The sequence below is a fragment of the Pelecanus crispus genome, chromosome 5, assembly GCF_030463565.1.
Source record: "Pelecanus crispus isolate bPelCri1 chromosome 5, bPelCri1.pri, whole genome shotgun sequence".
NCBI lineage: Eukaryota > Metazoa > Chordata > Aves > Pelecaniformes > Pelecanidae > Pelecanus > Pelecanus crispus.
In genome coordinates, this window is record NC_134647.1 from 42,016,377 (window position 1) to 42,160,555 (window position 144,179).

At 45.0% G+C, this 144,179-nt stretch overlaps 1 protein-coding gene across 1 annotated transcript; it reads left to right on the forward strand.

The window, feature by feature from the left end:
* The first annotated feature begins 12,026 nt into the window (after window positions 1–12,026).
* On the forward strand, window positions 12,027–67,009 carry COL6A3 (collagen type VI alpha 3 chain). Its single transcript, XM_075710744.1, has 43 exons — window positions 12,027–12,114; window positions 13,041–13,658; window positions 17,475–18,077; window positions 22,208–22,810; window positions 25,652–26,251; window positions 27,552–28,118; window positions 30,822–31,442; window positions 32,585–33,184; window positions 33,794–34,396; window positions 34,807–35,409; window positions 37,626–37,972; window positions 38,352–38,430; window positions 38,781–38,926; window positions 40,321–40,413; window positions 40,835–40,888; window positions 41,922–41,993; window positions 42,969–42,995; window positions 43,113–43,157; window positions 43,263–43,316; window positions 43,497–43,559; window positions 43,959–44,024; window positions 44,721–44,774; window positions 45,428–45,463; window positions 45,976–46,038; window positions 46,349–46,411; window positions 47,133–47,195; window positions 47,874–47,936; window positions 48,702–48,752; window positions 49,287–49,322; window positions 49,421–49,483; window positions 49,629–49,691; window positions 50,355–50,387; window positions 50,492–50,528; window positions 50,637–50,648; window positions 50,811–51,304; window positions 51,947–52,046; window positions 52,545–53,243; window positions 54,512–54,620; window positions 55,384–55,661; window positions 56,942–57,202; window positions 59,004–59,078; window positions 66,599–66,769; window positions 66,969–67,009. Exons 1-43 carry the CDS (start codon window positions 12,027–12,029, stop codon window positions 67,007–67,009), a joined length of 9,417 nt encoding a protein of 3,138 aa, XP_075566859.1.
* The last annotated feature ends 77,170 nt before the right edge of the window (window positions 67,010–144,179 follow it).

A 144,179-nucleotide genomic window follows, 5' to 3' on the forward strand; every position in this document is an offset into this window, starting at 1 on the left:
ACCATCTACTGCAAGCAAAATGAAAATGCAATCTGCAGCCCTGCCCTTGTAGCAGAGAAGCTCTCTGTCTTGCTTTGCAAGCAGGAGAAAGAGCTTGTTCTTTGAAATAGGGGTGTGAGGGCCACAGCCACACCCCATGCCTCCAGACTGCTGTGCAGGTGCTCAGGCTGGTGATGGAAAAATAACAGAACAACCCTTGGTTTTGGCAGTACCCGCTAATTTCAGAATAAACGGTGGCCCCGTCTTGCAGGAGCAAGTTTTATTTGAGGGAACGAAAGTGACCTTGGGTTTGGTGGATGCCCGAGGAGTCCCCAGAGGAAAAGCCAGCAGATGGTGCTCAAGGATGGAGCCAGGGCAGGATGCTCCTGGATGTCCCCATGCATATGTGGCCTGGGATGGGCCACCCTGTGTTTCTGTGAATCACATGGGGGAAATCCACACAGTGCTTCTTAAATTGAGTAGAAATGGCCCAGCTGAAGCACATCTGCATGCAGAAAAGAAGTGTAAAATTTCACCACTCTCTGCCTGTTTCACTGATTTATTTTTTTTTTTAAGGATCCCAAGCTGAGACCCTTATTCTGGGGATGGGAGGACATCAAGGTCCCCTTTGCATTCAGGCAAAGATGTAGCACAGAGGGCTTTTTTGTCATGGGTGGAAAGAGAATTCCTCAAAACCCTCTTCCTGACTCATAGCATTAATCACATCTAGCTATTAATACACCAGGGAGGAAATCTTGCTAAACAGTCCCAGCTGTCTCTAGAAATTACCAATCCGATGTGATTCAGTCGTTCACTAATTATCATGAGAGGGTTTGTTTGGTGTCTGGGGATGGAAAGAAGTCTGTCCCTGCAGATTCCCCAGGGGTTTCACTCACCCCCAGAACATTGCAGCAGCTGAGGTGGGGACCTGCCTGAGTTCCCAGTTGCTGCTGTGGCGGATGGGGACTGCTTTGCAGGGGGTCACCGACACAAACGTAGAGGGAACTGCTAAAGGAAGGATTGGAAAAGATAGTAAGTAGGAGGAAAAAAACCCCCAAAACTCCACCCTGAAACGCCCTCAGCATCCTGGCTGGCTGCTCTCCCCCTGGCCAGCTACAAAGCCCCTTTTTGGAAAGGAAAAGCTTTCAGCTTTGTTATTACAGTCATAAAGGCAATCAGATGGGAACTTAAGACCTCTCGTAGTCTCACTTAATTATTGGAGCACTTGGTAAAAGTCATTTCAATATTAAAAGCATATTAAGACAGATTCTGCATCACAAAAAGAATAAATTCTTACTCCCAAGTTAAATATGTTCTCAATCGAGCTGTGATAGACATACAATGCAGGTCATATGCATTTTGCCAATATTGTTGCATCATTTATCTATGATCCTCTATCTTGGCTGTTTTTCACTACTGTTCTGGGGTGGCTGGAGCTTTCCCATGTTTTATTATTTTGTTTTTGCTAGTCACTTAAAACTGTTTTCCTGCGTTCCTTCATTGCCACACAGAAAACTCTGTTTTTTGAAGGTTATATGAACAGATCCCAGTTGCCATTGAACTCATATCACTGAACCATACTGGTTTCCACTGGTGGTGGTAAACTGGAACCGCTGGACCCCACTCGGTGGATGTAATTCTTGCTGGGTGTGTCATACAGGTGACAGCAGGGCTGAGATGTGCAGGAGACACAATAGCCTGAAAGCCCAAAGGCAGGAGAAGATGCAGGGCAGCACATCACCTGTGCCTGCCTGTTCAGTAGGAGGCTGGCAATGGGTGAGAGTGCCCATGACCACGTGCTGCTGCTTTATGGAGTTGTCCTGGTGCCACCCCAGCATCCTCAGTCGGGCTCTCCCACCTGATAGCTGAATTAAGAAAGAAAATGATTTGGTTTGGACACTTCTGTGAGCAAAGTGCACCTCCATCATATGTATTTTATCCTTTAGCAGCTGTCCCTCACCCATCTTGGCCACTGTCATGTGTTTGTCATTGTTTTCCAGCAGACCCCATTTCCTCCATCCCCCGTTCAGCTGCCTGCTGACACCCAGAGAGGAGCTGCAGCTCCCTTATGCCAGGCATATTTATTATTTGGGAACACCCTGCCTTTGAGCTCCACCAGATCTGGGGAGGGGGACACGACTCCCTGCTTGCTTTCTGGCATGTGGCTGAGGATGTTTGTGCTGGATCCCTCTGCAAGGTCGGCGCTCAGTGTCTGCAAGCGCCAAGCCAAGCGCCATTTCTAAAACGAGCTATTGCATCAGTTCAAGGGCTCAGCACTTTCCTGAAGCATTCCAGCTATTTCTTTATGCGGCTAGTCTTTCAAACAGCACAAAACCTAGAGCAAACATAATAAATCCCCATTTGAAATGAAGAGAATTTGACTATTTGATTCCAGGGACGCCATCTCGGTTCCAGCCTTATATGGAACCAAACAAGGGCAAGAGATAAGAATTAATGTTTCCATACCACCATTTCTTGGAAAACACAACCCAGTCCAGACTGAAATGTTTAACTTTGGCCAGTGACAAACTGTCACTCAAGGCAGAGCAATAAAATTAGCCACCCAAATCTGCCTGACAGGCTCTGCCTAATAAAAGGTTAAATGTATTTTTTCACAGCACATAGGTTTTTTTTTTTTCAAAGAAAAAAAAAATCACCAGTCAGAAACTTTCAAACTTTTACTTGAGACTTTCTGCTAATATATATATACACTTTAAAATATTTATCCTTATGCTAGGTGGCTAACTTATAAATAAAAGTTATAGTATAACATAATCTCCCCACTTCTTCCTCCCCATCTGGGCAGGTAAAAACAACCCCTGTTACATGTAAATAGGAAACTGCATTAAGAAGATACTCTTTCTCCCCCTGCGCTGATGCTCATAACTGCGCAGGGGGAGAGGCTGAGCTTTCCACAGCCCATGTATCTCCAAATGGCACTTCGCCGGAGCCCTGCATAACTTGGTATGGTCCTTGGCACATCCTGGCTCCTGCAAACAACCCAGTCCAGCCCTTCCCGACTGAAAAGCATACTTAAATCAGCTCCTGCAACCCTGCAGGGCTTTATTGCCTTTTTTTTTTTTTTTTAAATATATTTCTTCTCACTGATAACAGGGAGAAGCATTTTGGAGACAGTGGGGCCAGCGTGGGAAGGGGAAGCCACACAGTGTGGAGGCATCCCCCAGGGTGGAGCGGGGGGGGGACAGGACCACGTGTGATGAGCAGTTCTGACCTCAGCCCCGGGAACGCCAGCACCAACCATCTGGATCCCATTTGCGACGCCAGATCGCCCGGCCCCCCAGCACTCCCGCGCCAGCCGCCGCCTCTGGCCTCGCTCAGACCCGCAGCGGCCGTCTCGCAGGGACCAGCGCATCCCCATTTCCCTTGCCCCGCCAGTGCTTGCACCCCACCGAGCAAGGCAAGCGGGGACCGGGAAGGCTGAGCAGCGCTGGCACACCATGAAGCAAGGGTGAGAGGCACTTCGGAGTGGAAAATCCTGGAATAAGCAACTTTTTTGGGGGTTCGCTCAGGGGTAAGTGTTGCTTTCCGTACGGGAGCCCTTAGCCTGGGCTCAGCAGCTTCTGTGCTGCATTTCCCCTCCTTGGTGGGGTGTTAGTCTTTGGGGAGTTTTCAAGGAATTTTGTACAAAACCCATCCCATGCACAGAGCTGCTTCCTCAGAGGAAAGCTACCCCCAGACTTGTGTTGTGCTTGGAAAAGCGGAGCGATGCAGCCAGCTTGCTCACACCAGAAGCCTTCTCCCCAAGCCGATGCACCGCAGGTGCATGGGGATGCTCCTGGCCCCACCAGTGCAGAGGAATTAAATTCATTCAAAAGCACCAAGTATTTCCCCTGCTGCTGCAAGACGGTGTTTGCCTTTGATGCCTTGCAATCACTACAGCAGCAGCTTGGTGGGATGGGACTGGGATGCCCCAGGAAGCAGTGGGGGTAGGCGCCCCAAGGAGGGCATGTAATGGTTTGAGGAGCTGCTTGGGCACAAGGAGGTGGGTGCATGAATGGGACCCTGCAAGGAGTCGAGCTGAGGGGGTGTCTCACCGCCCCTTTCCTGCTCCTGAGGCATACCCCCATGGCTGGGTGTTGTTTAATAGCAGCCCTCACCCCTCTTGCCTCAAGGCGAGGTAGGATTAACTGGCCAGAGATGTTTGTCAGCCTGCCTACCCCACACAGGTCTCCCTGCCAGGAACGTTCCTGCTGAACCATGGAGGGCCAGCACTGTTGTAGCTCCAGGGGCAATCCTCATCCTCTAGTGGTCATCCATGGAGAGGCAAATTGGCCAAATGTCAGATATTTTTCCCCAAGGGCTCTCCAGCCTTGCATAGAGCCACCTCCCCTCTTCACAGCCCCCATCTCTGTTCCCCCCTGCCTTTCCCCCCATAGCCCCAGCTGCCCTCGGCTCCTTGGAGCTTTGCACACAGTGGCTGAGGGGGCGGCTATGACTAATCGTGGAGACACCCCACCACTGTCCCTCTTGGCTCAGCAAAGACTTCCCTTCCCAACCGGGGCCTGGGGTGAGAAAGGGTTGCAGCCAAATGGGTTTCCTGACCAGGCACAGAGGCCAAAACTGTCTGGAGCCGAGGTGGCTAAAGTCACTCTGGTTCCAGCAGGTAGAATGGGAAAATCCCAGCTCATTTCTGGTTGCTGAAGACGGTTCATGTACACTCTCAGGGGAGGAATGCTGCATTTTTCAAACTTCTGGCTTTACCCCATTACTTACTAGTTTAGAAAAATAAAAAAAACCCCAAGCAACCAACAGTATTTATGGTTAGATAATTACTGTGCTTATATAGTGCTGTTTCTGGGGCACAACCACCCAGTTTGGGAGCTTTGCGGAAGCCAGAGAGATGTCTCCAGCTGGGGGCTTCTGCAGGATGCTGGGGGACTCCTCCAAGGTCATGTAGGAACACGGTGGCAGAGCAGAGACCCAACTCTGCATCTCCCCAGCACCGTCCCTTGGCTCACCAGTGCCAGAGCTCCGGGAAACAGGCTTTCCATCCCCAGCCTTATATCCTCATTCCACCCTGGTCTTTGCAGAGAGGTTGACCATGACCAGAGGTGCAATGGCATTTCTAAGACAGGAATGCAGGGCTGCACATTTGCTGCTGCCACATCATCATTCATTCAATCCCTTTTCATTTTTCAGCAGTCTCCCCAGTTCCCTTTCTGGTTTTTCAAACATCTTTACAATTTTCCATTCAAATGCATTAACTTCCCCCAATTTCAGGGTGATCTAAACCAGCCCCCGCTGTATTCCCAGATGTCAAGGAGAAAAAAAAATATTGTTCCTCTCCTAACTTGCTACGTGCCTGTCTGGGAACAGGAGGGAAGGGAACATCTTATTCCTTCCACCACTGCAAACTCGGGTAACTGCACAGTCTTGCCAGCCTTGGACTATGTTCTCCCAGCCTGGATGCATTTGATTTGCAGCAAAGGGATGAACCTGCCCCTGTGCTGGGCGTGCACGGCAGTGGGGCTGGCTGCGGGTGGCATTGCATGCCACTATGAATCACAGCCAGCCTTACTGCTCCACATGCCCATCACTTTTTCCACCTTTTTAAGTGATCTGTGTTCCACATTAAGGAGCCGATTTGTTCGGGTGGAGAAGCACTGGGAGGCTTAGGCTACTATACATAAAGAGTCATTGATCTTTGAGGGAGTTTCCTCTTTTTTTTTTTTTTAGCAAATACTCCCTTTCCTTTTATTAAATACTCTATTTTAGTCTCAGTCTTCAGATGAAGAAAACAACCAGATTTTAAGCCAACAGCATGCTTATAAGAACAGAAATGAATATGTGATTCATATTAAATACGAGCACCCAGAGAACTTGCTCGGGTAGGATATAAATGCAATATAAGTTCGTCGCTGTGCTGAATGCTGGTTTTCAAAATCAGAGCTCAAGTGGTTTGCAAAAGCAGGAAAATTTTCCACCTTTTTAGGCTTGTTTGCTCTTAATGCTCAGGTCTACCTTTGTAGGAAGAAATGTTTTCAATAGCAGCCCTCAACCCGACAACCCTTACCTTCCCAGTGCCATCAGTGCCAGAAGGCAGTAATGTTAATGGAAACCCTTCAAAAGAGCTGGTGCAAATAGAAATGGCTCTGCTCAACTCCTTGGAGCCATGAATAAATTCAGAGTCTGTCCCATGCAGTTAATCCCAAGTCTCTAGAAACAGCCTTACCTCTCTGGAGACAGTGTGGCCAGGTGATATTTGGTGCCATATGATGAAGAGGTAGCCAGGTGCCTAGGGGCTTAGGAGGTTTATATCCCTTTTCAAAGGTGACTGAGTTATTTCACAGGGAAAAATCATGTCATTTAGCCTCCTAGGTGTTCAAATCACTGCTAGGAATGGCTTTTGGCTAATTTTTTCCCCACTCAGAGCTCTTAAGAGTACAGAGAATTTTAGCCAAGAGAGGAGCATGCATCACCTCCAGAGGGCAATCTGTGCTATCATGGATCCACATCACCTCCAGAGGGCAATCTGTGCTATCATGGATCCACATCAGGATTTCAGGAGCTGTTTCTCCTCCCTGCTTGCTCCACAGCCACAATGGGATGTACATCCCACTATTGGGGCTGCAAATAGTTGTTCCAAGTGGCCGGTGTCCACTTTCAAGCCACTGCCAAGGCTTACAGCAGCCTCATGGCTTCACTGCTGCCTCCCAGGGACATGCATATAGCAGAGAACAGACAAGTCAAGCGGATTTCAGGCTGAGCAGTTTGGTCGGGAAACAGGATGATGACGAGGCATGGGGAGATCCCCACAAAGCAAACACAGATGAAGGGAGAGGCCCCCTGATTTTGACCCTGACATCCCCATGGAGCAGACTTTTAGAGGGCTCCAAGGATGCTCACAGCATCTCATCTCCCACACCATCTGGAGGATGATGTTTTGCCCTCCCTCTGGTCCTGCCTAATATCCTTGCAGAAAAGCTGTTGGGACCCAGGTGCAAATCCACATCTTTCTCCCAGTACAAGATGACCCACTGCACATACAAAGGGAATTTAGGGCCACAATTGCTTTTCAGGCTTCTATTCAAGCTATTTTTGGGGGATGCCCCAGGGGCTGGGCAGGAAAATTGGAACACATGTACTTTGTTTCAGGGCAATGAGGCATCCCAAAGGTCCCTGGCTGTGCCAGCTAGCAAAGCTGCACAGGCTGCCCAAGGCCAAGCCCAAACCCAGGCCATTTGTCCCCAGAAGAAGAGCATGCAAGTCATTGCTCTGCCTACTGTGGTTGTTTTGGGTCATCTTTTCTTTCTCAAAGGCTGCTCACCTCATCACAGGAACAACACTGTCACGGGGAGGGAGAGCTGATGGGACCAGATTTAACAAATAAATCACTAGTTTTGGCTTTCCTGGTTATCACACCCCAAGAGTCAGTTCTGTCTAGCTCTGTCCTTTAGCCTCGAAGAAAAGCATCAGGCGACTACAAAAGGCTAGTACAGAAACCCCCTCCAACAGCTCAAAATGTGCCATCCGATTACTTTCTCTTACATTCCAGTGAGATAGATAGCATCAGTGCCTAAAGCACTGCCCAGCTGGGAGTTCAGATTTGAGAGGTATTTTGCAACAACATTAATAATACCTCTACCTGCCATAGCACCCATCCATATCTATGCACGGCACACATCACGTTTCTATTTGCACCAAAGCCATAGATACCTTCCCCTCCCTCTCAAAGCCAGCCAGCCCAGCTGAGAGGCACATGTAATGAATCAAAGTGATATATAACAGCTGTAATAATTTTTCCTATCTTTTATGGTTTGCTTTTTTAAGTCTACTCATCTGCTTTGCACTTTTACAGATTTTAACTACACTCTAGTGAAAAAGCATATACAAATGGATGATTGCTTAGAAAGTGAATTTGAAACGTCCACTCAAATAAAAAAAAATATGTAAAATATCAGATTTTATGCACACAGGAATATGCAATAAGCAAAAAATAGCTGCTGGGAAAAATATTTAAGGAAATCACTTCATTGTGTTAGTGGCAGAAATGATTGCCTTTTGAAAGCATTATTAGTAACAGATGCATATCTTCTGATGAAATGGAGGACACACTGTAATATTTTAAAGAGGTCACCACACACTATATAAACTCTAGACAGACATAAAAACTTCAGATTACTGAAGACTACATGAGTTAATCTTTTAGCGCATGAATTATTAAGAGGACTGGCTCCCCAGGTTTTGGTGTTAATTCTTATGCTTTCCTGAACTCAGGCACTCAGTGGTCAGGCTTTTCAGCATTTTTTTCCAGCTTGCAGTGGTTATATCAAAAGCTCCACCAGAGCTTTTTCATCTCCCAGGACTGCAAGGGACTCTTCAATTAAAAAAAAAAAATCCAGGATGAAATTACCTTATTGAAAATACATTATTGAAAATAACAACAATCCAGAAGAATAAAGTTGCAAAACAGATGCTTACCAAAAATAAAAAATTAAAATTAATTAACATAAGTCCACATCCCTGGTTTTATCCTCCACCCCCTGCAAGCTGGTGCCACCTCCAGCTTCTGAGACCAGTGGTAAATTTGGGACACAAAGCAAGACCACATTGAGCAAAGCAAGCTACTTGCACCTCACCAAGGCAAGCCAAGTAAGACCTACCTCCTAGCAATAAAAGTCACATTATTTACTGTCTTAAACCCATTTTTCTCACTGAGCTAGAGACTTGCTGTTGGCTCAGTCAAACCAGATCTGAGCAGAGTTTTGGTTCAAATCCCCCCAAACCCTCACAAAAAGCACATTACCACTACAAAAAAGCTGATGTCTTTGCTGCTTCTTCACAAGGTCTATCCCCTACAGAAAGATCCCCACTTTGCTAACCTTTGCTAACCCACTCCTTTGCTAACAAAGGCATTGTGGAGGAGGGGATGCAAAGGAAAATCCTGATCAGGAACACCTGTGCTTAAATGTTTCTCTTTTCCTTAAGTTGTCAGTCAGTTTCTAAGAGACATCAATCATCTCTTCCTGCGAGACTTTGCTGCTTTTTTTTTTCTTCTAATAACTAATCTCAGCTCCTGTGATTTTAGGATGATTTTGGGGAAGCATGGTGCTAAAACTCATCTCTTGTTGATGAACAAGTCCCTCTGCTTTCATATAACTAAAAATACCATGATGGAGTTTATAGAGAAAGCTGGAAATAGATCTGAAGGCCTCCTAAAGGCTAAAACAGAAAAGAAGGTGACTAAGAACAACAACCAACTTATTATTGCTTGGAAAAGGCATTGTATTTCCCAGCTGGCCAGGGCAAATAAACCAAAGCTGAGACTGAGCTTTGTTTTAATGCCCTGTGATATCCAGGTTTATCTCATGGTGCCCCAAGGACTGACTCATGACTTTCAGCTGCTTGGGTTTGCCAGGATGGAGGTACAAAAAAATACAGCCAGTGGTTTCTCTGCTGCAAGGTTTGGGGGCAGAACCGTGACCCAAAGAGACATAACAGAGGTGGGCTCAGCCCTGGCTCTCCCCAGGCTCCTTGTTTGAACATGGGCAAGGCACTTCTTCAAGGGGTTTCAAGCCAAAGCAACCCTAAAGATGTAGGTGTAGATCTACCACTGAGTTTGGAAATCCCATTCAGTGTAAAGCCCAGTTGCCCACCACTGAGGGAGGGTCATGGGGGGTGCTGTGGGCAGGGGAGATTTGTTTTTCCCTTCTGCTGAATTTCATGGCTGTAAACAGCTCTGTAAGGCCCTCCACAGCTGCTCAAAGTTAAAACTAAAAAAACCCCAAATGCTTGCATCGGTCTTGTCATTTATTAGATGGCAAGATATTAATTTTCACTGGTTTATCTTGATGCTCTGTTCACCCCCAGCTGTTGTGACTGCAGAGGGATAAGATGCCAGAACCTAATAAACAGGATGATAACATAACTTCCTGAGTTTCGGAAAAGAAATACTAGCACTTTTATGGCGTACATTATTTTAATGGGCTGTCTTTCCGTAGCATGCATTTTATTTCACATTTTTCATTCATTGTTAGCAGCATTTTTACTCCCAATGGATGCTGCAAGGCAAGCCCATCTCAAAAACTTTGCAGCTCTTCCATAAACATCTGCCCAGAGGGGAGATGCTCCAGTGGAGTGGGATGGGTCCTTGTCACAAGCTCAGTGCTTTTTGCAAACCTCAGCTCTGGGACCTACAGACCTTTCTCTATTTGCTTACTCAGGGGACAAACCCCGCCGTGATGCCCATGGCTAATCCTGCATCCATGGGGAAGCAGAGCCCAGCTTTCCCCTCCCCCTGCATCCTTTGGGTGAAATGAGGTTTTCTGGGAGCAAGCTGTAAATCAGGGATATGGTCCAGCAGAGCAGGTTTGCTCCCGCTGGAGGCATTGGGAGGTTTGGCTTGGACTCCGATAGCCAGGAGGATGGATGGGTGCCAGCTAACAAGGGCGATTTTTTAGTCTTTTTATGAATGATAGTGATACCTCTGGGCTGCAGCAGCTGCGTCTATAAATTGAGGAGTTGCCAATAACAGGAAAGACTTGTCATGTCTTAATTAATGCTGTGTGCTAGCTGCTGGCTCTGGGTGCCTATTAAATGTCTCTCCACCTGGCATTTATTATTATTATACACAAATGTGAGGGGAAAGGTAGAGGCTAGCTTTTGCCTGACTCATGCTATATGGCATTCATAAATGCCATCTGGAGCACATGTAAGAGTGAATGCTGCAAACCCCTTCTCCCAGAAAGGACCAGACCCCAACCCAGCTTTGACATGCAGAAGGCCAGTGAATTGCTTCAGGTTTTGGTAAACAAGGTGGACGTTGTCCCCTCCTTTCCACTGAACCCCCCTCTGATAGCCCTAAGGACTGTCTCTTCAGTGGAAGAGGGATCAGCTGTTCAGATATTTATTTCTGAATTTTCCCTAATTCCCAGCACTTGGTTCTGTTTCCAGCTGTGCCAACAATGGCCATCTGTGTAACTACCACAGCTTTCCTTAAAGAGGTTAGCCTTCCCCTTAGGCTCTTGTGTTGGTCATAACTCTCTGGATTGATAGTTAGAAAGGATGGTAATAAGTTTTTTTTTTTTTTTTGGATGATCTGGTTAATAACTTGATATATTTGAATCACTTTTGGCTCATTTGAGTAATTGAGCCCCTTTTGGGGAATGAAAAGTATTAAATCACTGGATTCCCTTTTGGGAGGATATTTTCTCAGTTAAGCAATCCTTGCTGGTTTCTGCTCTGTAGGCTTGGAAATGAAGATTAAATAATAAATTGACTATCTCTATGACAACAGATATACAGCTTTCCTGAATGAGACATTGTTTCAGAAGGCTTGCCAGGTGGATCACAGATAAGAAACTTTCATAAATTATATTTTTGGCTCCAACACATAAAATATTATTCTTGATGCTTTTCCAAAATGTGATCAGCTGGTGCAGGCTGTTGAACTGCCAGGGCCTGGAGCTTGGAGGAGTCCAAGGGCTTCTTGCTGTACAGACAGATCATGTGGTTCAGCTGGGTCTGGAGTAATTAAATTTCCATTTGTATGCTTGGGACAGCTGAAAAGGTGAGCTGAGGCAAAGAGGAATGTTCAGGGCAATTATTATTATGGTGGTTGAAAAAAAAAAAAAAAAAAAAAGAACATGTTGGACAAGATGTTTCAGCTGGTCATCTGTGGGCAAGAAGGACAGGTGAAAGGCCATCATATATTTTGAGGGTTTGTGGTAGAAACTGAGGGTGACCATTTTCCAAAATATTAGGTATTACCTGGGACAGCATAGGCAAGAGGAAAGCCATCTAAGTCCACAGGGGTGATTAAATGCCAATTATGTGAGTGATGGTTCTTCTTCCAAAGAAATGCTTGCTACGAAGAAGACTCTGTCCAGCATTAAAATATTGTTTTCCTGCCAAAGTGCCACAAAAGCATTGCAAAATCACATGGTTTCGATTTTCTGTCTTGTGCCTCATCTGTGCCTGGCCAGCACTTCTGCTGTTTCTCACTCTCCCTGTTTTTCTCCCTTAGGTCTCACTTTCGGTGCTTTGAAACAAAGAGAATAAAAGGAAAACTGAGACAAAAGACCAAAATGAGGAAACACCGACATTTGCCTTTCACAGCAATGTTTTGCCTCCTACTCTCGGGCTTTTGCTCGGTTCATGCCCAGCAGCAAGCAGGTGAGACGAGACTGCTTTACCCGACTTCGCCCCTGTGCAAACATGCTACTAGTTTACACCATTTGGTTTTTAACATGCATGTCGATGGTACATTGTGGTTTACCTGCTGCTCCTCAGCTCCCACTCGGCTGAGGGTCCTTTTGGACCCAGACCTTAGCCAACGCGCGTGGTGCCTTCCCGAGCATGTCACTGGCTGGTGGCGCGCCTTTGAGGACGCTCTGCGGGGGACGGCGGTGTGGGATGTGCACCCAGGGTGGCCCTGAATGGGTTTTCTCCTGGGCAGAGCTGTTTTGCCCTCCTTGCATGTGTAGGAGGGCTTTTTGCAGAAGAACACTGCCACCAACCTGCAGAAAGGCTGTTAGGGGTTTTTTTAAGAGGAGGCGCTGGTGCCTTTGGGACCAGAGCTGGTGTTATGAGGGTGGGTGTTAGCAGCAGGAAAAATACGGAAAACTCATGCCAGCACCGAGGCTAGTTAAACCGAGCAGCCCTTCCTTCCTTGAGCACCTCCACGGAGCCAGCAAAGCCCTGAGTCGGCAAAAGATGTGTAGGAGACCATGGGCAGCTAGAAGCTGAGGAAGCCTAAATTCACATGTGAAGCTACAGGCATCTTTGTTTGGCTCAGGGCTGGTGTCCCAACCTATGCGGCGAAGGTCTGGGAGGGGAGAAGCATCTTGCCTCCTCCTCCCCGGGAAGGCTAGGTCGCATGCTGTCCCCTCCTGTCCCCCAACGCCTGCGGTGTCAGGGTGCTGATGGCTGCCTGTTTTTTTTGCCAGTGCTTCTTGTTTTGCTGCGGGTGATAAGGGGAAGCTAAGCTTCACTTTCACCATGTGAAAGAGGCTGTTGGTCATTTGGGCGAGGAGGAGGAGGAGGAGGCATGCTTGTGCTGACCGATAGAAAATCCTAAACCCCCATCTGTTTTTTTAAAGCTGTCAAAACCGTTGCCGTGGCTGATATAATATTTCTAGTGGATTCCTCTTGGAGCATTGGGAAGGAACATTTCCAACTTGTTCGAGAGTTTCTGTATGATGTTGTAAAAGCTTTAGATGTGGGAGAAAATGATTTTCGCTTTGCCCTGGTCCAGTTCAGCGGAAACCCCCACACAGAGTTCCAGTTAAATACCTACCCCAGTACCCGAGACGTCCTGTCCCATATTGCCAACATGCCTTACATGGGGGGAGGCACCAAGACTGGAAAAGGATTAGAGTACCTAATTGAGAACCATCTCACTAAAGCTGCTGGAAGCAGAGCCAGTGAAGGCGTCCCCCAGGTTATTATAGTGTTAACGGACGGACGATCCCAGGATGATGTGGCTCTGCCATCATCTGTCCTTAAATCAGCCCGTGTAAACATGTTTGCGGTCGGCGTGCAGGATGCAGTGGAAGGGGAGTTAAAGGAAATAGCGAGCGAACCCTTCGATATGCACCTTTTCAACCTAGAGAATTTTACTGCTCTCCACGGCATAGTTGGAGACTTAGTGGCGAGTGTCCATTCATCCATGACTCCAGAAAAGGCTGGGGCCAAAGGACTGGTTAAAGACATTACAGGTAATGGCTGACTGCTGATGGCTCCCATCAGCATGGTATCTGCTGGTGTTGCGCTGTTTAAAGCCTTTGTAGGAGCAAGACTGAGATGGACCTTCAGAGGTTTAAAAACAAAGGTTTGAAGTGTGTTTGTAGCTGTTGAGCATGCCGTTGTTTGCAGACTGAGCTGGCATCCCTGCCAGAGCTACCAGGAGGTAGTGCAGGAACCCTTGGATGGCCAGCAGCCCATTGTGGCCACCCTTTTGTGTCCATGGCATGGAAATGCAAATGTAAGGAGCTCTGCAGAGTTATTAAATTGCCCCATCCTACCCACTCCCAAGGCAGGGAAATAGGGGATGAACACACCAGCCGTGATGGTGACTCTTTGAGTTCCTGACCAAAATCCCTCTGGAGACTGAGAAGGTCGCCTCTGGCTGCGGGGACACCATGCAGGATGTCCCCTTGCAGCTAGCGGGGGAGATAGGCAATGTGCTACTCCAGAAAGTCATTCTTGGCTGAAGACAGCAAAAGCAGTTCGGTGGAGAACTACTCCACTGAAACCCCATCCCTGAGCTGGCCCTTAGCCTCTCTGCTCATCTGCTTGGAGTAGGTATGTGGTTGAAGAGTCCCTTTTGCTCTGTCACTCAAATGCCTGCTTTACAAGCTGATGGCTTCCACCTGCCAGAGTGCTGGACCCTTTCCATAGCCGAAACCTCTTTGCAAACCATGTTGGCTTTGATGGATCTGTGCTGATCTCAAGTCAGAGGCCCAGTTTGCCTGGAAAAATATGACAGTCTTCCTCCGTCCCTAGTGTGTTTATGAAATTTTAGCTTGGAAAGGGCCTTCTGAACGGCTTGTTGTGTTTCAAAACAGAAGTCCCAGAAATCAAACCTTTCTTTTTATTCCTGAGACTCCATCTGAAGGTCAATAGCTTGTGGGGTGATGTAAGGCAACAGCAGTGTGATGAGGCAGTGTAACATTAATCCCCCTGTGTTGTCTTGCCTGATTAACCCTCACGCCAGCCCCACTGGGTGCTCTCCATCACTGCATGACACCGAGCAACACCAAAAGGCTATGCTCACGTGTGTTTTTATTGTGCAAAGTGCTTGACAGGGCAATTATCTAGATCATGTGAAAGCCACAGGGAAGAAAACCAGCTGCCCCAGAAAGATGATGTAAGGTTTGCCAATTCTAAGAAAATCATGTCAATATATGTGGAAAATGAATGTTATACCCAACCTGCTGACAGCACTGCAGCGGCTGTTCAGCATCTTCGCCATGAAGGACTCCAGTGCTTCCCTGTTGAAATCAATAGGGGCATTGGTCTTTGCAGACTGGCTGTCCTCCTCTGGGGCATGCCAGCAGGTAACCCCAAAGTACATAAACATCTGGAGTCACAGACATTTTTTTAAAAGCTTTAAAGGTAAATTCCTACTTCATGTATATCATGCATTTCCAAGTTCATTTCTACTCAAAGGTATTTTTTGCAAGCATTTCCTTCCCTCCCGATAACACAAATTTAAGCTAATCCTACTACTGTAGTTTTGCCCCTGTATGACTTGCACGGGCGATATATGGGGTATCATTAAACATGGGAAAAGATGTTACAGGTCCTAAACATTGGATGACAGTAGTGTGCAAAACATGGTGCAAATAACTGTTTGCATAAGAGGTTAAGAAGTCATTTATTCAGCTGATATGCTACATGTAGCATTAAAATGTATAAAAATGCTGTTCATGTTATGCTAGAAATGAGCCCCAATATGAAGCAGAAATGTAAAAAAACCCCAGTCCCATAGTACTTGCAGTATAGAGTACCGAAGCTGTTGGTCTGTGGCAGTCCCCAGAGCTGACTAGCGTAAGTATGAAAGTCAGCCCCAAGTTTGCCCTGATGTATTTGTTAAATCTTAGCTGTCTGTCTCATCTGACCCTCCTTGCTTAGTTGTGTAACAAGCATGCTTTTATTTGTTCTCCAGCACTAGCTTGTTCCATAAATGTGCACTGAAGTATGAGGTTTTTTTACGGTGATGACAAATTATCCAACACATCTGTTTCATATCTATTTTCTCTCCTGTGGGAGTGACCCGTGATGACACCGTGTCTGAAATCTTGGTCCTCAGAAAGATGTCCACGGCGTCTAAAGCAGCGCTGAGTACAACTGCTTTGAGATTTCCCTTTCATTTATAGGATGAAGTGGAATGTGTACATCCCAACTGAAAATGGCACAGTAAAGACAACCCTAAGCACACCTAAATTTTGATTCAATAATGGAAAAATAAATCCTGGAGCCCTTTGCAATTCTGAACATCATTGATATTCTCCAAGCCAACACTGGCTATTGAGTTGGCCCAGGGAAGAGATGATGCCCTGGAGGCCTTCTCCTTTGTCACTGGAATTGCAGCATTATTTGAATCTCCTGGTGGCATTGAGATACATGAAAACATTTACTAGAAAAACACCTAAACTAATTGACACTGCTGGTTAATAGCAAAGACCACGGGTTTATTCCTGGCCTTGTTAAACTATATGCCAGTTTTGCTACTGGTTTCACCTTTGGCTTTCAAAAGTTGAGAGCTGGGTGGGATTTCCAAATGTTGCTTGTCATTCATTTGCAAATAGTCTGAAATTTAATTTCTTAATGAGATTGGAGAGTGATAGCTTGGAAACATCTGAGCATGCTTTGGGGTCTTCTTCCCCCCCTTTTTGCATGCATACAGCTCTTGATGACATTGATAGTAAAATTAGTTGAGCAAAAGGAGTAAGAGCAGACACCAGGGCATTTTGGGTCTGCTTCGGTAAGTGTCACAGCAAAAAATGCTTCCCCCTGAACAACCATGTTCATGCCATATAAAAGTTTTGCTTGGTGTGTGTATGTTCTCAGCGGATGCTTGCGATCATCTGGGTATAGTCACAACAAATAGAGTTGGATAATTGTGTCATGACTGATTTCATCACCCTGTTTTAACCTGATTCTGCATTCCTTGATTGAATATCCAGAGTCCATATAAAAAAACACAGACCAGACCCCTCTATCGATAATAATGCATCTTTGTGCAAAATAATTAAAGCAAGACAATTTTTGTGTGGTATGGGATGACAATTGTGCGGGTCAGCTTGCTGGACAATTACCATCATGTGTATGCTGGCAGCTGGTAAAAGAGTTACAGTGTAAGAATAATAACCAAACCTTCTCAATTGTTTCTAACAAATGCATTTCAAATAATAATCCTTCATGGTGGGAGAAGCCAATATATTCAGCCATTGTTTTTAATGAGCAAAAGAGCAGAATTGCAACAGAGATGCTGAAACTTTCCATGTATCCAGTAAACAGTGGCTTTTTTCTTATTAAAAAAAAAAAAAAAAAAAAAAAGAGAGACTGCAATGAGGAAAACCTCTTACAAATATTACTGTCCTCACCTGCTATCTTCAGGGTGAATTACCACCCAAATCCACCTTTTTCTTTTGGCTCTGTCCAGATTTTTGGATAGTACTGGCCACTGATGGAACAGATCTAGATTTCAAAAAATTATTTTTTGCCAAGTTTTCTCCTGGCATGCCAATAATGCTGACCCCCCCATGTAACTGCAGCCACTGGCTCAGGTTGTATCTGCTCGAACCATCTCTTGATGGATAGCGGATGCTACTGGGATGGGGCTGGGAGCTTGTATTCAATCAGAATGCAGAACTAAGAGGCAGACATCACCTCCTGAGCGAACATGTGTTTTGTTTTCTCATTTTCGTGTTTCTTACTGGTTTTCCAAGAAACATGTCAGAACACTGTACAACCGCATGTAATCACTCATTTTAATGCTTTCACATTTTGCATTTCTTTTTTTAAAGCTCAAGAGTCCGCTGACCTTATTTTCCTTATTGACGGATCAAACAACATCGGAAGTGTCAATTTTCAAGCCATACGTGATTTCCTTGTAAATTTGATTGAAAGCCTCAGAGTTGGAGCTCAGCAAATACACATTGGGGTGGTGCAGTATAGTGATCAACCCAGAACCGAGTTCGCTTTGAACAGCTACTCCACAAAAGCGGATGTTCTGGATGCCGTGAAGGCACTTAGTTTCCGCGGTGGCGAGGAAGCGAACACTGGTGCAGCACTGGAGTTTGTGGTGGAGAACCTCTTCACCCAGGCGGGAGGCAGCAGGATAGAGGAAGCAGTGCCTCAGATTTTAGTGCTGATAAGTGGTGGAGAGTCTAGTGATGATATCCGAGAGGGCTTGTTAGCGGTGAAGCAAGCTAGTATATTTTCATTTAGCATTGGGGTCCTGAATGCTGACAGTGCAGAGCTGCAGCAGATTGCTACTGATGGAAGCTTCGCATTTACTGCCCTGGATATCCATAACCTTGATGCTCTTCGAGAATTAATACTGCCCAACATTGTTGGAGTGGCCCAAAGACTCATTTTGTTAGAGGCCCCAACCATTGTGACTGAAGGTATGTATGCCTTTCTAGACTGTTGCATTTTGACAAATCGATGAATGAATGAGCTTTTGCACGCTTTAAAAACATATCTTTTTTTCTAATTTTTTTTTTTTATTTTTGCGATGCATCTCTCTGGTCTGGTTATAGAGAAACAATGGGAAAGATGAATAGTCCTGCAGCTAATGTGCAGAAACTCATTTGCCCAGTGGGTTATCTTTTGAAAACCGTGAGGTTTTGTGTCAAGAGCTGGCATGGTGTGGGGTTTTAAAGGACACGTGCAGAATATAAAAAAGCTCATATAAGCCTTATTGGGGTATCTAAGCACCCTGGGGTTAAATACTGCAGCACTGTCAGTTCTGAAAACATGTATGTGACGTAAGCTTACATTATATGTCAGTTGAAAGCTTCCTGAGATGAAATTTGACTGGGGAAGATAACAGGCATGTTAAATGGATCCTTATTTCACAGAGTTGAAGTTATCAGCTTGATAAAACAGTAAAATTCTGTACCTCATAGAAACTGTGCAGCATCCTTGGGAAAAGGGTGAAATTCCTGTGTTGTCGAACTTAAAACCAAAACAGCCTTTAGTTCTTCTGAAGTGAAATCCCTACCTTGCTAACATATATTTCCCTTCAATCCATAAGCTGAGAAAGTTTACAGCTTTCCATGAGGCCATGGGAAATGAAAATGTAGGTGTCAATATTCCACTTAGGTCACTTTGTTACTCGTAAGTCCCCATTGACACTATTTCTGGACTAGAATTAGCTTGGGGGCAGTAGAATAATGAACATCTGGATTTATGGAGCAAGTAGGTGATTAAGAGTTTCTCACCCTATGGTTTTATGACTAAGTTAAATTTACTGATAGAGAGGCTTTATGAAAGACATGTCGTATTTCAGAGGCCTCTGGAAAGGACCAGGCTGATGCTGCTGCACTTAATTACCAGGACGCTTAATGCAAACAACACTTTCAGGATCCAAGTGCCAGTGTGGAGTTCTGTACATACTGTTCAACTCATGATGTATGTTGACATTTAAAACTGCATTCCAGATGTCTTCGCTGATCTATGTCTAAACATGATTGCTATCCCGTGGCTCAAATCAAAGGGAGGAATTTGCCTAAAAGATCATTTTATGACCTTGCCTTGTTTATTCCAGGAAAGAACATAAAGAACTTTTGCTTGTAGCACCCCACAAGAACCATATTTAGCTAAATAAGCTGAAGTCTGCATGTCTAGCTAAAATGTGCATGCCAGGACCCATGCAAGTCAATGGAAAACCTCTCTTTCTGCTCCTCTGATTTTTTTAACAGCTTAAATGGCAAGGTTGAAAATGTTGGTACATTTGGTTTCATCTTTGCTTGCATGTTTTTCACTTAAAATGCCAGTTCATTTGTAGAAGGTACTACAGTAGCATCAGCCTGTGCAATTACATATAGCTGGCCATGCTAAATGGTGAAGTGGCTATTTTCAAAGGAGCTTTAGGGAATTTTCTTTCCCTAGCATCCATGGAAATTAATTTTGACTGGTTTGCTTGATTCACATCAGTGCCTCGGAAGTCTGCAGCGTAAAGCACTGGTTTGGGAGACACGCTGCAGCCCGAAAGGGATGCCAAACCCATTGAGGTGCCAAGTGTTCCTGTGAAATACTGAAGTCACCTTGTTTCACTTTAGTTCTCTGGCTGTACGCTAGTCCTCCTGGGATGAATGGATGTCTCAGAGTGCCTTTCTGCCTCTCTTCTCCTCTCTTCTTTAGCTACTGGGGGAGCCTGGATCATTAAATTAGATGAGGTGCTTCACCAAAGGTAGCTGAGATGGCAATGAGAAGGGACATATGCAGGGCTGGGTTCAATGCTGACACTCTCCAACGTTCCCAACTTTTAGAGTCAAAGATCCCAGATCCTTTGAAATTCCTGGGAAACTTGCCATCAGCTTTACTGGGCTCTGGATCAGACCCTATGAGATGTGTGCATCCTTGCTCAAATGCGTTCGCTTTAATTGTGTCCATTGAAAATAGCACCGTGGGGTGTTTCTTCCTGTGAGTTTTGGTTTTGGTTCTTGCATTCCTCTTCTCTAAGGAAACACACTGCAGGATTTGAGAGCTGCAAGAGGAATGAGTAATGGAGGGAGCTATTCCTTCCCAGCCTCCCTCATCTTTGCAAAGCCCCTTTGATGCTTCCCACAAAATTCTATATAAAGTCAAAATTTTCCAGGGTCTCCATTTTTGGGTATCTAGCTGCTGACAAGCTAAGGAAGCACTTTGGACATCTCTCCTGGGTGATACAAAGCAGAGATTTCAGCCCTTGTTACCCATTTGGAAAGTTTCCTGTTTTCAGCCCTCTCCTCCTCGGAGTAACTGATGAGGAAAAAAACCTGGCTGGAAGGATGAATGCTGGAAATCATGGCTCAGGGAAAGGGGTCATTTAAACAAATCCTTGTTGTTTTGTGAGTAGCTCTGTTTTGACAGCCTGGGCAGTCAACTGCAAGCCACTGGCAGCTCATGTTGGGCTGTGGCTCGGGGAGGGTACCACCACATTTGCTTTGTGCAGGTTCTCATCATTTTGTGTCCAACAGCAATATGGCGGGCTATTTTGAGCTTCAAATTTTGACAATCAGTCCTTAATAAAACAATTTCCAGCAAGAGTCTGTGAGAGGCTTTTGCAAAGGCTCACACTTGCTGGCGGATGCAGGTCTTCTGGGGTCCGGGGGCAGCCGAGTCGCAGATGTCATCTCCAGTTCTAAATCACTCCTTGGGGTAGCCCAATCTCATGGCACTCACCCATACTGAGAAACCTGACAGAGACCAGCTTTTGGGAGCACTGCTTTTCATGGCCAGCTGGTGTCTGGCCAAGGTGGACTGCAGCCAAAGCTTTGTTCTTTGTTCAAATCCAAAGTAAATAGCCTCCACACAGAGGAGCCCTGATGGGCTGAAGGGCTGCCCTTTTCCATCTAGGCAGGAGGAGAGTGTTTGCTACCACTTGCCCTGAGGGGTGTGAGAACCCGATGATGCTGGGTCTCCTCTTCCCCCACACTGTGCGCTGGGCGTAGCAGTGAGCCTGGGAGGTGATGGACCTGCCACCTTAAATATTGACCCCATCTCAGGAGCTCTTAGGTGGCTAGGCAATTTAAAGACACCCCAAGTTCAACTTAACACAATGAGCCATAATGCTCCAGCATAACCTGGAAGCAACACAAGGTTTCCTTTTTCACTTCAATGGCATGAAATCAGGGAGGGGATGATGTGAGTGGGGTTGTCTAAAAGATGGGATTAAGATTATCTCCCATGATGATCATGTATAATGCTTTTTTCATAATGGTATTTGTCTTTTTAATATTTACTGTTTTTTTGTGTTCATTTGCTGCATTAAATATGATTGTGCTTTGGTTCCAATGCCACACAGCAGGGTTTTTTTCCTCCCTAACTATCTTCCTTCAAACTTAGCCAGGGAACTGGAAAGCTAATTGTGCTCTTTCTGTGTCCTGTGCCATCAGCAATAATAAAGTTTCAGAGATTACAACCTAGGGGACCCGTTTTGTTAAAGACATGGCAACCAGAATGTAATTCAGCTCTTCCATGACTGGGCTAGCTGTGCCAAGAAAAATCATAACTTGTTTTTGTTAGATAAGGAATAAGATGTAGGATGTGAAGACGCAAAGTCCAGGTATGTTGAGTAAGTGAAGACTGTTATTTACTTGCATCATTGCTCTTGAGAACCTAATCCTTCTGAGACCAAACCATGCTCTGGCATGATTCAGATGGCTCCACTGCAGGTAGAGGGAGCATCGCCTGCTTATTTTATCTCATGTGCCAGCTGAGTGATAAGATTTCTCCTGACTGCCTTTCTTTCTTGTTTTGACATATTACGCATTTTAATATTAAGTTTTATAAAAAATCCAATTCTTGCAACTCTTCAACTCTTCTGTGTTTCAGAAAGGGGAAACATTCAATCAGATTTCTTATTAGCCCTCTGCTAGAGCCTAAATAATAATGCTGTTTTGAAAGCAAGACCCTTTTAAAAGTGTTGAGAGTAACAGTGCTTCAAGCAAACAAGAAGTCCTAAACATTGCTGAACTGTTGACATAGAATTGATGCACAGAGTGTGGTGAAGGCTTCCACTAACATTACGTTCATGTGTTACTTACAGTTATTGAAGTGAACAAGAAGGATATAGTCTTCCTGATAGATGGCTCAACTGCTTTGGGGACTGGCCCCTTTAACTCAATTCGTGATTTCGTTGCCAAAATTGTCCAAAGGCTGGAGATTGGACCTGACCTGATCCAAGTTGCAGTGGCGCAGTATGCAGACACTGTGAAGCCAGAGTTTCATTTTAACACCTACCAGAGCAGAAAGGATGTGATGGCTAACGTGAAGAAAATGAAGCTTATGGGTGGTACAGCACTCAACACTGGCTCAGCACTGGACTTTGTGAGGAACAACTTCTTCACCAGTGCTGTCGGGTGCAGGATGGAGGAAGGGGTGCTCCCCATGCTGGTGCTCATCACTGGTGGTAAGTCCAGGGATGCCGTTGACCAAGCCGCGGCAGAGATGAAAAGGAACCGGATAGTGATCCTTGCCATTGGGTCGAGAAATGCTGACCTGGCAGAACTTCAAGAAATTGCCCATGAGAGAGATTTTGTGTTCAACCCAAATGACTTCCGTGTTCAGTTCATGCAAGCCATTCTTCCTGAAGTGCTGTCGCCTATCCGGACACTCTCTGGAGGACTGATTGTCCAAGAACCACCATCAGGTAATTAATTACCTTTTTCTAATTAAGGAGATACAGTTTATATGTTTGTCAACTCTTATTCTCTGATGTGTAGAGATAAGGAGGAAAAAAGCATCAAGCACATGTTTCAGCATAGCTAAATGTTGTCTCTTTGATTTTCAAAATGTGCAGAACATACTGGTGAATTTGGTAGCGTGGTTGTTGTTACAGCTTTGCCATTCCTTCCTGGAGATTTTTGTCCCTTTCCATATTTGTTACCAAGATTTAAAGGCCTGGACGTGGAAGATGTGCTTTACTAGTTAGGTACTGGAATCATTCAGTGGAGGCTTTTTCTCTCACTTAGGGTTTGTGTAACCTAGGAACAGGACACACTGTGAATGTCATAATCTCTTCCCCAGTTTGAAAATCATTCATAGTGGGTATTTGCTCAAGAAAGCTTAAAAGTTTCTTCTGAGTGTAAAGAAAATAAGCAAGTTTGTTCATGGAGATTTTCAGAGAAAGCTAGCCTGACACTGTTGGACTGAAACTCACCCTTTAAGAACATATTTACAGTTTTCTTATCATTTACTCAGCTGAAGCCCTAAGAGGCATATGAGACTATTGCAGTGTTTATTTTAATTTAGTCTGTTTAGAAGATGATCCAAAGCCCTGTGAAGCCAGTGGAGTCTTTTTACTTGGTCTTGCCATTGACATCAGTAGACTTTGGAAGCAATCCAGTCGCTGGAGTCATGTCTTTGAGGCAGTTTCCCCTGCATTTCAAGAGGTGTTCTAGCTGCGTAGAGATATCATCACAAATTTCTCAGGATTTCTTCTGGATAGAGGTGCTCAAGGCTGAATTAATGTTGCGCTAGATCATATTTGAACCTTGCATTTCTGTCTCATGGCATATAGACATTAGAAAACCAGGACTTCTTCCATCTCCCATGTAGGTCGATAGTAAGGTTCCTGTTGGCTTAAGTGGGTGTCAAACCATGTCCATATTTTTTCTAGTTTCTCCAAGTAATTTAAAATTATAAACCACAGTGCAAAAGAAACAGTTTTTGGAAAGGGTCCTTAAAGAATTAAAGCCTATGACCGATTTACATGAAGAGCAGACATTTGAAAATCAGTTTGCCAATACTTGTCCTTAATTAAGATGAATATCACGGGACTTATCATTTAATAAGCATTTTTTTCAGAATGTGTTTCCTGCTAATACAGTTTTGCATGGCTATACACCAAACCTGACATTTTTATTTTTCAATGTAAATTAAAAATGTTCCTATACTTTCTTGTTCTTTAAAGCTCATTCATGCAGCTTCTCCTTTTTTCCAGTCCTTTTGCTCTACTGTACTCTCAGATACTCACATACACAATAAGCAAGTAATCATATCCTACTCCATAAAATGACTGTTGTTAGTAACGTAACTGATTTTGACACTGGGCAATCTGTTACATTTCAACTAGATATTATCTCACCCTGGGCCTTGAATGGCACTTTTCTGGGAAAAATTAAAAATACAGAAAACCAAGACAATCTGTAAAAACTGAAAGCAATGCCTGTACACCAAAGAGCCATTTTCTCCCTTTTGGTTTTAATATCTTAGTATTTACACATTTTATATATAGGACAGCAAGCTTACAGGGACAAGGCAAGCTAGAGAGATGGATGAATATAGCCATATACCCATAGGTAAATGTTTTAAACAGAAAGATAACGAACAGGATCAGCAATAGGCATAAATATATAACTTATCTGGAGGAAAGCATGCAGAGGGATGCATTGGATGAGCCTGCTCAGTATTCCTCTGAGATCTTATTTAATGTTTTGGCATTTTGATCTGTCATCTGGACATGACGTGTTTAGAGCAAAAAGCACAGGGGCATGGTCCTGTGGTGTCTTTGGGGTGACGTTGCAGATCTGTGTCTTGGGGCTCAGATGCTGGGAGACAGCCCGGGAAGGATTTAACCTTAAAAAAGGAGCTGAGAACTGGCTGGTTACTGCAAAAAGTGGGAAATTTCTCCCCCTTCAACAGCCCACAAAATGGATGCCAATAACTGCAGACATCAAAAATACAGTTTTCTGCATCAAATGCAGATGTCAAAAAGGCAGGTGTCTCAGACAGCCATTGCAGCCTCATCTGGACCAGCTTTTCTAAGCCTATCAGTAAAAGCTATTTTTAATACCCACTCAAAATACCAACCAAATTTGTTACTTGGCAGAAGTGTTTTCCCATGCAAGTGGAGCCTAACTCTGAGTTGTGAGCCAGCCACTGCTGGCTGCACAGCAAGACCATGGAAGTCACTGCAGGGCAGAACATGGTTGTCTACATCTAGGGATGCAAGGGAGCATCCCTGTGGAACAGGGGATTGCTTAATAAGGGAGTGATAGTGCTGGGTGTCAAAGCACACTTTAGGTGCAAGAAAGCAGAAACATTCCCTAAAGCTTTGTTGGAAAGCCCCAAGTAAATGCATGGTGACTTGTAGATAAGCAAGGTGTCTGTAGGCATAATTCAGTGTTGCTCCACTACAATCAGTGAAGCTGCCTTTTGCCAGCTAAGGATCTGGCCCAGAGCACGCAACTGTTGTATTAGCAGCCATTGAAAACATCTGCCATGGCAGAGGCTGAGCCCAATTGATAAACCTGACATTTAAAAGACTTTTCAATACAAGTCAGAAACCTCCCCTGCCCAATTTAGTCATTTCCAGCAAGGTCCTTGTTACTTCTGTGCTGATCATATTCTTTCTCTTGTCTTTTTCTCCTCCCTTCCTCCTAACAAGGTTTACATGTGTGTACAGTGTATGCTGTATGCACACATGAAAAAAAAATTTCTATTTTTGTTTTCTGTGATGTCTCATGTTATTTTCTGTGCTCTACTGCAGTTCAAGTAACCAAAAGGGATATCATCTTTCTTTTGGATGGATCACTCAACGTCGGAAATGCCAACTTCCCCTTTGTGCGTGACTTTGTTGCCACCCTAGTTAACTACCTTGATGTCGGCAGTGACAAAATTCGAGTTGGCTTAGTGCAATTTAGTGACACTCCTAATACCGAGTTCTTTCTATACTCGTACCAAACCAAATCAGACATAATTCAACATATGGGGCAGCTGAGGCCCAAGGGAGGGTCAGTGCTGAACACTGGCTCTGCACTGAACTTTGTGCTTTTGAATCACTTCACTGAAGCTGGTGGGAGCAGAATAAATGAACAAGTGCCTCAGGTCCTAGTCCTGGTGACAGCAGGGAGGTCTGCTGATCCCTTCTTGCAAGTTTCCAATGAATTAGCTCGGGCTGGAGTGCTGACTTTTGCCATTGGAGTTAGGAGTGCGGATAAGGCAGAACTCGAACAGATTGCCTTTAATCCAAGAATGGTATATTTTATGGATGATTTCAGTGCTCTGGCAGCTTTACCCCAGGAGTTAAATAAGCCTATAACAACATATGTTAGTGGAGGTGTGGAAGAGGTTCCACTCACCCCAACAGGTAATACCTACCTTCCTTCGTGTTGACTGCATTAAGTTATTCTTGTTTCTCTTGACTGTTTGTTCCCAATGTACACATTCACATCTGTCCTAGGCCCTGAGTTAGGGGAGCTAGGGCTGTGCTTAACCATCAATATGTGGCTTGACACTGGCAGCTTTTCATTTTGTTCAAGTCATTGCTAGCACACTTTAAAGACAGCACAATTTTAAGTCTTTTGGCAGGTCAAGACTGAAGGAGGATTCGAATGAGTCTATGCCTACCAGTCACTTACTCAGGTGTTCCCTTTCTGTTGCCATAATAATGTCACAACCTGTAAATGCATGATCTGCACTAGCTCAGACAATGAGAGCATGCACTTTCTGCCACAAGGAGTGGTGTGGAAAGGTTAAAGCTGTACAAAAGAACACAGAGGAGCAGAGGTCTAGCCAGGTACAGGTGGCTGAATCTTTCCCCAGAGCCACCTTGTCAAAGTGCTGTCATCAGGCTGTCACAGAGGCTGAATTTGACTGGCAATATTCAAAGTTATCCTCCAACATTAAACCCAAAAGCTGTTGGCAAGTTTAACCTTTTTTAAACAGGTATTTGCTCATTAATCCCCTTATTGTGGCTATGTGCATATGAAGACATAAGAACAACCAGGATTGTTTAGTATGGAAAGGAGACCATTAAGATTAATATGAAAGATGTTAAGACACACAGATATGAGATGCTTGGTTTTGCCTTGGATATTCAATGAAATTAAAAGGGCATCAAACAAAAACAGGTAAAAGGCTTTTTCTCCTCCCAAAATCATAACTCGCCTACGGATTAGATGTTCCTTGTGATGCAAATGGGAGAGGTACTTTAAGAGAACACAGAATATGCTTTGTGTGCATATGTGTGCATGAACTAATGCCTAATTGTTATCTACTGAACCTTTAAATAGAAAAAAACCTCAACCCTCCACTGCTGTTATATTTCATGCCTGTGTTGCTAGATCATAAACATCACTGGCCTAATATGAAAGAGCCAATTTATGATATGACTGACGTGATGTGATACAATATATGATATGACTATGTGGTGCCTGAATTTACTGAGTCTTAGGATAGAGGTGTCCTTGCTTCCCCTTCCTCCTCAGATAAATAAGTCAAAGGTACTGTTTAGTCCTGTAGCCTTTGAACACTTTGGTAAATGAAAATCACTTGCTTTGCATATTGAAACCCAGCTAATTTTCAGAGACATTTCTAGGATGACATTTAAGAAGAAAAATGCCTTCATATCTTTTTTTCCCCTCTTTTCATTTGTGAATTTATTCTAGAAAGCAAGAAAGATATTTTATTCCTGATTGATGGCTCAGCCAACCTCTTGGGTAGCTTTTCTGTCGTCCGGGACTTTGTACAAAAAGTCATTTCTGACCTGAATGTGGGTCCTGATGCCACACGAGTAGCTGTAGCTCAATTCAGTGACACCATCCAAGTTGAATTTGACTTTGCCGAACTCCCGTCTAAGCAAGACATGCTTCTCAAAGTGAGAAGGATGAAGATAAAAACTGGGAAGCAACTGAACATTGGAGCTGCACTAGATGAAGCTATAAGGAGGCTGTTTGTGAAGGAAGCTGGAAGCAGGATTGAAGAAGGGGTTCCTCAGTTTTTGGTCCTCCTTGCTGCTGGGAGATCAACTGATGATGTGGAGCAACCGTCAGATGCTCTGAAACAAGCTGGAGTTGTGACCTTTGCTATCAAAGCCAAAAATGCCGACCCTGTAGAGCTGGAAAGGATTGTTTACGCCCCACAATTCATTCTGAACATCGACTCCCTCTCTGAGATTTCAGAGATTCAGCCAAACATAGTCAACCTGTTGAAAACTATCCAGCTTCAGCCAACAGGTACAGGGACCCCTGGGGTTTCCAGGAGGCTGAAAGACACCACTTACATGCCACCCTTAATTTGGTAACTGGGGCAATTGGGTCTGGTGATGTTTAAAATGATTATGTAGAAACTGCTATTGTACTTGGATTTTCCTCTGGTCAGACCCTGATCCAGCAAAGCATTAAGATCCAAACTGAATTTTAAAGATGGGTGAGGAAAAAGCCTTTTGTTCATCTGCAAGAGCTGCAGTAGGTGCTGTTACCAGTGTGTAAAACATGGTACAAACCTGAAATAACAGAGTTGTTGCCCCAGAGTTCTTGCATAAATTGATATGCAACACTGGGCAAGGGCTAGAAGCAGCAAATAAAGGCTTGTCTTGATTTCTCTTTCCATCCACCCTTTTCTGGAGGAGTGGTAAGGAGTAAGAAGCATTGCAGTGTGCTGGATTCACTCTTGCTCCATTTATCTCCTACAGGATATGACAGCAGTTTCTACATTTTGTACCCATGCACCAATAAATTAGATGCTCTTGACTCAGTTACTGCTACAAGCTCAGTAGATGAGTATGGATTAATTGAAGAATAAAAAAAAATCATAAAAAGAAGCACATGACCACAATTCTAAATTCACGCTGTGGTACTGGAAATTATGCATGTCCAACTGTATTATTTCCTGATGCAGCCCTAATTTGAGAATTAACCTGTCTCCCAACAGCAGATGGGGACAAGGAAAAGTGTATTAACATCCACGTCATCTCTCCATAAAAGTCCTGGGCAGATGGACTTAGAATCATAGAAACATAAAAAAGAAATAGGGCTGGAAGGGATCTCAGGGTGCCATCTGCTACATACCCTTGTCCCCAACAGGATATTCTAGTCCAGAACCAGCTGACATTGTTCTAATCTGTTCTGAAAACCCTCCAGTGGAGGAGATTTCCCAGCCTCTGTAATCAGTCTGTTCAATTGCTTTTATCTGTATCAGCAGATACTTTTCCTTAATGTCAAACCTCTGTCTTCCTAGTCATAATTTAAGCCTTTTACATCTCCTTCTCAACTCAAGAAGGCTACAGATGTCAGCTCATTCCCATGTTTTGTGTGACAGGCTTTCATTTACTTTAAGCTTGCCACATATGTCTTGTTTCAGTCCTTGTGTCACCAGCTGTGTACCCAGCTCATTCAATTTTTCCTTGTAGGTCTTGTAGGTTTTCTACCTTTTCACCCTTGTCTCTCCAACATCAGCCTGCTCCAAATGACCAGAACGTAACAATGGTGTCCCCTGGTCATCTCTTACCCCATCATTTCCATGCGGAGTCATTGCCTTTCCCATATTTGTGCAGCTTCTGCCTCAACATAGACTAGTGCAACTAGTGCTCTTGAATTGCATCCTCCCTTTTCAAACCATTTCTGTCTTGTTAAGATCATTTTGAATACCTTGACCCCCAAGTACTGTGAATAATTGTGCTAATTACTCACAAATAGCTGCATCTACCTACTTTTCCTAGTATTCTGAGTAAAAGAGAACCACCTCGTAAGAGTAGCCATATTTTTTTCTTCTTTATCTGCTACCCAGAGACTTTTGATAGGACCCTCTTCCCCTGCTCCTGAACTGTAGAGGACCTGTATGAAACTGGGATACACCAGGCAATGTCTGCTCCCTCTTCCTGCCTATATTGCTCAACACAAGCTACATTAATATTCCAGTCCCATGCATTAACCCACGAAGTTTCCAACATTCCTCTTAAACTTGATCTGAAGTCTGCATTAAGACTTCAACTGTCCTTGTTAACTCTATATGTCTAGCCTTCATAAGCAGATATATAAGATTTTCTTCAGAGGGACAGATGCTCCTGCTTGACCCTGTTATAAACAAGCCAATTGCACTTTGGGGGATGCCATCCATCAGTTGCTGTGTTCAAGAGGCAGTGATGTTTTATGCTTGGCTGAGCCAAAGCTCTGCAACTCTCTTACTCAATAGCAGAACACATCAATAGTTCTCTGATCTTTGTAATTTCACAGTCTTGTTTTTTTTAAAAAAAAGAATGTTTGAAGAATGTTTGGTCACAATTAGCACTTTTTGGTGCTTGAAGTTAGTTTTAAAAAAAAAAAAACCCAACCAACAGTGTCTAGCATTTTAGAAAAGCATTTCAGCATTTTCAGTTGGATGTCCTTTCCAGCAAATTCTTATTTTATCTGAGCATGTGCAGGACTATTTATTTTGAAGTTTAGTTATGCCTCAGAAAAGCTTTTCTCTCCCTCTCTTCACCAGCTCCCTGTGAGCACCCTCTCTGCAGTATGCCATTTCGCTCAGAAACTCAATTTTCTCTGGGAGCAAAAGATCCCTGATGCCCCAGACTCCTGTTGCATATTGCAAAGCCATGTGCTAGCTTCCCAGCCCCCTTGGGAGCAGATGGCTTCTCCCAGCCTCAGGTAGGAGATGGCACCCGGAGTCGCTTGGCACCCTATTTCCTATGGGTCTATGATTCTATGACTTGGTGGGTAAGGCATGGCATGCATTGCACTGCGGTTTTCACCAACTTCCACCCATCTGCATCTTCACCAGGGATTGCATTCGATAGCAAAGGAACAAAACGACCCATCCTGACACCTCACTTTCCCCTCCCCGAGCTTTTGTACTCCTTCGGTTCAATGTATGCGGAGAATAATAATCACTGCAAAAGAGAATCTCACTTATTCCCCCCTTCCCTTACTTGTCTCAAACAGTAGTTGAGAGAAGTGACAAGAAGGACGTGGTGTTTCTAATTGATGGCTCGGATGGTGTCAGAAGAGGTTTCCCTTTACTGAAGACCTTTGTCCAAAGAGTTGTTGAAAGCCTGGATATCGGTCGTGACAAGGTCCGCGTTGCCGTTGCACAGTACAGCAATGTCATACAGCCAGAGTTCTTACTTGACACCCATGAAGACAAAGCAGATCTCATCAGTGCCATCCAGGAGCTGAAGGTTATGGGAGGATCTCCTCTGAACACTGGAGCAGCCCTCGACTATCTCATCAAGAATGTGTTCACGGTGTCAAGCGGCAGCAGGATAGCAGAGGGCGTCCCGCAGTTCCTGATTCTGTTGACTGCTGACCGGTCCCAGGATGATGTGAGGAGGCCCTCGGTGGTCCTGAAGATGAGTGGCACGGTGCCCTTTGGCATTGGGATTGGAAATGCTGACCTCACAGAGCTGCAGACTATTTCCTTTCTCCCAGATTTTGCTATCTCTGTGCCTGACTTCAGCCAGCTGGATACAGTGCAGCAGGTCATCTCGAACAGAGTCATCCGGCTGACCAAGAAAGAGATAGAGTCACTTGCCCCTGATCTGGTTTTTACATCACCCAGCCCAGGTGAGAGGTTTGTGTCTGCACCAAGAGCCAATGGCAAAATATGATGTTTAGTAACATCATGGTTGCAACACAAACTGAGAAAAACAAAGATGGTCACGGCTAAGACTCCAAGTCCATCTTGGTCTCACTGTTGATGTATTTAGGGTTGGTAGGAGCTGTGTAATTAAGCTGAGCCACCTTTAAGCCCAGTCCCTCAAGGTGGTCCATGTTGTATCCACATGGAAGACCCATAAAGTGAATGCTATGATCTTAATCTTATTTTAAGTTGATGGATTTTAAGTCCATGCTATTCCTCCTCGAGTGGAAATTGTGTCATTTAGATGCTACAGGGACACCTTCACAACACTATAAATCAAGGTCAGCTTTCTGCTAAATGTAAGACCTGCTGATGTGTCTTACATTTGCCATGTTTGTTCACTGGGGGAAGGGAAACTGGAAGCAGGCATCAGGAAAAGGATCAGATCTTCCATTTCTGGTCTCGCTTGGAATGAAATCCAACCAGCATATGCCTGGGATGAAGGGTAGCCACCCCAGATCAGTCCCTTTGAAGTCCACCATCCTATTCTATCTGTTCCTTCTCTTCAGAGCCAGACTGCTTTCCTCCATCCCCATTTATCAGTGTGATATTCAGAGATAATTCAGGCTCTGACCTGAATTACCACTGCAGAAAACATGGTATTAGGAAGCAAAAAGTCATCCTGGAAAGGCAGAAGCTGAGACAATAATAGGATAGAAGATTTCCTAGAGGACAAAGCCAAAGAAAGAGGGGTGGTACTGAGTATAAAACAATCTCAGGCTGCCTGGAAACCTGCCCTGAGTAAGGAACATCACCAGGCTACGTTTCCTTGGGTGGAGATCCCACAAGGAATTATTGTTGCAGGTTTCCCCTGCTCCCTCTTGCTTCCTTTGCTCTGGAAGTTGCTGTTCTTGTACTGCCTGGGGATGTGCCTAGCAGACTGGTCCTGTCTCTGTGTTGAACCCAGAGCTGTCTGCTGGGGCTCCCAGGAGATATCACAGGCGTCGAAACAATGAGCATCCTCCCCATGGCCAAAGGCATGGGCCAGTGATGTAGATGATGAGCTTAGCTGCTATCCATAAGCAATGCATGATGCATCTTCTGACCGCTGCCTTCTTTCCTGCAGCGGGTGTGAAGAGGGATGTTGTGTTCATGGTTGACGGCTCCCGCTATGCTGCCCAAGAGTTCTACCTTGTCCGTGATCTCATTGAGAGGATAGTGAACAACTTGGATGTGGGCTTTGACACCACCAGGATTTCAGTGGTCCAGTTCAGCGAGCATCCCCACGTTGAATTCCTGCTCAATGCCCACTCCACCAAGGATGAGGTGCAGAGTGCTGTGAGACGGCTGCGGCCACAGGGTGGCCAGCAGGTGAATGTGGGAGAGGCCCTTGAGTTTGTGGCAAAGACCATCTTCACCCGACCCTCTGGGAGCCGCATAGAGGAGGGCGTCCCTCAGTTTTTGATCATCCTCTCTTCCCGCAAGTCTGACGATGACTTAGAGTACCCATCACTCCAAGTCAAACAAGTGGGGGTGGCACCTATGGTGGTAGCGAAGAATGTGGAACCTGAGGAGATGGTACAGATTTCCCTTAGTCCTGATTATGTATTCCAAGTCTCCAGCTTCCAGGAACTGCCCAGCCTTGAGCAGAAGCTGCTGACTCCTATTGAAACCCTGACTGGGGACCAAATCAGACGGCTGCTGGGAGATGTGCAACCCCCCGTAGGTAAGGCTCTGTCAACACCAGCTGCCTCTGGGTTGCTATTCAAGGAAATGTTGCCCAAATATGTAAATAACTTTCCATTCTTTCTGTATAAACCAAGGTTTTCCTTAGTTAAAAGCAAAGGTGTAGCACATGTACAGTTTCAGAAGGAAACTTTAGATATGTGGACGTTCTACCCAAGTACCTAATTACATTATAGCTTACGATTTTCCAGTCAAGTACCTAAATACATTAACTACCTTGATTTTCAAGTCAAATACTGCAACATGTATAACTGCCTACTCCCATTTAGCAGCTCTCTAGGAAAGAGACATAAATCGGGGGCAAAATGAAGCTGGAAAAACTGACAAATTTGGAGGACAGTGTTAATGAATGAAACAGATAAGGCTCTGAGTAATGCATGCTTCAAATATTAGGCAGACTGTTGACGCACACATGCACACTTGCACACAAGCCCTTTTGTAGAGGCTCCCTGAAGCACCGTGCTTAGATTTGTCTAAAATATGCTGTGCAGTTTTACATCGCATGAGAGCAGATAGCACAGAAATCCTCCAGCAAAGCTTAAGCAGAGACTTGGCACAAATAATCTCCTCTCTTCTTGCTTGCCTGCAGATATTTCTGGTGATGAAAAGGACATAGTCTTCCTTATTGACAGCTCTGACAGTGTTAGGCCCGATGGGCTAGCTCACATTCGGGATTTCATCAGCAGAATTGTTCAGCAGCTGGAAGTTGGGCCAAACAAAGTGCGAATTGGCGTGGTGCAGTTCAGCAATAACGTCTTCCCCGAGTTCTACCTGAAGACCCACAAGTCCAAAAATGCCGTCCTGCAAGCCATCCGCCGCTTGAGGCTTAGAGGGGGGTCCCCCGTGAATGCTGGCAAAGCCCTAGATTACGTCGTGAAGAACTACTTCATCAAGTCTGCGGGGAGCAGGATAGAAGATGGAGTGCCCCAGCACCTAGTCATCATCCTCGGAGACCGATCCCAGGATGACGTGAACAGGCCTGCTAATGTGATCACTACAACCAGCATTAAACCTCTGGGTGTCGGAGCCAGGAACGTGGACAGGGACCAGCTGCAGGTCATTACCAACGATCCTGAGCGCGTGCTTGTGGTACAGGACTTCACAGGACTCCCAACTTTAGAAAAGAAGGTGCAGAGTATTCTTGAAGAGCTTCCAATACCTACAACAGAAACCCCTGGATTTTTAGGACCTGGTAAGACTGCTATTTACCCTGTAGAAAGCACAGATAGAATTTGTATAATGTGAAAACGATTCTTTCTTATGTTCAACTTAATAACACCTTTTGATTTCCAACATTTTAGTCACATTGCTTTAAAGAAGACTTTGAAGAAGATCTTGTTGAGCATAGGAAAGAATAGAATTAAATTTGAAATGAGATGAGGGCGTCTATCACAAAACCAAGTAATGTTGTATGAAGTATAATAAATGTGTTGTATAAAACCTTGCTTCTTGCATGGATGTAAAATCATGCCAAAGACCGATGAAACTAAAAAGGTAGAAAGAGAGAAACACAATGCTACTTCACAAAGCACTAAGTATCTTAAACGTTATAGATGACACAAACAAATATTAATAACTGTGTTTTCTTTGTAATCTTTTCAGGAGGTAAAAAACAGGCTGACATTGTGTTTTTGCTGGATGGTTCCATCAATCTGGGGAGGGATAACTTCCAAGAAGTTCTTCAGTTTGTCTACTCTGTGGTGGATGCCATTTATAGGGATGGTGATTCTATCCAGGTAGGACTGGCCCAGTACAACTCAGATGTCACTGATGAGTTTTTCCTTAAGGACTACTCCACCAAACCTCAGATTTTAGATGCCATCAACAAAGTCATCTACAAAGGTGGCCGAGTGGCGAACACTGGTGCAGCCATCAAGCACATCCAAGCAAAACACTTTGTGAAGGAGGCCGGCAGCCGAATTGACCAGAGGGTGCCCCAGATCGCCTTCATCGTCACGGGTGGGAAGTCTTCAGACGACGGGCCGAGTGCCTCCTTGGAAATCGCACAGAAAGGTGTCAAGGTATTTGCAGTTGGAGTGAGAAACATCGACCTGAAGGAAGTCAGCAGGCTGGCCAGCGAGAGTGCCACGAGTTTTAGAGCGTCCACAGTCCAGGAGCTATCTGAGCTGAATGAGCAGGTCCTGGTTACTCTGGAAGCTGCTATGGAGGAGAAATTGTGCCCAGGAACAACAGACGTTACAAGAGGTAAGCATGATCCTTTCATAATATGCTCAGGTCATTCCCGAGGGTGGCTTTTAATATCCAACGCGTTTTGATGGACTTGTGCAGCCTGCTCTTGTGCTCTGCCTATAGCCTGAGGTGCAGCATGGGCTCAGACCTTCTCCATGAGTGTGGTGGTAGGCTGCAAGCCTTTGGTACAAGAGCTGTCTGTTCATGTGCTTCAGCACATGAATGACTGGTGTCCCATCATCACAGAGGTGCAGTCATGGTGGAATAATTTCAGATGTGACAGGCAGGCACTAAATCACTGGCCTCCTACGACCGCATTGGAGGGGCTCCTTTATGTAGCTGCCTTTAGACTAAATCTGCCTTCCTCCCCACATATGTAGGCATATGATGCCAGTAGCATGTTGGCAGACCAACTTTCTTAGTGCCAAAATGAAAAGTGATGGTCCTTGTTTTGCCCACTGTATTTATAACAAACCAATTGGACTCCTTGGCCATTCAGTCCCTGGCATGCATGGTGTGCTGGAATTTCTCTTGCCAGATTGTCCAGGATGCCCACTTGATCTCATGACAGGTATATGAGAAAAAGCTAGGGCACGAGTGGTTGTAGTTTAAGGTTAAATTGTCTTAAAAAGGAATCCCATGATTTTGCTACTTGGAGTGAGTAAGCAAGCTGGTATTGCCATTGGACCAGACTCCCAGCAGCTGGTTGAACTTACTACAGTATGGCAAGTTCCAGTCCCAGCACAACTGACCACAGCTCATCCCTCTGGCTTTTAAGCAGAGGCATCTCCCAAACCTCTGGGGAAGCTGAAGGAGAGCCACAGCAGCCCTGAGCTGAGCAGCAGCTCCAACAGAGATGAAAAACTGAGCGCAGGGAAAAGCAAACCGCTGCTGGTGGTGACCGTGAGTGCTTCTCCAGTGCAGCACCAGTGTAATTAATATCACAGAAATTTCAAACACCTCCCTGCTTGAAAGCCCAGGTAGGCGCAGGAGACATTACATCCAGCAGCCTGATTTCCCTGTGCTCCAGACCACTGGGCAGCTCGGTGGCTGTAGGGTGGCTCCAAGCCCACACTAAATCTTCCTGCAGAAAGGCAGACTGTGCATCACCTCCTGAGCTTGAGCTGAGCAACTTCAATGCTTCTTTCTTCACTAATTCCCAGCTATCCCATATAAATCCTGGCTACACCTTTCAGGGACTTGAGATCAGTCATCTGGTTTTTGCCTTCCTATACATCCCCCTAACTGGAGGATGGTCGCTTCAAGCACAAGCAGAAGGTACATGTACACTGTGCAAGTACTGACAGGTTTTCATGCAGTGGAGAGAAAGCAGCAGTCTTGGCTGCCTGATGAAAATACAAAATTGTGTTAGACTTGGTTTAGTAGGCTCATCCCAATGCTAAGCAACTGTCGTGGTTTAGCCCCAGCCAGCAACTAAGCACCAGGCAGCCGCTCACTCACTCCCCCTACCCCGATGGGATGGGGGAGAGAATCGGAGGAGTAAGAGTGAGAAACACTCCTGGGTTGAGATAAGAACAGTTTAGTAACTGAAATAAGGTAAAATAGTAATGATAATAATAACAATATAATAATGATAATAATAATAATAATATACAAAGCAAGTGATGCACAATACAATTGCTCACCACTCGCCGACCGATACCCAGCCAGTCCCCAAGCAGCGATCGCTGCTCCCCAGCCAACCCCCCCCAGTTTCTATACTGAGCATGATGTCATATGGTATGGAATAGCCCTTTGGGCAGTTTGGATCAACTATTCTGGCTGTGCCCCCTTCCAGTTTCTTGTGTACCTGGCAGAGCATGGGAAGCTGAAAAGCCCTTGACTAGCATAAGCAGTACTTAGCAACAACTAAAAACATCAGTGTGTTATCAACATTCTTCTCCTACTAAATCCAAAACACAGCACTATGCCAGCTACTGGGAAGAAAATTAACTCTATCCCAGCCGAAACCAGGACAGCAACAATTGCACAGGAAAAATATTTTTAAATTAATAAAATGCAGGTTTTCCCAGGTTATCACTGCTATGTTGAAAGGAAACCTGAGGCACTTGTGTATCAAATGGTGGCAGTTGAACTCTGCACTCTCAGTGCAGAGAGTGTCTTCTCTAATGACTAATAGAATAACTAGGAAATTCATTACTTGAAAAGCAATGGTTGTATTCATCAATGGTGACGCTCTCCTCCCATCTCTTTCTGCATTTCCCTTTCAGACTGTGACTTAGATGTGATACTTGGCTTTGACGTCACAGATGTCGGGCCTGGACAAAATATATTTAGTTCCCAGAGAGGTCTGGAGTCCAGAGTCGAGTCTGTGCTGAACAGAATAACGCAGATGCAGAAGATAAGCTGCACTGGGAACCAGGCACCCAATGTCAGGGTAGCCATCATGGCCCAGTCTCAGAAGGGACCTGTGGAGGGACTGGACTTCTCTGAGTACCAGCCTGAGCTCTTCGAGAAGTTTCAAGCCATGCGCACCCTTGGGCCCTATTTTCTCACGGCAGATACACTGAGGTCCTACCTGAACAAATTCAGATCTGTGCCCTCTGGCAGCACCAAGGTAAGTCAAAACCAAGGACGCTGGGATGGTGTTGGCCAGAAAAGCTGACTTCTGATGTATTTTAGTTGGCAAAGCAACTGTAAATTCATAATTAAATAAATACATTTATTACAGCCAGTACCCATGAGCACTGTTTGGCTGCAAACTACTGCTTTCCAGATTTTCCCTGTTCATGCTTTAGGAACAAACACATGCATGGTACCATGTACTGAGATCTGGCACAGAAATGCAAAGCTTCCTGGCCTGGAAAGGGCGCAACAGTTCCCCCATCTCCTCTTAGATGAAACGCCCCTTGGAAGAAGGCCCTTCAAGTTGCACATTGATTGTGTTTCACACCTGAAATATTCTGGGTCCTGACATAAATTTATTTCTCTCCCAGATCATAATCCATTTTACTGATGGTGCAGATGACTCGATAGATCAGCTGGAGGCTGCTTCATCTGCTTTGCATACAGAAGGTAACTTTTTTACTCTCCAAGGCAGTGATTATAGTCTATGTTAACTTGTGGCCCATTTTACCACCATTTCTCATGAATCCACCAGCTTTTGATAGTAGTGAATAAGGATTTAATGATTTCTACATACACTTGCTGTTCTTCATTGCCTTCCTGTGATATTTAGCTACCTGCTGGCACCTAACTGTGGGTAACTTGCACTGAATGTGTTTGAAGATGTTTGTTCTCAATTGAATAAGCTCCGTTTGCAATTGAAGAGGCGGATAACAACCCATCCTTGCAGGGGAGGGTGTGCAGGCTCTGCAGAGCACCTCACTCCATCACACAGCCCCTTCTGCTTCCCCCCCTCTCAGGTGTCAACGCTCTCATCTTTGTTGGGCTGGACCGAGTGAGCAATTTTGACAAAGTGATGCAGCTGGAGTTTGGTCGTGGGTTCACCTACAACAGACCGCTCAGAGTTAATCTGCTGGACTTGGATTTCGAGTTGGCAGAGCAGCTCGTAAGTAACTTGGCACAGGCAGTGCTGCCTTGTAATGCTGGAAGAAAGCCAACGGCTGGATGTTCTGTGGGGCTGAACTGTGGCTGAATTACACCCTCTTGGCTCTGGTTCTCTCCCCTCCCTACCTCATGTCAGCTCTTTTTACAGATGCCACAGCAAATAAAGATAAGAGCAGATCACGGTGCTGCCCGGTCTCATGCTACTCCTGGAGAAGCTGTACTCTAGCCGAGGCTACAGCACATTAAGTGCGATGGGATTACGTCAAATGGAATTGGATAAAATGTCATCAAAAGCTGCCATGTCAAAAAGCCTGCCCTCCGCCTATATTTATACCGTTGGGTTTTTCTAACCTTGTGGGTAATTCACTGTTAATGCCTTGTCAGTGCTAAATCTCTTGCAGAAGCACTGCTTTCTAGGTTTCTTTCCCTGAGTTGATACACTGCGTGTATTTCAGACATGCTTTTAACAGATGAAGGAGTTATCCTTTCTTCTTCATAAATTTACTTCCCTCCCATGTGTGTAGTCCCACTTGAGTTCATTGAGTTAATTTGCTACCAACCTAGGTATGTCCAGTTCCTCCCAACTTCATATCTGCTACCAGCATTGTTAAGCTCCTTTTCCAGTAGATTTAATAAGACTGGGCTTAATAACTGATCCCTGTGGTAACCTTGCTGAGCCCTACTCTGCAAATCAAAGTGCAGCCACTTGGGAGTGAACCTTGGGTTTTGGGATAAGAGCTAGTCTTCAGCCCATCCCCAAGTAATTCAGTTGCCTAGAAAAGTCCTTTCAAAATGTAAATGTGCAAAGCTGGCAGGAAATGTTTGCAGCCAGCAATGCACTTGGCAAAGAAAGTGATTTTTTTTTTCTTTCTATTGGATGATGCAAAACCAAGCTGTGATTTCTCTGAATCCATATATTTTTTTTTCTTTTGCCTCTTTTGCTGTGTGCTTGCAAGTTGCTCTCAGCCTGCAGGTTGCTTGTGAGCTACTCACTGCAATGACTTTCTTATGGCCTATTCCACAGTCTGGATTTGTTTCTTTGGAAATGAGATTGCTCTCTTCAGTGACAGGCACCGCTCTGAGGACTGATCTCCTACTAAATGCTCTCTACAAATTCTGCCCCATGCAGTTCCCATTTAAACCCTTGTCTATGACATCCAAAACATAATGCAGACTGCTGCTTCCTAACCATGCAACCTAACCAGTCTGCCAACACAAACATCCTTCTCCTGCTCTTGTGGGTGTTTCAAGGCAGAGACACCCCAAAATACTGCCCCACTGACATGCTCAGCACAGGAGCGATTGCACAGACTTGAGGGCTTGCAGCAGTTATGGCGTTGGGGCCCTGCCATGTTTCTAACATCTTCCCGTTTTGATATGTACATTTTGCTGCAGGACAACATCGCAGAGAGGACGTGCTGCAAGGTCCCATGCAAGTGCTCGGGTCAGAGAGGGGACAAAGGTGTGCCGGGCCCCATAGGACCAAAGGTAGGTCACTTCATCTCAGGATAAAGGGTACCTGTGCAAGGTCACTGTCCCCCACAGTGGTGACAGGTGGGTGCCATGCAGGCTGTGTACGTTGTAATGGGTGATGCTAATGGGGTGGTCATCTCCACTTACCCCCCTTTTTAAAACTGGCCCTGGGCCATGCACAGTGGTTGAGCTGCTCTTCTTCCCTTTCCTCACAGCCTCTGTGTTGTAAAACAACCAAGAGGGCAGGGATGAGTGGCTGGAAGGAGGGGGTGAAAAAATTTAGGGATGTCAAAGGGAGACGGTTTCTCTCATTAACTTGTTTACATAGATGACCAAGCAGCTGCTTTGTACAAATCTAGGGAAATGTTGAATAACAATTTAGAGGGAGGTCACAGAACTATGAAAGAAATGCATAATCCTCTCTGTTGTCTTCTAGGGTGCCACGGGTGATCTTGGCTATGGAGGCTATCCTGGTGATGAAGGAGGACCGGTGAGTAATTGCCCCTGCACTGCACGGTACTGCTCAAATTGGGGACCTCACTATAGTGAAGTGTTTGGATGCTTTTTCACTAAATATTTTCTGCTGGGGATGTGGGCCTGGATTAGACAGCGATACCAAGCAGAACTTTGTGTTTCCCCCACCTGATGGCCTGAGTTGCTGGTCCCAGCTGCTCCTGGGAGAATGTCAGTAAGGAGCTTCTTGAGAACTGGAGGAGGCATGACATGAGGGAGTAACTCCTTTATTTGATGTCACCCAGCTCTGTGCTATTCCTCCAAGGCAGGTGGGAATGTTTTTGCAGCTGGTCCCAAACACCTGTGAGCAGGGCAGGGTGATTATGAACACAATAAAATCCCCAACTTCATTAAAGCTTCAGCCTATACCAAAGTTACCCATACCAAATGCAGCTGAAAGATTTGAGTTAGTCCAAGAATAGACTAAGAAGGGGTGTTTCTGTCCATCAGAGTGGCAGACAACATGAGTCCCATGACTTCTTACTAGCACTGTTTCATCCAAACTCTTAGTTCATGAATCCCATGTCACCCCTGGAATAAACAACTCCCCACACATCACACCCAGGAGGTGAAACAGAGGCCAAGGGGCTGGCAGTGCTCATCGCTTTTCCAATAGCACAGGCAGGAACCAAATGCTGCCATCAGATATCGTGTGTGATGCAATCTTTTCCTGGGGCTTTAAGGTCAGGACGGGATTTAGACATCTATGCAGAGCTCTGAGGGTTTTGTCTTGTCATTTTATTTTTGAAGAAGTTTTATAAAGCTCTTTCATAGCTGTGAGTTTGGGAAGGATGTTTCTCTCTCAGTAATGAAGACTTGCAGTTGGTCTCTCCATGAGGAAGGTTGTGGGCAGGAGATGGTGGGGTGGCCGTTGACCTTTCAAAACCTGATGCTCTGTTTGCTTCCGTGCTTCTAAGCCACCTCCTGTGCTGGCTGATGCATACAGTTAGCTGAAGAAACGCGCTTAGCAGGCAAATCCTGACCATTGCATTTTCCCCTCCATGCAACAGGGTGAGCGTGGACCACCGGGTGTGAACGGGACACAGGGTTTCCAGGGATGCCCCGGGCACAGAGGAACCAAGGTACGTGCAGAAGAAGCCTGCACGGAGCAGACCCAGAGTTCAGCTGGTGGGATTCTGCCAAGGACAACTCCTGCTGCTTTAGGATGTCACACAACAGTCATCAAGTCCACTCGAGTGGTGGTGTCCACCTGGCCAAGCACCAAGGCTTTCAGCAGGTGTCATGGCTTTAGCATTGCTATGAAGAGCAAAAGGGCAGCCCAGTGACCCAGGCTTAATCTGCAGACAAGGCTGATTTATTTTGTGCAGTCTTGCTCTAGAGGAAAGATGTGAGAAGAGATGGATTTGCTCTTAACACGAAGAAGTAGTGTGTGTGTGTCTTGGCCCAGGGCTGGGACAGCGTGTGGATGGAAATCTGCTGTTGGGGAGGAGGGAGGAAAGTGAGCCATGGCTGCTGCTTTAAAGAGGAACCTTGAGCAAATGGTTCAGGACAGAAGCCACACCACAAGCCAGAAGAGGTGGTGAAATACATATTATTTATGGGAAATATTCAGTGATATTAAGGGGATGTTTCGTACCATTTGCTCTGACCACAGGATCCTCTGGCAGGGAGCAGAGGTGTGCATGAACCAAGCCCATTAGTCGCAGCTGAGACACTGAGTCTCTTTAAAAAGCTGTCCAGCCTTGCACAAAGGCACCAGGACTGGATCTGGATTCATATAAAAATGGGTGCAGGGAGAAAAGAAAGTCAGTGGAGAAAGAGTTGTGGCTAAGGAGTAAGCTATGTTATTGGATCAGCTGGCTAAACCTCATGACCCACTTATTTTATCTTGGCACAAGTATTGAGGAGGCAGCTGAAGGAGATGATTGGCAGAAGAGAAACAAGGGCCAGTCAAACTCTGGTGCAGCAAGCCCTGGCTGTCCTGTCCCAGTCCTGGCTCTGGGTCTGCCACCAAGCACAGGCCGTGCTTCCCCCACTGCTTGCCACGGCAATGAACTGGGCAAAAGTGGAGTAACTCTCTTTTCTGATCTCTTTAGGGTTCTCGGGGATTCCCAGGAGAGAAGGTATGGAGTTATTTCCTTATGCCACAGCAGTGAGCGTGAGCATATGGACGCGTCAGTATCCCCCTCCCCGTTCCCCTTTCCCTTGGTAAGCATTTGCCCCTCACCTCTCTTCTGCAGGGTGAACTAGGAGAAATGGGTCTGGATGGCATTGATGGAGAAGAGGTCAGTCATTTTAACTGCTTTTCTCTTTATAATGAGATGCTTCAGTGAAGCATCTAAGCAGCTCCTTGAAAGCTGCGAATATTCTAAAATATTTTTCTTTTTTAGGGAGACAAGGGTTTGCCTGGCTCCTCTGGAGAGAAGGGATACTCTGGCAGGAGGGTAGGCTTTTATCACATTTATGATGGCTAAATGATGGTGAAAAGGTAGATTTGAGCCAGGGATGGGTGGAAAGCCATTACCCTCCCCTCGGGGCTGAGGACATGGGCAGAGATGTATGGCAGCAGAGATGCTTTTGGCAGGTAAGGGCTGCTCTCGCTAACTCTCTGTCTCTTCCCACAGGGTGATAAGGGAGTTAAAGGTGAACGGGGAGAACGAGGTGACCGTGGGCTCCGTGGAGACCCGGTAAATATTGCTAAGGCATCTTCTTGATTTTTCCACCCGCTTTCCACCAGTCCTGGGGGTCATTAGCAAGCATGCACTCAGGCTTATTAAATGCTGCTTGACAGTGGCAGGTCCAGCGACAGAGCAAGGACTCAGAGATGACATGTGGATAACACATGCCTCTTGATACCAACCTGTCAATCACTGTTGCCTTATTATTAAAATTCCCCTTCATCCTCTTCAATATTATTATTTCTCAGTTGCAAAGCTGTGTCTGTCTGAAAACACCAGTAATACTTCATCTAATTCAGTCAAAAAAGAAAAAAAGAAACGTTGGTTCTGAGCTATAGCAGAGCAGTTTGATGCCTGACTTTCATGTCCCACTTACACAGATGTTTCTCATTGTTTTGTTGCTTTCAGGGAGATTCAGGAGCTGATAATACTCAGCGGGGATCCAGAGGCCAAAAGGGTGAAATAGGACCAATGGTAAAGTTTCTTTGTTGTCTTTTGTTGTTTTTTGGTTTTTACAATAAGATGGGACAGAGAAAGTAAGAAAAAAGGATGCTGCCAAAAAGGTGCAAATTTCTTAAACTCACCATGCCTTTTCAGATGGAATATTTTTCCACTCAAAAATGTTAATGGTTTGCAACCAAACCTTTCTCTGTGAAGACCTCAGTTTAGATGTTTGGTATAAAAAGTGCTTTTTTAAAATTATTATTATTTCACAATGCCTTTTGGGATATTATCACTGAAAACAACTTTGTACTTAGAAATTAACTTCACATGTTCTTGTGGATCATATACAAAAGCAGAGAACTGTTTAGATGATACCAAACCTGAACATCCTGCACCACCTGAAGCCTTTGGGAAAAAAAAAAAAAATCCAAAATCCCACACACTCCTTGGAAAATTTCAAAACCCATTTGTTTTCATATCAGCTCAGAATAAAAATGCATCTTAAAATGTCAGAAGGCATATCGCAAAGAATGGGAATGTTGGCTTGTGCTAGCTCAGAAACTTGATGGAAAGTCTCCACGAGCTGTTAGAAGGATTTCCACCAATGTGGGAATATTGAGTAATTTGTGTGAGAGCACAAAATAACCCATTTTTTTAAGAATTGAACTTATTTTCCCAGTGTCTGCTCAACTTGGGGCTCTCACTTGAGTTTTGCTTTTCCCTTAGGGAGAGCCGGGACCAGCGGGGCTGGATGGCCAAGTCGGTGGAGTCGGGAGGAAGGTGAGCTGCCAGACCCGCAGTCAGCAGGGGCTGAGCTTAGATTAACAATAACTTTTTTCCTCCTGCCTGTCCATGTATTTTGTTTCACAAGCATCAGGAGTTCAACCTGAAAAAAAAAAAAAAAAGAAAAAAAAAAACTTGAAAGGAAAATGCCTCATGGTTTGCTGTCCTGTATAGGCTTTAAAGGTCTAATTCCAAATTTATTCCCATGCAAGTAACTCAGTGCTCAGATCAGTGGAGCTACACCTGATTTACTCTGGCATATGCATCTGCATTTGGCTGCTGGTTTTTAAAAGGCAAAAACTAAACTGGAGCTGGGGTAACTAGGATGTCTGGGGATGCATTCCCTGCTGCTCTGCTGCTGCCTGTCCCTTGAGGCATGTTGCCCAGCGACTGTGGCATGCTCCTGCACACATGAGGGAGAAACTCACCTATGTGGAGGAGGGTTAGGGGATGTGAGGAAGAAGAAATCATGCCAGTGTTTGATTTGAGAGAGCTGTCCGTGTGGATTTCTCTCTCCATCTCTCCCCAGTAGTTTAAACTATTCAAACGTAATTTTGGACTAAGAAAAGAGGATACATGGATCTAAAAACAATACAGAAACTTGTGCTTACATACTTGCATAACAAGTCTCATCATTTCTTTGTTTGCAGGGTATGACAGGAAGAAGGGGACCAATAGGAGTTAAGGTAAGTGGTGATGGGGACAACACCTGGAGCTCCTGCTACACCACTGGCCAGGCAGCCACAGTACCCAGAGAGATGTGCCAAGAGAAGAGACATGCAGGCTTTGCTTATTCCTCTCTGCCTCCTCTCTCCTCCAAATTTCCTTCCTCCTCCTCAGGCTCATCTCCCTGTATGCTCCTTGCTGGACTTGGTGCAAAACCAGCTCTCCACATGCCTGGGCCTGCCTGTTCTCTGCAGTGTTCCCTGGTCAGATGCTTTGTCTCCGCGTGCTGCCAGAGCAGCATAATGGGGCCAAAGCATAAAGGAGATTGGTGCCTGTTGATTGCAGGGGGCAAACTACCCCATCAGTTCTGTGCTCATTCTCTGCTATAACCATATACTGCAAAAAAACCCCAAACAACTGTTCTTCTCTGCTCTTTATGCAGCTGTAATTGCCCTGAGATCTCCTTTCCCTCCCCATAGTGTTGACCACATCTCCCCATGCTAACCTGCATTTTCCTATTTTGCACTTCAAGGGTACCAAGGGCTCACTTGGTCAAGCGGGGCCGGCTGGAGAACAAGGCATGAGAGGGCCACAGGTCAGTGAGCTTACAGCAAAGTAAATGTCTTACCTCATGATGCTGTTTCGTTATTTCATCACAGCCACTTCCTCAAAGAATCTCAGCAGCGAGGACTGTCGAGATTTGGGTAATTTTGGGGTGTGCTGTGGCCCGGATGTCCTGCCCCGGGACATCAAGCCTGCCACTGCATTCAAACCACCCAAGGTGTGACGTGTTTGAAAACCATCTCTCAGGCGCTGTAGTGTTTGCTTTCCCTTGCGATCTTGTGTAGCACTGGTGTGTTTCTGTCCATGTGTGTTGACACAGTCTCTCTTTTCTCCCTGCACAGGGTCCACCTGGCCAGCTTGGCACACCAGGCATAAGAGGAGAGCAGGGCATTCCTGGACCCAGGGTAAACCATTCTGCTGCTTCTCAGCCATTGACCCAACTATGCTTAGCAAGAACTTCTCACTGAGCTAGTAAGATGCAGCCGATGTGTCTTTCCATTCCCCCCCTCTAGGGCTCCAACTCTGTTTCACTCTCTTATAACACACTCTTCCAGTATGATTCTTCTCTCAACTTATGCTAAAGATTTCTTGAGCAAGAATTACAGAAGAGAAAGAGTTAAAAGCAACCACAAAGGGGTCAGGACTTCAGCGTTTGGCCTATTATGGTTTGCAATCTTAAGTAAAGAACATCCCTGAGTGACTGGCAGGGCATCCTCCATGATGTTTCAACCTCTGAAGCCAGAGCATGACCATCTCACATACTTGCTGGGGGCCCCCCATACATTTATTTCTCTCTCCTGCTGCATACCCCAGCAAGACGTGTGGCCATAAAGCCACACATCTTGCATTTCCCCATCCCAGGCAGGACTTTGCCCCTCCTGCATACACCTTTCCCAGGGGGGTTCTCTAGGGACAATATAAGTTGCTGCTGACATTTGCATTGAAATGACCTGGTCCTTCAGCTCTTCCTGACCATGAATTAGACTTCTGAATTTTCTGAGGTGCTTTGAGAGGCACCAGCCCTAGTAGTTAATACATGATTTCTATGGTCACCCAATCCCCTAGCTTCTGGCACCCAGTTTTCTTGATGCATTGCCAACAGGCCTCTCCCTGTTTCTGTTCCAGGCTGGTGGTGGACCACCAGGAACCCCAGGAGAGCGGGGCAGGATTGGTCCCCTGGGACAAAAGGTATGTCTTCACGAGCATTGGGCATCAGCAACTAAAACAGCAATGAAAAGCTTCTGGACAGGAGCGAGCTTAAAAAAATACTTGAGATGAACCTCTTGGAGTGAAATTAGCTCATTTTCTCTGGCTTGCATGATGTGGAGTAGAGCAAGGTCTGTGCTCTGTTTGTTTCGTTAGGCTCCCGTTTCATTGAACAGAAAGGCAAAAATAATAGAGTAACTGAGATTCCCAAGTAATTTTCCAGGGCAGATTCTCAGCCGATGCCTACATGGGAAGGTGGTTGTGCTGGAACTCTCCAGACCCTCTGTATGGTTTTATCTCTCCGCATTCACATACACTGGCTCATTTCCATGGCTGGTCCACTGTCCGTTTGCACTGGCAAAATCCACAGAGCTTGGGAGCTTTTATTTTTGCAGTGTTTCTAAAAAGCAAACACCATCCTGTGGTGGGAGCTGGCTGGTCTCCCATGTCCCATTGCTCAGCTTTCCTGAAATCACTAAAGGTCCCACTAAAGAGCAAGCATTTTGTAACATTGCTGGCCATGTAGGTCCAGTCATGACTTTCTGCTGCAAGGACCACTGCAGACTGGTCTATGTAAAGAAACCAGCATTGATGGGGTGGGAAAGACTCGGAGTTGCCTGGAGTTTCAGCACATGCTTTAACAGATGCTCCTGTTTTCAGGGTGAGCCTGGAAACCCTGGACCCAAAGGGCCAAATGGACAGCAGGGCCCACGAGGAGAGATGGTAAGTGTGGCCATGCACTCACACCTTTAAGGATGCTGGGCTGGACCCTCTCCTGTGGCAGCTGGGCCACAGCCCTTAGCAGCAGAGGGTTTAGCTCCCCTGTGGACTTTGCGTCCTCCATAGTACAATATGAGAGAGGGAAATCATCTTTATGTCTTCAGCTGGCATAAGCATAGCTGGTAACAGTAGTCCCTTCGAGGAGATGAAATATAATCACTTGAAAAGTGACTTTTAACACCTCAGAGATCAGTCCACAGGGCAGAGGCTGTCCAGACTTGCTTGTACTTGTCCTGGCTCATTGCATGAGGCATGGGTAGACACCCTGAGCTGACCCCATATACTAGTCCAATGTAACCTATAAAAAGTTCATATGGACTAAGTGAGCACTTTCATGGGGTCTGATTCCCATTACTTTGTATAATGAGGAGTCAGCTGAGGAAAAAATGGTTTGTGCAAAGCAAGGGAGGACAAGCTTGAGTCAGACAGAGCTATAAGTACACCCCTAGCATTGACTGACCCCCTAACCTGCTCCCCATTGCTGGCTTCCACCTGGGTTTTAGACATTATATGTGTATACTAAGCAGGTTTGAATTCAGATCTGTAGTTTTGGCATCACCTTTTCGTGCTTTTTTTTCTTGCAATAATTTCATCTATAGAAGGACTTCTCAAAAGCCTGTGACATCAGTGAATTCTTTCTATTGATGCTGCTGGATCTGTGAGGTTTAAGCTATTCACATATTAATGACTTCGGCTTTCCAATTTTAGGGTGATGATGGTCGAGATGGAATTGGTGGCCCAGGTCCTAAAGGCAGAAAGGTAGGTGTATGCTCAGCATGCCCATCTACCGACGTGGGTTACCAAGGACAAGGAAGTAGCCAAGGTCTCCAGTGCAGATGGGCAAGGGCAAAGCCTAGGTGAAGTCAGATACATACAGGGACAAAAATCAGTCCTATGTGTAACCTGGTGAGAAAATCAGTCAAGACTCTTCAAACCTTTCCCCTCTGCCTTCGTCTAGGTTTTGCCTACATAAACCAGCTTCTCCAAGGAGGAAGCATAATGTTTTTGAACCGTTTAGCCAGAGACCCATGAATGTCTTTAGGACTTTGAAAACAATGTGCCAGCATCTCTGACAGCTGCTCTACAGTTGAAATTAGCCTTAAAGGAGCAACCAGACCTTAAAAAAGAGTGGTTATTTGCTTTTTATTAATCATATGAGGAACAAAATTGCAAAATAAATTTGCAATCTCTCTTTTCCCTCCATCATTTAATTCCTTCAGTTGTTACAGATCTGCCTGCAGAATCAGGCCCATTTTCTAAAACATATTCAAGTAAACCTTTATGTTGTTTCAGGGAGAACGCGGCTTCATAGGCTACCCAGGGCCCAAGGTATGGTGTGAGCTATGCATTAATTTTCTGAGCAATGTAGCCATTACCTATGGTCCTGTGCAGATTTAGAGCTGCTGTTTGTGTTTTTCCCCAACCAGGGTGGACCTGGTGACCGGGGTGGTGCTGGAGGCCCTGGCCCTAAAGGAAACAGAGGCCGCAGAGTAAGTTGCACCATGACATAATTTTTCCTTTCTGCATGAACAGCCTGAAAGATGTACATGTCTTTTCACTCAAGTGTTGGCCCATGCTCCTGGGAGTCCTCTTGCAGATGTTCATGGAGAGAATGTCTCTGCTCTCTCTTTCTAGGGAAATGCAGGAGATCCTGGGACACCTGGTCAGAAAGGAGAGGTTGGATACCCCGGGCCATCTGTAAGTGTTCATTGCATTGCTGACAGAGCCTCAGGCTTCCAACCCCTGGAGAGACTCCTGATTGCTTCTCTGAGAAAAGTGGTGGTCCTTATCGGTGCCAGGGGTTGAAAAAATATGAAAAATATGAAAAAGATATATCTCCTGCTAATATCAACTTGGGCGAATTCCTGTTTGTTTTTCTCTATAAATTCCTAACTAGCTGTTTATCATTGGTATCATTCACCCATGCTCAAACTGCAATGCACAGCAGAAGGAAAAAGTCAGGAGACAGGCTCTTATCAGGCACTAGGATTTCCCCATGGCAATATGCCACTTAAAGTTTCTTCTAGGAAGTTCTCAGCTCTTTATAATTTATCATCCCACACAGGATATGGTCCATGACCAAATGTGACTGGCACAGAGCACCCCTGGAAGGCCAAGGTGACTTGGCTTGCTTGGCATGTGAACCTAGATCATCATCAATGTCACTTTTGGGTTTGGCCTTAGCTAGGTTTACTCCTCACACAGGAAAAGATTTCCTCCTGTTGCTGGAAACACAACTGAAAACAGGCAGGTTTCCCCTTAGCTTTTGCATGACCTGTGGTTAAACAATTATTCCAGCTGGGTTCATGGGGCACCCTGAAAATACACCTTGCACTCAATTTGACTTTATTTTTTAAACAGGGACTTAAAGGTGATAAAGGAGAATCCAGAGATGTAAGTGTGGCATCATTTATCTCTTGTTTTGAAATACTCTTTTGTTGGCAGTGTCACATATCTATTTTTTTTTTCCCTTTCTCCCTCTCTTTTATTTTCTAAAGCAATGTGCACTTGTGCGGAACATCAAAGACAAATGCCGTGAGTACATCAGTGCTTTGCTAGTTCCCTGTCTCTACCCTTGTATGCCCATCATGTTACATGAATGACACTGACAAAACTGTGTTTCTTCCCCCCTCTTTTCCACAGCTTGCTGCTATGGTAAGTCACCTTCAGTCCTTTAAACCCCAGTGTGACATTGTGCCAGAATTGTTTCTCTCCCCGTGTATGCAGTATGAATGATTTACCCCTGCCAAGGACATGGTCCTTGCACCCTGACAACTATTTTGGGCACTATTTCTTCCCAATGCATGTTTCTGGCAGGTCCCAAGGAGTGCCCTGTCTTCCCAACTGAGCTGGCATTTGCTATCGACACCTCCTCGGGTGTCGTGAGGGATGTTTTCAACAGGATGAAGCAAACTGTGCTCAGAGTGGTCAACAACTTAACCATCGCTGAGAGCAACTGTCCTCGGGGTGCCCGGGTGGCTCTGGTCACCTACAACAATGAGGTCACCACAGAGATCCGCTTTGCTGATGCCAGGAAGAAATCGAGCCTCCTCCAGCAGATCCAAAACTTCCAGGCGACTCTGACCACAAAGCCACGCAGCCTGGAGACCGCCATGTCCTTTGTGGCCAGGAATACCTTCAAGCGTGCCCGAAGTGGCTTCCTTATGAGGAAGGTGGCTGTCTTTTTCAGCAACGGGGACACAAGAGCCTCCCCAGAGCTCAATGACGCTGTGCTGAAACTCTACGATGCCGGGGTCATGCCCGTGTTTCTCACCAGCAGGCAGGACCCAGTTCTCACCAGAGCTCTGGAGGTTGGGGTCATTCACACTTTCTTTCATTTTCTGCTCATGACATCAGTCTGGTTTGCTGGGGATATTGATGGCGTTTGCTCCTACAGGCAGTGGTTGGCTTCCACAGGCCTTTCAAGTGCTTAGCACTGAGAAAGCATTGATGGCCAAACTCATCCAGCATGTCTATTAGGAGAGAAATCCAAAACACAGCACATGCTGTGAAACACTAGTGAGGTTATGATGAGTCATTTGTTTCCCAGACCATGGCTCCAGGGTGCCAGTTGTGGTATGAAACAGAAGAAAAGACAGTCCCCATAGTGAGAAAGGTCTGACAGAAAGGCAAAGGGTGGGAAGGTGGAAGTATGGTAGCTTTGCTGGCAGGGGGAGAGTGGATGTACAGGAATTTAAAGGAACAAAAAAACCCCAGAGGAGCACGCTGAGCACTGATTCAAGTGCTTGGCCCTTTTCTTGGAGTTTATGTTTCTAAACTAGTCCCACTAACTGACATTGGGAGCATTAGGCTCCTCCAAATGGGATCCACCAAAAGCAGCATGCTGAGTGGAGAATCTCTTCGAGTTGTGGATTGCACTCCCCTAACTTTGAGCTGCAAATGACAGAAGACAACATTACTAATGCCATGTTTTTCTGTTTGCATCTAACCAGATCAACAACACAGCAGTTGGACATGCAATTGTTCTTCCAACCAGCGGCAGTCAGCTGAATGAAACTATCCGGAGACTCTTGACTTGTCACATTTGTCTGGGTAAAGCATCCAATTTCTCCTCTAGACGGTGCCAAATCCTGGTCATGCAGCAGTCAGCTGTCAGTGGTGCAGAAGGAAAGCCCAGCTGGGAGTAAGCCCTTTTGCTGCTGAAAACAAGGGATTCATATTCTTAGGCTGAGCAGAAAACATTGGCGTTGTGAATGAGGCTCGCTGGGCGTTCTCCACTTTGTGAAGAGAAGCTCCTTTTTTGGCTAGTTCCCACTTTTACAGCCCAAATACCAATAGCTAAATGCTCTAAAATATGGCCTTCTGCCACTTATGACAGAGCACTTCAGGGATCCTTTTGGACAAAGGAGCTTGTAAAAATTCTAAATGGATAGCTAAATATGTTTTGGGATGAAGTGACTTTGGTATCAAGTAATGGACCAGTGAATGTCCATAGCTTGACAGTATTTCATATGACACAAAATTTTTACAATGATAAGGGAGGGTCATCTTCAGTTCTTCCAGGTGAAACCTACTGTATTTCTTCCCTAGATGTGTGTGACCCTGATCCTGTCTGTGGTTTTGGTAGTCAGAGACCTGTATTCAGAGACAGAAGGGCAGCCCCAACAGATGTAGACACTGACATAGCCTTCATCATGGATAGCTCAGAGTCCACCACCCCTCTGCAGTTCAACGAGATGAAGAAGTACATTTCCCACCTCGTAAGTAACCTGGAAATCAGCTCTGAGCCAAAAGTATCTCAGCACCATGCAAGAGTGGCAGTTCTCCAGCAAGCTCCTTATGAATATGAAACCAACTCAAGCTTCCCACCAGTAAAAACTGAGTTTTCACTAACTGATTATGGATCCAAAGAGAAGATCATTAATTACCTTCACAACCAAATGACCCAGCTCCATGGCACAAGGGCTATAGGAAGTGCAATTGAACACACAATGGCTCATATTTTTGAAAGTGCACCAAACCCTCGGGATCTAAAAGTCATAGTTCTGATGATGACTGGAAAAGTGAATAAACAAGAACTTGAGTACCTGCAGAAGGTTGTTATCAATGCAAAATGCAAAGGGTACTTCTTTGTCATCTTGGGCATTGGCAGGAAGGTGAATGCCAAGAATATCTATAGCCTAGCTAGTGAGCCAAATGATGTGTTCTTCAAATTGGTTGATAAACCAGGAGAGCTTCATGAAGAGCCCTTACTACGCTTTGGGAGACTGCTGCCGTCTTTTATCAGAAGTAAGTATAACATCCTGCAGCCAAAGTATTATGGAAGGGACAACATGTGACCTCGGAGGGGTTAATCTGCCAGGTTTGCTCTGCCTGCCCGTTGCTTGGGTGTGCTCTAGCCTGACCACCTCTTTGGGCAGTGGGGCCCACTGAAGTTAGTCTCTTTTTATATGTTCTGTACTGTTTGGTCTGTTTGTTGCTGCTCAACTACAAACCTAGTTTGGTCTACCTAGTTGAATATGTCTCAGTTTTGTTCACTTTGGCCTCCCCATCCCATTCCATGCAGTCTGTTGGTCCACCAAGTAGAGTTTGCACTTCTGTCTGGTTTGACTTGGTCTCCATGGGTTCACCTGTGGGATCTGACTTAATCCTGCCTGACTTGCCGGTCACATCTACGTCATCTCCCACAGGGTCTGGTCCTGCTGGGGCTCTTGGCCCTCTGCAGCCCAGCAGCCTGCTAGCACTCCCCCTGAGCTCCCTGAACAGCCAGAAAATCTTTCTTCTCAGCTTCAGTATAAATATTACATCTCGCAGGCATTTGGATGGCTTAGGCTGAGATCTGGAGTTGCTGTACGCGACTTAAGGACCAGATGAACAGGATTCTTTGCTCAGGGATAAATCATGCTGCTGTGTTTGGGATGTGCAGATTGTGCCTTGGAAATTTGTATCTCAGCTTAGCTAGAGACCCCAGGCTGGATGTCCAGCTAGAGCCAGCTGCCAGAGATCCTAAACAGACCTGGCCAGCAAAGACAAGAAATGGGGCTTTTCTAGGAAAGCTAGTTTTATAAAAAAAGTCCTGAAAAATCAGTCTACTGGGCTAATAAACCACTGATTCAGGAATGTATTGCCACTGAATAGGAAGCAAACATGAGCACATCCTTCTCTGGAAATAAATGTTTAGGTTTTCTCAGTTTGCTTTTTCCATTTACCACTTACAGGGGTCCTGGAAATATCTAACTCTTGAAAAAATATTAACTGTGTGGTCAGAGCTGCCTTGTTATAAGAAAGCTGTTTACATGTGACAGACTAAGACATACAGCCCTCTGGTATCTTATAGCTACTGCTCTCATGTTTGTAAATGGGCATAACAAATCTCCCAGCCCAGGATGCTGCAGTAACTGCACCAAATGTCAAGAGATATTCCATAGCTTTTATCAGAGCAAGCAAGAAGAGAAGAGGGTTTTTTTTAATCAAGAAGAAATATGTGTAATGTGTTTTTGGTAGGTAACCACCATCCTCAACACCAGTGTTTAATGCCAGGCTTTCTCTGTCTCTAGGTGACTTTGCGTTCTACCTGTCTCCAGAGATAAGGAAACAGTGTGAATCGTTCCAGAGTGATCAGCAATCCAAGAGCCAGAGCCCCAGGCATACCGGGCACAAAGAAGTGTAAGTAGTGTTTTGTCTGCAAGAGAATAAGCTTTGCTAACAGCCTGTCTTGGGGAGAAGCCTTCACTTCCCAGTCCCTGTTTGGAAAAAGAAAGAAAAAGCAACTTCAATGCTAACAGTCAGGATTATCAGCACTTTATTAGTTCCTTTAGCGCTGTGTCAAAAGAGCAACAGATATATCTACTACAGAAGGGTAGACAAATACACATATAATTCTAAATTTGGGTTAAATTTCATATTTATATATGTATAAAGGATATGAAAGGGGTATATGCTACTGTCATCATTCAGGTCAGGTATTCCAGAAATTACTATTAATTTGGGGTTTTCCACTCAATGAACTGTTTTCAGAGGCTGGGCTGCCCTGGACTACCTGATATTCAGGATCCATCATAGAATATATCCTAATATTTTCTGAACAGAAGTGAAAGCTTGTGTCACCAAGACTCACTCATCGCTGGCACAGAGCTGTCCTGCCTTTAGAAGGCTGAGCCCCTTGAAATCAGGCATGTTACAGATCTATCTACTGATTTCACTCTTATGTGTGTAAAGCTGGTGTATAGACAGACTTGTGCCCCAAGTGATAGGCAGTGCTCTGCAGCACTTTTCACTGCTTGCCTGTGGGCATATCTAAAGCTGACAAAGACTATTGACCTTGGGGGTGTTCTTGCCAATGGTTTCTATGTCAACTCCTCTCCATTTCAAAAATTCTGCTTATATAGGAGGTAAAAAAACCCCATACCAGCTGCTTTTGCTTTGACAGGTACTTGGCACCCAACGTGACCGTAAGCCGGACCCTCAGTACCAGCACCACGGTCAGTGCGAGCATCAAGCCTGTTGCAAGCACCAACACTCGTACCAGAACCACCACTGCCAGCACCACGGCCCAGACCAGAGCCATCAACCAGACCACAGCCAGCACCATGGTCCAGGTGAACACCACTGCACAGAGCACAGCAAGAACTGCTGCCCAAGCCAAAGCCACTGGCCGCACCACAAGCACTACAGCTGCTGCGGCAGGCGGCAGGAGAAGACAAGGCGGTATGTGAAAGGTTTTCCCCATGCAAGCAGTGCCTCTTGCTTGTCTGTACCACAGTGGGTAGTGGCTTTTTCCTCCCTGAGATGATTATTCCTATGGGAAATGTCACTAAGATGCCCAATTGCGTGCTTGCAGAAACAAGTTTTTAGGTGCAAAACTGGAAATCTGCACTGGGGGGGGGTTAAGGCTTTGTCAACTTGTGTTGAGAATTTTGTGGAAAAGCAGGTGGGGGGCAGACTGCCTCTAGGCAAAAGACAAGCAGGACTTCTAAACATGGGACAATCTGTCATCTGATGCCTATCTTAGTAGTACAGTGACAGAGCACTTCTCTTTCTAGTGTTGGCCATTTGCTTTCTATGTTTTCCTTGTAGCATTACCCCTTGGCTAAGTTTTGCTATTTATGGTGATTCATACAATGGCATTGTTTGAATTCTCTGTCAGCTAATATAATTAGTTCAGTTAGTTCATCACTGAATCAGTGTGGAGACCTATTTGGGAATGCTAAAGCTCTTTCATGTGAGTACAGTTCATGTAAAGGAGTTTTCCCATATGTTTTTGCCAGGGGGTGCAGGCAGCTCTGCACTAGCTGAACAAGTAGCAAAGAAAATGTGTTAAAGCATAGGGATGCTTAACCACTCAGTGAATGCATGTCCCCATGTAAATAATAAATAAAAAGCAATAAATAAAAGCAATTGGCTTTTGCAATGTTAATGCTTTTATTGGCTTCTGGGGAACAAACATTTCTGGGTGTTCCTTGCTCCACTGTTGCTTCCAAGCAGCATTTAGAAAGGTCTCATCCAATACCCTGCCATAGCAGGAAAACCATTTCCTAATAACTTCTTTGACCTGTCTAAGGTTATGTTTGATCTTAAGCAGGTTTTGCTTGAAGATCTTCAGCAGTTCGGTGAATCCATTGCACCTTAGAGAAGGATCTGACTGGACACGTTTACGGTTGTTGGGAAAGTTGTGCTGGGAATCACGTTTCAGTCTGTGTAAATCTCATTAAAAATTGCTTTGATTTGCTAGATTGCAGCAGATTATTAAAAAAACCCAAATAAACCACTTGGTAAATCATCTAGGCTATGAAAAAAAAGCCTCCCTGCAGTGTGCTGGGTTGGGCATCTGAGATAGCACAACATGGTTTGTACATGCCACAACTGGCTGCAGACAAATTTATTTGCTGTGGACTGGGAAGGAGATCCTGCAGCACTGAGACACTTCTTCCTTGAGACCTTTCCTCTTCAAGTCCTTGCTTAGTGTTTCTTCTGATTTTGCATTGCAGCAAAGACCCATGACATCCAGATCACAGATGTCACCGAGAACAGTGCCAGGCTGCGCTGGGCCAGCCCTGAGCCACACAACACCTACGCTTTTGATATCACCGTCACCTTAGCGCACGACCACTCTCTTGTGCAGAAGCAAAACCTGACCGGCACTGAGCACATCATCCGAGGACTCAGAAGTGGACAGAAATACCTTGTCGTTATTACCGGCTACCAGAAATCACAACCGAAAGTTACCTACACGGGGACATTCAGCACAAGTAAGTACCTCTTGAGGAAAATACACAAACATTTATTTTTCATAGAATGGAAACAAATAATGGAAAAAAACATGTAAGGGATGGGGAATCAGCTGGTACCAACGATCCTAGCCCTGGCAATGCTCAGTTGTGTCACTGCATGTCTGGCATCCTCTAGACCAGAAGCAGGACCTGGTTATGAAATGCTGCAAATGTGTTTCTTTGGCAAATGCAAGTTGACACTTCAGTGGTGTTAAATTGACACAGATTGTGGGAGAATTAAAGCTAGTCCCAGAGTGGTGTTTGCCTTATTATGCATGCAGGAGGCTTTGCACAATGGGTCTTAGTGGGGTCCAGCCAGCATTGCTGCAATTAATAACGAGTCAAACTGGGTTAACACAGAATAAATTCAGTCCAGCCTGACTGCAAAATAAGCAAGAAGAGCTTCTTCTCCATTCACCATTTCCATAGCCACCTATCTGCTTCACATACTATATTATCCAAAAAAACCCCACAACGAAGAACTTAAACAGAGGGTTTAGTCCTTTGGGGATCCAAGCTCCATATGTACAGATCACATGTAAACCTCACCAAACCCTTTGGCATGGCCAGAAGTTGCTATGTAAGACACAGCCAATTTTTTTTTATATAGTTTGGCGTAGAGGTGACTTGGCTTAGTGGTGTGGAGAAGTTTGCGCTGGTCCTGCCCGTGCTGCATCTGGCTTCTTCTGGCACTTCAGAGTCAATGTCAGTGCCCACAGAGAGCCTTTCCATTGGCTTCAGTGGCTTTGGATCAGGTCTGAAGTCTCTTGCCTTCGCAAGCAATAAATGTGCCCACAAAAATGTTGAGAAAAGACATCAATGTGTAGAAGTAACATTTGCATGTGCTAAGTTGGAGCTCTCAATGCCCAGGCAAGCTGCGTTTCCCATACGGTAAATCTCAAGCAGAAACAAACTGGGCAGGCAGCGGTGATGCCACCTATGCCCACAAGCTGTGACCTGTACACTGGGTAGCACTGTCCCCACACTCATACCCTCCACCAGAGAAAAGCAAATCCAACCCTTCCTGTAGCTCCAGCCTCCTCCTGCCCTCCAGCCCCATGGAAAATGAACCATGGGTTTCCCTGGAAAGGGGCATGATGCAATATAGTGCAGTCATACAGCGCATGATGCAATATGAACCATGATCTCCTTTCCATCACAAAGGGTTTCTTCTCCTGGTGACAGTCCTCAACAATGTAGTTTCTAGAAGGATATGAGGCCATGATGGGAGGAGTGTGGTCAAGGAGAGGCATGTAATGCATGGACAGTCCTTGACGGCTGCAGGGGAACAAGAGAAGATTCATCATAGACTATTTGCTCCTCTGGAGGATGCTTTTTTTCCCTGCCTTCTCTAAGGCCAGAAGAGTAAAGCTAAGCTGGCTATATAGAGGCCACATCTGCTCCTCCAGAGCCCTCCAGTTGTATGCTGTGGGGTGAGCAGGGGGCATCCAAAGCAGAGTCATGTAGGGTGCTGGGGATGCTCCTTCACAGTCACCCCCGAGGATGAGCCTGACTGCAGCAGAGCTGCCGGCTGGGGAGAGCAAGGTGAACGCATCCTGGTGTGGCTAGGCAGTTGTGGATTACTCATCCCATCAGCTGCCTCCAATAAACATTTCTGAAACGTATGTGCTAGGACAAACAGATCCAGACCCGACTCCTGTGACTTGTGTGAATCCTCCATGCCAGAGCTGGGGCCAGTGAGTTTGTTTATGGCTGCGCCGAGGGTGCTGCTGCAGGTTCTCTTCCCCTTGGCTGACCTCACTGCTTCTTCCCCCTCCAGAGACCCTGGCGCAGCCCAAGGTGTCCCTGGCCAACATGATGCTCAACACCGAGCCACTGGAAGGGCCTGAGAGTGGTGAGTACGGACGATGGTAGGAGTGCTGTGCTGGGGTCTCTGCCAGGACTCTCACAGAGAGCCTGGCCATTAGCACCGGTCTTCCCCTTGCCTGCTCCCTAACCCGGCCTTTCTCAGAGCTCTGCTAGGAGCAAAGGATCTGCGAGTCCTTTGCTTTGCAGAGCCAGCAGATTATGAGCCAGATGACCGCCTTGTCCATGCAGACCTGAGCCCTGTATTGGAGTCTCTGCCCCATGCTGGATCCAGAGTCCTCTGAAGGCACTGTTATCTTCATGGGGACTCAAACCAGGTCCTGCTTCCATCGCAAGGATGGGAGATGATCCAGGGCCCAAGCGCTGGCTGCTCTCCAGGGACAGGCTGTGCCCCATTGCTGTCTCACAAAGGGAGTTCGTTACCTGGTGTGCAGGTACACTCACACACTGAGTCAAGATATTGATTTTATTTCATTTCTGCACAGAGATGGGTGCTAGGTGGTAATTCCACGAAGCTAGCATACCAAATGAGACTTTCTGTGCCTTATTTATACACAAAACTTACGGAGTTAGTAATTATCCTTTTTAAGGTGATTGGTTAGTAATTACCATCCTATCTGTTATTGGTCAACTATATTCCAGTTAGCCTCATTTGCTATGTAAATTAGCACACATGCTCCTTATGGGTATGGGGTGGCAAATCCTTTTGGTCCTAAATTGAGTTGGTGGTCTTGATCTCCCCCTGCTGCTTTTACCTTTCCCCCAGTTACTGTTTTTCAGCAATTGTCCAGTTTTTCTGGTGCCTTCTGGGGTAGGATGTTCCCTTTTATCAGCTTTTCAGTTCTTCTTCAAGGTCTCGTTGCTCAGGGATGTCTTTGGTTAAAGGATACCAAATGTTTGTTCTTCTGATTAGGGATGATTAAGTGTCCTTTACTTGTCAGCTTATAAAAACACCTTGGCCTGATACGATGTTAGCTGAGTTTCAGAGTTAGCCTTCAACATCATGGCCTCACTAGCATGTGTAGATGCAGGTGTAGATGCAGAACATCACCTGATGCTCATTCGCACTCTTGCTCCCCATTTAGGGCAAAGAATAGGTCTTGTCTCCTTGGTTTAACACACAGCTCTTGGCAAGGACTTGACCAACAGTCAGGGATTGTAGGGGAGTTCATGTCAAACATTTGCATAAATTTGGCTAATTGGTAGCCTCCCTCCAGTTTCATCCACCTGCCCATCCCCTGTTTCTCTACCACCAGTGGTGTATGTAGTAAACTGCTAAATGAGCAAGCTGTCAGCTCCTACTCTGTTGTTAATCCTGTTAATCTGTGTTAATAACCCATAATCACTGTAGCTGTTAATACGTCGTCTCATTGCTTTTGTTGACATCAAGCTCATTACATCGGCACTATTACACTCAGTTGTACCATAAGTGCCAGGCTGCAACCCTTCCTCCAAGGGTCTGGAAGGGCTTTCAGCCTTCATAAAGCAGCACAGCCCTGTCACAGGCACCAACTACAGATCTGGCAACCAAAACTCATCCCTGAATCATCACTCTCGTGTTTTTCTCTAAATATTTTGCTTGCACTGTGGCTCATTTTCTTCCTGAGGTGATTTGAGAGCATGGGGAAATGCTGCTGCTCAGTGCGCTCAGCCAAGAGTTGCAAAGCTGCTGTTGCGTTCTGACTGCTCATGTTGAAAGGGATGAGCATGGACCTCATGCCTGGCTGGTGGTACCACCGGAGCTTGCTGCAGCAAAGAGGCCGAGAGCTTGTGCTGGGCAAGGACCATGTCATTTCTGCCTTGCTGCATGTCCTATCATCCCACCCTTCCCATGAGTTCCCACTCATTTGGTCCCTCCCCCAGCACTGACATCCCCTCTGAAGCCTTCATCTGCCTTGTCCCCACCAGGTGACACACACCCCATGGCTTTGTTTAACCCCTTGTGTGCCAGCCCTTTGGAAACAAGGTGTGTAGGCTTGTGTAGGTCTGCCTGAAGGAAAATGGATGTGCTGTGTCCTGACTTTGTGTTTAGATGCAGACCTCTCAATCTCCTCTTCTTGACCCACTTGCAGCAAACGTCTCTGCCCGAGGATTTATGGCAACCAGCAATCTGGGGGGAACATTCCCTTAGGAAGCTAATCTGAAGTTTTTCACCAGGCTAAAGACATTAAACAGTGCAGGGAATTTGGGGTGGGTTGTTTAGCTGAGTCTTCTGTAGTTCTCTGTGCAAAGGGAGAGACCCATGCGTAAATATTCCTTTGGACCTCAGAGGAATTCCCAGATTCTGCCCTCCTTACATAGGCAAAGCAGCTGCTAGCACGGATGGCCTATCTTTGCTAATGAAAACACTGGGATTTGGACCTAAATTATCATTTCTGGGCAGGAAAGGAACATATGTTTAAATCCTCATCGAGCCTTAAATTCTACCAGGTGCAGCTCACCTTTAGAGATAAAATAAACACACTTAAGGATTAAAAGTTACTGCCAAGACAAATAGCTTTGAAAATAGATGGGGGGGAGTTGTATGAGGGCCTGATCCTGCGTGCACCAGCAGGGAGTAAGGGGTTCTCACCACCTTGGTCCAGGGACTTGGGGCTTGGATGTGCAACAAAATTAAGAGCAGGGAGAGGCAAGCTGGAGGCTGGAGAAGGTTTGCATTCAGCAAGAAAAGTCACATGACAAGGAAATGCCACCAGTCCTGTACCGGGCTTTTTTTCTTTTTTTCTTTTCAATCTCTTTGCTTTTTCAGCTTTTAACCCTTTCAGAGTCACTTAACCTTTGCACCTTTTGACATGCAGATTGGCCAGACCCTTGCTTGCTGGACTTTGACATGGGCATGCAGTGCAAGGACTATCAGATTGTGTGGTTCTTTGACTACAAAAACAAGATCTGCAGCCAGGGTTGGTATGGTGGCTGCGGTGGTAATGCCAATAGATTTGAGGCTGAAGCTGAGTGCGTTAGGAAATGCTTAAAACCATGTAAGTACCATGCGGGGATTAATTCTTTTGTATTTTACCATATTGTCAAATAATGTTTGGATTGGAGAGAAAACATAATTTATAATCCAAACCCACGCACCTTTTCCTCCAGCAGCAGCTGAGAAAGCCATGCAGCAGCCACCCCTTGAGAAAAGATTATTGTCAGGTAACACCCTCAATATCCTAATCATCACAAACCAAAGCAAATCCATTATTTCACCTTGACCATTTCATAGCATGCATTGAAGCTTGTCCAATGCAAGATCACCAGTAGTATAGACTTGGTTTTCATTTGCTCCTTGACATGACGATGCCCTACCATCTGCTTTGCATGAGCAAGTCACCTTGCATGCATGTTGTCACACCAGGACACATTGTGTTTACACGACCTGAGTGCAAACTACAACTATATGGCAAAATCATGCACTGGATTTTGTAAGAAGCATGGGGTTGCTGAACTGGAGTGTAGCACAGTCCCCAAGCAGTTTCTATTATCACTGCATGACTAACCAATGCCACTACTCAGCAGTGTGCCTTTGCTGAGATGCAAAGAATTGCAAGTGTTTCACTGCCTGTAACCAAAACACTTGATGGAAAATTACTGCACGGGGCTTGGGTCTTGCGTGCAGATGTTTTTGTTTTGCACCAAAAGATAAAAATCAAAGTTGAGGGAGGAGCCCACAGGAAAATGGCAATGACCTCCTGTCCTTAAGGAGTTTCTGAGATCAAAGGGTTGTGTTTGCAAACCTCCTCAAGACCTGGGAAGGAAGTAAAGACTTGCAATCACCTGTGTAGGTTCAGCAAGGCATTGGGATGGGAACTTGACCCCAGCAAAGCCCTGCTATCATAGCAACCTTCCCCTTCTAATGGTGTTTCAGGGCCCTTTGCAGAGATTGGAGGGAAACCTAGGATTGAAGCAAGCTCTGGTACCTAATGGCAGGGCTTTAATCCTTGTAGGGGCATGACAGGGTTTGAAAAGGCAAATTAAGGACCCCTCTCACCCATTTGAATTTCTTAGGTGTATTTTAGGTTCCTTAAATCAAACTCAGGAATTTTTGTCACTGGCAGCAGAGCAGCTCGAGTCCAGCTGTGGGTGACCCTGCAGAAACATGCAGGCAAGGGAGGAGGAGGCCACCACCAGCCATGGAGTTGCCAGGGGTGGCAGCTGCTTGCAAAAGGAGGTTACAAGGTGCTTCTGGGCTGCAAATGGTCACCATAGACAAAGATGCATTGGCTGCAGTTTGAGGACTTTTCAGCCAGAGGAAACAGCGTATGGCTTGTGCAGAAACCTGTAGCTTCAATCTAGAGCAGGATTTCATCCTCACAGAGCAGGGAAGCCTCCTGATGTGTTTTTTTCTCCAGAGGGTGCATGTTTCTGCTAGCCCCATCCCACAGACCAGCCCCTTCTGATCATCGTCACATGCCTTGATGATGTTTCCAGCAACTGTTGTTCAGGCTAAAGCGATATTTCATGAACTTGGCGCCGTTCTGCCCTGGGCAGATAGTCAAGAAAAGCAACCGAGAGGCCCTGGAGGGATGCTCGTGTCTCTGCCCACCCCACCAGGGTCCCCCGCTCTATTCAGCACTTTATTCTCTTTTTGTTTTCTGCAAAACCAGAGCTTGAATCTGCCGTGGAAAAAGAGACAAGGGAGTCCACATGCAGCTCAGCTTTTAAAATGCTGGGCGTTGAGTTGGGCTCTCAGTTCAGCCCATACCAGGTACCATAGCCACATGCAACACTGAGAAATTAGTTGGTCTCCCAAACCTTAGGGCTCTTTGGGTGTAAAAACATGTAGCAGACCCACCTCCCATTTGAATTCTTTTAAATGCTGTGATAACCTTGAATTATTAATTTTTTATATATATACTTTTTTTTTTTTTTTTTACCATGACAAAATTAAATGTAAGTGCAACTGAGGAGTCCAGGCACATTTTCTCCATGGGATGAATTAAAATGCCAGCTTACGGTGGCTGTTCCCATCTTTTGAACCTGCCAGAGCCAGCCACAGCTTAAAACACATTTTAGCTCCCTAGTTCTTGTTCTCCATCAATTCTTTGAAATTTTTGGATGAGCTTTTGTTTAATTTATTATGTATTGAGATTGGGGGGTGGAGTGTGCCTATTAAAATGCCATCCAGTGGTTCAGCTACAGCCAGTGGTTCAGCTACAGCCGTTAGTAGATGGTGTTTAACGGTGCTCTGAAACTGGAGAGTGGCACAAGCCCCCATGGTATGAATATTAGGGCAGGCAAACTGAAGATTACAATTCAAGAGAATTTTCAGCAGCTTTTCAGAAGCCAGATCTGCCTCTAAAATGGTGGTTGAATTTCCCTCTGCATCTGCTGATTCTGAAGGCTGCTTTCACTCTCAAAGAGGATGAAGTGGGGGAAAGCTGGGCTGCCTGGACTCTGTGTCACAGAGAAAAATTGTATTATACCTCCCATCAGCTGAATGTTTTGATTAATGGTTGGATTCCCAAAAGGGTGCATAGGGTTTGGGGTAGAGTCATTCTTGTATTCAGATCTGCTGGCTTTCAGGGGTTTGGAAGGCAGGAAAAAAGGGAGATGGACTTTGAAAAAAAAGAAAATATCTGAATACTAAAAGGCAAAGAGGCTGCCAAAGGCATGGGGAAGCTTTTGGCTGTAGGAGCCTAAAAGCAAAGCTGAATTGGAAGGTCAATATTGATTTCAAATTCCACAGAAAAACTGAGATTAAAAAAGAAATCCTGCTTCAAAAAGCTGCATTTAGAATAGGATGATGGGTCTTCTTCAGACGTGTCTCCTGTCTCGGAAGGGACATATTCCCAGCTCCTCCTATCTCTGCAGCAAACCCACTGCTCAAACAAGCCACCCAATCTCCTTCATGACCGCAGCAGTGTGGGCCACTTGAGTCTGACCCCCTTGACCACAGCCTTGTTCTGGCAGCAATCTGTTCAGTCACTCACAGCATGGAGGGAAAAAAACGCAATTAAAATGAGCGGGCAGAAAGAGTTTAGATATTTGGCAAGGTCTGCCCAGAAGCATGCCTGACATTGGTCTGGGCATTTCTGCCTTCCCCTGGCAGCATTCCAGCCTCGCTGCAGTGCTCCTGGGCTCTGGGCAGCTGCCAACACTAGCCACAATTTCCTTTAAAGTAAACCCGTTGCCGGGGCTTTCTTATTGCCTTGGGGTTGTTGCCAGACCTACTTTCTAGTCAGGATTTCAGGGATAATCTTCTTCACCCTTCTTCCCGTGAAAACTTTAGAAGTGTTTAGCATGCCTTTGCTCTCATAAGACCCCAAAGAAGCTTGCTTGCAGATACACCTTTTTATATATTCACCCTGTATCTATATACTTTTTCCTATATTCACTATATATTCCCCTATATTTGGGACTATTAACCACAATTTAAGAGGCAAGTCCTTTAAGTAGCTTGATTTCTGACACCTGGTTCACAAAAGCCATGATTCTGAGACAAGATTATCAAAAGATAGCTTCAAGACCTGAATTTCCCTGGCAGTCATTGCTGGTGTACTCTGTATACATTGATTTATCTTTGCTTTTGGAAAAAAAAAGAAAGAAGGTGAAAGACTTTTTTTTCCCCTTAATTAAAAGAAGGGTACTGGTTGCAAATACCCCTCTAGTAAGAGGAACTCCACACTTCATCCGTCTGATTCCCCCTTGCCCCCATTCATTTTTCAGTGCTGGCTGTTTTACTGATACTTGTTTGACTGATGACTTAATGATTTTTACTCATACCCAAGGCTGGACACCAGCAGCTTGAAGCCGTACCACTGATAAGTGGCAGCAATGAGTGTGATACCAGAAATCTTTGGGATCTGCCTGACTGAGGGCTATGGTAAAAAGGGCTAACTATGATGGCTGATGGTTACGCAGTGCTGAGCAGAGGTGGCTCTTGCTGCTTTTGCATCCCTGTCTGCAGGGGATGCCTTGTTTGTGATGATGGTAAATTAGTGGCTAATATTGGATTTTAAAAATTTTTGAATTTGTTTATTTGGCAATTTCATTTTAACACATCCAGGTACTTTGTTATTCTGTTCCCTGCTCATCCAGGAAGGGATGCAGGATGCCACAGGGCAGTGTGTGGTAGGTCTGGGAGCATCTTCACGCAGAAGATTTCTCTTTTCAGGGGAAGGCATTATTTTTAATAGGAAAATGATGGTGCGGATACTTTTTCCCTTGCAGTCCAGCCAGTCCTCTCCCAGTTCTGAGACCTGCCAACTCATTTCCTGCAAACCCGCGGGCTTTGCAGACAAGCAGTGCTGTGCAGCACTCTTTCTTCATCTCAGCATCATTCCATGGCTGCATAACAGCAACACAGCTGAGGGCTTGTGGGTGAGGGCTGGTGTCCTCCTGGGCAAAGACATCCAAAGAAAGACTTTCTCTTTGCAAACTAAGAGATGGGATTTAGTCACAGGACATGTGCAAAGTCTATGCTGTGGTTGCCCTTTCTGAACTTGCATGCCAGCCCTGCTCACAGGCATTTCTCTACCGTGCACATATATTCAGAGAGACTGTGTTTCACGCAGGAGTGTTATTGCTGACTCTTCTTGCTCCTGCTTTTATCTGCAGTCATGGATATCTGTCGACTGCAAAAAGACGAGGGGACCTGCAGGAACTTTGTGCTGAAATGGTACTACGACCCTGAGACCAAGAGCTGTGCCCGGTTCTGGTACGGCGGTTGTGGAGGCAATGAGAACAGATTTAACACGCAGAAAGAATGTGAAAAAGTTTGCATCCCTGGTAAGCAGCTTACACATGGCTGGAGACGGGGCCAGCCAAGTCCCTGGCATTTCCAGTCTGGTGCATGGCTGTAGTGAGCTTGGTTGCGGTGCTCTGGATTCCATAGCAAGTCCTGGCAATTAACTCCTCAATATTCTGCACAGCTTACCATGCATGGAAAACCTCATTTATTTTCTTTTTCTCCATCAAACCTTTTCAGGTAATATCAACCCTGGCGTGGTGACAACGATAGGAACATAGAGACAGCGACCTGTCAACACATACCTCTGAGACAGCCAGGAGTATCAGCCGTTGCCAACTTACCCCTATAGAAGCTAAGGGTATAGACTACCTTGCACTGTACTATTTCATGCTTTTAACTTCCAAACAAACCTTTAAGAAAGTGTTTTGCTGCATGACCTATCAATATGGTGCTAAACTGTTCGTGGACTGAGTGCTACATGTGTCTGGGTTATATTGTATAGCTTCAACATTACCAAATATTTACCTAATTGCAGATTGTTATTGTGTCTGAACACATCTCTAAATTACCCTTTCTTTTTGATTCCGGCAGTCTGCCTGTCTAAGGCAACAAAAAAAATGAGACAGAAAAATCATAATAATTTCACTGCAACTGTTACATGCTTGCTTTTATTGTTTTCATAACTGAGCATAACTTTACAGGGGAAGCCTTTGTGTAAGAGAGTAGCTAATTCTGATAAATAAGCAGTTCAATTTTTCATTCTTCCTTTTTTATTTTTTTTTTCTCCTTTTGCTGGATTAGATTTCAAACTAGATCTCTTGTATGCATTTGTAACATACATGGCCAACTGAACTAGCAAGGAAAAGGAAGCAAGGTTTCCAAATGCAAATGCACTGCTGGGACCAAGGCCTCAGTTAACAAGTTTTCAAATTGTGGTGTAGGATGCCTCTGGCATTCTTCTGATGTTGTATGTTTTATAAAACACAAAGCAAAGCAATTTGGGGAGGGGGGGCGGTGGGTGGGTGATTTTATTTTTATTGTGGATTCTGTGTCAGGAAGTCTATACAAAGAACTTTTAAATAAAGTCTAATGGAGGTTTTGAGAAACTCATGCCTTTGTCTTTGTAAAAGCCATGGTGGGCATCAGTGGAGTGATTTTTCCAGGGTCTGGAAACCATTGCTTTGGAGGGAAATCCTAGTGGTCCTTATAGGGAGGATGGATGTAGTATGCATATTCAGGGGGACATCACTGAGGTGCTGCTGGTAACCTGGAATTTTCCAGCTTGGAAAAACGTGGAAACTGAGATGTCTTGGTTGTGAAATCTCCATCCTGGAGCAATTTAAACTCATCTGGACATGTCCCTGAGCAACCTGGCCTCAGCTGGTCCTGCTTTGAGCAGAGTGTTGGACCAGAGGCATCTGGAGGTCCCTTCTAACCCACATGGCTCAGTGACCCCATGGGCAGTTTTGAGTGTCTCCTTCGCTGTCTATAGCCATGACGATTTTTACCCCAGGGTATTCCTGTCATTATCTGAGCTCACCTAAGGAAGCTAAAATTCACAGAAAAAATGCATGTTTCCCTGCCCCTCCAAAAATTCCCCCTGAAAGCATGAAGCAGATGAACTTGGCCCCCCAAGGGCATGGGGCAGCTCTGGGCTGTGGGGCTGAGGTCCTAAATTTCAAAAGCCTCAGCTGTGGTCTGCAGGCAGAGGTTGATTAACACCTCCCACGGCCCGGTGCAGGTGCTGAGAAGGAAGACGTGAGCCTTGCAAGAACAGGCCATGGAAGGGGCAGCTGAATGCCAAAACCAGAGTGGTTTCACAGGGGAGAGAGCATTTACTCACTTCTGGAGAACAGGGTTCCATTGGTTAAATCTTGGAAAGGAGACCAAGCTTACAGTTTAGGGCTTATCCAGTGTTTTCCTCCATGGGTCAGGGTGGGACTATGACGAGGAGAAGGTGACCTGGTGCTCAGCTGCTCCGCACTTCGGTCTGCCACTTTCTGAGGCACTTCAGGTGTGTCTTCAAGGGCCATAACATGAGACTCTCCACCTGTGTTATACACAATGGCTTTGAAAGCAGCCCTCCCAACAGGGGTTGCCTTCCATAACACCATTTTCATGACTAAATTAAGCTGGCCAGACACCTCAGATTCCCCATTCAACACTTCACACAATCCACAGGGGTCCAAGAGGCTCACCTTGACTTGTCCAGGTGAGTGGGGCTGCAGATTCTTTGTGGCAAGGGGACCACATAGGGCTACTATGGGCTTTGTCCCCACAGAGATTTACATTTTCAGGTGTCTCAGCTTTTATACCATTCCTGGCACGTGGACCAGCCCAGCTCCTAAAATTCCCATCAGTACCAAGCCACTTGCACAGGGCTCAGGGATGGCAGGGACGCTGGTCGAGTGGGGACAAGCCCTGGCAAACACGCTTGGGAAGCTGTGCTGTTTATTTGGCACCCTCTCTGAGCACGTCACAAGGGCTTCATTAAAAAAGAGGGGCATGGTCAGCTTTTTTTTATTTATTATTATAATTGACTCTTGTGATGGCTGCACCCAGCTGTGGCGTCTCCAGAGGACAGAGCAGCCTGCCCTGTGTTTCACCAGGCACAGGAGCATGCCTAAGACTCCTTTTTTTTGCTCCCACAGAATATAGAAGTTGCAGGTAGGTTAAAGCGACACATGAATCATCCTTCTCTCTGGCCTCCCACCCCTCTGCAGCACAGGAGAGGTTTTCCCAATGCAGGTGCCACTTCTGTTTCCCAGGAAAGCTGCTTTCAATGGACTGTGCAGCACTCAGGGATGTGAAGGTGCAGCCCAGGCTTTCACAGCATGCCGTGCTGGGAGGGGTGGGTGGCCTGGGAAGGGCCCCCCCCCCCCCCCCCCCCCCTCCTATCCCTGGGGCCGTGGGGCATTGCAGTTGCCTCTGTTGAGCCTTTTAAGGAAGCACGTTACGCCCCGGGCCCCTGGCCAGCGGCCGCGCGGGGTTACACATGGAAGTCATCTGCAGCTGGGAGCACATCTGCCAGCGTGGCTGCAGGACCAGACCAGGAGTAAAAATAGCTCAGCCTGGCCCAGCAGAGCCCCAAGCAGCACGCTCCACTCCTGGCTGCTGATGGTTAGCCCTGACATCCCCATCCTGCTGCTTTTGGGGTGGCCTTCACCATTTGTTATGATGCCTGTGCTGTGGATCCAGCTGGCATCCCCCCCGTTGCCAAGCCCCCCATGTAAAGGGAGGGGGCTGTTCCTCTAATGTCTTTTTCTGCAGACAAATTAGCTCTGGCTAAACAGTTCCCACCCCTTTGTGAAACTATTTCTTTGCAGCATCCTAAAAGAAATATAAACGCTGTGTTGATGAACTCAAGACAGATGTGATGGATGTATGTGTTGTAATCCGGAGAACACAGTCCTTTAAGCAGGACTTCTTATGCAGGCATCCCATCTAAATATCCTGCATAAGAAGTGCCCACAATTTTGCTTTGAAAGGTACAGTGTCAGTCTTCCACCCCTGCCTGAGAGTGAGAAGGCAAAGAAATAAAAGCTGGACTCAAACCCAGCATTTCCCCATAAGCTGAGGGCATTGTGAAAAAAAAGAGCTTCACTGGAAGCAAAATCTCCTGGTGAAGATCTGTTCTGTAGTCTAATGCTGTTTAGAAAGTCTCTCCATCTTTTTGGCATGAGCCCTGAGCGAGGCCCTGGAGGATGTGTGCCATGTTTGGGCTGATGCTCTCAAACCTTTGGGCTGTGGCCTGAACAGGACTTGTATGCCTGAAAATCTGCTTTCTTGGGGCACATCAGCCTAATAAAAGATACAATCGCTCCCTATAAACTGCATCTCTCATTGCCAGACCACAACAGCTGCATCACTTCTGCTAACTGCCAAGACATCTTGTAAAAAAGTTCAGCATCAGTGGAGAGGGTAACCTGGCATCCTCCTCCTACTCTGACCCACTCACATCTTCTTTTGGATAGGCCTGGCCACATGTTTGAGCAGAACTTGCCTGTGGGACTCATGCCCTGAGGCACCCCAAAGCAACACTAGGAAGGGCCGATCATTGGTATAGACAATATGGGTGGGATACAGTTGCCTACATCTAGGCATACTGTGTCATTTCAGAAACCCTTTGGCACCAGTTGCACACTGCATGTGGTGGGTCTTCATAACCTTTACCAGGTCTTCCACCCCCAATGCAGGTATTGTCTACCAACACTGAAGATCTTTACTTGCAGCAGGTGCACACATTTAGACAATCAGGACTCACTCCTAAAAGGAGATGTGGATGCAGGAGAGGATATAGGACTTTGTGGCTTTCTCTGGGCAACCTTAGCATGAAACACTTTGTGAGGAGGGTCACTGGTAAAAATAAAGGCTGGTGGCTCTGCTGTCTGGGGCAGAATTAGCATTAAGACTTGAAGACAAAGCATTGAATCCAAGACTTGCTTCGACTGTATGCAGGTCTCTGAGGCAGGGTCAACCTGACCTGTGTCAGCCTTGTAAAGTTTTGTCTAACCTGGAGAAAACTCTAGAGATTTAGGGCAATCCTATAATTACCCTAAAGGGTGAAAGTGGACAGTCCCTGGGACAAACTATTACATGGCTTTTGCAATAGTCAGTCTCATATCTCACTTGCTGTAATTGAAACCTGGAGGGTTTTGGATGAAAAAGCTGCCCTTGGATGCAAGCGAACTGTGATTCTGCTAGTGAAAGCCACATGGTTCAACATCAGAGCACAGACATAACCTTTTATGATACTGACGGTATCATAAAAATGAAGAGTAGGACATGTAGCTGAGTTAAGCATTGCAGCCAGACACTTAAATTTAGGAAAGAACCAGCATTTGAGTGCTTGGTTAGGTTTTCTTAATGCTGTAGCTTTGCATTTGATCATAGCCTTCTTGAGAAACCTTTACAAGGAGAGGCAAAGTGGCTCTGACACATTTTATTAGCCAATATTAAGTTTATTACATCAGTAAAAGAAGCCAGTCTAAAAGTATATAGATTTACACATATAAACCCATGTACCCACTTAGCTCCTTTCAGTCAAAGTGGGTTTTCCAGCAGTGCCACGCCAAAGCTATGGCCAACACCGTGAGTGTTGACATTGCAAGGTCAAGGGTTTAAGGAGAAGGATGTCTTCCATGCCACGGCGTTCCTGGAAATTAGGACTGTATCCAAGTGCTTCAGCATAGATGCAGATAAACTTGAAGCAGCTGAGCCTGGAGAAAGGATGCTCAGATAATTAAGACATAAGCGTGGGCATTTTCTCAGCCACAGGTTTTCTGTGCGGCCATCAGCCTACACTTAGTCCCTCCTTGCTTCAGCTTCCTGCTTCTGAGATGGAAATAATACGTCTCCCAACCCTAAAATCATTAAACCTCTGAGTAACAAGGAGATGATAAGCTGAGATAAGGGGATTTGGAAGATGCCAGATTTTGTAGGTGATAATTTGCTTTCTGCCCATGTGTTACAGCCCCTGCACGCCCATAAGCATTTTGGGGCAGGGTGTTTGCTGCCAGGGAGCAACATCTCTGTTCCCACAAGCTGAGCTGACTGCTGCTAGTGTGCCTGCCACTGAGACTGGCATCCTGGATGGCTTTAAATACTGATACAATTTTAAATCCATGATAATTTTTCACCCCTTGCCACCCGCCCAGCCCAGCAGCTGGGCACTGCTCACAAAATGGCAGCAGGCAGCTTGCTGGAAGCGCAGCCTTTCAAAAAGCAAAACCCATGGCTAAATTGGACGTGGCGGGTAAACAGCCCCAGCAAATAGCTGGGGCTGCACTCCAGCTGCGGGATGATTTATGAGACGGCAGGAGCGGGTCTTTTCTTTGGTTAAACAGAGCAGATCCGAACCAGATGTCTAACCTTTATCTCGATTGCTGCGGAGACAGAGGAGCAGACAGGGGAGAGAGAAAGACGTTCGAGTTTCCATTAGCTGCCGCTTCGCTGTCTTCCAAAGTCAGCTCATAAAGAAAAATGAATACCATCAGCCAGGAAACTTTGCTTTGGTGAACTATATGTTTTGTTTCGACCTTCGCTGCTATAGTGATCGTCCTGAAATAAAAGTGCAGCCGGCTGTGATGACCTCACTGTATTACTCTATTAAAATCTGATATTATAAAGATATAACCTGGGCAGATGATTGAAAGTTTGCAGATGGGCACAGCTTTCGCTGTGGTCTCTGGGAAAGTGGACCTGGAGAAGGGCAAGTACAGGGGGAATGAGGGCAGGAGGTTGAGGCACCCATCTTTGGGGATTTTTTCCCACCCAGGGAGCAAGTGAGATGAGTGGGAGAGAGATGTGGGAGAGAGACAGGCTCTGCCTTGTGTTCTCAGGAAAGGGGCAACTTTTGACCACCCATGATGAAAAAGCTTTTGGGAAGGCTGTGCCGAGGGGGGACCACACCACATGGTTTCACAGCCCGGTACAAGCAATGGGGATTTCCAAACCAAGAGCCTGAAGCATGCACTCTCCTAGCTCTGTGCCTAGACAGGCAGGGAAATAGCCTGGGAATAACATCCAGCTCTCGAACCCATCAAAAACCAGCTTCCCAACTTGGGGTGAAAGCGTCCCAGTGTGATGCTGGGAATCTCATCTGAGATGTGAGTGTCTCAATTTTAGATATTGCAGTGGGCAAAGGCCAGTTAAGCTGTCACTCTTGAAAAAAGGTAGAAATTATTTAAGCATGTATGCATTTAATATATATAGCTTATAAATGCGATCTGCAAGATTGTGAGCATGGTCAATGAACTGAAGTGGAACTGACAGGCCTGAAAAAAGCTGCTAGTGACAAAAGCAGTAGTTTGCTATTTCTAAAATACTTGTCTAGTTTTCCAGCAGTGATTAATTCTGCAGATGGAGAGGTTGCGTTGGAGGTTAATGAAAAAAAATGAGCATTGCATTAGATTGACTGGAATATTGCAGAGGGCACGACACAGCCTGCTTTGGAAATAACCAGACTGCTGCAGCCACTCTTCTACAGTGTACGTGTTTCAGGCTCCCCTGCCCGTCTCTCTGCTGCTTCCCCACTCCAGCCCTTAGAGCATCCTTATATTTACTGATGGTTTAACTGCAGCACATGTAAATCTCAGATGACAGCATTACCGCTTACTGTCTAGCAACTAAAAATTTATACAAGTGCCATTTGGAAAGAAAAGTTAATATGCTCACTCACTGCTCACACTTTTTTCCCCGGAAATCTGGCAATTTTTGTGGCAAGAACGGTTTTCTGTGTAAAAGATGATGGTTTAAAAGAGGCATTTTGCAGCAGGAGGATTAAATACAGTGAGCCTCACACTTCCCATTAGCTAACAGCTCTGCTGCTTTCATGGCATTACATTTTGCCCCAGTTCATTTCTTTAAGGCTGCCGGGAAGGAGAAATGATTTTGGAAAAGCCAATGATCTCGACCCCTTGCTCCTGCCCTGGGTGCTGGGGGTCCCTGCAGAGCTCGCTGGGTGAAACATCCAGCTCCCTGGGCTCCAGGGCTGGCGGCACTCGGAGTTATGCATGGGTGGATTTTGGACGGACGGGCTGACAGTTTGACACACAGCAAAAAGTTGCCAGATCCTGAAGCCATTTCCAAAATAATTACTCAAAATCCCCACCAACCCCAGTTGTGTTGTAAGACTCCTTCATTTTCTCCGTGCTTTCTCATCCTCCATCCCTCTTCCTTGGGATGCAGACCATCGGCAAAAGTACCACAGCTCTGCATCGCCCTCGGTGCAACCACAGTGACGGATGCAGGTGGTCCCAGACTGGCTCCTGACTAGGCTTAGATATTTCATTTAATGCTATGTCTCCCGCAGGGTGGAAGCAGCCATGGGAGAAAGGCAGAGGAGCACCTCCAAGAGCAGCCTGGAAGCTGCACTCCTTCACACCTAAAAGCCTGCCGATGTAAAGCAGGTTTTAGGTGTCAATCTGGGACTAAAAGCAGCAACCTGTCCAATGGGAAACCTAAAAATGCAAATGTTACCCTGAAAAACTTCAGTGGACAAGCCCACAAGGAGAGCTACAGCTCATTACACACTGGTATAATGCAAAGTGCAGTGTGGGAACCTCAGAGCTTGTAGTAACTGCTTTAGGTGATATCTGCATATTGCCCATAATCTTAGGAAACATGTGCTAATCCTCCTAGCAAAGAAAATTATAATTCTCCTCCCAAGGGAGGCTATTTCTTGAAATAGGTCAAGTCAGAGCATCCTCACAACACAGCCCAAAGAGACCCTCGTTGCCCACCTCCCAGCAGGACAGGAAATATTCACTGGGTTTAGCAGACAAGTGCAAAAGCCTTGTTAGTGCTAGAAGAATATCTGCTGTTTGGAAGAGCTTAACGAACTCTGAAGTGTTTGGTATCATAGCCAGCTTAATCCTGAAAGTGGGAGGTGAGTGAGGAAGCCAGGCATCGTGCCTGCACAGACTGGAGGATGGAGTAAACCCTGGATTAAACAGCCTGATTTCAGGGTTACTTCCCATTTTTAGTACTTTTTCCCCAATGTGGCCAAAGCTGTATCTGCCCCATTTTTCTGCCTCCAACATGGGCCAGCCCCAGCTGCCTTGGGAAGGGGTGTGAGAATAGGGAGACGGATGGGGACCCTTTCCACATTGGGCTTGTAGTACCCCACAGCTTTGGGAACTAGCAACCATCACCTGCACATAACCATTTAACACCCCAGAGGGTGTTTTTCCCCTAGTCATGTGCCATTCAACAGCTTTTTTAAGCCCTCTAAGGTGTCCCTGGTCCATTTAACCCCACCTCCACCCAAAGCCCCCAATTTGAGACCCCAGTTTTGGCTGCAGGCATTTGAGCATTGCTTGATTAGGAAGTGGAGCACTGAAAACAGCACCTTGTTTCCACCCCTCTTCTTCTGCCACTACAACAGGCAGCTACTGGAATGCTGCTGCCTTTCTTTTCCTTCTTTTTTTAATTTTATTTTTGGAATAAAAAAGCATTTTTGTTTGTAGTCTGGAGCCAAACTCATTGTAAAAGAGCAGGCTGTACTCTGGTCAGCCCTGTGCGTTGTCCCTACAGCTGTGTTCCATTGTGGGGCTGTCTAATGCTGGTGGTCACGTAAAGACAGGGAAGAGAACATCCCCCTTGCAAATCTTCTTTGACAGCCTGTGCCTGTAAGTGGTAAGCTCACCCCTTTTCCAAGGGGACTCGAGGATTTACTGAACTAGTGCCGTGCTGATCCCCAGGTGCCCATGTTCCTGGCTCCCCTCCTTGCAGGCATGGGCTCAAACCTTTTCCCAGATGGGTTTCCCTATGCAGGGGCAGCTCCTGAGTCAGGGCCTCATCCTGACTCGGTTTGCAAAGCCTCCCTCACCCTCACTACCCTGGGGTGCTGCATGCCTCACAGCTGTCCATCCCACCGTGCTCCTCTAGGCATGCAAGGGGCTGCTTGTGATGAGTTTGCCAGCCTCAGCAGCAGCATGGGAAGAGCTGGCACAAGGGGTGGCCACCACGCACTGCCAAAATCCACTGCCTCCAATAAGCTTTCATCATGCCTTTGCTCCCTTGGCATTTTTCAGCCACACATGGAAATCACCTGGATGTTTGGAAGCTCGGGACAGCATCTCCTGCACAGCAGGGAGCAGTGTGCATGGCCCGGGCTGGTTCGAGCTGACCGCACCGTGCGTGGCCAGGAGAGGTGCAAGCCCCATTTGCAAGCCCCCAGCCTGCCAGAGGCACAAGAGTAGTTAGGAAAACTCGGTACAGCAGCAAGTGCTTGAGTCTACCCGCAGTTCTGGTTTAACATGGGTTGACCAACCTGTTTGCAGGTGCAGAGCAGAGAGGATGAGTAGAAAAGCTTTATTTCTGTAGAAAAGCCATCTCCTAAACTGCTGCCTCCTCCTCCCCAGCCCCAGCTCCATACGTGTCGGCACCAGAAATCTCAGGAATTTCCACTGCATTGCTCTCAGGAAATCTCTGCATTTTTCACAGACATGACTACAAAGGGACACCGATTGCACAAGATGATCTGAGTGTTGGGAAAGGGAGAGTCCAGAATGAGAAAAAAAGACAAAAATCCTGAGCAAAAACTCTGCTCGGAAAAAGCAGTTAGAGTTTGAAGCACATCCAGACCACTGCTCTGGAAATCAAGCTGAAAAATCTTGTGACATCAGGCTTTCTCAGGAGGTCGCTGCTATTTCCCAGCTGTAAAGCCCTGGGAACATTGCTAGCGGCCTGTGGTGGACTTTGGAAGAGCTGGAAAGATGATGCTGCGGTGCCCAAGCAGCATCTTGCAGCAAGCTTCCCATTGAACACCACTGTAAGACTCTTGCAGAGCAGTATTGGAGAGCATGAAACACAAATAATTCTCCATCATTCATTAATTTGCTCTGAAGGTCCGTAACCTGGAAGTTGAACATGCACAGGGCTGGACAGAAAAAGAGATGACATCTTCCAGGCCTCCTTCTGGTAATTTCTTTGCTTCAAAGAGCTCCCAACATTTAGGGACAACAGGGGATTACATTTCTTAGAGTATTTTTAAATAAAACCAGACCAGGTTTGTACTGCACAGAGATGAGGCAGCATCATGCAGATGTGGAGCAAGAAATGCAGGAGAGAGCTGGTCAAGTGGAAAGGGGGCTGAGAAGGTGTTTTCTTTGCCTTTTTTCGTGTTTCTGTGAGTCACTACATCTGTGCCTGAGGCAATCTCCCTCTCGCTCAAAGGAGTGCAATTTGCATTTTTTTTTAAAACAAGCACACACTTATTCCAAGTAGTATTGCTGAAAGTTTATGGATATGTTGTAAAGTCACTTGAAATTGATTGAGATGGTTATCCCAAGGGAGACAGTGCAATTCCAAATTTGTCACTGATTGCATCCCCTAGGAATAACACCCAATTGCCTTATTTTGGGGGTTGGCAACAGGAAAAAATAAATTTAACATTAAAATATACTTGAGGTTTGTCCAGCCTGCTGAGCAGCTGGAGGATGACGCATACGCCAAGGACATGAGTGATAGGATGGAAATGGAGGAGAACACAATCAGCCAAGAAAGCAATAAGCCTGGGCCTCAAAGGGCGTCCAGCTTTTATGGTGTTCATCATATCCCCCCACAAGCCATTACACTGCTGCCTGATCCCCCTGCTCCTGTGAGATGTTCTGCACCTCCTACAAACTGCTGGGACCCCTCATTGCCTACTGCTGTCCCCGGGAGTCATGGTGGCTTGGCCACCTCAGACCTTAGTGGCCAGGAGGTCCTCCTTAAACATAAGGAACTGCCCAACTCCTCCCTGGTTTGTTTTTTTTTTTGTTTGTTTGTTTTTTCTTTTGGTGAGGAGAGAGTCTTTGCAAAGAGATGCTTTTTTTTAAAGTTAAAAGGCAGCTTACAGAGGAGAGAGCACATTTGCGAACAGCCAGGGCATTGCTGGCACACCAGAGCCGTTCCCTTCCCTGGGGTGTCCCCTGCTCACCCTGCTGTCAGCCCACCCTTCCTTCTCTCTGGCAGCTACCATCACTTCCCCATGCTGGTGATTTCATGCCATCCTGTTGCCGTAAGCCTGGCAGGAATTGGGGGGGGTTACATCTTGTTCAACACCCTCCCACAGGCTTTACCTCCTCGCAATGGGGTGGGCTTGAGCCAGACCCCAGGGCCCACCACCCCAGCCTCAAGGCAGCCAGCCCTGCTCCCCTCTGCGGAGCACACAGAGATGCTTTTCCCTTGTGCTCCTGCATCCAGCAGCCAGGACCGACCCCAAGTTCAGACCCCGTCTGACTTCTGCAATCCCTTCCCAGTCCCACCAGCAAAACGAGTGCTTGGCTGTCTGGATCTGCCCCTTGCCTGCCCCGGCTCTGATGGCATACGGTAGCCCTGTGCTCACCGGGCTGGGGCTGGACCCCAACCGTGGCCGGCACCAGGCTGAGCCGTGACCGAGCATCATCTTGCTGCCTCCCACGCAGATCCGGGATCCAGCGGCGAGCCGCATTAGCTCATTGCTGGGGTGCTGCCAGCCTGACTGAGGAGGGAAGGGAAAGAGAGAAAAGGCAGCACAAAAAAAGAGAAGGGCTAAAAAGAAAAAAAGGAAGGAAAAAAAAGAGAAAAGGAAAAAGGAAAATAAAAATATGTATGTATATAAAAAGGAAAAAAGAAAAAAGAAAAAGAAGAAAAAAAGAGAAAAAAGAAAAAAAAGAAAAAAGAAAAAAAAAGGAAAAAAGAAAAAAGAAAAAAGGGAAAAAGAAAAAAGAAAAAAGAAAAGAAAAAGAAAAAACTTAAGGCCAAGTCCACATGGGTCTACAGCAACTCATGGAGGTCACAAGGGGTGGGACAGGGACTGGGGCAGGCCACCAAGCCAAGGGAGTCCCTGCTCTGCTGAAAACAGCCTCCCTGTCAAACCCAGAAACGGGGGAAAAATTTATATTAGCTTCAATGCCTTTTGATCCCGTATGTAGTGCTTTGAGCCCTGTGTGTATTTAATACATGCATGAGCAGAAAACTCTGCCTCTCTGCCCAGAGAGGGGCAAAGGGGCTGACCATGAGGCTCGTGGTGGGGACACAACAGCAGCACGCACTCAGCCAATGAGGGAAGCAAGTAAAAACCCGCTGTTTGGAAAAGCAAGTGTTTGTAAAGACCCTGCTTAGCGGTCTCCCCTCTGAGCTGGTTAAGACAGGAGAATGATTTGTGGCCATGAATCCCTGTGTGAGATTTGGAAGAGGTCCCTTGTTGACGTTACGGCTGCTGTCTCTTGCTCTAAGGGCCAGGCTGGTGGAAAAAAAGGAGAATTTGGTCAACAACAGCAACAGCTTTAATATTTGTGCGATTGCCATCATCTCCTCTGGCTCCTGCATGACTGGGACCACTACATGAAGAGATGGTCCCGTGGGAAAGCCTATGGGACGTCTTGTCCCCTACCTCTCTACATCATAGCTAGTCCATCCAGTGAAAAATACCACTACATTTTTCCAGAAAAACTGCACAAATTCTGCAGAAATGTGCTTCAGCCACAGATGAACTCTATTACCAAAACCCCACGTACTCCTCATTACTCTGTTTGTGTACAACAGCTATTCCTCTCATCGTCTTGTATGATGGCCATGTTTTGTGCCCCCATTCATGACCTGCTTCCTCAGGTCAGCTATGACAAGGCCTGATGGAAGAAGCATCATTTATTTTGGTATGTTGCCCTTCACCTGTACCTTGGGTGCTCCAGTACTCCTCATTGTGTAATAAACCACTGACAAAACCTCTTAATCATCCTCCGGGAACTGTAAAAGCATCTATAAGGCAAGATTTTATTTGTAGGGTCCCTGTGGGAACCAGTTCAGAAGACACCTATGGGCTGGTTTGTCCTCAGCGCCAGGCAGAGCATGGCGGTGGAGGTGGGTTGTACGCCAAGACCCAGCAAACCATGCAAACAAAATTGATGATGCCAACATGGGGTGAGTGGATTTTCTTAATCCAGCCTGTGCATAGCTATGGCTGTCCCATCTGATTTTCTGGAAGTGATTGTATTAGCGAGGCAAGGCGGATAAGGAGCCTACGGCAAACCCAGCCCTGCTAATCTCTTGAAAAATGTGCAAAAAGCAAGCAAGGTTCAAGCATGTTTTAAGCTGTTTCTCATTAGCGTGGGAACCAGAGGCATGCCGCGGGGAGCTCAGGGGCAGGGGGGGCTGCTTCACCGTGCATCACCCATGGGGATGCTACACTGCCCCAAAACGGGGTGACCGGTGCACCCAGCCCCACCGGAAACGGGGCTTTCCCTCCTTCTGCTGTAGCGACCTTTCTCATTGCAGCTTTCTCCCCATGCCTGGGGGTCCAGTAGGGACACCCCGACCTCACAGCTCATGACCCAGGGCTGGAGGTGAAAAATCGGATTCACGGGCAGCTTGTCATCACTGCCTGAATCCCCTCTGATGTGCCAGCGCCGGGGCCAGGAGGAGCCAAACCCTGTGTGCGGCAAAGGGTCAGGGCAGGACACCCACGAGAAGAGATGGGAGGGTGGGGACACGGAGAAGGGAGTGGAGTGGAGATATTTTGGAAGAGCAAAAAGGAGGAATGAGAAGCATGATGTGAGAGCATCGGCCAGCTACCGAGGAAGGGAGATGAACGACTGAGTGCATCAGCCTGTTCGCTATCAGCCCAGAGGTGGTAGCAGCCCGGCCGACAGACATGCACAGCGAGTTGGAAATCTGCTGGAAAACGGCTGCAAGGGAATTCTTGCGCTGACGCAGAAAAAGATGTGATGACCTCACAAATGTCTTCCAGCCCTAGGTTTTAGGGCACCAGCACACATTTCCTATTAAAAACATGAATCTAATCCTCCTAATGATGAGTACCAGGTATCGCAACTACAGGAAACATCATGTTCATTCCTGCACTCACCCCATGTTTGCGGGAGTTTAAAAAAAACACTTCTCTTGCCTCAAAATCAAGGACAAACCCCAACAAAGAGCAGGGAAATGCCTTTCCTCCTGTGTATTCCCAGTTCATGTGTAAAACCAGTGAAATATTCTCTACACAGGGGCAGAGATTAATTTGATTGCAATTCAATTGCAGCGGGGGAGTTTTAGGGTAGGTATGAACAGAGGCAGCAGCTTTGCTGCTGTGCACATGGTCCCACATTACACTGTTGGGCTCCACGGATGCAGTGCTTCCTCCCTCGGGAGCACATGTGGCACGTACAGACAAATGAGACACCCAGGACTCATCTGTCTGCTGAGCCGTGTTCATAGACCAGGACCAGCCCATTTACTAGCTTGCTGGAAATAAGGAGGGAGCCAAACCACACGTTCGGGAGATGCTGAGGGCTGCACCAGCATCTCCTAAACCTTTCATAGCCTAGAGCGGGATGAAGCCTGAGCCTGAGCACATCCCTCAGGCTCCAGCTGCAGTGAAGGTTGTGTGAGCTGGTCGCGGTTTTACGCATCAAGCTTCAAGGTCCACCAGAATGAAATCAGCCTGTGAGCCTAAAATAATTTGTTTCCCTATTCGACAGTGAGCAGTGGGAGAAGAGCAACCTCTTGCACAGCCCACAGGGCTGCAGTGGACGGGGAATCCCCTTTCCTTAGTGAAGAGCCCTTTCCCTGATGAACCAGCTGCTGTGCAATGCAATTAGCAGGAATTAGCAAGCTACAGGCCAGTGTCAGATGTTTGTACTGCAAATCACCATGCCAGCTGTGCCGCTTCGCCAATGGGGCCGCCTGCCCTGTCTCAGCTCCCCTCTGCTGCTGTTTTACTTTTGTGCTCACATGTCCTGGAGTTGGGAGAGTTTTGAAAAATAATTATTTTACTGTTTAGGATTATAAATTGCTGTTGAACAGTTGGAGAGCAGAACTCATTCAACTCTTACTGACACTATCCTAGACCCAGGGTAAATTGTAGTGTAGGTTAATGGTTGGACTGGATGATCTTAAAGGTCTTTTCCAACCTAAACGATTCTATGATTCTATGATTCTGTATCTTTTTTTTTGTCTAATTTTAACAACTTTGCTATGAATCAGAAGGCAGAAAGAGTTCAACGTCAAGTTCCAGTGAGTGCAGCAGCTTTGGGGACCAAGATCTTCCCATCCTCAGACACCTGCCCTGCTCTGGGGCCAGAAATCCTGCAGGTTTCAGCTCCCATGCAGCCCTATACGTGCAGAGCGTGAGTAGTAGGAGTGCCACCTGCTGACAGTAGAGATAATATAGCATCGTCTATACATTAATCCCTCCTCTGCTGAGGTCACCTCGCCTGTCTTCAAGGCAGAGCCATCCACCGTGTCCAGCCAGCACTTGCCTTAGGGAAACACTGCTCGTGATAGTGATGGTGGTCCTCACCCTTTTGGCAGGAGCGGACATCGCTGGCTGCTCTGATTTCAGACCCATCCGCAAGGCAAGGGGAGGAAAAGCTGTAAAATGGCGGGGTGCGGGGGCATTTTCCAGAAACTCAGGGGTTGCTACCAGCTGATCCAAGGCAGAATTTCTAGTAATTTCCTCCAACTAGTATCTTTTTCCTTTACTTGATTTACACTATTTTCTGTAGAAAGCTTTACCACAGTGTGTGGTTTCTCATGTTTTACAGGGACAGCCAAACACCTTCTTGCAACAGGGACCAACTGCCCAAGCTGGGTTTAAAGAAACTCAGCACTTTCTAGTAATACCCTAATCTAGTAATTCCTGAATATGGGAAAAACTTCAAGCTTTACTTTTACTTTGCCTCCTCTGTTTTCCTGGGGACTTTGCCATGTGGAAAGACATGGCAGATCCCTTTGCTCATCCAAAATCCCTCTTCCACCTCCCAGTGGTGCGGAGTTGACTGCTGGGCTGAACACGTGTCCTCAAAAGCTTCATTATTTGGCTGTTTTCCCTGTCATTTTTCAGAAGAAACATCCAGGCGATATTTCGCAGCAAATAAAAGCCAGGCGTGAGAGCCTGACTTTCCTGGCAGCCACTTGGGGTATGAAGCTGGCAGGTAACTGCGTGCTGCTGGGCTGCACTGGAAAAAACGTCCTTGTCCCACTTCTGAACTGATTCAAAGCTGAAAACCTTAATCTTCCCTCCTTAACCCTCTGGACAGGCAAAACCAAGTTTTTCTACAAAACAGCTTAAAAAAAAAAAAATTAGTGAAAGCCTAAACACCCCACTTACTTCTCACAGGGGCAGGAAAAAGCCCAGACCCTGATGAGAGGGGTGCAATGCCAAGCTGGCTGGCAGCTGGAGCTCCTTCCCCATCACACACACAGATAAGAAGCAGGTAAACCCCAGCATCCAGCATGCAGGGATGTATTACCAAGGCCAGGCTGATGGGTGAAGGAACCAAAGACATTCCTGCTTGCTTTCTTAAATTTTAAAAAAGTTCAGGCTTGCACAAAACTACCCTTTTTGGAGAATTCATCCCCTTGGTGGGGTTGGCAAATGCAACCAGCCACCCCACTGAGAGCCTTTTTGCACGGGCACACAGGAAGAGATGGGTTTATTCAGCCCTACAATGTGAAAACCCGACCACAGGCTGATATCTCCCAAGGAGGGAGAAAAAGCAGAGAGCTGGCACATGGGTGAAAGGCAATAAAATGAATGTAGTCGGGAAGTGGAGAGGTCTGTGCCCCTGGGAGCAGCTGGGTTTCCTACAGCTTGCACTGGTGGCGGGGAGACGTGGCTTCTTTGGGAAAAAGCGCCTGCAATAACGTGCTGTGCTGGGGGACCGTGGCGGGACTTCAGAAGGCATGGCTTGGAAACCATCACAGTAGGTCTAAATATCACCCTAAATACACACCTCCCTTCCCACTGATACAAAAGAGCCTGTTTCATACCAGTGAAAAACTGGGTTTGCATTCTCTGGTTTTTGGGATAGACCTAAGCTTGCTGACCCCAGCTTTAACGTTATCAGGTGTGTAACAGAGCACAACAGTCCTGCAAGGTTCTTTAAAATTCATTAAAATCCTCAGAGGAGGAGCCATGTGCGTGCTGCTCAGTTCCACGTTCACCGGGAGCCTACTAAGCCAGGGCTGACAAGCGTCACTGAAACACATCAGGCTTTGACCCAAAATCCCACGTGACAGCCAAAGTCTCTCTCCTGACTCCTCTTTTTATCATCCCACTTTCGTATACATTCAGCAGCTGCCCCTTCATCTTCACTTACACTATCATCAAACAGCAGCAACAATAAAAAGACATTTATTTCTGTGGGCAAGAGCCTGACGTTATTTTGGCAAGGGGAAAATCACTAGGATAAAAAATACAGATCCCAGAGAGGTGGTATGGGTTGCCAAGGGGGTCGGCTGGAGCAGACTGTGTGTGCTGCCAGAGCAGGGGGTGAGCACGGGCGTGACGCAGGGGATCCCCATGTCACCAGAGGGGATGGCAACGTGGCATGGAGCACCCACCTGCTGTTACAGAGAAGCCCTTGAACAAAGCACAAAGGAATCTCCTTTGTGCTCAGGAACAGCTCCGTTATGGGATGGAAATACTACAGGGGATAAGTGGTCCATTAAAAAAAAAACCCTAAAATTAAATAAAAGTCAGCTTGCTAGGTGCTTTGGAGAGTTCACTCCTTGTACGTGCACTCTGCACCCGGCCCACGCACACTGCTCTGGCAATGCTGGAGCTTGCTCGGTGGTCCGCATCCCTCTGCCGGGATTTGGAACCCCCAGCCCTGGGGTACATTCCCCTTGGGCACACGAACAATGAGGAAATGTGTGCTGGTTGGCCAGGTAGATCACTGAGAAGTCAGCCTGCTGTTTGCTGTGTATTTTTGTTGCTGAAAGAAGTAGCTGGTCCCCATCCCGGTACAAACCTGGTGGTGAGCCAGGGAAAGAAGTTTGCAAAGTAAAAGATTCAATTATTTAATTCAGTTCTTTAATATTCTGAAAATGAACATGGGCTGCCAAATCAAACAGAATTAAAACACTGGCACAAATGGGAGGGAAAAAGTTAGGTGAACTTTTTGATTTATATGCTGGCTGAAAGCCTCTCCCTAGAGATACCTTTCATTTAAAGCTTTTAACAGTTTGTCTCACCAAGTGAGAACAATAACGATAGTGCTCATGTGCTGGGATTTTTATGTTTCCCTTTGCCTGTTTGCTGGCACAGGATGCCACAACCCTTGCTCACACTGGTGGTGGAAGATCAGCCTCTTGTGCTCAGAGAAGAAGGAAAAAAGCAAGATTTTCAAGTCCAGATTGATCTAAGCACACGGCATGTCCTCCATGTGGCTCTGTACCTCCGTGTAGACCCACACAGGTGGCCTCTGCGCTCTCAGCAGAAGAGGATGCTCTTCTCTCCTTGTCCATCATGAGGCTTTTGGAGAGGTGTAAAAATGCATGCCTCGTGCTTTGCCACCCTCTGCCATCCCGGTGCAGTGCAGCGATGTCAAGTCCTTGTTTTAAAGCATTAGTACTTTTGTACTAACTGCTTTTATAGCACCTTATGGTTCAATTGCATTTCTTCACTTCTTTTTCTTTTGAGATTAATGATTTTATTAAGTGGTTTATTTGCCTGGTACAAAATATTCACACACACCCCCCCCCCAAAAAAAAAAACCAACCAAACAAAAGAAAAACAATATATTTACTTTTTGGCCAGATACTTCTAGTCTTGCAAAATAACAGTTTCAGACAACTGGGGTGGGGACGATTTGCTGTTCCAGCTTCGTGCAGCCCCAAGTGTGCACAGGGACATCCTGCCCTGTGGCTGGCAGGGCCACAGGACCAACACAAATCCTGCCCGCTGCCAACGAGGTGGATGAGGCGACACAGCTTGATCATGGTGAGGACCGGGCAGTATCAGACAGCTACATTAAGTCCTTCAAATGAATGATAGACAGGTAGATACCAAAAAGGAAAACCAAAGTGTAGGAGGTGGATGGTGAGAGGCACAATTTGCCTGTGTCCAGAGCAGGAGCATGGTGCTGCTGATGGTGCGATGACCACCTAAGCAAGGCAAGAAACATTCCCCCAGTTCAGCCTCCACAGTCTAAGGGATTAGTAGCAGACAGTAAGCTGTCCAATGAGGCAGGACATGAGCTAGGAGTGGGGTGACAGATTTTCTGGGTCCCTATTTGGGACCAGCTTGCTGTACTAAGACGTGAGGAGGTGACGCATGGTCCCTCAGCAGCCCGTTTTGCTTTTTCTTTCAGCAAAGCTGGGAAGCCTTCTGCAGCATTTGCTGTGGCCTGCGCTGAGCTGAGCTGGAGCCAAGCCACTGGAAGAAGCAGAGGTGTGACCTGGTTTAACATGAAAGTCCTGGGACAGTGTTTTCACAAGCCTTCCATCAGTTTGCAGGAAAACATGAAAAAAAAGGCAGACAGGAGTGACAGCAGGTCCTGGGTGGGTGCCAAGGACTGCTAGCATGCATGACACGTTCCTCCAGCCATCTCCAAAAGGACTCTGAAGGAGCTCAGGGGAACTCAGTCCTAGGAAGGCCATTGGGGTGGTATGTGCAAATGAGGACACGCTTGTCTTAATGCCTTGGCATTCCCCAGCATCCCTCTCAGGGCACAGAAAGGACGATGGCTCTGCTTATCTCGGGCTAACCTAACCTGCATGCATGCGTCACCAGGGAGAAAAGACAGCAGGGCATTTTTAATTTTTTTTATTTTGCAGCTGGGCTAAGTCCATCACAAGGGTGCAAACACCAACTCAAACTGCAGGTTTTTGGAGCAGGACTGTCTTTTTGTCCTGCAGGTGGGCTTCTGCACTGGCTTTGGGGTGCTCCAGTACTGCCCACTAAACAGCAACTCCCCCTTTCCCTCCTGGGACAGAAAAGGAAACCACATACAGTGAATGAAATTATACCCAAGGCCAAAACCAGGCTCATTAAAAGAAGCACAAAGAAGAAACCAGCTTCACTGACAGCTTTGAGATATGCCTTTGCTAACTACTGTAAGGGAGAGGGACTACAACCAGTGCCTCCAGCAGGCGCCGTGGTTTCTGAAAAGAGTGTGTGTAAGTGCTGTAATTTTTAAATATATATAGATAGGTAGTGCCTTGGTCAGCTATCTCTGGAGTCACTAAGTAATGCAGAAGTGAGGTATCTACTGTGTTATCTCTGTGATTTTGCTATCAATATCAGCCTTTTCTTAATTTTCAGCTTGCTGCTGAAGTCTCCCAAGTCTGCACTGCGCTAGACACCAGCTGGGAGTTCCTGGACTAGCCCAGCTCACAGAGTTTGTTGACCAAGCAGCTCTGAGATAACACCCAGCTGACCAGGGCAGCTTAAGAATAACAGACACTTCCCTGAGCCCCTGTGGCCTCACTGCACCAGTCCTTAAACAAATGCCCATCTGCATCTCTCAGGGCTCCCACCCTCCAGGGGTGGTGGATCGGGGCAGAGGTTTCTAGGCCAGCCCAGGAGAAAGGCTGCAAATGCCCTTTGCTCTTGCTGCTACTTCTGAACAGCACTGGAAAGTGCTGGATGGTTTTTGGCCTGCCAAAGAGGAACAGCTTTCGCCTGAATTTTGCCCGAGGTTGCTCATTTTCATCTGCAGCCTGACGTGCAAAAAGTTCTCCTATTTCAGATGTGATTCTTCAGCATTTTCTTCAGCCCCTAAACCTCTCAGATGATTGCACTAGCACTGAAGCCAGAAAAGTTTAGTCATGGCCTATGTCCCTCCCGTGCCAAAGAGGACAGAAATGAAAACAACATTATTCAAAGCCAGTCGATGGACTGAATCCCAACCCAGAGCTAACAAGCTAGAGAGACATTTACCCTAGGAATTTACCCTAGGCAAGAGAGCATTAGCCACACGGCCACCTTCTCAGTTAAATAAAAGGAATCTCTGACTCCAAAAAACTTAACCTTTCAGGCCAAGGAGTGAATAGGAAAAACCCACAAGGTGAGGACTTTGAAAAGAAGTTTGTGTTTTCAAATATTTCCCTTGCAGCTGAGCTCTACCACAAGGAAACAGAAACGATCCTCCCTCCCCACAGCAGCCAATGCTGCAGACCTCGTCTCTCCCTGCTCTCCTGTCCCAGCCTTGCCACCGCCCCTCAGGAAGCTGAGGTTCCATCTCTGGCTGCAGCCCTTCCAAAACAAGATGAATCAAACCTCAGGAAAACCCTGATGTTACCTTAAAAGTTGGAATTTCTAAAGAAAAATTTGTGTCATCTTTATTTCACTTATTCCCATGGATTTTAGGGGTTTTATACTGAAGCTTATGTGTGAAATTTTCCCCAGGAGGACTGGAGACTGGGATTTCAGGGCAGACCCCAAACCTGTGAGTTGTGTATTAAAACTGGGCAGTTCCACAATCCTAGTGACTATTTTTTTCTGTTTCTGAAAGAAAAGAAAGAAAAAAACAAACAAAGAAAAACCCATTAAATGCTTCCCTTGTTTTTAAAGCAGAAATTCTAGTTTGTCTGCTGATACCATCTGAATGATCTCTGCTGCAGTTAGTGCTCAAGAGGGTGCTGGGATGGTCTGCCATGGAGCAAGGGCAGCTAAAATTCAGGCCTCCCTACACTATACCTCACTCTTCCACCCTCCGGCTCCATGTGCAGCTTGGCCAGGTCATTGTATTGGAAGACACAGCTGCAAATGTCCATTGCATGAATCAGGGCAAGACTTTGCCCCTTTTTTCTGCTGAAGAGCCACACTGACTTTATATAATGTGTGTGTATGTACCTACACCTAGAGACACATAATATGTTAATCCATAGACTAACTTCAGCAATCAGGGTTGGATGTGCATGAACAACTCCACTGGTTTTTTTTGAGAACAAATATCCCTGTTCCTGATCCCTGATCTTAAAATAAGTGGAACAGTAATGTGAAAGCAGCCATGTGCTCCTTATTGATCCTGACATCCCTGCTGCTGCTGGGGCTGCTTGCCTGCACCCTGCTAGCAGCAGCCTGTCCTGGATTAGATCTGCATCTCTTCTGATTTTCTTGTATTTTGCTCACACATTCAGGACAGAAGTAAATGAGGACCATGCACGAGAACAATGAAGCTCGGTGACTTGGTAACTTGCTCTGGTTTAGTTGCACAGCCATGCCTGACACCCCAGTGGGAACACCTACATGGAAGCATGGCGCGTAGCTTTGGCTGTGCTGGTGCCAGATTTGGCTCTGAAATTAAGCTATGGAAGGAAGCTGTGGACTGGATGCAATTTCCATCGATTCTGTAGAAAAACTGATTTTTGCAGACCTTCTTTTAAGGTCTCAAAGATCTCCACTGAGCCATGTGGAGGTCCAACTCTAGGACATGTAAGAGGTAGGTGATACAAAGCAGGCCACAGCAGGGCTGAGAGATGGGGTGACAAACATATACGAAATGCCAAGCTGAGCTACACTGCAGGGGCAACCAGTGAAACTCCACAAGATGCATCACAAAAGGGATGAGTTTTGCCAAAGGGCTCCAGAAAGCTGAGACAACAGGTCTGCAGATACCATCAAGGAGCTTTTGGGAAGAAAATGAGTGGGGGAGAGAAAATTCTGGAGAGATGAGGGGCTGGGCAAAGTCGTAGTGGGGGATGTGGAGAGAAGTTAACTACAAAATAAGAGCTTGCACTAGTCAAATGGCTAAATTATGGGGAACTTCATATGGAAAGATAAGCAATTCAAGTCCCTAGTCCTTAAATGGATAAAAATGCTCAGATACATTGGAAACAACATCAAGACAAACGCCGTCCACAAGCTCTGGCAAGGCAGAGACTGCACGATTGATAGATAGCTGTGGGCAAGACACTCTGCCAGCTTCAAGGACATCTGGAAGGAACTAGTGTCCAGAGCTACCGCTAAACAAATACGCTATCTGGCTAAGTATCTTATCTGTAAATACCTTCATGATACAATCCTACTGCAGCCGTCTAAGGAAAAAACAAGAGGTAAAAACTGTGATAGCAGAACACGACCAGCACATCAGGCTTTGGGTAGGTCAGTTTGCCCAAAGCCTCGGGGCAGGGCTAAAAATGGTGAGAGTAGTTAAAACTAAAATCAAAAAAGACCTGCAGCCTTGGGATCCCAAGCAGAGAGAGAGGCTAGCTGCTCCTCTGGCCTTGATGGATCATTCCCAGGGTGAGGAGTCCCATGGTATATTTGAGTTTCCTCCATTGTCACCTACCAGTCATTTTCCCCACATTGCACGGATGGACCCTTGACTGCTCTCAGCCGTTAAAAAACAGGTTTTTCCTGCCAAATTGTGCAGATAAACTCCCAGTATAGGATTTTACAAGTTTGTATTTTAATTTGTTGTGCTAACAACGAGCCCAAAACATTTAAGCCCTAGGGAATATCAGAACGACATGAGCAGTAACAGACTAACTGGGAGAGGTTGGATCCCAGAGAACAGTAGCCTCTTCTCAAGAAAAGATACACTATTTAGGTTACAGTCAATTCATTGGCAGTTACAGTTAAATTAAGGGGATTTTATAGGGTGCAAAGTGCCCGGCTGCTTGTCAGATCTATGGCAAATAGTGCTGTTCTCCTCCCCTCGAGTACCATGGGGGCCAGCGGCGAGGGGCATGCTGTAGTCACTACCAACCGCTTGCTGATCTTGCCCCTGAGAGTAGTCCTCAGCCAGGAACAACATATGGGGATATTTCCATTTTAGGAAGTGCCTGTTATTTCACTTCGTCTGGCCAATATTGGTTTACGCAATTTGACACTGATGAAGGACAGAGCCCTTGCACAACACACTCTACTGTCTACAATACTTTCAATTTTCAGCAGATCTCCCTGCCTCCTTTGCACTGACGGTTGCTTAGAGTAGTTACAAACAGAAAGGCAGATGCAAGGACTGATTTCAGAACAATCTTCTTCGTGGTTAGAGTGAACAATTATTGTGAAGATGTGAAATACCGTTTTGAATCATTTACTAGCTGGTAAGTGACAAGGCTTTGATCTGAGCTGCCTAACATATCATCTAAACAAGCAATCACAAGACAGTGTAGAGAAACGGTCCTTCCACAAGGACACAAAAACCCCACCCATTCCACTGAAGGCTGAGGGACAGTAAATAACACAATGGCAGGGGTAGTTTGAATGACAGCCGCAGCAGCTCTGAACTGAAAGATAGATGAACCAGGTAAACCATGTGCTTGACCAGTCCAGGTCAGCCCAGGCCCCTGCATCTTCATTTCATCCAGGAGGCAACCAGATAATTTTTGCCAGATACTCAGTTTATTGCACTTCTGCTTTGCTTTGCAATGCTTCTGCAGTGATGCTACCACGGGGCTGGACAGAACTTGCCACCTTGCAGAGGCCCCAGCCAGCTTTCCCGACCAAGGGCGCTGTGGCACACAGCCCCGCTCTGCTCTGCTGCACGGTCACAACCCCACACAAAGTTTCATCAGGGGTGTGAGGAAAGAAGGACTGTGACAAGGGTTTCTACTTGCAGATATGACTCACCAAAACCTGGTTTCATGCTAACGGCTGGGCCCAGCTAACATTAGACCAATGAACCAAGCCCATAGGGCCACGCATCTGGCAGAGTGTCCTACCACGTTGGATTAATTGCTGTCCAGAGCTGCCCCAACACCATTGGTGCTTGGCCACCCACCAGCACGTGTGTCCAAAGGAGACACCTCTGTGAAGAGTGGTAGGTAGCAACAGGACATCTGATGCAATGAGACCATCGGAGAAATACTGCTGCTCTTCCTCTCAAAAGGGAAGGAAAGATTGCTGCATCACCAGAAATGGTCCAGCAGAGGATGTGGCTTCCAGGCCACTGGGACCATGAAGCATCTGAAGACTTGTCTGTCACTTTACACACTGACAGGCAGGTAGCCATAATGAGCTCCAGAGAGCTCGTGTTCAGCCCCAGGCCTATAAGGAAGGAAAAATAAAGGGCTGTAACCTTAGAGATCAGAGTTGTTTTGAGGTAGGACATACACATTTGGCCCAAAGCACACTCAGGACAGCCACTTTGATTTCTCCTTGAATGCATTAATGTGCAGAGCGGAAATATCTGGCGTTCAGCTGGGACAACTACAGCACAGCTGGGGACCCCAGAGGAATCTGAGGCTTTCTGAACTTCTTCAAACACTTCCTTGGTTTTTTTTTTTCCTCCCTTTTCTTTCTTTCCTAAAAAGTGTTTCTTTTCCCAGGGAGAGATATTAACTTCATGATGTAATAACTGTGGTGAGGGCTGTACTTTAAGTAAATAGGGATGTACAGTCACAGAAATATGAGAAATTATGGGAAAAGTAACTTTGTTAAAATTAGACTCCTCTCACTCAGCACTGTAGAGAATTGATCTTTAAATCCAAACTCTGCCTTCAGATATACAACATTAACCAAAATTTGCAAGCATCATTCATATGTGCCCAAATAATTGTGCCTGCCTGGCTTAAACCAGTAAGTTTTACATGTTTTACTCTATTCTTGTACTGCATTAAAGCACGAGCCAGCTGCTCAGCAGCTGGGCTGGCTACTACCAACCCACAGAGGTACCAGGGAAGTAAGGTCACTTTATCCTGCCTTGACAGTGAAGAGACCCATAAGAGGCAAATATATTCGCACTTCTGGGACTTCTCACAGATATAACAGTTTTTGCAGTGTGACTGAAGACTTCTATATCTGGAATTTCACAAACCAAGGGAGCCTCTACCTGTGCTTCCCCTCCCCAGAGCAGGACTAGGGATGTCCAGTGTCCCTGGGTGCTCATTTTCCATGCATCCACCCCAACAGTGGCTGTTTTCTTTGCATCCTCACCCACTAAGATCAGGAGCCTAAAAAGAGCCTGGGCAAGCTCCTACTACTCTTTAATTCTCTGTGCATTGTGCTAGACTGAGCTGAGGCTATGGTTCAGTATTTCTGAGCAGTATTTTTGACATGCTACGTAGTGACTTGCTAAGAAAGTGTGCCAAACTCCTTTGAAAAGAGAAATTAAGATAATATAGCACCCTCCAAAGATCCTAGAAGTTAAACACTCAACTAAACTAGGCATGCAGGACTCTCTAGCTGATGGAAAGAGGAAGAAGCAACCACATAGGGTGAGTCAATCTGTCCAAAGATAGGTGGGAGGGATGTGTATTTGAGCCAGCATTCCTTTCCCTTGGGAAGGCAAACCCCACTTTGCAATTTTTTACATTTTATCCCAACAATACAGTAATTTCCAAATGACTTTTGCCCTTTTTTGCAAAATGTCCAATGTCTTTGGGAGCTTTCTGGAAGAAAGGGCCTCTATCCACGTAGGCTATGAGTCATTTGGAGGAAAGGGAAGCCCCTTGGACCTGGAGATGTAACCGGTTCACAGGGCTGATTGTAAGTCTGAAAGAGCTGTAGGCGTCCGTGGGCACAGAAATCCATCCAGGGGATGGGGGAGGGCTGGGAACAGTAACCAGTTAGGTCCAAAGCCAAACCAGGGCAGGATTTCTGCTCAGTGACTCTGATGACCATGTCAGTTAGCCGAGGGAGGAATTTGACAAGAATATCACCAGGATGACAGCCATGGAAATTGCTAGAAAAAGGCATAGAGCCAAAGGAGTGGAAAGAAGGGAGAGAGTCCCCACAGAGTACATCCCACATACTATCTTCCCATCAATGAGTATTCATTGGACATTCACCAGGCTGGGGCCAGCTCAGGTTTTCCCGATATGCTCCTTTTCATCCCTAAAGAATACCGCAGGCTTCTCTTAATGCAATCTCCCTTGGCAGAAATTATAAGTTCAGGTTACATGGAAATAGTGGGACTGAGGTTTCAGGGCAGACATGAGCTTGCACACAACATGTATTTTGCCAGGCTGACAGCCCACATGGTTGACGCAGTGCCTTTGCTGAGGTATTTCAATTAGATGCAAGACTTTGAAAGCTAAGTTTGATGAGGCATGCTTTTTTTGCTAAATTTCTCCCATTTCTGCATAGCCTTACTAGAGGCCTGAAAAACCTGCAAGGGGCCTCTGCAAGGTCACTTCTGGACATTGGGAGCAGGCAGGAAATGGCAGGGAGCAGCGAGCATTACAGGGTTTGTGGCTGCATGAAAAATATCTTTGCCAAGAGATGAGCACATCTCTCCATCACTGCTGGCGGTCCCCACACGGACAAGCAACTCAAGGCTATCGAATGACAAGAGGTGGAGAGACAAACCACAGGGCTGGGTGGGCCATGTGAAATGAAATTTTCAGCCACAGTCATCTTCTGTACCTCTGGTTTTCCATGCTGGTGGAAACAATGGTGTAACAGCATCAGTAAATGGCTTCCCACAACGTGTTGCATTAAGATGGAGTGGGCCAGGGCATTGCTGCTGGGTACAGACAGGTTCCTTTGTGTGCAGCTCTCCTCATCAGCTAAGGCAGATGTACATCTTGGTGGCACCAATCTAAAACTAGGACAGAAATACAGCTGGTGAAAACCTCAAAGAGGGGAAGCCAGCCCAGTAGTTCAAGTCCTACCAGCTACCAAATATACAGGGCAGACATCCCAAAGACAGGCAGCAGCTCCTCCAGATAACAACCTCACATGTGTAACTCCCATGTAAAATGTCTGGGGCATAAGTTTTCTGCAAGACGTGAGGCATTTTGTATGCTAGCATTATCTCAGTTACGTGAAGGGGAGGGTGCAAAGTCAGCTAAAAGCACTGGGCCATGTGCGAAAGAAAGTGATGTCACGGATTTCTCTCTGGGGAAGAACAAAAAACCAGCAGATTTTAGAAATAGAGGTTCCTTAGGTAAACATAGCCCTGGCCATCTGCCATCCCATGTAAACCCTTGCATATTACCAGTGCCACTTCCTCAGATTAAATACCTCAGACTCCTTTCAGAAGTGATGTAAGAAAAAACAAAAAAGGTCTAGGACTTGTGTATTGACTGACATTCACCTCTGTATGAAGCCACAGGTGCCACATAAGATATCTGCATACTCTTTCAAAAGGCTGCCAGGTGAAACTGGACAGAATTCAGGAAGAATCAATTTTTACCAGCTGAAGTTCTTTTAAATTCACTGAATTTTCCTACTGCCCAAATGAGAGAGCTTGTATTACTGCAAGAACTGTCCAATGTAAGTTTTTTATTATGTGATAAATATAAACAATGACAATTCATCTCATGTTATTAATGATTCTGCTACTGAAATGCTAAAATGTTGCCACAAGTCTAGAGGACACCAAAGGTTTAAATATACTGGCTTGGGGTTTATTTCTTTTGATGGAAAAGTACATTAAAAAAAAAAAAAAAAAAAAAAAGAGTTGTCCCTGGATACATTTGGGAGCACTGGAAAGATGTGGATAAGTGTCTTTAGGCAATCCACTAGCATGAGTAGTTCTTTCCAGTTCAAAGAGCGGTCTCTAAAGTTAAAACTAGCATTCTTGTCAGGATAAATTTCTCTTGGCTTTGAATAGGAGCTCCAAAGAGACTGAAAGGTCTATTTACTCATGTCACTTGACCTCTTGTTTCTCCCGAGTTTTATTAACAGTATCCTGCTTCGATGGATTTGCTTTGAACAGCACATCAAAAGTGTTGTTAGTGTAGGAGTCAGAACTATATTTGGTTGCAGGACCTTGCAACAGGAAACTTTTTTTCCTAGAAAGCTCACAGAATGCTAAAAAAAAAAAAGAACATAAAGAATGGAGCTGGCCTGGTCCAAACATTTGGTAGGTGAGACTTGAATGAAGCAGAGCCCTGGCAAGCTGTATGCTATCATGCTGTCTTAGCAGACTGTTTATTCTAAGCCTGGGTAACTGCAACATGATGAAAGGCTGGAGGCTGGACTATATTTCTCATCTTGTAAACAAAATGAAAGGTGAACCCTTTCCTAAGATCTTTTACTTTAGCATTTGCTTTACATGTAGCATCTAATACTTCTGAACAAAGACAAGACCATCACAAAGCATAAATGTCAGCCTGAAATGTCCCCAGACTCTTGGACTTCCATGGGAATCTGGAATTTAAACTGGGAAAGCCTGAGGCAGGTTTCCTTGAATAAATGAATAGCTGTTCAAAAGGTGACTAAAGCACTTTGAAATCTGTAAACCCAAACAATTCATGCTGCCGGGTAGTCTGTCTCCAATCACCCTATGCGTAAAACTGTCCTAAAGGACTAGCAGCGTTGTGCATGTACTGAGTAACACGTCATCTAATTCCTTACATGGGACTGTAGGCATGTCTTCAGAGCAGGCAGGAGTTGCAGTCTCCGCTTCAAGCCAGACTCCACTGCACTGGATTTCTACTTCAGCATACCACAAATATTGCAACCCCCACCCTTGTGTTGCAATCTGACTGGCCAGTCCTTGCCATTTCATCCAGTTTCACCCAGATGAAGTAAAAAAGTTTGCTGGCAGTGAAATCAGGCTATTATTTGGATGAACTGGAGTAGAGGCCATACATATGGTGCAAAGATGCACTTACCTACCTGAGTAGGACCATCAAACTGCAATAATCTGTTTAAGTACTTTGTTACTCCCAAATTTGGCTTTTAGGTTTGGAATAATCCTGGTAAGCCACTAACTCTGAGCAAATTCAAAAAGATGCATGTATTAGCCATCACTCTTGGGACAACCTTCAGAAAATAAGGAATTCTGGATGGGATTAAGCTGTTGAGGAAACAATTTTTGCAGGATCATGTTGATTGATTTCCTGTGATGCTACAGCTGAAGATACCACACATTTCAAGAGGAGAAAAACTTCTGTTTCCTCAAGGACACGGCAAAATTTTAAACAGGACAGAGTGGTTGCTCCTGAAAGATCTTTACAAGGTCTCTCATTACAAGAGGCTGGGATCTGGAGAAACCATCAGCAAGACAGAATGGGAAACACAGGTAGCACCTGCTGGACGTCCTGCTGCTACAGCGTGGGAGTCCGGGGACCAACATTCATGGTTTCATGTCTCTGATTCTCTGCACAGCCCTTTGGAAAATAATTCCTCTCTCCATTCCCAAATTCCCCAGATGTGAAACAGGAGGATTAACAATATCTCTCGGCTATTTTATGCCATTACACTAGGCGGGGGCTCTTTTTGACTCTGTGTGTGTAGTGTCCAACCTCAGGGTCAGTTATAGCCCCTGGGTGCTGTTTAATTCAAGTACATGTAATAGCTGATACAAAAGTGGCAATGTTAAATTACTGCAGGTTCTTATTGCCAGATCACAATGGGTCATGAAATAGGTTTATAAAAGGACTCTCGCACTAGTGAAATGAATACATACTTATCTCTGCAAAAAGAATCACCGTCAGGTGGGCTGGCAAGTATAATTCTTATTCTCTGCAAAACCCCAATATTTTTGTACAAGCTCCTAGACGGAATAAGGCAAATTAAATAAAAATTGCACATTGGAAATTTATCAGTGAACTGCTTTAAAAAAAAAATCAGAAATATCAGTATAGTTTGCTTTAGTAATGCTGATTTTTTTTCTGATAACATAAACAGTCTCCTTTTCAATGAGGTAGAAATAGCTTGTTGCAATAACTGTAAAAAAACAGAACAGACTATTAATATAGTATAAAAATAACATGGTATATAGCATACTGAAGTCATATTCTAATACAAGAATCTCCATCAAAAAGGCAAAGAAGCACATAAAAGTTAAATGTTTTGATAGTGTCAAAACAAAAGCTGTACTATCAAAGCACAGGAAACCTATGCCAGCCTAGGAAAACTAAGCTCTTTCTTGGCTGCAAATGAAACATCCAGACATTTTTATCACAAGTCTTTTGCCTCCCACTTGAGTCAGACTCCTGACAACCGATTCAGGAGTACAGCCTGATCCTGCCTGTCTCAGAGAAGTCAACAGCTTCCTTGAGACAGATGTTGATGGCCAGCTGCAAAGCCGCACGAGCAGAGCACATCACAGCCCGCCTCCGAGCACACACAGCTGCCTTGAGGGCAGCAGACGATTTGTACGTGAGCATGTATGGCCTTGCCCTATACGAGTGCTTCGTAAAGGCTTCAGGGATGATTAGGTCCATGGGACCCCACGTGCTCCATGGTGTACCAGGGCCCTGCTTCATGTCTGGAGGCAAACGCTTCCTAACCTCTGAAACACTCCTCAAAGGGACAGTGTGAGTATCCCAAAACAGAGTCATTTCACTGGCTTTGGGTCAGATTTGCAGAAAGCAAATGAAATCCAAGGCAAACCCTTGAGCATTTCATGGAAAGACTCCCACTGGCTTCAGCAGGCTTTCATTTGACTTTTTGGGCTACAGCCCAAAACACCACCTTCTCCAGATAAGAGTTGGGTTTGAGCGCAAAATAACATCTCTGAGGTCCGTGGCTGCAGGCGGAGGCAGTCCTATCCCCTATCTGAGCAAGAAGCTGGAAGGCACCCCTGCATGGCACATAAAGAAAGAGGTAATATAGACAACTATGTTGTTTTTGCCTTTGTCATGCAAATACAGATCATCTCCCCAAGTGCTCAACAGCTTGGAACAGCTGCGCAGCTTCCTAAGGCAAAACCGCTGGAAGCCACTCCACTGTAATATTTCATAAAATACTACACCCTGCTCTGTTTTCTTGCATATGTATGTATATTATTTGTTTGCCCTACACACTGTACACTGCAGAAGTATTTTCTATTTCCTGGCAATCCTGGAAATCATTAATGACCTCAGAGCATAACAGATGGTCTTGCCCTGCTTGTAAAAGAAAAAAAAGGAGCAAAATTTGCAACACCTGTTCAGAGTGCTATAGCCAGCTCTGCTAGCAAGAGCCCAGCGGTCCAGAGGGTCCCAGCTGCTCAGTGTATGCACAGCCTATCCCAAGGCATGCCGTGGGCTGAGACACAGCCTTCAGGGACCTCCCCCTCTGAGCAGAGACTGCCCCATATTTTTTTGCAAAAGTGCCTGGCTTATTTGTGATGTGCAGCAACGCTGTTCAGACATATGTTGGACAAGCTGCTGTGTTCCTCTTCGGCTCAGGCAACAGGCTTGTGTGCAAGTTCAGGGTTACTTCACGTTTTGACTGGTACAACACATGCTGCGCTTTCACACTTGGACAATCCTGTCTTCTTGACCCTGGTGCAACTGCCATGATAGGAAACCTAAAGGGGAAGAACTGGCTGGTCCTGAGCAGAGAGGAGAACGTGTGCTCGTTCTCTCTCATTAAAAGGGATGTTACAGGAGCAGCTACAGCTAGGACCAGGCATGCTAGGAGACATACACAAGCATAAGAAGGTACAATCCAAACAGCTAAGGAGGAAAGTACTACCCATTTAATTGCTGGAGAATTGAGGTAGAGAAGGGATTAAAAGGCAGACTTAAGGTCATGTGGAAAAACCTCTGGCAGAGCAATGATCTGAACTCACTGTCCTGAAAGAAACCCAGCATCTCATCCCAGCCTTTCATACTATCTCTCCGCCTGACCCCCAGCACAACTCCCGCACCGGATCTGTCCTGCTAAGGGTGCCAGCAATGCTGGGGAAACATTTTCCTGCTGGAGAAGAAAATAAAGGGTGGGGTGAGATGAGACTGACTACAAGGGAATTGGGGATTATTATTATTGTGGGGTTTCAGACTTTTTTTTGGTCTCTCTTCACTTTCAGCTTTGCAGATGGAGGAGAAACTGCAGTTATCACCACTGAAAGTTTTCCCTTGCACTTTGATGGTTGCCCTCACTCTGACCCCTCTTAGAAGCAGATTTGGGAAGAGAGAGGAGCCAGCAGCTGTGAGCAGCACGGCCATGCGGCTTTCTTAGCTGCAGCCTGACAGCAGTCAGAGGCTAAATGCCTCTCTTTCTCTGTACAACTGGTAGGGGACCTGGCTGACAAGGATGCAGTCATCCTCAGTCCTAACTTCCAGAGCACATGAGCTCCTTTACACCTCATTAAAACCCTTCTTAGAGAGCCAGGTCCATTTGAGAAGGCACCTAAAAGCAGCTGGAGGAGCCTGGCCTTCAGCACCCACATTTGACCAATCCTCCTGTTTCTTTTAGGATTTCAAATTTGCAACAGCCCCTTTGTTTCTATTTCTCATTTCTTTTGTAAGCAGTAAGTTTCTTGGGGGCAACAGACCATCCCTTTGACCTTGCTCACGTAACACTGGGGGCGGTAGGTGCTATCACTGTGCAAATAACTCAAGGAATTTCACAACAGAGCCAATGCCTGCTCCCCCAGATACAGTCCTGCAAGACAGCAGTGCCTGTCAGAATTGCTGGTTGTTAGGATTGCCGTAACATTTTAAGGCCTCACCACAGAGCTCTCTTACCTCAGGGGTGTCACATGTATTCAATCATCTCCCAGTAGCCACCCCCAGTTCTCCCAACAGCTGCACAGAGAGGAAAATACCCACAGCCATGAGTCAAACAGCAATAAGAGTTCAAAGATCACAAAGTCTAATTTTCTCTGTCATTTGGGGCTTTTTCGCAAGCCTGCTGACTGCCTGGGACTCTTCCCACTGACCTAAAAGGTCAGGGATTGGGCAAATGCAACTAGGCAGGATGCAACTGCATCCCCACTAACTGCTGAAAAGCATGTCGGCAAGGTGAACATCTTGGGGCAGAGTGTGCTGGACTAGCTCCTCTGAAAATGTTCCCTTTTAAATTAGTTCCCCTCACTCTGCTCCTCCTGCCTCTTGCACTTGCCAATCAGTCTGTGAATGCAGTCTGTTACCAACATACTAAAACCTGCTTGCTTGTACAGGGTGCAGACCTGCACCTGTTTCACTGCCAGGGGCCTAAGCCCACCCCTCCTATTGAACACAGCTGAGCTGGCAGGAAGGGAGCTTCCTCAGCCATGGCCACCCCATCTGCCACTGACATGCTCCCCACCACCATCAAATACAGCAACGTTGACTCAACCTGCTCACTCACCTCCTTTACTCCAGGGAGCAGCCTCTGCCTCTGGTGCAGCAGGCAGGCAGGCAGGCATGCAGGCAGTCTGTCCCAGCAACCCCTCGAACTCCTAGGGTCACCTGTTCCTGTAAAAACAGTTCCTTTCTTCAAGACCAAGCATTTCCTAAAAGGGAAGAGCAGAAAAGCAGAGAGAGGTGAAATTCTGGTTTTGGTTAACTCCATCCCTCCTGCCTGCAGTCAGGGCTGAGCTTTTATCTGCTTTCCCCAGGCCTTGCAGAGCAGATCCTGGCAGTCCCTGCTCTCCAGCGGGGTCTTTGATCACCACATGCCACAGGGTTAATTCCTCCTCTCCCTCTCCTCCCCACCTTTTGGGACACACTGCACAACCTAGTCTTCCACCATGGCATTAAACTTCTCCAGGAGTTTGGGTTAAAAAGAACTTCAGAGAAGGTTTTTGGTAGCAGTTTGGGGTTTTTGTTTGCTTTGTTTATTTTTTCCAACAGGAGAAGCCATCTCACAGCCTTTCACTGGTGATGCTTATTCTTGCATGGTCCACTTGGAAAGCTGACAGAGGGCAGACTAACAAAAAAAGGTAGAAGTAAGAAGCTGAATCCAAGTGGCGTGTTCTGTGGAGCATGGGGATCTCGCACAAGGAGCTGCAGGGAAGTCAGCTCTTGATTAGAGAGGAGCCTGCCTTTGGCAATGACATTAAAGACCATCCTCGGGAGAGGTGATTTCAGCTCCTGGCTCTGACACGGGCCTCCTGCCTGACTTGGCCAACTCACTTAATCTTTCCCCCTTTCTCCAATGGCAGCAATATTTCTTTTGCTCTGTCTTGTCTATATATATCACAAGTTTTTGGAAGAAGGGTAGGGTTAGGCATGTGCTTTCTGGGCTTTGCTGAACCATGGATGTGATTTCCCAGATCTGCTGGGTACAATCCTAATGTCTGCCTTGCTGACAAACTGTAAATGCCCCTTCAGCCCAAAGAGGATCCTGGCTTTGCTTAGGTTTTTTTAAAACCAATTAGTTATTACAGACATGTCTCAGCTATTAGCACATGGTTAATCAACGTATCACAAATACAGCAGCTTTTTTGCTGTTACAGGCTCCTCTCCAAAAGGCTATTCTAATTGTTAATGACTACTTTGCCTATATTCTTGTGATGTACTTTCTTGTTGTATGCTTTTGAATGCAGTTTTCTCCCACTCACCTCATGAAAAAAATCAGAAAAAGAAAATGCATTTTTATTAGAAAGGAATTTAACGGTATCGGGGAAGGGTTTTTTTCAGGTCCAGGGTAAGTTTCCTAGTTAGATAGAAAGAGCACAGCCCAGCACGTGTAGCATTAACCTGAGGAGCAGCAGACTAAATTTTGATTAATACATCTGATGAGACAGAGCAGCACTTTAAAGAAGTCTTTCCCGATGCCACAAAAGGTTGGGATCAACTAGGGTATTGACTCTTATGAGTGCCATTCTCTCTCCCCTGATCCTCATTTGGGAGAAAAACAAACCCTTCCCAGAGTATTTCCGAGATGGCTATTATCATGATATATAAAAACTTTGCTAGAGGCAAAACACCATTTGGTGTTCATCAGCCTTGATTATAACAGGGCAATCAAGGTACTGTTGCCACTACTCTGAGCCAAAGGGTGCACCCTCTCTGCAGAGCAGCTGTTAGCATCCCTTCAATGGGAGATGATGGCCATCATGCTCGGACTTGGGCAGCAAAGGGAATTAAAGCAGCTGTGAGGAGTTCAGCTCTGTCGTCTTATTCTCTCATCTATGGCTGCTGCTCTGGTTTCACAGAGCCAACCTGGCCGAGAGCAGCCACAGTGTAAGGTGTATATGGGAGGCCTGTTTCACAGCTGGTTTTCCCCACCTGCCTGTTGCATCTCCCCTTTACATTACATTTCAAGCAGGATGCCTGGAGCCTTGGCCCCAGTTTCTTTATCACAGCTGTGAGAAGGAAAGATGACGATATTGTTAATAAGTGTGACCTTACACCAAGCAAATCCTGCATCTTCCTCTTTGGAAAGAGACATTGGCTCACCAGTTTTCAAGCAGTTGGTCTCCTAGTTTTTCATCTTTCTCCTCCATTTCAGTGTTAAATATCTCATGCTTAATTTCAGCTGTGACCTGAAAAAGAAAAGGAACTACATTCATTCTTTTTGTATTTCTTTCCCTGCTCCTGAGCCAGCAGGCAAAGCTTTATGAGCTGATATTTTTCCCTCCCAACTGCCTCATGCCCTGAAGTTTGCAATAAGCATTTGCCTCAGGATTTCATGCACTCAGCCCACGAGAGGTGCTTGGTCTCTTATGCTATGTGCATGATGCTGTCCAGGTCTGCACACTGTGATTCCCAAGAAGAGTGAAGCCAAGAATTGCATCTCAGCTGCTGATAGGCAATCAGTTCCCATCAGCTTTCCAGCACGCATCCCCAGAGAGTGATTCAGGGCTTGAAAACCGATGCCAAAAGCCAATGGCTTAAGACAGACAGGAAACAGAACAGTTTCTATTTAACAAAGAGAACACTCCTGAGACAGGCTGGGATGAGGAGGAGGAGGGAAGTGCCTTTCCAAGACTCTACCGTGGAAAAGGAGGAACTCTCTGTTAACAGGGCTGCCTTTTGTCTCCTTCCCCCTTGAATTGTGCAGGTCCTTTTAATAGAGATGAATGTAAGCGACAAACAGAGCTGAAGGCTTCTCTGCCAGTTTTGCTGCCCTCATATTTCTGTTCCCATCACCGTAATCCCAAGGAAATCCAGATTAGCACCTTTCAGCAACGTATATATTTATAACAGGACCCTTGAGACACAATGCTGCTTCTGCCGTAAAAGCAAATGTCAGCTTAAGAACAGTTAATTCTATTGACTAGAAGGGAGTAACAGCACTTATATTTGTTCGCTGGCAATATCTAATGTTTTAAATGATATCAGATGGGCATGAGTCAACAACCTAGCCTTGAATACTGTGCTGTTCAGACTGCCTATAAATAGATTTTACTCTCCCTCTTTCATATAAAGCTAGCTCCTACAACAGCCACACACAGCCAAGGGGTCTGCTGGGGACAGACACACACACGCCTGGAACAAGGGGGTATTGAAGTAGCTGCATTCCCTCTAATCTCTTCCTGCCAGAGGGACCACTAAAAATACAGTAGCCACCGAGTTGCTTTAGCTCTCATTATGGCTGGGTGGTGCAGGAGCAGAGAACAGCAGCCAAATTCTTCATATCTCCTTAGCCTCAGCTGAAAAAAGCTCCAAAGCAGATGATAATTAAGCCCTTAATATTTCCAATAGATTTAAAATACAACTATTTTTACCACACAGATATGCAGAGCCAGGAACACACACTGCACACAGACAGGGAGCAGCAGCTCTATTCTGCCTTAGACAGCTGGAGTCTTTACAGTGGTACATCTGGGAGATGGAGGACTTAAATAACAGTTGGCTTTAATGGAGTTTTCACTCAAACTTCAGCATTTTGCCAAGCCAGGTGACATTGAGGATACTGAATTATTTTAATCAGCTACAGGAAAAAACTGTATTACCTCTTTTTGAGGGGACACAACATTTTCTAGTTGGGACTCAAGAAACAGGCCCCAGGAGCAGTGGAATTGAAGTTCAGTCTTTCTCCAAAACTGGGCCCAGTCAAACATGCCTAATGGCCCTCTGGGCTAGCTAGCAGCAAGGAAGTGATATAGCATCATACCCTGCTGGCTGTCATTCCTCAAGCCAATGGAAAAGACAATCACAGGCAGCTGAGTCAGCTTGGGGTGAATTCTGGTCAGAGTCTAGACCACAGGTTGTAGATACTACACCCACTGAACTGGTGAATAATCTGCTGAATACTATACTCACTAGTGACCCCAGTTCTATATCTAACTCTACAGCCTAATGACAGAGATTTCAGGGCCAGGGTTGCTACTGGTGATAATTTTAGCAGAAACCTGTTTACCCCAAGACTAATGTCAGTATTTCTACTTTAGAGAAGAGGCCATTCACAAAAAGTCCTCATACTTCAATACCAAGTTTCATTTAACACATTCACATGCCTGAAAAGTTCATCAACTTTTGTTCAGATTATTTCTTTTATATCCGTTTTACAGGATAAACAGAGGCAGGAACACTCAGGCAAGTTCACAAGAGCTCTGTGCTCCCACATTGTGTGTTGAAATGAATGGGGAAAACTTCATGTTCATTTAGGGTCTTTTGTTGCGTTTTTCTTTCTTGTCTCTGAAGAGAATTCAGGATGGTGAATGCCAAAATCCTGGCTGCATCTGTGGGATTTTACAAAATTCCTATTGTTGCTCTAACCCTGACCCATGGAAACAGAGATCATTCACCACTAATTTAAGAGAAGTGGAGTTCATAGGGTAAGTGCTTTGGAAAAATCGCATCTTACATCTACAGCTGCTAAGCATTTATGAAAATCTTGTCCCCCATTGCAGGCCCTACATAAGGGATGAGATGTTTGGAAGTGTCCCACGGAACCTGGGAATGATAAGGAGGCTGAGATCATGAAATTAGGTTAGAAACTGCCCATGCCTTATCACACATTAGAAAGTAATGAAGGTCTAGCTTGCACCATGGTGCACAGCAGAGAATAGAAGCTGTCAGGGGATTAACAGGACATGATTTTGCAACATGCAACAAAAAAATCCCCAGTAAGTGAGCCAGCAGAAATCAATCTTTGTGTCAAATACTGTAGGTACTGGGGCAGGGTGACCAACTCAGCTGGGACTCTACTTTTGGTGACTGAGTCATCTCTCTCAACCTTTTAAATGGGACCCAATGTTTTTCCTACTTGGTTTGACAGAAATAGATACACATAATAACAACTCTGCAAGGCAAATTTCCTTCTATTGCAGCTCAGGCAGGGCCAGGTGGCACCACAGAATATTAATCAGTCGCAATTTATAGCCTGTGGGATTTAAAGAGGTATGGTCATATTTCTTTACGTGCCTTTTTCCTGCCCACAGACTGAGTCTGAAAGGCATTTAAGATTTTCTCCGTTAGTCAAAGATTTCAGCAAGTATCTGACAGACCTGCACAATGGTGAATGGCAGCTCAGTGAAATCCAGCTCTTGGAGGGCTCTGCATATGCCATACAATCAATTTGTGCATCCACAGTAGATCTGAGCCTTCCACGCAAGAAGTAGACTCATTACTGCCTGAATATGCTGGGAAATCCCAGAGCAAACAGCAACTGCCCTAGGAAGGGGAGGCCCCACATTGTTGTGGATCACCTGGTCCAGCAAATAAGGGATTACGCAGACAACCAAGAAATCCCCAGGGAGGTGTGGTTGGCATAAAATTTCTCACTATTGGCAGCCCTAAGAACAGAACTGAAATGAATGAGCATAGCCCACTAATGCAAATAATGTAATGTAACATTGTTCATGCAATTACAGTCTCTGACAGTGTGGATAGCACATGTGCTACCACCTGGACTAGATTATCCCACCTTGCTATAGCTTAGTCTCTCCTGCAATTCAGTGCTACATTCTTCTTGTCCTTCACACTTAGCTACTCTCCACTACAGCCTTGACATTAGGCACTGCATGTCCTTCAGTTATAAATTCAGAGACTCAGGCCAGAATGAAGCATCACATTACCTCAGCCAAACACTGGTTTTAATCCAGTTATTCTTCATCATGCCCATCTTTCGATCTTATTCTAAAGTCCACAAGGGGCAAAAAATCTACCATTTGGTAAAAAGTAAAAAAGCTATACACAGTCCAAAGAGTCAGACGCAAAAGAAAAGTCAGTATAAACATCTTCTTGTTTTACTCCAGAGCTAAATCTCCATCATTCCAGAATATTATAAACACACAATTACTTTGGAAGCTGGTAATGACTGACTCTGAAGATCCACATAAAATCCACATAAAAAAGACCTAAATAAAGGCAAGGCAACATGTCTTTCAAGTACCTAAGCAAAGGAGAAAGCCTAAAGGAAGTGGGAGGCACTCCTGTATAAGGAGGAGGACAGACAGAGCTTTTGGAGCACAGAGCCTGCTGAAGAGAGTTGGAGATTTCTGACAATGAAACTTTCTTTTGAGATCACAATGACAGGACATCACATACATGGTGTGTAAGTAAATCAGGAGTTTTCCATGGAATACCTCTCTCCAAATATAATCAATTTCTCCTAATGGAAAAAAGCCCCTGAACAAACCTGCCAGGCCAGAGGGGACAACACTATCCTCATCCAGGACATCTTCTGTTTTTCCAAAAGCATTTCCCAGCTTTAATTCCAAGGCGGTGAGTCCTCTCATCCAGATAGTTGAGCAGCCTATTCATGAGATACATAAATCACAGATAAGGAGGTGACCTAGCCAGTTCTCAGAAACAATACAAAACCCATGTTTGTTTGCTTCCAGCTGCTTCCTCCAGGCCATGTGCATGGCTGCTCCTGGGCACTTATCTGCCAGTTTCTGACCTGTTTTCAGCTCAGATACCAGCCGTTCTCCCACAGCAGCTTTGCAGGTAGCAGTGACCTTTGCTCTGGTCTCTTTTACATGTTAGAGTCCAGCAACCCCCCAAGCCTAGATTAAGATGGGGGATTTCAAGAGACTGGGAACTCTCCTCCAGTCATTGGCTGGCTTCAGTTTCCACCACAGATTGTTGGAAAGCATCCCAGGTTACTTCCCATCTTGTAGTAAGGAATGCATTTCTACTCTTTGACCATCTCTTTTCCCTGCAGAGCACAACTGAAGATCGTTACACCATTGTACATCTGGATTGCAAGAAACTGAAACACTTCAAACCTGTGTGCTACTTGTATAACACACAGAAAACATGGCCTTCTTCAACATTATCAACAGTGTTGGGAAGTGGGGAAATAATTGATCCATGAAAGTGTTTTGTCCTACTAAATAGCTCCTTCACTGATTGGCAGTTTCAGCACTGGCTCAAAAGAAACAAAAGCATGGAATAGCCATAGAACAAAAGATGAGTTGGTGTAAAATGGCACCATTTCATTGCTATCAGTCTTTCTCTACTGATCACTGAGGGTCTCGCTCATTGTACTGAATCCAGTGAATAGCTTGCATATGCAGGGAACACGAGGTGTCACCAGCTATCCTGCAGTGGGCTGACAGCAGAAAACTTCCCAACATGAAGAACAAAGCCACTATCATGTATATTTCTGTTTGCATTCCTCCTTTCTTTTCCAGCTTCTTTTGGCCTTGCAAACAGGCAGAAATAAACATTACAGCTATCACATTCTTTTTTCATTATATCATTTCAAGTAGTTTACTTCAAGGGCTTCTTTGGAAATACTTAGCGAGGAGTAATTCCCATTACAGACCAAGCTGCTGTGGCCCTGCTATGTGGGAAAACTGAATGAAAGTCACACTAATCAGAAACTTAATTGAACTCTTCTGCTCAGCCTGGAAATATACATGCTCCTAGGCGTATCTGTGATATCTGAAAAATTTTAAGGCAGAGTGTCCTGGTTTCAGCTGGGATAGAGTTCATTTTCTTCCCAGTAGCAGGCATAGTGCTGTGTTTTGGATTTAGGATGAGAAGAATGTTGAGAACACACTGATGTTTTAGTTGTTGCTAAGTACTGCTTATGCTAGTCAAGGACTTTTCAGCTTCCCATGCTCTGGCAGGTACACAAGAAACTGGGAGGGGGCACAGCCAGAATAGTTGATCCAAACTGGCCAAAGGGCTATTCCATACCATATGACATCATGCTCAGTATATAAACTGGGCGGGTGGGGGATGGGGTTGGCCAGGGGGCAGCGATTGCTGCTCAGGAACTGTCTGGGTATGGGTCGGCAGGTGGTGAGCAATTGCATTGTGCATCACTTATCACTTGCTTTGTATATTATTATTACTGTTGTTATTACATTGTTGTTATTATTACTACTACTATTTTACTTTATTTCAATTATTAAACTGTTCTTATGTCAACCCAGGAATTTTTCTCACTCTTACTCTTCCGATTCTCTCCCCCATCCCACCGGGGCAGGGGGAGTGAGTGAGCGGCTGTGCGGTGCTTAGTTGCCGGCTGGGGTTAAACCACAACACAGATACATAGTAGTAAAAAAGCATGTAAGAACCTGGAGATAAATAGACTCAAGTAGCTCCTGGGCTGAAAAACTGCTGAAGGGCAGGAGAGCATAAGGGGGAATATCACATACGCCAACCTTGAACGTCATCTTTCCCAGGCATCGACTCATGGCTACAGCTGTAGACACGATACTGTACAAGACAGACCCTTGGGCCCATCTGATACAGCTACTCTTATCAGAGTGGGTATCATCACATCTGCAAGTAACAGTATTGTAACATATCAGACTTTAAGAAGAACAGTTAAAAACATTATCAATAATTTTATGGAAGACAAAGACTGGGGAGAGGTAAATGATAATAAGGACAGGTCACTGATACACCACATGTTGAATTATTCCATACACAGGTGTTTAGCAGCAATAGAGCTGTAACACAGTAACAGAGCCAGGGTGAAGCTCTTCATCTTGGGACAATGCATACTAAGTGGCGCCTCAGGTTTTATTACTATTATTTGACTTTTCCTTTTGATATTTAGAAGTGATTTAAAACACTGAAAAGTTAGTGGCGAATGAATCAGGCCTGTACAGATGTGCTATCCAGTGTCTTTCCAAAGATTCCGATGTCTGTGAAAGCAGAGGGGGAGTTTTTCTTTAAATTAACTCTCAAGGGGCTATATTTTTTCCAAAGTTGAAGACTATAATGAAACAAAGGAGCTTGTTAAAAAGATGAGGGTATTTGAGAGCACTAGAAAATTTTTTAAAGTTTCTGAAAAAAAATCAATAGAAACAAAAACTTTGTATTTCATTTTACAAACATATTCCCATTTGGTAATTAAGGAACTGATGCCAATGAAGTCAAGCATGAGTGATGCATTGCAAACTCAGGGACACGCACAGAGTTTACTCTGTTTCTTTACTCCCTGATACTTAAGAAAGGAAAAGGGCATGCCACAATATTATTTTATGTGCACATTGAACATTGCTCTCTAGTGGATTTGTTTGATACGTATGATGGTTGTGAATCAACTGTAGAAGTAGCAATTATGTAGTGAAAAGTGCATACAATTAACATTCACAATTTAACATCCCTAAAGCAATGCAATCTTAACAACACACTTAAATTCAACAATATCAGTTTGATTCTTACCATCATCTTCCATCCAAATCCAATAAATACATAGCTGAGTGGAGTAAGCCTGTATTAAAGTATTAAAGAGAGACTTCAAAAAGTTTCTGGTTGAACGTTTCCATACTGTATCCAGATGCTTTCATGACTTCATAAATATGACAGCTATGCATCCAGCCTCATCTCTGAATGCCCTGTTCTTAACAAAATAAAAGCTTTGAGGAAAGCATCATCTTAAAGAAAACCTTGCTTTTCTTGGAATATAAATGGATGGGGTTTTGTTTCAAGTTTCAAAACTTCAGGTTCTGAGAAAACAGAATAGACATTTCTCAGTAGATAAAAAAAGGATTTTTCTAACTAACCATACTGATAAGAATGTGTTCAGAAAAGATAGAAAGATTTAGAAGGACTTTTTAGTGGCTGCAGTTGCTTTCAGAAGCTAATTCCTTTGAGCCCATTTGTTCATAAACACAGCAACTTGCCATAAACTCTCCATCCTCATTCTTGTATTCAAGTGATTTTTGAAAAAACCCGTATGCTATCCATTTCAATATGCCCTTTACTATTTAGGTACAATCAGAGAAAAAAATGACACTTTTGAGTGTACAAAAATAATTGCGGCAAGAACAAACATTACAGGAACAGGCTGAAATGATCGACTCCATTGTTATTCAAGATAGATTATTTTAAAAGGGGAAGGCAAGGTTCAGTTGTAAAGAACTTAAGAAGTCTAAGATGAAAACTGTATCTCTGGGTGGGAAAGAGCTTGATCAGGAGCTCATCCTTTAACTCTCATCCAAAGCATTACTGCAGTAGGATGCTCAAACTTATGCCTAACCTTAAACACAGTGTCACTGGGCCCAAGACCTGCTCTCTGCCCTGAGATATGTGCTTAAATGTCTTGTTAAACTGAAAGGAAAGCTTCCCGATGGGAACTGCTCCTATCACCCTGCCAGCCAGCTGACTCTGCCCTAGACCTTTACAGCATCCATGTTCAGCCCCTTCACCATGCTTCAGCTGTGGCCATGTGAAATCTCAGCATTTACACTGGAAAATACCTAGTGACTGCAGGCGCCTTTTTTTTTTTTCTTTCCCCTCCCCCTCAGGAACCAGCCTTGGTATTTGGTCTGCTCTTATTCAGCATTCCCAATGCCTGTGCAAGGCCAGCAGAGAAGCATGTTAGCTCTTCCTGCGGTGTTACTCAGAGGGTTGTTGGTGTCTGAGTCATGGCTGGTTTGGGACTATGGTCTGTGTGTGATTAGTCACTGGAATTTGGTGGGAGGCTATATTTAATAGCACCCTTCACTCCAGAGAAACAGGGAGCCAGAGGATCTTTAAGGACCACAGATGCATTATAAACTCTTTCCACAACCACAGAAACGTAGCCAGCAAGACGAAAGCCAAATTAGCAACAAAGCATACATGTAGGCAGGAGGGCCATACTGCTGTACCCCTGTTCTGTAACGTGAGCAGAGCTTTAGTCAAGCATCACATCTCCCGGCCGGCATCCACAGTAGCACTGCTGCCCTCTCCCTGTGGGACCACTTACAAGAGACCCTGCAAGCACTGGACATCCTCACTGCCTTTGGTGCCAGACATACCAATATGAGTTATCATATCAGCACCTGAATGGATGTAGAACATGTGCTGTTCAGCTGAAGCTCTCGCTGCTCACTGCTCTGTCTCCAAAACACAGTATAAACATAGAGAGTCCTACCTCAGTGCTTTGGAGAATTAAATAAAAAGGCAAAGAAAGCGAGAAGTGAAGAGCATGCTGTCAGGATAACGTCAGGACTAAACATCAAAACAGAAAAAAGCCTAACCATGAAACTATATCAGTAGGAAGGGATAGAAGTCACACACGTATATGGGCTCCACTTGCTCTCCCAGCACAGCTGAGATCTGAAGCATCTTTGCTGCCCACCACCAGCAAACACTTTTGCTAAAAAAGTAAGGGTCTTGTAGTGAACTCAGCTAATGCCAAATCTCTGCTTTCTTCTAGCACTGTCACCAGCTTCCCCCAAGTCATTCCAAGCTAAACAGATGAGGACTATTGTCTGTTCATGATCCAGTTTTCCCATCTGAAAGAAGATAACTGTTACAACTTTTTGCTCCACAGGGGCCACTGAAGACATAAGGATTAATACTTAGGGATGCTCAGACATAAGACAGCGACTGGCCCTCAGCCAAGAGTTACTGCAGTTAAAGCAAGATTTCAGTGGAGTTCAGTGCTTTTAGACTTAAACATGAGAAAAAGAGATTGGTATCAGCAGTGACACATCAATGTAGCTTGATGTCACGGAAGAGACATCTCCCAGTGATGAAGCTTGTTCAATACTTTAAACAAATTTGAAATGTGTTTAGTCTGGAAGTGATTACTTTGCTTATTCGGGTGCATTTGATGTTTGGCCATACACTGCAAATATGGTCAGCTGGCCCAGTTCCAACCAAGGAAAAGAGAACACAGCACTATAACCAAAAGTGCATTACATAGTACTGAATAATACATCCACACCATAATTAAAATCCCACAATTTAAACTGTGGAGCCGATGTTTTATGGTGGCTAGGACAAGCATGATACATGTTCTCCATCTTCAAATACTGCAATGTTTCAGGATACATGGGAAAGCAGATGTTTTTAATAGTCTGAACCGTTAAATAAGCTTATTCTTCCAAACTAACTACATGCAGTCAGGAGTGAGACATTACTGCAGGAATGGGTCAAAATGTTCCATCTGCCTTTACTCCAGTGGAAAATGTTTATTCTGACCAAAATAGATATTTTCACATTCAGACTTACTTTTCTCCAAAGCAGCCAGATTATCAATTGGATACAAGTTTTCAAATAACAGTTCTTAAGAAACCATATCTGGGGAAAAAAAGTTACCTAAATCCTACATTCTCCATTAGTACTTTTCCCTCTTCACACATCTGACTACAATATGAAGCTGCATATCCCTATGGATATATTTATCACTCAACCTTTAATGGCACAATTACTGCCTACTATGCCTCCATCCTTCTGCCATCCTTACACTTACACAGAGTAAGTCCATGGATACCGCTTAGCTATGCACCCATGGCGGTGTCACCTGAGGTAGCAGAACCAGGCCCAGACATAATGGGAACCAATGGACCTCCCGTGTACTAACTTAAATATGTTTGAGAGTCACTGTATGCACCCACTGACACAGAGGGCTTTTCTTTGCATGCAGACTGGAAGAAATAGTGGACAAGATGAACCTGGGGGAGGAGGGGGGCCAGAATATCTGAGTGCAATGTTTTCTCTACAGCCTTACATTAAGGCTTGCCTTCTTTTCCAGCTGGCTATGGAGGACTGAACAATGGACTTACAAAGAGCCTCAATCACACAGTGCTGCAGGCATATGGCCCTCAGTTGACTGTGTGCCAAAGTCACACATGAAACTGCATGCTGCTCAGACAATCAGTCATACTAAGAGCTGGGAGAGGTTCAAGCAAATGTAAGGCTACCAATGAGGGTATGCAGAAAGCAGGGGGAGAGAAAGAAAGCAAACCTAGAAGCAAAACTGGATAATATCAGCTACCAAGGAAAGAAAGTGCAGAGGACTATTAAGAGCAAGGATCTCAGGAAGCACAGTTTTACAGGCGGGCCCACAAGCATTCGATACAGGAAAGCTTTCAAAATAAATGTGGCATGGGTTTAGACTAGAAACTATAAAGCACAGCTGCCCTGATCATCCTACACTATTAAGAGAGAAGGGAAGGATGTCTGCTGAAGTATTGCTCCTTGTCACCCAGAGGATGCAGGCTGCACTGATGATCTTCCCCTCCTGCTCAGAAGGCAGTGACTCCTCTAGTTAAGTCAACAGTCATCTCAAGAGCAAACAACCAGGAAACCATTTCCAATCAAGTTAGCTACTCACAGATCTCTCTGTCCACATCTGCCACTGTGTCAGACCACCGAGACACCTACCCCCTGCTCCCTGTGCCAGTCAAAAGCCCTACCAGGTGAAGATGCTTACATACTGCTTGCTCCAATATCTTCCTTGAGATCTTCTTGTTCACTGGAGGGGGTTTAAACACACATGGTAGGAGCACTCAGTAAGTACAAGGCAACAGGAAGGCTGCTCTTGGTACTTCTCATTCAAATGTATAGACTTAGTATGGAGTCTCTTTGCTGGACCAGGAGCTGGGACTGAGCCCTCCCTTCAGACCAGGCAGGCGTTCAAGGTGCAGGGCTGAGCTCTCCCTGCCTCTCGCATGGCGCAAATGTTGGACTGGAAGAGCTAGAGCTGCTCTGCAGTCTGTCTGGGCACACTCCCAGCAAGGGAAGGGTTTGAGCAGCAAAGGCAAAAGGCCTGTCTCCATCTCCAAATAAGCTAACCACCTAGTAACGGGAGGATGCTGCCTTCTCTTATGTGGATTTGGTGGCAGACCTCAGCCATAAGATAAATCCTGTGCTCTGGGCTTGCCTTATTGGGTACAGTGAGGGATGGAGCCAGACTGTGGAGGTTTGGGACCTCTTCTGCCACAGCTACATCCAAAGCCTTAAACACTGGCCTCCTTCTCTAGCAGCAGCCATGCTGGGCACGTGCCACATCAGATGGAAAAGTTATAATGGTACAACATGGAAAGTACTGTAATCAGCCCATGCTTCTGACATGAGGCAGGTCCTGAACAGAAGGACTTGACAAGGATCTCAATTTTGTATTCAGTCACCAAAGACTGTGGTCTAAATATGGCAAGCTGCTTGCTGGTGAACACAGTGCTCCTATGAAGGCCAGCTCAGCCACACTCAGGAGGTGTGTTTTCCAGGCATTTGTAGGAGCTACACAGCTTAGGGGACACAGGACATCCATACTCAGAAGTGCTGAGAGGACTATGCATTGAATTAGGCCTCATGGTGACACTACGAGGATATAAAGATGGCAGGAAGAGAGCAGTGAGCACTAACAGAGAGTAAATCCCACTTATTCCCTTTCACAGGTTCTCACTAAGCTGTCCAGTGCCACACATGAGATAGGTACTTCATTCATCAGAGCAGCAGCTCACCTCCTTGGCTTCCTTAGACCAGAGGTTTTTATCTGGAGCAAACTGCAGCTGGATTGCACAGGCAGAGAGCAAGCAGCATAAGGCCCTCGGGGCAATCTGCATTGGATGCAAGCAAGACAGACATCAGCAAGGCCTCTGCCTCCCAAAGCTCAGGAAAGATGCAATTGCATCATGTGAAATCCCTTTCAATGCATTCCCTTGCTTTCCTTTGCAATGACAGTAAGGAGGGAGGAACTGAGGTCCCTGATCCCAGCTGCACACTCCTAATCCAGCTATATTTTTTTCCATCCTCATTCCCGGAAACATTTGCTGTGGAAGAAGCCAAGCCTTTTTTATCGCTTCCAACTCCAAAGATGCTTCTTCTGCATCATCCATTTTCTACCAGCTGTTTGAGCTCATGACCAGAGTTAGACAAGAAGCAATACCAGCGAGCTGCAGGACCCTGACTCCCTTTGCTGCACAAGCAAACTAGGTCCCTTGGTGGAGTACCTGCCTCCTCCATCCCAGGCACTTTGGCCTTGCCCTCCCTCTTCTCCACACTGATCAGCTCCCGCCTTTCTCCTTTGGGTACCTCTTCCAGCCACCAACCATCTGCTAGACTGCTCTGAGTTTCCCAGCAAAGCCCTGGCTTCCCTGGAAAGCCCTGGCTAGTCTCCAGTTTGGAGATATGCTTCCCTTGCCCCACCTACAGGACAACATCATGGGTGAGAGCATCACCTCACCCTTGGACAGTCAGAATTGCAGAGCAAGACCTGTCCTTTTCCTCAGCAAAAACATACGCTATTGTAGGTAAACTGAACGCTACTTGTAGACAAAAGTGTCTTTGAACTTGGTCCATCAGCCCTGCTTGGTTTCAAAATAGATGATATACACCAGGAACTGAGTACTGCAACAAGAACAAGGGGGCAGAGTCACCTTGTAACTCAGGCTATGAGCAACTGGCCAAGCAAATGTAAAGGTAGGTAGACCCTCAGGAGATGTGGGATCTCTTCTCCACATTGCCACTTGCCCAATGAAAGGGCTTATGGAGAAATCAGCTCCTTTCTCAGGGCTTCTCTTTCCTCCTCTCTCTTGTTGGCATTTCTCATCTGTTTAGCCATCTCTGAGCCAGGACCTGGTTCTCGCAGGAAGCAAGATCTTCAGTGATTTAAGAGAGCTGTCCTCCCAGGTCTTTCCATAGCAAGGATGACACAAAAGAGAGAACATATGTTCCTCAGGCACTGATATATCCAGCCTAGTGTATGAAGAGCTCTCTTGGGCACACAGACCAGGTGTTGCTGACCTGCTGATGTTACATTCACTAGGATATAGCACCAATTACTTCGGATAAGGAACTGTAGTTGCTGGGGAAGGACACACACTGCTGCTGCTCTGCCAGGAAGTAGTGACCTCCCAACAGCAAAACAAGGCAAGCAACCACTGTTCTCACCTTGTCAGCTTGGTGCTCAGTACAGCAAGGCCTTAATATGCAGCAAGGCAAGCAAAGACAACATGACAGGCAAACTCTTGCCTATATGATCCAAAAACTAGGAAAACAGACCAGTTCCCATCTTGCAGCTACTCACCCCTAGTTGCTAAATGAAACCCTAAGTGCCAGGTCATATTTTCCAGACCTGCAAACATTTTCCCTACCTAACTGAAACCAAATAATAACAGCATGAATTATTTTTTTCTGTCCCTCTATTCCTGAATTCCCACTCCACAGCTCCTCATCAAGCCTGTTGCTAATTAGAGCAGACTGTGAAGTTCACTGCATCTGTGCAAAATGGCATGGGTGGACAGACACATGACGTGAGCTATTGTGAAACCTCCAGCTCCCAAAGAACTGACCTGTATGATGCTGACTGCTTCTTCAGTCAGTTCTTTTGGAGGAACTGCACGGTATTTGCCTTCCCATGAAGCTTACTTAAAAAAAAAAAAAAAAAGAAAAAAAAAAGAGGATCTTAGAAAAAATAACCTCAAATGTTTTGAGGGGGAGGGGGTTATTTTGTTCAAAGACCTTTCATTAATAAACACCTTAATAACTGGTTTTATTTGTTTTTAAATGTTCCCTTTCACCCAATCATTTGATAGCATCCTTGGCAGTGACAGCCCATAATAGCATGTATGTATATGTCTGCTGTTTGAAGCAGACCTAATTAAAGCAAGGCTTGTGGTTGAGGCCCTAGCATTTAGTTCGGTGCGCAAAAAGGAAAGGAGGGCATCAATCTTTAAAGTAACAGTATTCCTATTAGCATGGTAGCTCATCAAGACACAGAAAAATCCCAAAAGATTAAGTCACCTATTTTGCAAAGCACTTACTCTAGTCTTCCTAGAACCACACTGGAAAATGTATGTCACCCTCTTTAGGACTAGATTCAAACTCTGACCCTAAGACCTTTCCATCCATTCAGATCTGCATCCTTATCCTCTCATCCTAAGTAATAAACCAACTGTAAATTCATATTGGGAAGTAAATATTACAGTACCTTTTTTAGAGGCATATAATAAATAGAGCTGATTTCACAGTGATTACACTGGAAAAAGGTGGTACACAGTGCTTCTGGGAATCATACCTGAAGCTCCTTGCATCATATCACAGTTTGGATAGAGAGGAAAAGTGTGCCTGGATCCCACTGACCTCAGTGCGATGCACTGAAACTAGTGAACTGCATCTTATACACTAGTCAGTTTGGTGTTTGAACTCTCTCTCTCTGGTCTTGCAAAGCCACAGTGGAAACTTCATGGTGCAAACAAGGTTGGAAGCTGTAGGACTTTGGACCAGCTCCTGAAGTCCCTCCTATTCTCTTGGCTTGGCTACCTAGGAGGCTTCTGGAGAACAGCGTCAGGATCCTAGATTAATATTCTCAGGAAAAAATTGAGTAGGAGGCCTGGCAAGTAAGTTTTCATTCTCCCTGTGATTCATGAGGAAGCCAGACAAGGAATGTCTCCATCAGCAGACAAATGGGCTAGGCTTAGTGGCATCTTTAATGGTGACATATGTCTTCACTAACTGCCAGTCACTTACTGGAAGAGCCTCAGTACAGAACAAGAGTGACTTCTAGTGCAGTCCAGGGATATGGCAAGGGTTATTGCTTGGCATTATCCCTACATGTGTTTGACTTCAGCCTGTGAGACTTCATGTAAATTACACTTGGTCTGAACTGCAAAGTGCCTGTAAAAGTGTTGGGGATGACATTGCCCTGGTGAAAGCCAAAGCCTGGTCATATTCCATCTTATTGACATGGAAAGCCAGGGCATCCAAGGTAACTTCATGAAGCGACAGCACACACATGGCTGCTTGTGGCAGCAGTACATTGATTTCCTAACTCAAGAGCTAAGTCAGCTTCTGCAGAGAACAGTCTTTTCAATTATAGTGATAGATAAACCACAGCCTGGGTTTCCTTACTTACCAGTTGAAGAGCTGAGAGTGCTGCCCTCTCCCTGCCTGATATTCCTGAATGAGGCTGAAGCATCTCCTCTCCACCCCTCGCACTGACCCTTCAGAGCTGCACTGGCACCACAGGCAGGAACAGACAGCCTGGCACTTCCTGCACCCCACAATCACAAGCTATCCTCACAGTCAGGCTGCCAGGCAAACAACAGCCTCACAGGGAGGAAGAGCGGCTGGACCAAACTGACCTGCACACAGCACAACTGCTTAGCAGCCCTGCCCCTGGCTGCATGGAGCACTGCTCCCTCTCTGGCAGCTAGAACATGCACAGGACCTTTTTGCAGCAAAGGATGCAATTCATCAGGGATTTTTAGTCACCTCCTTAACTGTGTGACCAGATTGGTCTCATAGCATATGTCAAGTGTCACACAGGGTCCTGCTTCTACCTCTTGCCCGATGGTGACCTGGGGGAAGTTAGGCAGATGATGGCAGCATAGTTGGTCTAAAAACCTTAAGAACTGTAGTCTTATCATCTCCAGCACCACCTTTCAGAGTCCTGCTCTCTCTGCCTGGATGCTTACAGTCTTCCAGTGTCTTCAACTAATGGCAAGTAAAAATAAACCCCCAGTATGCTTCCACTCAAAGTGTTTTCTATAAAACAGTAGACAGAGAGGAACAGAAAAGGATAACATTGGTAGATCAGAGAAAAAAAAAAAAAACATAAAGGAACTGGTTAATGAAGTTCCTACTTGGTATTGCCTTCATGTGACTGATGTCAGCTGAAAACTGCTGGCAAGTGAAACCAAGAGGGATGCATCTCAGCTGAAGAGTATATATTCACTGGGAAACAGAACACAAGTTGACAATAATTGCGTGTGGCTGTCCTGTTTGTACCAGATCAAATTCTTTCCTGTGCACGTAGCAGCCTTTTAAGAATCACAGTCCATGATGTCACCCAGGAGGCACAGTGCCAGATGTCTTCCTTGCGGCTGTGCTTTTAACAAACAGAGCCCCCAAAAGAATTGGATGGAATAAAAGTGTCACACTCAGTCACTGTAGGTGAAACCCTGGGTGCATGGATGTCAACAGGGACGTTCTCATCACTTCAGCAAGCCAGGATTTCACAGGGAGATTATCACATTATGCTCACCTAGGGATCTAATGCAGCCATCCAGAATCTCTCTCCAATCACTTAACAGAGAAAGGGAACCCCTCCAGAGGGCAAGGCATAGCAGAAACCTACTCTATCTAGATGCTCCAAATTGCCCTAGCCAGGAATGTTTCCCCACACTGGCCTGAAGTACCTTGGGTACCTGAGGATAACTGATGGGAAAGTTTGATCAGGTTCTGATACCCGAGAGTATTCAAAGCATGGCAGCAATTTCTGTGATGTTTATAGCCAGAAAACAGAAGGAAAAACACAAAGCACTGAGCCTTGAGCAGGCTGGTTTCTGCAGTCTTGACTATAGTATCACCTAGCTGATTAGAATGACTGAATGGGGCTTTGAACTTTACGTGCTCCTTAATGCAAACATACCTTGACATACCTTCTGCCTTCATAGAAAGCCTTATTTGAACAACAGTGGGTTTCAATGCATAGAAAATACTATTTTTAGGGGCTTAAGCTATTTAGGAATATTTCACTAAAATACTGGAGCAAATAGAGACCTCATTAAAAATGAAAATATTCATAGGAAAGAGTTATTCCAGATGAGTCTTAAGTTTCAAATTTCTCAAGATGTTTTGCTGTAACATTTTTCAGGGGAAAGGTTCCAAGTTTAGAGCCTGAAATGGCTTCATTTAAAACAATGTTTCTTTCTTCTACAGATTTTTTTTTCCAAGCTCAGCTGTTGAAGCTGAACTGAAATGTAAGAATTTCTTCATGTCCTCAGCAGGTCCAATAACATATTTTTCTCCTTTTTTGAGGTGTGATTTCTACCCCTTCTGATTCCAAATGGAAAAAGAATTATACCTCATCTTTCTTCATTCCTATTAAAAAAACCCTCTTCCCCACCCAGAAACACTGAAGATGAAAAAAAACCCAGTTTGTACTAGGTGTGTTTGTACCTCTGCCTCCTGGATAAAAAAACAGAGTGCCTCCTGCTTTCTAATTCAAGTGCCTAAGCTGCATGATTCGCCTGGAGCAGCAGAGCATGTTCAGCTTGGGGAGCAGAGCAGGTTCAGAGATTTAAGGTAATGGCTAAGGTGTGGCTGGTTTGGTTTAGAGAAATCCCACAGTATTCCCTCATGGCCTTGTTGAGTTCTCTGCTCCCAGGAAGCCTCCAGCAATGGCTGCAAGACAGACTCGAAGCCTTTACTGCAATGGTAGTAAGTAATGGCATTACATCCCACACCCAACATAAGTACTTGCTGTATGTTCCAGGCTGCTGCCAAAGCCACAACTCTGTCCTGCATCTTTAGTTCGTGGGCAGAGTTACATTTCTAATCTGTACATAACATTCAGCTTAATCTCTTGCAGTTTATGGACTTTAACACAGAGGCAATTCTCATTGCCACTGGAAGAAGTGAAGCTCTCCTTGTTCCTTGCAAAAGGAAAAAACTCTGTCAAAGCAGACACTCTAGCCTTCTTTTCATACAACACAAAGAAAACAAAGCACCTTGAGAACTGCCTTACAGCGATGACAACCAAATCTCTGGAGACATGGGTTTTATTTCTAGCTCTGCCACAGATACCCAGTGTGAACTTCTGCAGATTCTTGAAGACTTGACTCTGGCTGAACCAACTCTTTAAAGCCTGAGTAGCCCATCACATTAAATAAAGATGTGAGTAAAATAAAATGCTGCTCTGTGGTTGAGAAGTCAGAACCACATCCTGAAATTCTCTGTATCTCAGTTCTGAACAAAATAAGCATCTTGACTCTTTCTGTTTTCTAATGCCAAATTTCTACTCAAAACAAAGGTTCCTAATCCTTAGTGTCAGCCAAACTTGTCAGTAGTTTATTGAGTTAGGGAGAAGAAGCTGCCTCTCATCATGGTCAAGATTCAACCCAGCTAACTGCAGGCATTGAGCTGCACTCCCAGTTTGCTCAAGCTCTTTACATGGTTAATGAAGAGACAGACAACGTTGTAAGGCAATTCAGATGTTGATACAGCTGAGTCACCCCCTTTCTGTAACCTGAACACCCTGGAGACTGCTAGGCATGACCATAAAGAAAATAACCACCATCTTGGGGGCCAAGGCCAACTTTTTATCCATCAATCACTGGAAGGCCATGCTAACCAGACTGTAAGCTCACAGGGGCTGGCTCTCTACTGTGTTTTATTAAAGACCTGAATGTGAGCAGAAGTGCAAGGATGTTTCCAAGCCTGAAGTCTCAGCCAGAGCCAACACAGCTAAAATTTCCATGGAAAGCTTTAGCTTGAGGGAGGGGAGCAGGGTGGAGGGAATAGTATCAGTCACTTATTTAGTGACAAACTTCTACCTGGCATTGCTTTCTCAAAGCACGAACAAGCTGCAGTCACTTCTACCAGCCTTTAACATCATCAACCCAACTGAAGTGGTTCTATTCATATCTGAGCAATACTTATTTTAGATAACAGATTCAGCCCTCTGAGGACAAGATACACCTAGTGGGATTTGGCCAGTTAATACCCATCCATTTTACTGGGTATCCAAATACCAATTCAAAGTATACAGCAAATATCCTTCCATTACATCTAGGAGGATTAGCAAGTAACCAGACCATCCTTGTTTCACAGATATGGGAAAAGAAAGAAGAAAAGGACTGTGGCAAGGAACAACTCTTACCACCTCAACATACGGTGGAAAGGGCTATCAAAAAATATGCCTTCATGATTAATGTTGCAACACTAGTTTTCACACCAGCAAGAAAACACAATCTTTTCTTTCCAGGCTCTGCTAATGTCATAAGATCACAAGAGCTTCAGGTGTTGCCTGACACTCACACCTCGGTCCTTCAAATGCTCTGTATCAGTAACACCACCAGCACCTGACTTTTCTCTACACAGTGAGCTCATAAATAATTATGAAGGGAAGAGAATATCCAAATATTTTCTGAGGCTGAGCTTCCAGCCGATGAAATGTCATGGATTCAGACTGGTGCTGTATTCTGACATTGACCCTGTGCCAGAACATGCTTTATGTCTGGCCCAGCAGAATGGTTCAGATCCTCCTTTGTAGCTTCAGGCTTGGTGTTTCCAGATTGTGGGTCTCCACACGTGTTGCCTCCACTCTGGATCTTGTACTGCTGCCTCAAATCTCAGTGGTAAAACCAGCGCCCACCTCATCCCCTTCACTTCCAAGTAGCCACAGAAGAAGCTGACTTGCTTACTGCATGCTATACAGTCTCACTTCTTATAGTCAGTTCTGTGCAGACCAAGGGAGCACTTCTCTCAGACCTGTCCTATCTTTAAGAAACGCGGATTTTAACCATTCACCAGTAGTACAAACACAACACAATGTTTCACTGAGTATGAATTTTCTATAGGGTCTAAGAGTTCAGACAAATGATGGAATGGGTCCAGCCTGGCATCCACACACACGAATCTTAAAAACAAAGCCATTTTAGAGTGTCTTGTACCAGTCAGCACGCACTTTAAGGTACTTAAAATAGGCCATACTGAAACAAATCCCTGCCACTAGCTAAATATCCTTTCTGGCTTACTATCAAATATACATCGAATGAAGGATTAGCACAGTCCCACTGAAAGCTAGCAGAGCTGAGAAATCTTCTCAAAGCACCCACTTAAAAAAATTGATACTGCTTCTTGTCAAGCTGCAAGATATTCTTACAGCCAAATTGATGGGTAACTCAGTCCTCTTTCTGCTGTCACCCCTGTGTTGGTGATAGCAGCTGACAGCAGGAACAGAAGAGAACAGAAGTCACTAAGGTAACTCAAATGTCTGATGCAGGCACACACGTATTTACTGCTTCAGGTCAGCCATCTGTCTTTTCAGAGAAGCCCCAGAGTCTCTCATCTCCTTTATGCACGGCAGCCCACAGGATGGATGGAAAAGATTCTGGAGTAAAGGTGGTATCTGGTGTGAGTAAGCGTGAAAGTATTTTGGCTGGTAATTAGTGGGTATGCAAAAGCGTGGGAGTTGTGATTCACCAAATGCTTCCCTTCCCCAGCAGTTCCCCACCTTGCAAAGAGCAAACAGTTGGCGCTCAGGAGCCGTAACTCAGTGGCGAGGCATTTGGCAGAAGCATTTCTGGAGCAAGTGCCAAGGCTTGAGCTGTGTGTCAGCCAGAGCGTCTCCTCAGAGCAATCCTGATGGAGCATCACCAGGAACAAAACAACATTTCCTGAAACTACTGCAAAGGAAGATAGAAAATTAATCCAGCCCTTGATCCAAGATGGTGTAAAATGCAGAAGGTTCATGCTTTCTCTCCAGTTGCAAGTAAAATCCCCAATATAGATCTGCTGAATGGTCCTGAGGAGCAAATTCAGCAGTAGCTAGGCCTGAGACATGTCAGCCATTAGAAAACTAGTGCGCAAACAGCTGCAGCAGCACAGGATTTAGTTATTCCCAACACCATGGGCTACCATAGCTGTACGTGACCTCAGCATAAGATTGGAAATTACCTTTCCCAAGCACAGTGGTACTTGTAGTGACCTCAGTTCCCCTGCTAGGGAATGCACATGCAAGGGGGGTGCTCAGTGTGCTCCATGTAGAGCCTGAATTTTAAACGCTGGAAAGCTCACAGCAGGGCCATTCCATCTGCCTGAGCTTCAACCTGGGTACTTTTCTCTTGCGTAGACAACTTGAGGATGAACATGTCAATATTTTAAACCAGCCTCTGAGCAATACCCAACATTACTGAATGTCTGGAATTGGCACAGGGAACAATAAACCAGCAGTACCCTGCACAATCTGCATTGTCAGTTTTGCAATACCTAATATTTTATTCAAGATGCTGCTCTGGCAGTCAAATTATTTTGTCAGAGAAAAAATAGTCTGGCAGTTACAGTTCAGCAAGGCCTTGGGAATGGAAACTAACAAGCCCTAAAAGATTTAGGAACAGAAGATGTAGAAAAAAATAATTTAATTTTTCAGTCTTTGAGGTTCTGACTTATGGCTTCTAAACCACTAGGGAGCAACAATACTTACTTAAGACCTTGTCTGATTAGAAAAGTATCAAAGGCAGTGTCAAAGTTAAAATATCAGGAGTCAGCTTTAATTGTTCCTAAGGGGAAACTTCAAGACTAGGAAGAAAAAGGAAAAAAAAAAAAAAAAAAAGAAATAGTTCCTTATTAACTGAGGGAATAATCCCATTAAACATCAATAACTGTGTAGAACATCTTGAAAGCAGTGAAACCAAGTAGTTTGAACTGGGAATGATATATGATATGCACTACTTAGCAGAGTTTGAAATGTAGTCAGTTCTCAAAATCTAGTCAAATTCCAACAAGTCATAAGAGCAATGTTCTCTTGCTTGCCTTTGGAAGGAAATATGTATCGACTAACTCCATAAAGAAAAAATACTTCTGCAAAACACAAGTTCACACTGATGCACAAATACTAAGTTTCATTCTCCTGAGCCACTGGCAAAGGACTAATCTTCCATGCCCAAATTAGTATTTCCCCTACTGTGTACTCTTACAGTCCAGCATGCAAGTGGGAAAGCCATGGACTCATGGTCAAAACCAGAACCCACAGATTTATCTGTGGAACTTATAGTCCCTGTCACCATGAGATTATCTGGGAACCAATTAATTGTTGGTATACTTTAGTCCTGCAAAGCTCTCTGAACAGAGTGGAGAAGTGAGGCTACACAGCTTTTACTGCACAAAAGATGAGTCCAGGAGCAGGGACCTCTCTCTCCTGAGCCATGAAGCTATGAAATATTGAGGCAATCTTCCTTCCTAGTATTCTGGCAAAGCATGCACAAGAGCAATCAGATGTGTCCTGAGCACAGGGCCCTCCTGTGACTGTCACTATTCTTAGCCAAAATATTACTGATGCAAGTGTCCTGAGCAACCACAAGCCCTTCCTGGTATTGATGCATGGGTGGGCAGATGCTGGAGGAGACATTCATCTACATCTATGCACGGTGGAAAGAGCAACAAAAATGTCATAAGAGCCAGGGAGATCAAACAGGAGTAAGAGTACTTAGATTATTAATTGCTTCTATTTTTTGCATCCATTTGCAGTTAAGCTGCTAAAGCCAGAAGAAAGATCTCATAGAAAAAGAACCTATAGATTTTAGCATCTGTCTTTCTCTTTCCTCCCAACCACAAACAGAAGATTTTGCAGAATAATAACACATTTATGTATAAAATAGAGTTAAAACGCCATTATGACCATTGCTGGAAAAAAATTACAGCAGATGAATCTAAATGACATGTCCTAGAGAATCTGAGGTTGGTTGAGAGACCAGAGACAGGATGGAAGTAGAGCCTTCCTTTCTCCTCCTCTTGTGATTAGGAAGTCCACATGACACAGGAGACCTCTCAGATGCAAACTCCTCCTCAACCTGATATAAAACTAAACTTCAAGGTGGATCTTGTGTGTCCTAGAAGGGCTGCTCACATGCCTGATATTCTGGCCAGGGTCTCTTTCTAAGGGTCCTGGTTCTATACAGGACAAAAATCCCCATACCCCAGGACTACGTTTAACTAGTAGGTTAAAAAGAATAGTGGCACCTTCTTTCACAAATTATGGGCTTTGCTTTTAGCTGGATAGACTCTCAAAATGGCTAAGTAATCCTTTTTGGGAAGAATTTAATTCAGTTCAGTCACCAGCCAGTTTATGGTTTATTGCCCCCCTGATATGTACACAAATAGGACAATTAAATAAATCCCTTTGCCCTGCCCTGTTTCCTCTACTGTTCTTATCCCACAGAAAGGGCTAGAAGAAAGCAAGCTTGTCAGTAAATTCATCATAGTATCAGTGAAATTGCTAGGAAATAGGCCTAATAAGCCTGCCACAGTAATTGGCAATCAACTTTAGGGGCAGAGGGTTTTATCCTTTCTCTTCTGAAGCCACTGAGTAGATGCCTCACAGTAGACTGGTGTTGCAAGGTTATCAGTTTCTCTTCAAACTGAAGGATAAGCTTCTCCTGAGCTTCCCACTGTTCCAGAAAGCAGATGGTGCACCCAGAGCCAAACACATACTGATGAATTTTTCCACATGCTAAAACTCAACAGTCTGAAGGAGCTGTTAGGGCTCCTAGAAATAGAAAGCTTCATTACCTCCCTTGGGGCACTTTGCTCTGTGCTCTACAGTACAGTCCTGCCCATGTTTGTGAGGACACTTCGGGTCATGAATGAAAAATATCAGTGCACATTTCTGTTCAATTCTGTGAAAAGGGAAAATGCAATGTTTAAAGCAGACTTGTGATAAGAGTATCATGCAATCCCTGTGACAATCCCACCAGGGCAGAGTACTTCCCACAGGGTAAGGTGTACAGAATATATTCACCATATGAACAGCCTGACTGAAGGATTGCCACAACTCAATGATTGCAAAACTACTCCTCTGTGTGTGTCTCCAGGTTAGAATGCCTCATGTTGTAAGTGGATTGAAGTTTTAAGTGGTAGCAGATGTTGGCAGTACACTCCAGACCTTTGTTTCATGGATTCCCAGATAACTGCTGCTCTTGTGCTAGTCTTTCTCTAGTAATAACAATAATTAAGTGCCATTTATATAAGGTCTTTCATTCAGCAATCCCAAAGCACTCAATAAATTTAACAAACCATTAATACTCAACAGATGTATCACTTTACATTTTTAAAGAGGCTGCATACATCTCAAGTAATCCCCACATTCCCACAAATGGTAGGTATCATAATTACCTTCAGTTTACAGATAGAGAAGCAGAATTAGGGAATGCCAAAGGCCACAGCATGCTGATTTAAACAGAGTTCCTGGCTCTTAACTCTGTTCCCATTGCGAGCAGGAAACCACCCTGCCTCCAGAAATTCACATGCACCAATAACTTCAGTGTTTTATCCAGAACGCTGAACAGAAAAGCAAGGATGCGTTCCCAAAGCACATGAAACACACAGTGGTTAAAGTGAGTCAAGTCCAATCAAAGCAACAAGAATTTTTTCACTAGCACAACTTCAGCTAGAATTGAATTTAATGATCCAGGCAGGACATTGGAGAGAAATCCAGTAGTCACCCAGTAACTGTAATCTTGCTCGTACATCCCACTGGAGAGCAGAACAGCAGAATTACCCCTAAGGACACACATCACAGGAGACATTGCTTGGATGAATTAGCCTTGCCAAAACAGCAATGCCATCTTCGCATCACCTAGATTTCATTTCCATTAGCTCACAAAATATCCAAAATGCACACAGGCAGTTGTTCCTGCTGATGAGAACCAGCAGCACAAAATGAAGCAAGCACCCAGTTGCCACTGATAATTCAGATTCAGACAAGGAAGGACTTTGCCATGCCTCATGTCCACATCATCTGGCTAATACAGAGTGGAAATGCACAAAGGTAATACCTATCTATAAGCCAGTAGCCAGAGTACAGCACTAGCACCCAGGCTCCCCAGATTATCTTCTCAGCTATGCAGCTGGCTGCTCTTTTGACTTCCTGCATGGGCCAAGGAGACAGGGCTGTGAGGTTCCTGCTCACGTACAAGCTTCACCAGCACTGGCCTAAGCAAAACCACCATCCTCTGAAGCAAGAAAGCCTTCTTTGCAAATCTGCATCTGTGAAGTTATTCCTGAAATGAAAGATTCTGACAGACAGTAGCTGGAATTCAAGTATTCCAGCTAGTTAGCTACTGTATAACTAGGTCAAGCTTCTACCTCATCAAAATGGCATCACTCAGGAGATCCTACCACTCAGTGTCCAAACAATCAAGTTACATTGTCTCAACAACTTACCTCCCCAGCAGCAAAGCCACAGTAGCTGAGCATCTGTGCCTAGACTGCACAAAAAAAACAAGTAATAGGTTTCAACTAAGGCATAGGACAACTCACACAATTATTGACTGTTATGGTGTGCACGAGCAGCAGCAATTCCTTCAGCTGCATCCACGCCCTAACACAAAGCAAAACATTCCTTATTCGCTCGTCAGATTGTCTCTTCACCTTTAAATCCTACTATGCTGCTTCTACCAAAGGCAGTTCGAGGTCTGTCACACAATTTTAATTATACTGCATTTGTTCAGTGAGGCAACATAAAGAGGCATTTGCAGAAATCTCAGATAGTTTGAGACCATGGCTCATCTATGGTCGCAGTAATATAAACTAACTTAACTAACTTAACTGTGTATCTCAGCTCATAATAGCAATAATTAGATTTTTTTTTTTTGCTTAAGCTTTACCTACTTACAAAGAAAACTGCAGACCTAAAACCACACTGAAATCACTTTGTAACTGACCATGCAATAAAACCTGGTACTTAACTAGTGCACCTTATGCTGGACACAAAGTGAGAATATTCACATCCTCTCCCAAGCTTCCTTGCTTCTAATTATCTGATACTACTTCTCCTGTGGGTATGTTACACTCTTGCTCTGCAGCTGAAACAGAAATTAGAGGTGGGAACCATGGCTATTAGAAGTGCTTCCTTCTCTAGTTTCTACCAAGCATACCTTGGACAACCGATCAGCAATGCAACCAGCTGACAACACAACCAAGTGGAGACATTGCCAAGCTCTTCTCAGCTGAATTAAAATAACAGCAAATAAGTAACATGGATTGTACTTAGAAAGTCACAAGACTAGTGGTTGGCCCTGACTGGGGGTGAGGGAGAAGGTCCATCCAAGGTGACGCCCAATTCTTTTCAGCTGAAATAAATTGAATTTCTACCAAGGGGAGCCAGGTTTCATAGCCTATAATAGGGAAACCGTTCACCAGACAGAGATTGTGTGAGTGCATAAGAGAGACTAGACTGGGGCCCCTTTTTTTCATCATGCAGAAATGTAACAGCTTTTTATTTCATTTTATGACTCAGTGTTCCCAATGGAAACAGTACACACATCATGGGTTTGGCACTGCACACCATTCAATTTCCTACCAGCCCCATCCTGCAATGAATGCAATACAGCCATTTAACCTCTTCAAGGAGGAGTTTGTGCCAGTGGCAGTCTCCAAGAACAGGAGGGGTGCAAGGCAGAGATGTGTCAGAGGAAGACTGCTCTTTACTTGCAGTCCATACAGCGTAAACCACCAGTACAACAAAAACAAATGAGCCGAAGAGACAGACAGGGGAAACTAGAGAAAGGTCTCCTCCTGGCATGAGTCAACACAGCTCCAAAATAGTTGAAAGAGCTATTCTGTTTTGCATTGGGTGAAAATTATCCACCGTAACCTGTTACAGCTCTTCTCCCCACTGATATCATTCACCAACTGGGCTACACAGACACAAGGATGCCATAGGCAATCAGACAAACTCAGCATCCAGGCTACAGCCAGCCTCCTCTCTACTTGAACACAAGCACAATCTAGAGTTTTAAACAGAAGGTTGCCTTTCATGTTTTTTTGTGTGTTGCAAAACTGGCAAAGTATCCCTAAGCTGCTAAACTGTGAGGGTTTCTATTTGGTCCACAACGTGCACCTGGGAAGGTTGCAAAACTGCAAAGATCCTCATGACCTAGTTTAAAAAAAATAAAAACCAAAGAAACCAGCTCTAAACCAAGTCTCAAACCTAATGCAAGCCTTTGCTGAGTTAATAACATTGCCAAGAGATTTCTGGGTCCATACTGTCTTTTCTTTCAAATTCTGAGCTCCTTTCCCAGGATCCTTTGGCTAAATCCATCTCACATGTCATCTCAGGTGCATCCTTTCATAGGGTCCAGAGCAATTAGGCACACAAAAATGTGCCATATGACATTAAAAAAAAAAAGCAGGTGGGGGGGAGTGCTCCAAAATATGGGATTTCTTAGCATCTCCCTTTCTGCTTCTTCTTTCCCCCAATCAGATACTTAAGTTGTGAATCTAACACTAAGTATCACAGCTCATCTTCAAAGTCCCTATCTCTTTGCCTTTGTCTGCAACTGTTACATTTTATGAATGTTAATTGGGGCTACATGAAATTTGCCAGGCCAAAATACTAAAACTATAATGCTTCAAATGTGATGAGGACTAATTTCGCCAGTTATTCCTCCTACTGACTGAGTTTGCTACTATAGACCTGATGACTCCAACACATGCATGACAACACAAATGTTGCAGTGGCAAGGGCTGGTATCAGCTCCACCAAACATAGGAGAATACAAACAGCTAAACAATCATTAGCTTTCAAACATGCATGTTGAAGGATGTCAGAACAGCATTACAAATGCTATAGGGACAAGAAGCTAAGAGTTGTTTAGGGTTTGACAACTGTATCTGTGACATACAAGGAGAGTTCTCCAATAACTATGAGTAGAAAGATTCTTCTTGGAGTCAAGAGGTTTTTGGTTTGGTTTTTTGGGGTTTTTTTTTGTTTGTTTGATTGTTTTTTTTTAAATTCAGCCTTCCCACTGCATGACTGCTACCCAAGAAGGATATTACTGGGAAAAACCTCATTTGCCACTGTGTTGGATGATATAAAAGGGAAGAAAGCGGTCTGGTGGTGTGCTGTTAAATTGATCAGACTATGGATATGCCAGTATTTCTGGAGTTCAGCCATCCCCACTTAATATTTTTGGTGCCTGTATCTGGGAAATTTACTCATTTAGTCGAATTTAAGTTCTGTACTAGATGCCTGAAGACAGCATGAAATTTAGAGGCAAAGGGGAAAGCAGCACCACCTTCTCCCTCACATGAAAGATACTGAAAAATAGAGAAATAAATTTGAATCAAAGATTAAACATGTCCATATCTATTTTTCCTTCCCCCTTTCTCTCTGCTGTTTTATATGCTTTAGGCAGTCTTGTTCTCAATGGCTACAAAGCAGAGCCTGCAAAGTTTCTTACCACAGTTCTCCTCTTGCCATCTAGCCAGATGTGTTCTCTAGATGTTGTGCTAGACTTAAGGTGGGATCCTTGTGCTTTCAAGTCAGTGGGAGATTTCCCCATGGGCTTCAGTGAGAACAGGACTCCATCTTTTGTCTCACATGCTCTCGAACATGCATTGTTCCTACTATCTCGTTGGGTCTCAAAATATAAATGGTGAGGCTAACTCCCAATTCCTATTCTCTTTCCAAAAAGAGGGGTAAAGCACATCTATTACAAACATCATAGCGTAAGTAAATACTGGATCATTTTTCTAAAGTGTTGATGCTGTGTATCCAAATAGCTAAATATATTCCTTAATTCCTGTCTAGGAAGATCAGGATTTGGTTTATATCCATGCATAAATCAGGACACTGTTCCTTACACTTACCTTGACTATGTTAATGCTTTTTTTTTAAAAAAAAGAAAAAGCTTTGAGCTAAGGTTTCTTGACTTTTGTTTATAATAGCCTAGATCACTGTAAAAGAGTCTGGAGAAGATCCATATTTCTAATGGGACACATCTTACAAGAGTCTAGGAACTCTTAACCACAGGAAAAATGACAAGTCTTCAGAATGACTCATTGTCGATATTTGCAAAGATGTTGGAAGAAACTGGGTAACAAAGACTAATCACTCTAATGTACTTTCCCCCTCTTTTGTAGATTCCCATCTGCTCTGCCTCATTTTCTGAAGACCTCAGCATACACATAAGTGCACTGTGCTGCTTGTAGACAGGCTGCATAGCTTGGCCTGGTGCCACTGTCATTCCTTTTCTTTACCAGGGTGGTCCTATGAAATCAAAGCAGCCTTGGGTCACTTGGGCAGGTGGGGATGCCCACCCATCTCTGGTACAGGCATCGCAACCAAGGTAGCTCAGTGCCTTCCATGATAGGCACTAGGGTACACTTGGGATCACAGCTTACAAGCAGGCCTTCCTCTTTGAATTCTTTTAAACATAACCCCTTGCTAGATGCAGTGCACTCCCACCATAATTGCACTATTCTGATGTCAAGACAGAGGCACAGCAACCTGTGGAGCAGCTGAAGAACAGGACATTGGAGCCAGATGCAGGAGCCAACCACCCAGAGCACATTGGCTTGAGATCCACATACCCTCCAGCTACCCCCTAGTGAATCCACAGCCACCCTACAATACAAGTGTCTGGCAGCTTTGCATACTTTACTACTTAGTGGCATACAAATTAAAGCTTATAGGTGAATGCTGGAAAAGAGAAAGAATGCTTTTCAGCTCTGATGGATACAAAGAAGCAGGCACAAATGCAGATTCAGATACATACATTATTAGCTGGCCTTAGAGACCCTGTCTGGGGATGCTGCTAACAGGGAAACACCTTGCCCTCAAAGTATTTCACCAGACATCCTACAACACTTCCCAAGGCTTTTCCACCTTCTTCAGATAGATCAGCTATCGCAGTGACCTTCCTACAGTCTGGTATTGTGAGTACTAACTGTGGAAGGTGGATAAATTTAAAATAAACTGGAAATTATTTCTAAATGGCTTTTTCTTGAGACTATAAGAACATCTTTGCAAATACTGTGAAGAGCCATGTTCTAGAGAAGAATCAGTTATGGCTTCATTGAAGGCTCTTCAAATACCAAAGACCTCAAAATTGGATAAGTACAAGTTACAGCAAGAATTTTCTAAAAGGGAAAAAACTACTCTCTCAGCTTGACCAGAGTCCCACATCCTTCCTAGCTTGTCAGCTCTGGAGCATTGCCTCATAGTGGGATCATTCAACTCATCCTGAAATGTTTTTTCCTAAAGAAAGTAAAGCAGTGAAGTTGCTTATAAAAAAAAAAAATTATATATATACACACAGCGTTGTGGTAACAATTTATACCCTTCTATGGAAAAAAACCCAGGCAAGTTATTAGTTTCCCAGTGGACTAAACCAAGTATTAAGAATCTGATCATCTGTCACTTCTAATGACGACGAAATGCCAGTGAAACTTAAAGTCTCAGAGTCAACACTACTGCTTACATTTGCAGCAGCTGGAAGAAAAAAATTCTATTTTACTTACAGCAGCAAAGCCCACCTGGCCATGTTTTGATGTGTTAATTAGTTCTACTAAACTCCTCCACATCATTAAGATCACATATCTTGATCCAAATCAACTTGCACTGAAGTCAGAAGACTTGTAACTGACTACAGTGGGAACTGGATGAAACCCTAAGAGATAAACCAAATCGGAAATGGTTTTTAAAGAGAGACCTCTTGCCCCCAAGGCGAGACAGTCCTAGGAGACTACAGAAACACATTGTTCTTTTTCAGCCTTTTGCTGAGGCCAAAAAATTTAAAACAAACATGTATCTAAGACAGCAAAGGAAAAGACTTCCATTCCTTCCCCAGACATTAGCTCAGTTGAAATATCCTACTGTCTTTTTGCTATCACTGCAGAGTATTTCCAGCTTCAGCTAATACTACAGAAGAAATGAAAACTTGTATTTTGCAGCATGTCTGGGAATGAAATCCCTAATGCTCTGCATGAATCAGTTATTCACAAAAAGGGTTTCAAATCTCTCAAACATCCACTCTGCACTTGCAATACATTGTGGGGAATTGTCTTCAGAAAAACTGGAAGACTTCTAAGCTTCTACGACCAAAAAAAATGGAGGGTTTCCACAGTGACAACAAAATCTCCAAGTAAATATTAAAGGATCTCAAAATGGAAGGGAAAAGCCAGGTGGGCAGCAGATCTGTGAATACCAATCTTTCCCATTTCTCAAGAAAAAACAAGCGTCCAACATACTGCCTCTGAACAAGGCAAGCACATGAAGCTGCTCTCCAAAGAAGTCTGGAAAGATTGCGTATTAACTCTACTGATCTCATTCTCAAAGCATATAATAAATTATTCCAGGACCCTGCCTTCCTATCTGCACAGGAACAGGGAGAATCTCCATAAGTGACATTTCCCTATGCTAACACAGGAGAAAAATCTCTACATAGAACTAGGTTGCTCTGAATGTAGCCAAGCTAGGTCTTGCTTCTGTAAATTAACTGTGTTCCCAGAACCACACTATAATCCACTGATTTGCTATGCAGTCATCTTCTACTCAACAACATGTTTTCACTTCTCATTTGAGGCCAGGTGTCCCTCTGTTTCCTCAAGCTGGGCATGGTTTTCTTTTACATGAACAACTTTTCCTGCAGTGTGAATGCACAGGCTGCAGGATGGATGAGGACTCAGATCTGGCTGCCCCTAAGATTTCTCACAGGGAAGAGTAATTCAGGTCCTTGTGGTAAACTCTCCATCATCCAGCTGAGGGTTCAGAACTGACTTCTTACCTATACAAATACCTGGGTACCTGTTCTCCACTGCACTGAAAATAACTACTCCAGAAAGGGCTGCTTTAGGGATCAGGCAGAATTTTGAACAAGACAACAGATTAAGTTCACTCCCTCCCTGTCCATCAGTATACAGACTCTCTTGTCATGTTTTCCCTTTTCAGGTTCACCAACTGCACCATGACTTTTCTTCTTTAGCAGCATCCAGATGGAAACAATGAACCCCCTACCACCATGAAATTTCTCTTTCTGATTCTAATCTTGCTATCTCAGTTCTTATATATTGGAGTTGCTCCAGAAAAAGGCTTGTCAGTTTGCAACTCCCACCTATGCCTTTTCTGTGCATCCTTTCCATCCATGTCTGCACATCCAGGAACTAATAAGATTAGAAGAGGGTCTGCTGTGGTGCTTGTACTCTCACTATGATCAGCCAGCATGTTCTGTCAGGAAAGAAAGAGTCCAAAAAGGGAGAACAATACTCCCCAACAGCTTGTCTTCACAGATATTTAGCAAGAGAGATTTTGGCTGCTGATAGCAGCCAATCCTCTCAGTCTACATAAGAATCACTGCTTGCGTGACAAAGAGCCACCACAGAACCTTCTCTTATGGCCTGCTCATACACCAAGCAGGAATAAGCACTAGACTTGATGGCAAAAAATTGACCCTTAACTATAAAGCTGACTGCAACAACCAAAAAAACCCAACTTTGATCATTACCAGGAAGGGGAAAATGAGTAGTGAGTGTACGTTCTCACTTCCACAAGCACGTGGATAAACATCTACTAAGATGACACTCAGAAACATCCAGTATAAGTCAATACTTGAGGAAACCAGATTTAGAGCATGACCTTCCAAACAATACTTTTAGTGATGCAGTGTGCAATCACATCATCACCCAAAGATACTTTTCTTGATATTGGAACAATACTTATTTATATAGGTGATACCATGGCACTTGGCAGTCATCTGTGGTTTCCAATTATGCGAGCACCTACATTCACTCAGATCTCAAAGGTAAAAAAAGAGTTATGCTGTATCCTGAGGAGGTATAAACCACTTGAGATCCAAAAATCACACAGCCAAGGGCCCATCTCTTCTGGCATGGACAATATTCCACACCAAGTCCAGCAGCACTGGCTGTGCCACAGCACATCTACAGAACACACAAGTAACAGCTCTATCACTCAAATAAGCTCTCAATAGACTTCAGTGCCTAAGGGGAAAAAGCCCCATAAGCCCCATTTGATCTTTAGCCTGCTTCCAGCAATTAGATCTGGTTGTTCCCTGGGTTACTAGGCTAAGCCAAACAAATATTCACTGATCTCATCTTCAGGTAAATACTCAAAAACCACAGCTTGGGGTTTTTTTTAAAAAGCCAGCTTACTCATGAATCAACTAACTACACCAAACTTAGTGAGGCCGCAGACATCTCACATCTTCAGGTTACCAGATGCCCTCCAACAGAAATAGTGCTGCTGCCCAAGGTCCTCTTCCTTTATTCTGTCGCCTTCCAGGAAGAACATACAACAGCATCACTGTAACACTCAGGGGGGCAAGACCTTCTGTCCCATCATGAGCACCCACAGTTCATCAACTGCAGAGAACCTAAACTTCACTCCACCTCTCCTTTCCCCACCCTTCAGCTCCTTTGAAAAGGAAGCAGTAGTAATAAATAAATTTTGCAAGCCATGGTTTTCAGCACTTTGCCACACCATGCTGTGCACTCCTTGCCTCATCACAGCTTAAAATAACCCATCCTCACCCTGAGATGTCTGCATATGTACTCTGCAAATTCAAGGAAATGCTGCTTAAAGGTAATGTTGATTCAAGAGAAAGTTCCCTTGAAAGAGCAGCAGAGCAGCTGATGTTATTTATAGCACTTAGCTGGCACATGTCTGCAACCTCCCACAAAACAAGGAAGGAGAAACCCTCTGCACAAGGGGTAGCATGCTACAGAAAGACACGAGAGAACAGTTAAGGCACATAACGTCCATTTGCTTCATGCACATAGCCAGACTCTCCAAGGCCATCTGGGAGAGATCCATCAAGGCAGGTGGTTAACAACTCCACAGCTAGCCTTTCTGTGAGGAGGAAATAGCATGTTCTCACCATCTAACAAAAAAATGTGCAAACATGAAGCCTCAAGAGGGTACTCAAAGCTGTTGGTAACACACCACTTGTCACTCCTCTGGGGCCTGTGGATTTATTTGCAGACCATACAGGCTCAAACTACTAGAAGAGTGTAGGAGTCTCACCTTCCAGAGATCAGTAAAGCACATCTCCCTCCCTAGGTCAGGGACTTCCTACAAACTGCTCAAGTGCTCATCATAGCATGCTATCTTTACTGTCATCCTCTTCTTCCCTGCTGGTTGGCCGGTTTCGGTGTCTTTTAAACTCCAAGTTGGGGCCAAGGTGCTGGTTAGGAGATACTACAGTGATGATGCATGTGTCTTAAGGTAGACAAACATCACTGTGACTCAACTTTGGGGAAAATTAAACCATCCAGTAGGTGAATGCATCTTTCCCTCTCTAGGTGGCAAGGATGTATCTGAACTGAAAGACAGATCAAAAAAACCTGCCAACAGGCTTATCCATGTTAATAACCCTCCAAGATTTACTCTCCAAATCAGAGTCCTAAAACTTTCACTCACTTCTAGTAATGCTGGTGGTCTTAGCTTTTTCTTAGCTTTTCTGGCACATACCTAAAGGCAGTAAGACAAATCCCATTCTTGTTGAATGAGAAACAAGTTTTCCCTCAAAGTTCTGAAAGAGCACAAAATTACCTCCCCACTTCGTCCTACTTCAGGCAACCTCAGACCATCAACTAGCTGGCAGTTTAGTTTCAGAATTATGTGCCATCTACCCAGCCCTTAAGCCATTCCTACTGCAACCTCCAAGCTAGCCTTTGTACATTAAAAAAGTAAAACTTCTTTTTTGTTCCCAAAGGTGTGCTCACCTCAAGCATCCAAAGAAATCTCATCACAATCAATTAACAGCTCAGCTGTGCTCTGTTAAATCCTTAAACCAGCTGAGACCTGGACAGGCAGCCAAAAAGCATGAAAGAAGGAGCCTAGATACAACCCCCACCCCTCAGATGATTAGCATTTAAGAAGGCTGTCCCATGGAAATCAACTATTGCAAAATCAAGTAACAACTGGACACGCAACACATGGTTTGGATGAGTCACCAAGCAGCAGAGGGAAAAAAAAAAATCAAAATTTTTTGGCATATCAGACAATTCTTCCCACTCCCAATTCCAACTCCCACATGCTTCCTCACTTTTATAAAATGTTAATTGGAACCTAAGCAGCCCAGGAGTCAACTGCATGGTGCTAAACACTGTACCTATCATAAGATGGCCCATTCCCAGGAGACATGATAAAAAAGAGGAGTAGGGGAAAAGCAAGAGAAAGGAGGTACTGGTAACCCCTGACAGACAGCCCAAAAACATGTGTGTTAAAAGGTTAAATAATTTCCTGTGGTCAGAGAGTTTCCCCCAATGCTAGGGCTTAACAGAGACACTCCAAAGCTTTGGGTAGTATCCAAGCAATTCTCTTTGACCTAAATTTTCCTCACCAAATACCCAAAGGAGCATACAAAATGTTCTCACACTGACTGTACTTAAAGTTACACAAAGTAGTCCGCAGTAATGAGACTGGGCTGGAAATTTAAAGCAAGACAAGACCTTCAGCATGGATCCAAAGTGTTAATAGAAGCAGGATCTTCCCTCATAATTTGACATTTTTCTTGTATTCAAATCAGCTAGTATTTTAACATGAAAGCAGAATGTGCTCTTCAGGACCTCAAGGGAGCATTTACTAATCCTGAGCTTTACTCAGCAGATGTTAAAGGGCCATGAACATGTGAGGGCCATGGGAGGTGAACAAAATGCTGAGCTAAGACATGTCACGCAAATCAGGGAGCATTCATGTCCTTTGAGTCTGAATGTTCTAAACTAAGCTTTTTATCCACTGACTGCTTGGACATATAGCAAGATGATGCTTTTTGCCTATAATTTAGAAAATAACCTCCATGCTGCTTCGAAAACAGTTCTCAGATCTGACAGAATATAAGAGCACACTTCATTATATACAATATCCCCAAGGGCATTAGAAATTCACAACTCATATTTCAATACCAGTGCTTTTATAATTATACTGAAAAAATCACAGGCCCTTACCCATGTCATCCAAGTAAAATGTCAAACAATACTTGGAGGACAGTAAAAGATGAGAAAATGAACATACTACCTGTGAGAAAGGGACTCAGTTAGGAACATATGAAATACTACACTGGGTCAGAACAAAGGTCAATGTTGCCCCAGAGCCTGCCTAGCATGGTGGCAGCTGGAAATGCTGTTTGGGTCTGGCTCTTCTCGGTGATCCTTTCTTTCCTCAAGACCCCTCCAGCATACACTAGAACAAGGATGTTAGAAGGCACACTTTCACCTCTTCTTTATTATCTATTTACAGACCTTTACCTATGAATTTGTAATCCCTTTGAGAGTACATAGATATGCTCCGCCTCTACCTCCTTTTGCAGTAAAAAGTTCCAGAAGCTCACTGTGCTATACAGAAGTATACTCCTTCATCTGCTTTAAACCAACATCCAAGTGTACCCTACCTCTAGAATTGTGGGCTTTGCCAAATAAGCTTTGCATTCAGCTCATCCACGGCCTTCCTGATTTCATAAATCTCAGACATACCTTCTCTATATACTCTCTCTAAACTAGAGGGTCCCAGCATTTTTCTTCTCTACCGACAAGTCAGCTGCTCTATCCCTTTCATCATTTTACAGGTGCTTTTCTGCATCTGCTCTAACTCTACTGTCATTCTTGAGATGGAAGTCAGAACTGTAATACTGAAGTGAATTTTTGTGCAAGTGCACCAAAGTTTTATATAACAAGAAAACTACTCCCTCTTGTTCTCATTACTGTCCTTGATGATGCTTAGCACAGTTGGCTTTTTTGACTCTCACACACTGATAATGATTTTGGACAGCTATTGATAAAGACTCTCCAATCTCCTTCCAGAGCTGTGCCGGTTACAAGTTCAGCATCATGTAAACACACCTATAGATTATTTTTCCCCTAGATGTACTGTCTTACCTTTACCTATAGTACACTGAAACTCACCTGCTACCACTTTGTCCACCCTGTTTTGGGAGATTCTTCTAATTTTCCTTGCCCATCAGTGCTGCCATGACTACCTAAGAGCTTACTACCATCAACAAACTGGGACATTGTTGCATGTGTCCTCCTCTGGGTTATTCAATGCATTGGTCTCAGCATTTGCTCCTGGGGCCCCAAAGCTGATTCATCTTTACCGTAAGAGTGGCCAGTAAGCCCTACCCTTTGCTTTCTACCCTTTAACCAGCTTTCAGGCCTTAAGGAAGCTTTCCTGTGATCCTGCAGCAATATTATTTCCTCAGCATTTGATGTGGGACATCAGATCTACTACATTGACTAGATCCCCTTTATCCACATGCCTGAAGACACACTGATAGTTCCAGCAGATGAGGCAATATTTTCTTTACAGAAGCCATAGTGGTTCTTCCCAAACAGACTGTTTTATCTATATATTCAGCAGTTCATTGCCTATACCACTAATATTTATTCCTAGCAAGATGTCTGACAGTTTGTAGTTCCCAGGCTCTCCCCAGAGACATTTATGTGAAAGCGCTACACTGATAACGCCCCAGGCCTCCAGCACAGTAACTGTTTGGAATAGAAAGTTAGACAACATTTGCCTGCAGCTTTCCAGTTTAACAGAGTTCCTTCAGGACTCATAAATACTGTGGTCCTGGCAGCTTTCTGATATCTTACTTGTATATAGAGTCTAACGTTTCCTGTATATTTACTGTGAATTGATACAGGTACCCTGAGCTACCCACTGCAAAGAACACATTGGGAATCTGCAGCGAAGACTGATGCAAAATCATTCAGCATCTGTCATTTTCCCCACTGTCAAGGACAATTCCAACTAATTCCCTCGCTGACTTCCCACTTGCAATACATTTAAGTAACTATGATCCATCACAGTTTGAGCACCCTTTGCAAAATACTGCTTGATTTGTTTTTGCCCCTTTCATCTCCTGTTTACATTTGATTTTCCATGTTTTACAGGCTTTTCTATTTTCCTTGTTTGCACGAGCTTTCTCTGCTTTAAATGCCATTCTTTTCTCCAAAACACCTCCTCAGGTCTTGCATGGAGCCACTGCAGGGGTATAAGGCTTTTACTTGCAGCAAGGCATGTTTTACCCAGGCTTCTAAAACAGTAGGTTTAAGTCTCCAGGTTGTACACAGGCATTGTAGGCATCTTGCTCTGATTGTTTAAAAACAAAAAACTGCAAAAGGAACAAACTGCTTCACTTTTTGCATGGATCCCCTTTCTAAAATAGAATTTCCATATAAAGAATTTTTGGCCTGTTCTCTCCAACTGCACATGAAACCTAATCATATGATGACAGCCAGAGTAGTTCTCCAGCTAACATCTGTCCCATGCAGCACTGAAAAATAAATTAAGAGTTTTTTTCTTGTCTACCACTAGTTGTTCTAGGCAGCGACTACCATTGCATTCAAGTTCTCTCTACATCTCACCCCAGTCAGGCTTTGGTGTCTGTTTACATGAGGTAACTAAAATCTCCCACTATTACTACTGTTCCAATCACATACCCTTCTGGTCCTGAGAAGGATACTGTTGTAATGTCCTAGTAATAAAAATGCAGTACAGGACTTCCAACTACGAAGATTTCATAGCAAGTCCCACCCCAAAACACACCCAGTATTTCCACACTGTCATACATTGTTACCCCATCTGCACATCCCATTTTGTCCTGTAACATTTGCAGCCTGGTAACACTACTATAATTATTTTGGCATGTTATGTCAGGGTTAGTGTCCAGCAGTTTAGTTACCCTGCCTTTCTCAGGTTTTCCACCTGGTGTAAAAGGACTTGCAAGTTTTGTTCCTGCTCCATCACTCAGTATTCATGTGCCAGTCAACTGATACTGCAGGTGGCCTGATTGGCCTTCTGTTTTCATTGTGATAATGCTGTGTGCTTCAATCCTAGCATTTGCAGAGGTAGTGCAAACATTAACAGCGTCTTCTGTGTGGACTTAGTCACAAGCAGGTGCTCTTCCACACAACAGAAGAGAAATCAATATCCAGTGTTTTCCACACTCCTGAAGTTTGGCACATGCCAGCCTAGAAGACCGAATACATAAGAAACTCCACAGGATTTAAGTCAGCTGAGTCCCAAGAGCCTAAGTTTGAAAGATCAAGCACTGCTAATGCACCAGATCAAGGCTGAACCCATTTGCCATTGTGATTTACTGCAGAAAAAGCATTAAATAACTGGGAGCAGTTAGTATTTACGCAGCTAATCAATTTGTAAAAATATAAATACCAAAGGTATCAGTTATTTCCAAATATTAGCTCTTTTAAGAGCAGGGTAAGCTGAACACTCCATTTACCCTGTATCAGCTGCACTGTACCGACAGGCTGAAAATGCAACATGCAAGTTGGAACTATGGTAATATGTTTGAACTAAATACAGTTCCCTTTGTTTTCTGTAGGATTAAGTTATGCAGTGAAACTTTCACTGCATATGGTACTTAAGTCCCACATGTTTACTTATAAACTCGAAGTCTGAAAACAGATCCCAATTAGCACAGGAAAGCACAGTGTGTCATCTTCCTATCCTGAGTTTGTAATGCTCAGGGCTGCTGTAAAAGCTGGTATGCTCTACCCCAGGCAGGTCCAAGTCCACATAAAAAGACAAAGCATTAAAACGGGCTTCATACCTCAAACATCTGTCAGATTTGAAATATCTACCAGAGTGTACCCTACCTTGTGAATCAGAGGCCAAGTCTTGTTCTCAGTGCAGTGATTGCCATGTGAATCTTAGTACAAGTCTTGGCACCTCAGATGGATTCTCATCACATATTTTTACATCAATCTCAGCTTTGATGGGCTGTTATGATACAAAGTAAGATGCTAGTCATGATTCAGCACTGTTTCTTCTATCACTTACCCTAGCATAACAGAAGGCTCACATGGAAGAAACAAATTGGGTTCCTACTTCTAAAAATCTTCATTCCTTCCCAGCCTCATACTTTTATTCAGCCTGAGAACATGTTCAAGACATACCCATATTTACTGCAATGCTTCCAAATTGATTGTAAGCATCCTGATTAATGCTTAACATGTTCTTCGACTTCATTTACATTAAGTTGTGCCACACAGCCCTAGCATTCCACCTAGAGTTCTTTGCTGTGAAAGCACAGAAGAATCTAGCATTTAATAATCAACCCTAAAAACAGGAAACTGGGAATGCACATTATTTCCCATTGCTCAACACAAGTAGATTAAAAAAGTAGCAAACTTCCCAAGCTAATTGGTATCATCTAAGAATGTAAAATACTTGTAAGTTTGCTTCCTATCAAAAACCAGCAACTTACTTGCTTTTCACTTGTCACAGTCCATTGGCAGCTGTTTGCAAAACCATATTTTGACAGCTGTTTGACACCTGAGATACGCAAGGGGTTTTTTGTTTTGTCCTCAGCTAACCACGTGAAACTACAAAACCTCAGTATACTCAACTGACAAAGCAGCAAGGTGGCTAATGATAACTTGCATCATTTCCCGGTGTACCAGCTCCAAAATACATAAGGCCCATCAGCACTCAGTAGTATTCCTCAGATTTAAGATAGCTAGTATCAAAGTACAGTAGGCTATTACTTCAATGTTTAGGTCCTTTGAGGTAACCTGGTAGAATAACCATTTACTTTATTTCCATTGCCTGTGACAGACAAATATAACAAATTCTAACAAACAAACCCTAGGCTTTGGTTTTAGCTTTCACAAACAGTCTGCAGGAAGCTTGCCAGCCATTTCATAGAATCGTTTAGGTTGGAAAAGACCTTTAATATCATCCAGTCCAACCATTATTTACTACATTACAAAAAACTTCCAAGAGATTACGTATTAGATGAGCATTTAAGAAAGTAAATGGGAACAGATTTGCAACATCAATGGGGACCTGAAGAAGAAAGCTTCACTGTGGACTTGCACAATGTCTTATAAGCCCTAGTATTCACAAAACTAAGCCTATTCAGAGTAAAATCTTGCAAGCCCTTTCTTTTTACTATTATTTTAGTTATTCCTGGACATTATCAAACACATATTAATAGTTTCAGACACCTTATAAAGGCTTCTGGACTGCCTCCCTCAATGGAGGAAGCCAGGCTCCGGGCATCAGATGCTTTGAATTGCTTGTGGCTCTCAACTGGAATGGCCAAACCAGCCAGCCCAGATAGTCCTTCCTAGAAGTAAGAACACACCAACATGCCATCTGGATGATGGCCCAGCCAACTCCAGCAGGGTAGGACACAGACAGAACAAATGACCCACCCAAGATCTTTTTCCAGATTTCCCCTACTGTCTTACACAGGGGTTTATTGCATGTACACCAGGTTGCTGGAATACAGACTTAATAACAACCCTACTAGCTCTCTCCTTGCCTAGGCAGAACTCTTACAACTAACTTGAATAATCCTGGAAGCCCTGCAAGATATTTATGGCAAGAGGAAAAAAGCCAACGAGATGGCCAAAGCACAGTGCTTT

What these genes read in the sequence shown, in the direction of transcription:
- COL6A3 (XM_075710744.1), top strand. Translation starts at nt 12,027, where the DNA reads ATGAGGAAACACCGACATTTGCCTTTCACAGCAATGTTTTGCCTCCTA. An exon ending in CTGGTGATGAAGGAGGACCG is followed by an intron (nt 40,889 to 41,921) that starts GTGAGTAATTGC and finishes TCCATGCAACAG; the next exon opens with GGTGAGCGTGGACCACCGGG. An exon ending in AGGGATACTCTGGCAGGAGG is followed by an intron (nt 43,317 to 43,496) that starts GTAGGCTTTTAT and finishes CTCTTCCCACAG; the next exon opens with GGTGATAAGGGAGTTAAAGG.